Source organism: Dendrobates tinctorius, unplaced genomic scaffold, assembly GCF_039654945.1.
Source record: "Dendrobates tinctorius isolate UK_male_01 unplaced genomic scaffold, ASM3965494v1 ptg000044l, whole genome shotgun sequence".
NCBI lineage: Eukaryota > Metazoa > Chordata > Amphibia > Anura > Dendrobatidae > Dendrobates > Dendrobates tinctorius.
Window position 1 is genome coordinate 19,879,783 of NW_027361712.1, and position 144,179 is coordinate 20,023,961.

The 144,179-nt window shown below is 43.6% G+C and overlaps 1 protein-coding gene across 1 annotated transcript; it reads right to left on the reverse strand.

The window, feature by feature from the left end:
- Positions 1-26,560: 26,560 nt before the first annotated feature.
- Positions 26,561-88,952, reverse strand: LOC141089107 (myosin-7). The gene is made up of 38 exons (XM_073575399.1): positions 88,737-88,952; positions 88,325-88,468; positions 87,839-87,995; positions 87,088-87,115; positions 86,900-87,008; positions 86,088-86,180; positions 85,708-85,771; positions 85,198-85,296; positions 82,375-82,478; positions 74,587-74,725; positions 64,761-64,879; positions 64,489-64,638; positions 61,763-61,933; positions 61,141-61,450; positions 52,427-52,497; positions 47,102-47,189; positions 46,040-46,157; positions 45,838-45,961; positions 45,418-45,554; positions 43,851-44,106; positions 42,380-42,622; positions 42,124-42,300; positions 40,706-40,851; positions 40,506-40,596; positions 39,639-40,028; positions 36,109-36,235; positions 34,981-35,099; positions 34,656-34,852; positions 34,383-34,566; positions 34,115-34,280; positions 33,886-34,010; positions 33,184-33,492; positions 32,111-32,314; positions 31,706-31,831; positions 30,315-30,590; positions 30,010-30,105; positions 26,839-26,973; positions 26,561-26,674 (listed from the first exon to the last, which is right to left on the reverse strand). The coding sequence occupies exons 1-38, from the start codon at positions 88,935-88,937 to the stop codon at positions 26,654-26,656; spliced, it is 5,814 nt and encodes a 1,937-aa protein (XP_073431500.1). The 5' UTR covers positions 88,938-88,952; the 3' UTR covers positions 26,561-26,653.
- Between the last annotated feature and the right edge of the window lie 55,227 nt (positions 88,953-144,179).

Below are 144,179 nucleotides of genomic sequence, written 5' to 3' on the forward strand. Positions count from 1 at the left end.
TTGTCCTGAGTACGCTGATACCCCACATGTGGGGGTAAACCACTATTTGGGCGCATGGCAGAGCTCGGAAGGGAAGCAGCGCCATTTGACGTTTTTGGCTGGAATTGAGATCGGACACCATGTCGCGTTTGGAAAGCCCCTGATGTACCAAAACAGTGGAAATCCCCCACAAATGACACCATTTTGGAAACTAGACCCCCCAAGGAACTTACCTAGATGTGTGGTGAGAACTTTGAACCCCCCAGTGCTTCACAGAAGTTTATAATGCCTGGGCGTGAAAATAAAAAAATCTTATTTTTTCCACAAACATGATCTTTTAGTCACCAACTTTTTTATTTTCCCAAGGGTAACAGGAGAAATTGGACCCTAAAAGTTGTTGTCCAATTTGTCCTGAGTGCGCTGATACCCAATATGTGGGAGAAAACTACTGTATGGGCACACGTCGGGGCTCGGAAGGGAAGTAGTGACGTCTTGGAATGCAGACTTTCATGGAATGGTCTGCGGGTGTCATGTTGCTTTTGGAGAGCCCCTGATGTACCTAAGCAGTGGAAACCCCCCACAAGTGACCCCATTTTGGAAACTAGATCCCCTAAGGAACTTATTTAGATGTGTGGTGAGCACTTTGAACCCCCAAGGGCTTCACAGAAGTTTATAATGCCCGGGCATGAAAATAAAAAAATAATTTTTTTCCACAAAAATGATATTTTTGCCCCCAATTTTTTATTTTCCTAAGGGTAACAGGAGAAATTGGACCCCAAAAGTTGTTTTGCAATTTCTCCTGAGTAGGCTGATACCCCATATGTTGGGGTAAAACACTGTTTGGGCGCATGGCAGAGTTTGGAAGGAGCACCATTTGACTTTTTCAATGCAGAATTGACCGGAATTGAGATCAGACGCCATGTTGCATTTGGAGAGCACCTGATGTGCCCAAACAGTGGAAACCCCTAATTCTAACTCCAACCCTAACCCCAACACACCCCTAACCCTAATCCTAGCCCTAACCCTAGCCCTAACCCTAGCCCTAACCCTAGCCCTAACCCTAATGGGAAAATGAAAATAAATACATTTTCTTTTAATTTTATTATTTTTCCCTAACTAAGGGGGTGATAAAGGGGGGTTTGATTTACTATTTACGGCGGTTTTTATGTTTGGCAGCTGTCACGCGCTAAAAGACTTTTTATTGTAAAAATAGTTTTTGCATCACCACATATTGAGAGCTATAATTTTTCCATATTTTGACCCACCGAGTCATGTGAGGTCTTATTTTTTGTGGGACGAGTTGACGTTTTTATTGATACAATTTTCGGGCACGTGACATTCTTTGATCGCTTTTTATTTTGTTTTTTGGGACGCAGAATTTACAAAAACCAGCGTTTCATAAATTTCTTTTGGGTGGTGCGTTTACGCCGTTCCGGGTGCGGTAAAATTAATAAGGCGGTTTTATTCTTCGGGTCAGTACGGTTACAGCGATACCTCATATAGGTGGTTTTTTAATGTTTTGGCGCTTTTATGCAATGAAAACAATTTTATATAAAAAATTATTATTTTTGCATCACTTTATTCTGCGAGCTATAACTTTTTTATTTTTTCGCTGATGATGCTGTGTGGCAGCTCGTTTTTTGCGGGACAAGATGACGTTTTCAGTGGTACCATGGATATTTATATGTGTCTTTTTGATCGTGCGTTATTGCACTTTTTGTTCGGCGGTATGATAATAAATCATTATTTTTTGCTTCGTTTTTTATTCTTATTTTTTAAGGGGTTTGCTTAAGGGGTTAGCTATTGGGACAGTTTTATAGGGCGGGTTGTTACAGACGCGGCGATACCAAGTATGTGTACTTTTATTGTTTTGGGTTTTTTTATTTCCAAAAATTGAATTTATTGGGGAATATTTTTTTTTTTTATTTATTTAGCGATTTTTTAAAAATTATTTTTACACTTTTTTTTTCTTTTTTTTTACTTTATTACAATGTCCCAGGGGGGACATAACTGTCCTGTGACAGATCGCTGATCTGTCACATCACAGATCACTGTGACAGATCAGCGATCTGTCACAGGCAGTGCAGAAGGCTTCCTCATGCCTGCGCTTTGCAGGCACTGAGGAAGCCAGCTTCCTGCAGGCCCCCGGAGGTCCCCGCCGCCATATTGGATCCGGGGACCTGCAGGAAAGGAGCCCCCCGCAGCAACGCTGCACATTGCGCTGCCGTGGGGGGGGCTCAGGGAAGTACAGAGGGAGCCCCCTCCCTGCCGATGCTTCCCTTTAACCCCCGGTACACCGCGATCGTGTTTGATCGTGGTGTGCAAGGGGTTAACGTGTTGGGGGCGGTCCGTGACCGCCCCTGACACATTGTGCCGGGTGTCAGCTGTGATAATCAGCTGACACCCGGCCGCGATCAGCGGCGCTCACCACGTGGGCGCCGCTGATCGCTGTGACGTAATATTCTGTCCATGGTAATTAGGTCCAGGGTCACATGGACGGAATATTACGTCCATTGTAGGTAAGGGGTTAATAGGAGGGAGAGTGAAAGGCAGGCACTTGCGTGTTCTCATCATTGCAATTACATGCTGCAGATCTCTGCTATTTTCCACTGTTGTATAGTAGATAGTATCAGGAACAGACTGTGGGATTAGGGTGAAATAGGGAGGGTTTCATCCACTACCAAAATATAAAAATCAGCTTTTTGTAGAGGCAAATAATATTAGGTAGTACCAACATATACAAAATAATTTTTTGGGAACTACATAATATTCCTGTGTAGCACCCTTTCCTTTTTTTACTGCAAAATAATATTCCTCAGTGCCAGCATATAGTAGAATCCATTTTAAAATCAAATTGCAAAGTAATATTCCTCGTTTATTGCTTAAATACCTAATATTTGTCTAGTAGTGGTGCAACTGGTGAAAAACCTCTTGAGCTACGGAAACATCACTATTTACCATTAATTACCCTGAGTCTACTGTTGGTATGTCTCATAAAGGCGATGTAAAAAAGTCCCCTCAAAATTATATTTGTTAATAAAATAGCATATCTTTATCTAGCAGTTGTGTGACTGCTGCAATACATGTAGAGATAATCAAACGTCACAATTAGCAGTGGAAATAATTTTCATTAGTCCGCTATTGGAGTGTGTCACCAAGGCGATCTAAAAATAAATCATAATTTTCCATTGGTGTAATAAATAGCATATCTTTATCTAGCAGTTGTGCGACTGGTGCAATCCGAGTAGAGATAACATTATGACAATTTAGCAGTGGCAATAATCTTCATTACTCCACATTTGGAGAGTATCAGCAAGGTGATCTAAAAAAAATTCCTACTTTTCTATTAGTTTAAAAAATAGTGTATTTTATCTAGCAGTTGTGCGACTGGCGCAAAGCTTGTAGAGATATGCAAATGTGACTATTTACCTGTAATTTACATCAGTCTGCTGTTGTTGTTTATAATCAAGCTGCGATCTACAAAAAAAAATAGCCACACATTGCTAAATACAGTGAATTTGTACATAACACCTCTGTGAGGGTACTTGTTAAAAATAAAGCCAGTACTTTCATAAGCATAACACATTCAACATGAGAAAGGGTAATGTTATCCGCTTCATGACCGCCAATAGTAGATAAGCGTCGGCGCTAGCAGGGCTTTGTGTAGCGCTGATGTTTGTCTACGGTCGGCAGTTTTGTGCTGATCGGGATACCCACGCTCCTTATAACAAAGGGATTCCAGCACACAACGCTTCCTGTGACCCCCGACCTCATCACGACCTGATTGGCTCAGATCCTGATGAAGTCAGTATCACACCAGCCAATGAGACAAATCACTGGAAAAGTTTGTTGTAGCAACAGACTCTCCTGGGAGATCTGACTCATAATAATGCTATTTCTCCTCTGATCTCCTGTCAGTGAGAGATCAGAGGAGAAACAGTGTGACAAGTGCTGCTGGCAACAGCTGTGCCAGTCAGTGATTTTGTTTTAAAGTAAAAAAAAACAGATAAGGCAGGTTAAGGTTAGTACTTTAGTTAAGGCTAGTGATAGGCTAAAGTTAAGGGGGTTTTACACTAAGCGATATCGCTAGCAATATCGCTAAAACGTCACCGGTTTTGTGACGTTATAGCGATATTGCTAGCGATATCGCTATGTGTGATACTTACCAACGACCGGCTCCCCCGCTGTCCATCGCTGATCGCGCGAGAATGTCCGGCTCCATTTCTCGTCGGGCGCTTCCTGCTGGGCTTCCTGCTGTGACGACGAGCGACGCGTGGAGGCGGGCGGGAGGACGTCAGGATCGCTGTGTTTGAAAGGTGAGTATCGTGCGCTGCGTCACTGCTGAATCGCTGTGAGGTCTTTCTGTATGAAAGCTCACTAGCGATCATTTAGCGATGCACCAGCGATCCTGACCGCGTCGGATCGCTCGTCGGATCGCTGATGCATCGCTAAATGTAAAAGGGCCTTTAGAGTTAGGGTTAGACTAAAGTTAGGGTTAGGCTAAAGTTAGGGTTAAGTTATGCTAAAGTTGGGGTTAGGGTTAGGCTAAAGTTAGGGTTAGGGCTAGGCTAAAGTTAGGTTTATTGTTAGGCTAAAGTTAGGATTAGGCTAAAGTTAGGGTGAGGCTAAAGTTAGGGTTAGGGTTAAGCTAAAGTTAGGGTTAGGCTAAAGTTAGGGTTAGGCCAAAGTTGAGGTAAGTGTTAGGCTAAAGTTAGGGTTAGGGTTAGGATAAAATTAGGGTTAGGGTTAGGCTAAAGTTAGGGTTAAGGATAGGCTAAAGTTAGGGTTAGGCCAAAGTTAAGGTAAGTGTTAGGCTAAAGTTAGGGTTAAGGATAGGCTAAAGTTAGGGTTATTGTTAGGCTAATGTTAGGGCTAGTGTTAGGCTAAAGTTAGGGTTATGGTTGGGGCTAAAGTTAGGGTTTGGATTGAGGCTAAAACTAGGGATAGGCTTGGGGATAGGGTTAGTCAAGAACACTGTCAACCTGAGCACCACCAGCTTGCAAAAGCACATGGCAGCCAAGCAACCCAGTAGGTGCGCGGAACACCTGGGTGCAAAACCTGTGTCTGAGGGTCAAACCACTGCCCCTTTCCCTGTGTTACGGCCTCCCCAATCTGTTGACCATGAAGCAGGCGCTGATGCCTCCTGCCCACAACCAACAGTTATACACACAACAGTCAGCAGCCATATCCAGTTCTTTGTCCTAGTGCAGCGTTCAATTGTCCCTGCCCCAGACGTTTACCTGAAAGCATAAATATCCAGCCACCCACTCACAGGCCCAAATGCTAAACACCCACATAGCCAGATTGCTAACCCTGGAAATGTTGCCGTTTCGACTTGTGGGAACCAAGTCTTTCCACGACCTCTTGGAAGTGGCAGCCCCACGGTACACGATTCCCAGCAGCCATTATTTTTCCCAGTGTGCCGTCCCGCGCGTTACATAAACACGTGTTACATAATATCAGCCGTGCTCTGGCCAACGCAGTCACAAGAAAAGTCCACCTAACCACAGACACGTGGAAAAGTTCTTGTGGACAGGGACAATACATTTCCCTGATGGCATGCTGGGTTAACCTCCTTGTACGCCTTGGAGGTGCTGCCATGCCCTACCGCGAGTGTGTTGTCTGAGTGGGTTTTTAGTTCGGCAGGTGCAATAATAACGGATAGGCGCACACACCTGTCAACGGAAAATGCAGACAGGCTGACTCTTTTAAAATTGAACAAGGGCTGTATTTCCTCCGATTTTGTAAGCCCTACGGACGACAGCAACACTATGTAAATTCAGGCCAAATGGGTTTTTTTGGAAGTTGTCTTAGTGTCCATCCCTTACAATCCAAAACCATTTTGTTCAGGAAATCACCTCCTCCTCCTCCTGCTTCTGCAACAAGTACTTAGTGTTCATCTATGTATACACCATGTGGGTAATGTTTTGTACCTTTTGAAATCTCCGCTCATTGTGCAATGGTGAAAATTGTACTCTCTATCTCTACCTCTTGTAATAACTGCTAAATGTATTGTAAGATCCCCATCACAAGTGTAGGGAAGGTGACCTGATGGACGGACGGACTTGTCAGTAAAGAGAAGGAAAGGTTTGCACAGTGTAGGTAGGTGTCAGTTATTACAGTGGGAAAACAGCTAGGAAAGTGTAGTGGACGTGCAGTACCTTGGGTTGACCATTAGATGGCAGGGAGAAGTGTGAGCAAAGGACTTGACAACAGCTTAGGGCTTTAGAAACTGTTGGTCATGGGGGCGGGGTTACAGTGACAGGGGATCGGGAGAGCTATAAATACTGAGGGAGGGTTCCAGAAGGTTCCAGTCCCCAGGGGGAGCTCCAGTGACAGGAGGACTGCGACAGTCTGCGCGCTGTGAGGAGAATCTAAACCAGGGGGACTGAGAAGAGAGAACGTCAGGGGGGTGGTCCTGACAGGAAGAACCGCAGAAGGGACGAGGCACTGGGTGTGAGACACCGTATTTGACACGACGACTGATCAGTGGAAGCGCTGTTGGTTTACGGGCCTAAGGCGGCCACAGTGACGGGCCTGTCAGGAGCGTCGACGACTGAGGAGGGGACGGTGTGTGCATACACGTCCCCAGTGTAACGTACGGTGTGAGAGAAGCGGCCCTGGAAACGGAGGGCCGTGAGTTGAAGGAAGTGCGGTGTGCTTTTGAGGCCGTCAGGCGGATGGCGAGCGAAAATAAACTTGGACCTGTTGCACCCAGAACCTGCCTCCATCTTGTCTCTGTTACATCTCTGCGCGGTAAGAAGAGGGACCACCCCCCAGCCCGGCCCACCGACTCTACACGGCCTCTTTCAGCGTGTATGATACAAACCCCTTGGGGTAATTTTAGGGAAACCTTTGTACATTGCGCAATGGTCAAATTTCTACTCTCATTCTCTACCTCTTGTAATAACTGCAAAGTGTATTGTGATGTCCCCATCACGGCGTCTTTCAGCTGGTCTGAAAGAGACCTCTTGGCTAATTTTTTTAAACCTTTGCACATTGTGCAATGGTGAAAATTGTACTCTCTATCTCTACCTCTTGTAATAACTGCTAAATGTATTGTGAGGTCCCCATCATGGCCTCTTTCAACATGTATGATACAGACCATTTGGGGTAATTTTTGGAAACCTTTGTACATTGTACAATGGTCAGATTTCTACTCTCTATTTCTACCTCATGTAATAACTGCTAAGTGTATTGTGATGTCCCCATCATGGCGTCTTTCAGCTGGTCTGAGAGAAGCCCCTTAGCTAATTTTTTGAAACCTTTGTATGGTGGGCCACTGGGCAGGCGCCAGATGTTGCAGAAGGGTCAGCTGGGGCATGTAGTCCCACTGGCAGCAGATAATGATGTCACGGTAGCTGAAGTGGGTCGCTGGACCCCTCAATGCTTCCCTCGTATCCACAACAATTGTTAAGAGGTGGCACTTGTGGATGGTATAGCACCCCCCGGGGGCACTTCCATAGCGGTGGTATCTGGGTGCATGTTTTGGAGCGCCCGAGGTGTTTGTGCAATCTCAAGCAGCCAGACATGCAGGTGAACTTGTAAACATAACAATTTTACTGAAAGATGTAACGAGTTACAGTCTCTCTCTTAAAGTCAAAGTTCACAGTATATTGTGTATATGAAAGTAATGGTTCTCTCCTCATGAGATAAAAGTTTACATCCCCCAGCAGAATTTTTGCTTTCTTGTCCTTTTTTCAGAGAATATGAATGATAACACCAAAACCTTTGCTCCACTCATGGTTATTGGTTCGGGTAAAGCCATTTATTGTCAAACTACTGTGTTTTCTCTTTTTAAATCATAAGGACAACCCAAAACATCCAAGTGACCCTGATCAAAAGTTTACATACCCCATTTCTTAATACCGTGTATTGCCCCCTTTAACATTAATGACAGCTTGAAGTCTTTTATAGTAGTTGTGGATGAGGTTCTTTATTTTCTCAGATGGTAAAGCTGTCCACTCTTCTTGGCAAAAAGCCTCAAGTTCCTGTAAATTCCTATGCTGTCTAGCATGAGCTGTGCGCTTGAGATCTCCCCAGAGTGGCTCAATGATGTTGAGGTTAATAGACTGAGATAGCCACTCAAGAACCTTCACTTTGTTCTGCTGTAGCCAATGACAGGTTGACTTGGCCTTGTGTTTTGGATCGTTGTCATGTTGGAACATCCAAGTATGTCCAATGCACAGCTTCGGGGCTGATGATTGCAAATTTGCCTCCAGTATTTGCCGATAATGTGCTGCATTCATCTTTCCTTCGACTTTGACAAAGTTTCCTGTGCCTTTGTAGCTCACACTTCCCTAAAACATCAGCGATCCACCGCCGTGCTTTACAGTAGGAATGGTGTTCCTTTAATCATAGGCCTTGTTGACCTCTCTCCAAATGTAACGTTTATGGTTGTGGCCAAAAAGTTAAATTTTGGTCTCAACACTCCAAATTACCTTGTTCCAGAACTTTTGAAGCTTGTCTCTGTGCTGTTTTCCATATTGTAGGAGAGAAACTTTGTGGCATTTGCGCAGTAATGGCTTTCTTCTGGGGACTCAACCATGCAGCCCATTTTTCTTCAAGTGCTTCCTTATTGTATATCTTGAAACAGCCACACCGCTAGTTTTCAGAGAGTCCAGTATTTCAGCTGATGTTATTTGTGTGTATTTCTTTGCATCCTGAACAATTTTCCTGGCAGTTGTGGACTACATTTTTGTTGGTCTACGTGACCGTGGTTTTGTTTTTACAGAGCCCGAATTTCCAGTTGTTAATCACAGTTTGAATGCTGCTGACTGACAATATTAATTCCTTGGATATCTTTTTGCATACCTATCCTGTTTTATACAGTTCAACTACGTTTTCCCGTAGATCCGTTGACAATTCTTTTGCTTTCCCCATGACTCACAATCCAGAAACATCAGTGGCAAGAGTCTGTCTGGATCCCGGAAACTAACTCAGCTTTTATGCACACACACTGATTACAAGCAAGCAGGTCACAGGTGAGGATGTTACCTTTAGTAGCCATTCAAACACATTTGTGTCAACTTCTGTGTATGTTATCAGGCCAAAATCACCAGGGTATGTTAACTTTTGATCAGGGTCATTTGAATGTTTTGGATTGTCATTATTATTAACTAACTAACCATGAGTGGAGAAAAAGTTTTGGTATTATCATTCATATTTTCTGAAAAAAGGCCAAGAAAGCAAAAATTCTGCTGGGGTATATAAACTTTTGAGCACAACTGTATGTGTCTTTGTTGTAATCTATGCAGGTGAGTCTTGGCTGTAAGAAATCATCATGTCGGTCTTGACCCAATGGAAAAGACGGGCAAAAGTGAACGACTCTATAAGAAGGAACAACAGCTATAAGTCACCATTAATAACTGTACTGTAATCACTTTTATGTTCTGCAGGACTGATATCTACCTCTATATGGTCACCTTATGATGGTAATATTAGTGTTGGTCTTTGTGGAGATTTTTTTTCAGTTGCAGTAGGGTCTTCTATTGAAGTACACCTATGCCCATGAGTAAAGTGCTCCATCATGGTTGTAGTCGGGGGCTAGGGGCCAACTCAAATGTTTCAACCCCATCATCCCACTCTCAATTTTTTATTCAGAAATAAATCGATTATTCAGAAATTGATGTGTGCTAAATCTGACAATATACTGTATGTAACAACAGACTAGTTAGAATGGGAGTGACAACACTTTTGTGACACCTTATAGGGGTTACCAGGGAGTTTTTTTTTTCCTCTGGGGCTAAGCACTTATCAGCATGTAGTTGTTAACTATCTGCCTTTTCTGCCCTGTGACCATCTCTCCCATGACTACTCTTTGCAGCAATTTCCTGCTTCCTGTGATGTCATGTTGATAGCAGAGCAGAAGAGAAGGAACTGCTCTATTTTGACGGGGCATCATTGCCGACATCATGTTGATTGAGAGCCGGCAACTTGCTGTCTATGTATGGATAATACCCGTTGGTCACATCTAATTAATTTTTAATCTTATTTTCTAAATATTCTCACTATGATCGTTTGCTCACACTAGTGTATAAATCGAATGAGGGCAAAAATTGGACCAATATTATTCTATGAGGCAGTGCAGATCAGTGTATTTATTTCTCAGCTGTATTTGGCATGGGAAAAAAATCACAGCATGGTATTTCACTCCGAAATCTGATGGATGCGAGAAAAAAATCAGATGCCACAAGGATTATCAGTATGACATCCATTTTTTACGAATACATTATAATTCTGTAATATAGGAAACTGTAAATGGTCCTGTAAAAGATAAATAGCTGCTGAGTAAAGAAAAAAAAAGAATTGTATGCGCACAGCACACGGATGGCGAGTGAGGAAAAATTGTCCCATTTTTCTGGATAAGAATGGGATGGATTCTATTTTTTTCTGCTCTCTAAAAATATTTTTCCTTATCCTTGTGTCCAACATGTAACTAAAATATCTAATGTAAGCAGTTCTACCAGTTTCTGTGAACTATATGTATAAATAAGCAGAATTCTAGAACGTGTTCAGGCATGTAATTTATTTTTACAGAATATATTATCATTCAAAAGTAATTAAGAGCATATCTGGAAATATAGAGTAGCATAAGGGCACAGGGACTGGCATACGTTGTGAGACACATGTCCTATACCGGCATTTCACACTTGCGGGATTAGCACTCCTTTGGCTTTTAATACTTGAGATCTCTCTAGCATGCCAGGGGCCTAAGTTTCCCTACATATCTCACAGTGGCTGGTAATCTTTTTCCCAAGGGAGGAATAAAGTTGTCATATCATCCTTTATGATTTCAGACTTCTAAAAGCCCCACAAGGGTGTTAAAGGTATGGAGGAAGAAGATGGATGCAGGGTGTTACATCAGTGAGTATGTTGGTAAGTGGCCACAAGGTGTTCACTGTTTCCTAGTGTTGATGACAGCTTAAAAGATATATGCCTTCAGTCACAAGTAATAAAAAAGGAAGAATAGAAATGACTGCCATAATTAACATTAATAATTGTTTATACATATCATATGTCTGTCATATCTAATTAAAAACTGTCCAATGGTAACCTTATGTATGTGTAAGGTAATCCATAATTAGGGGGCCCAAATCTATAAGTTTACAGAATTGGATATTTCAATGAAAATGAGTATTTGGGGAAGATCCAAAATATTATTTTTCGCATTTTTAAAATACTGTATCATACTCCATCAAATGCCCCCAAAAAGACAATGTAATCACCTGTGTATTATTAGAATTTGTGATACTGTCTCTATGTTTTACTGTTGTTTGTCTGCTGCTGCTAACGTATGTGGCATTGTCCTTCTCCGTGAGGTGGCAAGACATAGTTTGGTTAAGCCTTTGAGACACATGATGCCTTGGAGCGGTGACAACTTCTTACACATAGGGAGCAGCACAGTAATAAGACCCTGGGATTGTATTCCCCCCACCCACATTTTTATGATTGATTAATCTGATCTTTATTCTTCCAGTCTGAAATTAGCTCTCGGAAATGTTCTTTGAGCCTCCTTCAGCCGCTCTATATTGCAAACCTTGATCTTATACAGGACCTAACAGAGGTAGGTGAATAAATGATGGCTATGTGGGCATTATTCAGAGCTTTCACTCATTCTTTTACCAACCGCCACATTTTCAGGACCAGCTTTTAATACCTTATTCTCTATTTTTGATGCAATTATGTTTGCTGGATTGTATTATTGGAAAGGTAATGCTCAGAGTTGTAGTTTATGAATATGTATCCAGTGATATGGAACTATAGCGCCATGTTCACACATTCAGCATTTGGTCAGTATTTTACCTCAGTATTTGGTCAGTATTTTACCTCAGTATTTGGTCAGTATTTTACCTCAGCATTTGGTAAGTATTTTACCTCAATATTTGGTCAGTATTTTACCTCAGTATTTGGTAAGTATTTTACCTCAGTACTAGGTCAGTATTTTACCTCAGTATATGTAAGCTAAAACCAGGAGTGGGTCATCACTTCTGTATTTATCATCCACTCCTGTTTTTTTTCTTAAATATACTGAGGTAAAATACTGACCAAATACTCAAAGTGTGACCGTGGCCCTATAGTTCCAGTTTGCTAATTTTTTGTGTGAAATTTGTACATCAGAAATCTTTTAAATATATCTGAATAGAGTTCACCTTCATGTTGTATAGCGTTAACCTTTTCCTTTTAATTAGGTACTAATTTATTTATTTATTATGCTTTGCTTACATAGCGCTATCATATTCTGCAGCGCTTTACATACATTCGCTAAAAATGACCATTCAGGTCAAATCATGGCCTTTTTGTGGCTATGTGTAAGTCTTTCATTCATCAGCATACACATGACTGGCCGTCTGTTTTCAGACTGCGATCTTTATTAGCTTAGGTTCACCTCACATTTGGGGCAACATTCTCATTTGTGATGGGGTCTGTTGGAATCCCAGAAAAACTGTATTCTGACAGAGTGCCGACTGAGCCACTGACTTGGATGAGGGGACCAGAGTCTCTGTTGGCGCTGTCTGGCCTCTGTCAAGTCAGTATTCATCTTTCTCAGAAACGCACAAAAACATTTGCCAGGACGGAGGTCAGATAGTGTCCGCAATGACTCAGTTGGTTTCATTCAATTGAATAAATCCATTTGGGCTCTGTCAGGATTCCTGTCTACAGTCTTTCAGAAATTCCAACAGTATTAACTCCTTCCTGCCGCAGACAATTTCCATTTTTCGTTTTCACTTTTCCCTCACCTTCTTCCAAGAGCCATAACTTTTTTTTATTTTTTCATCCACATGGCTGTAAGAGGGCTTGTTTTTTGTGTGATGGATTGTACTTTTGAATGACACCATTCACTTTATCATGTGATGCTCTGGAAAGTGCGTCAAAATTGCAAACATTTTCCACATTTTTTTTTCCTATTTACCATATTCATTATACAGAAAGAGACCTGGCAATATGATTCTCCAGGTTAGGGCAGAGACACACTGGCGAATTTTTCATCCGAGAATCGGATCGTAAAGCTTGCCCTGGCCGGCACCTCTCCTGACCTGAGCTTGACAGCTGCATAGTAATCCATCACGCTGTCATGCTCAGGTCAGGAGAGGTGCCGGCCAGTCCGTGCTATGCGATGCGATTATCGCATGAGAAATTTGGCAGTGTGACTCCAGCCTTAGTATAATTATGCAGATACCAAACATGCATAGTTTATTTATATTTAAGTGGTGAAAATAAATGTGAAAATTATTAAAAAAAAAACAAAAACATTTTGCTTGTGTCGCAATTTTTGCAGACCCGTAACATTTTACATTTCTGGAAGGAGCTATGTGAGGGCAAGTTTTTGGTCACTGAGCCGACTTTTTATTCTTACCATTTTGGGGTAGATACAATGTTTTGATCGCCTCTTATTACAGTGTTGCGGTGACCAAAAAAACAATTCTGTTGTGTCAAATTTTTTTATTGTTACACCATTTAATGACCATATTAATTTACGGTATATTTTGATAGATTGGACTTTTATGGACTCAACTATACCAAATATGTGTATGTTTTATTTCAGTGTTTTTCATGGGAGCCAAGAGGGTGTATTTTAACTTGTTTTTCCATATTTTTTTTTTTTTTAATTTCACCTTCTACTGTGCTAGTTAGTCCCCTTAAACACTTCAGTCCAATCGCTTGTGATATACACAGCCATACTACTGCAATGTCTAGTGAAAATCATAATCTCCTATAAACACCAGCTACAGGCTGGCTTTCACAGGAGTACCGACATGACAGGCAAAGAGGTCTTCAGGAGACCCCCGGCAGGAATGGCAACCCATTGACTGTCGATTGCAACATAGGCGTGCAGATGGGTGCATAGAATGACTCAGCCTCCTGCCGCCACACTGTGAATGCTGCTCTCAGGGATTGACAGAAGCATTTACCAGGCTACCGCCAGGGGCGGAGCTCCGCTCCGCACTCAGTTGTTAGATGAAGATGATGGCTGAACAACACAGTTTATGATGTAACTGTACATTATATGTCAGGAAAAGGTTAATTTGAATCTACTCTTACATGTCAGTCTAGAGTTCCAATTCATAAATCTGGCATAAACCTATTTGCATAATTAATCCATACCCAATTTGTTAGGGTTGGCAGAACGCACCAAATGAAATATAATAATAAGGTGCGTTCGCAACTCGGGGTCCACCGTGCAGAGATGGAACCTGCTGCTAAGCAATGGCGGAACAAGGTAGCGGTTGAACACCGAAAACACGCGGGTTAGATGTCACCCGGTGTGAACAGCGGCGAACTCTGTTACTTCACAGAGCTGCAGCAACTACATAATAGAACGCTGTTCCCTGTTAAATTTCACAGGGCTCAGCTGATATGGCGCATGTGAGCTCTCTAGACTCAACCCCTAGAATGCGGGGAATCGAGTCTGACCGGGCCCACAATGTGCAAGGCGTCGCACAAGCGATGCCACTACTCGGCGCTAACACTAGGCACTGACTCTGCCTCCTACCTGCACTATCAGCCTAGGCACTAGCTGGCAGGGCTGAGCAACTCATGCATACCAAGAGTAGGGGTTTCATAATGAGTCAGTCACCAGAGACATTCATACGTGCATACAACACACACCACATGGTCTATACTAGCGCACGGCCGTGCGGCTGTGAGATCCTTTTACAGAGCCCAGTCTTCCAGGACCTTGCTAGTGGACCAATCCGGGCTTGCTTGAGGACCTGAGCAGCTGACCGCCGACCACCAATGAGAGGTTGCCACCTCACGAGCATGTTCAATAGGGCGAAACCCAGACTTAGTCTCAGGAATGACTGCTTGCTGCTGTTTGCTGTTGATTACTATAGCTGAACCTGGAGAGGCAGCAGAATCAATCGCACAGCATGGATCTGAGCAAGACGCTGAGAGCGACGTCTCTGCTGAGCAGGATCCACAGTGGCGGAGACTGCAGGAGAAGACATGGCTTGGGATTCCTCCTGTGCAGAGGGAGAATCCCAGTGCCTTATACACTTTCCTGCCAATTTTTAAAAGGTGCAACTAAAGTATAAAATCAGAAAAACATATACATTTTTCGTTCACAAACAAGATGCAACAAAATTTTTCATAAATTGATAAATTCCCCAAATCTGCCTAAACACTGCTTGTCATTATGTGGTGTCTATACAGATTCCATTTTTAATTTCTAGCATCAATCATAGCCTAATCTAATAAAAGAAAAATAGGCCAGATGATTCCCGCTTAAAATGTTGAACATATGAACATTAGTGATAAATAAACGTGCTCGGATAAGGTATTATATGTGGTAATAGAGAAACTTGGTCTCATTTGTTTCATTGTGCATTCTGTGCATATAAGGGTGTGACCGCCCTGTTTCTGAGTTGGAAAATCCATCCTGTCTGGCCTATACTATTACTGGTGGTTCAGTCCCTCTGTCCTTGTTCACATTTACGTCACTTGACAAGTGGAAAGGTTTTAAATACAAGAGTTAGGACTGTCCCACAAGGGTTGCCGTGACGTGGCGGGATGGCTTCTACATTATTTTGAACAAAATTATGTTAACTAAATACCCTTATTATTACTATTATTACTACCTTCATGCAATATATTTTTTTACTTTTTTTACTTTTTTATTCCAGGATCTTTGTTTTGTGTTCTATGTGGTAATAGAGTATCTTCGGCTTGCTCGAATAATATGTTCGAGTTCCCGTGACTGCAGTGTCTCGGGGCTTTTCAGCAGCCGCAACACATGCAGGGATTGCCTGTTTGTTAAGCTGTCGAATAGCCGTGAGACATACAGCCGCTTGGCCTTGAACATATTTTTCGAGCATGCCGAAGACACTTGGTTAGCGCCCGAGCATGCTTGGATAACACTTTATCTGAGCATGTTTGCTCATTACTAGTGATGAGCAAGTATACTCGTTACTCGGTTTTCCAGAGCATGCTTGGGTGGTCTCCAAGTATTTTGGTGTACTCGGAGATTTTGTGTTGGTCGACGCAGCTGCATGATTTGTGGCTGCTAGACAGGCTGAATACATGTGGGGATTGCCCCTTTGTTAGGAATTCCACACATGTATTCAGGCTGTCTAGCAGCTGCAAATCATGCAGCTGCTTTGACAAACACTAAATCTCCGAGTGCGCCAATATACTCGGAGATCATCCGAGTATGCTCGGGAAAACCCGAGCAACGAGTATACTCGCTCATCACTAGTTGGCACCCTTACTGAGAAGGTACCTGGATGGGTAGAGGGTATTCTTAAACCTCTGGTAAAGGATACACCCAGCTACATTCAGGACACAATTAACCAACTGAATAAACTAGCATCAATAGGTCTTCTACGCAGGGCCATATTTGCCACTAGGCACTTGAGGACATGTGCCTAGGGCGGGAAGATGCGGGGGGGGGGGCGGCACCTGGGCAAGGTTTTTTTTTTTAAAGTCGGGGCCGGCCCGCCCAATCACCCCAGTCTTCAGGCTGATGCAGGAGTCCCAGGTGACGATCTGCCCCTCCTCCTTCCCTGGCAGGTGAATCCAGAAGCGAGGATCGTGAGCGCTGGACACTGTGGCGTTCTGCTGTTGCTTAGTAACGGCCTTTTACGCTGCCTGATGTGAAGCCACAGAGTGCCCTCGCTGTGACCTCTCCCCTCCTCCACACAACACGGAAGTGTCTGCTTGTTCTCAGTGCAGGCTGAGGTCCTCTGATACCTGCAGGCCGGGCCCGGCAGACGTGACTGCCAATGAGTTGAAGGCCCGGCAGCTCCTTCCATTGCTAAGGGTACCGTTACACCTAGCGATGCACCAGCGATCCAGACTAGCGATATGACGCAGTCAGGATCGCTGGTGCATCGCTAGGTGGTCGCTACTGAGCTGCCACTCAGGCAGATCTCACTAGCGACATCGCTGGGGACGGGGATCGTTACTTACCTGTCAGACGCAGCGATCCTGCGTCCTCCCGCCCGGCTCCACGCGTCGCTCGTCGTCACAGCAGGAAGCGCCGCAGGAAGTGACCGACGAGGAATGATCCAGCAGCTTCTCGCGCGATCAGCGATTACCAGCGGGGGAGCGGGTCGGAGGTAAGTATCACATGCAGCGATATCGCTAGCAATATTGCTGCAACGTCACAAAATCGGTGACTTTACAGCGATATTGCTAGCGATATCGCAGTGTGTAACGGGGGCTTAAGAAGAGGTAGATGGTGTGGCAGGCAAGGCAAGGTGGGTGTGTTGGAGGAGGGCTGGGTATGATGGATAGTGGTGTAGTGTGGGTGATAGGAGCGGAGTAGTAGGGCTGGGTATGATGGTTAGCGGTGTAGAGAGGGTGATAGGAGCGGAGTAGCAGAGCTGGGTATGATGGATAGTGGTGTAGTGTGGGTGATAGGAGCAGAGTAGCAGAGCTGGTATGATGGTTAGCGATGTAGTGAGGGTGATAGGAGTGGAGTAGGAGAGCTGGGTATGATGGATAGTTGTGTAGTGTGGGTGATAGGAGTAGAGTAGCAGAGCTGGGTATGATGGATAGTGGTGAGGTGTGGGTGATAGTGGAGTAGCAGAGCTGGGTATGACGAATAGCGGTGTAGTGAGGGTGATAGGAGCGGAGTAGCAGAGCTGGGTATGACGAATAGCGGTGTAGTGAGGGTGATAGGAGCGGAGTAGCAGAGCTGGTATGATGGTTAGCGGTGTTGTGAGGGTGATAGGAGCGGAGTAGCAGAGCTGGGTATGATGGATAGTGGTGTAGTGTGGGTGATAGGAGCGGAGCAGCAGAGCTGGGTATGAGGGATAGTGGTGTAGTGTGGGTGATAGGAACGGAGTAGCAGAGCTGGGTATGAGGGATAGTGGTGTAGTGTGGGTGATAGGAATGGAGTACATTTATCTACATGAAGTGACATTGACCATTTATTTGTGTGGCTGGCGCAGGAATGTAGCAGAGCCGGGGTGTGTAGTGTCACCATGTGCTCAGGTGTATACATAATGCACAGACCCACAGCTCGCCTCCCCCCCGCCTCCATTATTTATGTAGTACCGCTGTGGGAAGAAGGGCCCCCGCCGAGTGTCCGGGCTGGAACCAAGGGGACCATCACCTAGGTTCCGGGGGAAACTGTTCCCGGGGGACAGAGTTCATGGACAGACCGTTGAGATGGACAGATGGGCTGGGGGAGGAGCCAGTATAAGAGGGGCGGGGAACGCTAGTCACCGTGAGTCAGCAGACTGGGACAGAAGCAGCAGGAGACCGTGGGAGCGACTTATCAGAGCCAGGGGAGACGTTCCTCAAGGACATCAGAGGGACGGCGCCCAGACGACCGTCCAAACGCCGCTGCCCCGCTTCTGCTCGCGGCCGCTGCCGCCTCACCTCAGCTGGCGGCCGCTGCCGCCTCGCCCCTGCCCTCTGCTGTGGCCTGCCAGCGGTCGCTCGCGGCCGTTGCCGCCTCACTCCAGCCCGCGGCCTGTCTCCCGCCACCCGCGGCCGCCCTGCTCTTACCCGTGGCCTCGGCAAGTCCAGTGCCGCCGGCGGCCACCACTGTCCCCCTCCGGTCCGCGGCAAGGGCGGGGCCGTTGCCCGCCGTGGATTCCCCGTCGCAGCGGTTAGCTGCGCAGGAGGCCTGCCCCTCGCCACCCCACATCGCTGCCGCTTGCCCCTGTCCGGGGGCTGCGGCCCATCCGTCCAGGGCCAGTGGTGCTCCAGTGTCATCAGAGCGCCGGAGCGCTCGAAGACTTTGTCAACGCTTCAGCAACTGGGCCCAGTGACTGCTACGCTAAAAGACCACCTTCCCGGATGGCGAGGGACGTCTGGACGGCTAAGTTGACTATATAATTAAGGACTCGTAGTCGGCCATACCGCGGCCCTATAGTGACCGGCTGTTGCCGGACGTAGTCGTGTTCTACCCCGTTTGTGTTTGCTTGTATAGAGCCCCTGCGAGGGCAATTCTTGTTACCCCTTTGGTTGGTCAGGCTACAACTGAGGTCAGTTACCTCTAGGCCTATAAACATTAATACTAAAAGCACCAAACCGTCTCGCGCCTCGTCACTGCGTCCTGCGAGTACCACACCGCCACACCCCTCTGGTTAACCCTTTACTGCCTGAGCCTTGCCTTGACATGCAAAAATAAAACTCCACACACTCGCATTGAGGGGAGCATTCAGACTGTACCCGTTATTCTGTATCTGGAAATATGGATCTGGTCCGTTCACGTGTATATACTGTATGCTGGCCCCGAAAATTTTGCCAGTTTGGGGCCTCGAAATTCCTAGTGGCAGCCCTGTCCTTTTTCTTCACTGACAACCTCTATAATGTGTCTCCTTTTGGCCTCATTCATTCCCTATGGGACTTGCGGACATGTTGCACACTTGCGGTGAGACAAAATAACACTGCTAGCAGCTTTTTTTTTCCCGTTGCTGCATGTACTGCATTTGCCAGATCGCTGCAAAATCGCAAGTGTGGCACATGTCCGCAAGTCCCATAGGGAGTGAATGAGGCCGAACGCAGAGTTGCTGTAAGTGATCCGTTACATAGCAGATGCGAAAAAACTGCCGGATCTGCCGCGAATGGCAAAAATCACTATTGTGATAGTAGCCTAAATCACTGCTGATAGTGTGCCTGCATAAGGCCAGGGTCAGACATGCGCGAAATACATGCAGCCGCACGCTCCTGTCCGAGTGCCGGCGGCAGTGCCGGGTGTTGACATGCGAGACTCTTACAAGTTTTTCGAATGTCTGACCCCGGCCTTAGTCATACTCACCAATGGGGGGAGGCAGCACTAAAAGTGCCTAGGGCAGCATAAACTCTAAACACGGCCCTACCTCTACGAGAAGGAATCATCCTGGCCACCATAGCTGTGGAATCTTTGTACTCTAATATCCCACACTAGGATGGATTAAATGCCTGCAAAGTCTTCATGGTAAACACAGGGATTGATGCTGATTCTGTGGTGAAACTTACAAAATTCATCCTCACCAACAATTACTTTGAATTTGACAAAAGGATCTATCTACAGGAGACTGGCACAGCAATGAGAAGTAAAATGGCTCCACAGTATGCAAATCTTTTCATGGTCAAGCTTGAAAGTGACTTTTTCTCCTCATGTCCCATCAGGCCTCTGGCCTACTACTGCTACATTGATAATATTTTAATCATCTGGACGGAGTATGAGCCACAGCTAAAGACGTTCCATGAACAGTTTAATCAATTTCATCCCACTATCAACTTGACACTCCATTACTCCTGTACCGAAATTAACTTTTTGGACACCATCATTAAGCTACAGAACAATGAAAGAGACATCCCTGAATCAGAAGCCAATCGACTGCCCAACATACCTTAAATGGGATAGTTTCCATCCAAAACACATAAAAAACTCTATTGTCTACAGCCAAGCCATCAGATACAATCGTATATGTTCCAACCCCATGGATAGAGATGAACACCTTGGTTGCCTCAGAAAGACCTTTTTGAATCAGGGCTACCATCCAAGAACAATTGAAAGCCAAATTACAAGAGCCACCAGAATATCAAGAAATCATCTCCTACATTACAAAGCTAAAGAAGAAAATAACCGGGTGCTTCTAGTCGTCACCTACAATTCAAATCTGGAGGTGCTAAGTGGAGCTGCACGGAAATTACAACCTTTACTACAAAAAGATGCCCGATTACAATCCATATTTCCAGACTTCCCACTACTGTGTTTTAGGCAGCCCCCAAATTTAAGAAGCATCATTGTCAGAAGCTCCCTGTCCTTTCCAACAGCTGCAGGAACCTTTCTTGCAACCAGAAAAAATGTAAAACCTATCCATTTATAATGACCACGGACAAGATGAAGATCCCCAATCACATCAGGACTACAAGATCCCAGGCATTTTCAGCTGCATCACGTCTAATGTGGTGTACTTTATTATTTGTACTAAATGTCCAGCTGGTGGTCTGTAGGTAGGGGAGACAGGGCAAAAGCTTAGAACAAGGATGAATTATCATCGCCACACAATAAAAAAAAAAAAGAATGTATCTACCCGTGGTCAAACATTTTTCTTTCCCTGATCACAGCACCATAGACATGAAATTACTGGTATCAAAAGGTAACTTCAAGTCTCAGAGAAACAGTAGAGTCTGGGAGTATAAACTTATGACAACCCTTTGACACAGTCATTGCCGGAATGAATGTGTCGCATAGATTTATGTCTTTTTACACCAATTAAGGAATTTTCTCCTCAGACCTTGTGGGGGCATCACAACACAGAACCAGACCCCAATCAGAGGACAATAATATTTTCACTCCTTATCTATGAACTATTCCAATATTTATGGCCATAACGGTTTATCCCTCTCCCATAATGACAATTCTGCTTCACATCACTTGTCTTTTCTATTGCATTATTTATGTGCTGTCTTGTGTATAAATATGTGATTCTTCAGCTTTTGTATTAGTCAATGCCTGATGAAGAGACCTGAGTAGTCTCGAAAGCTTGCAATTTGTTACCATCTTTTCAGTTAGCCATTAAAAGGTATCAACCACTGAGGACTCTCAATTCTAAATATTTTTCTATCTACTGGCTAAGGCCAGTTTCACACTGGCGTATGGCAGAGCTGCGGAGGGATGCGGACTTCCTCCGTGAAGCTCCACGCACTGCCACACCTCCTCCAGGCAGCTCTGCCTACGTCTGCATGCGGCCTGTGTACCTATCTTTAACACTGGGTGCGCAGGCCATGCGCATGTATGCTGATGCTTCCCCATGCGTCGTTTTAACGATGCGGTGACCGCAACAAACTCCAGAATGTTGCGTTCGACGTGGGTCACCGCATCGTCAAAATGACGCATTCGGACGCATCCGCATACATCCGCACAGCCTGCGTAGCCAATGTTAAAGATAGGTATCCAGGCTGCATGCAGACGTAGGCGGAGCTGACCGGAGGTGCGGCAATGGGCGGAGCTTCTCAGAGGAAGTTTGCATCCCTCCGCAGCTCTGCTATGCGCTAGTGTGAAGCTAGCCTAACACGGTACAAAGATATATTTCTTTCCTATTTTGGTTGATTCACTATATAAATGTGGTCCCATTGAATTCTATTGTTCATGTCTATATTTACAATACCATATTGAATACTTGTTTGAACATCAGTCATCTGCATTTTATACATTGTCACATGTGGCAGTAGCACACGTGCAATAAAATAACACAGGAGAAAATACCAGGAAGAATTTTGTAGCAAGAGCAGAGTGGGACAATTCACTATCGCCATCTGCTGGTGGCAGGTTTTATTAGATTTCTGGGTGTATTTTACCCTGTTGAGATCTGATGAATGCTATTATTACACATCGATTGTAGAAAGTAAATTGTACAGGATATCTCATCACACTTACATTTACATTTATGATTTCCTAGTCGTATGACCACATTACACCCTAGGTCATAAAGGACAGATTTCATGCTGTCTTCTTGTTAGAACCACTCTAGAATACAGTTAGGTCCATATATATTTGGACAGAGACAACATTTTTCTAATTTTGGTTCTAGACATTACCACAATGAATTTTAAACAAAACAATTCAGATGCAGTTGAAGTTCAGACTTTCAGCTTTCATTTGAGGGTATCCACAATAAAATTGGATGAAGGGTTAAGGAGTTTCAGCTCCTTAACATGTGCCACCCTGTTTTTAAAGGGACCAAAAGTAATTGGACAGATTAAATAATTGTAAATAAAATGTTCATTTCTAGTACTTGATTGAAAACCCTTTGTTGGCAATGACTGCCTGAAGTCTTGAACTCATGGACATCACCAGACGCTGTGTTTCCTACTTTTTGATGCTCTGCCAGGCCTTCACTGCGGTGGTTTTCAGTTGCTGTTTGTTTGTGGGCCTTTCTGTCTGAAGTTTAGTCTTTAACAAGTGAAATGCATGCTCAATTGGGTTGAGATCAGGTGACTGACTTGGCCATTCAAGAATATTCCACTTCTTTGCTTTAATAAACTCCTGGGTTGCTTTGGCTTTGTTTTGTTTAAAATTCATTGTGGTAATGTCTAGAACCAAAATTAGAAAAATGTTGTCTCTGTCCAAATATATATGGACCTAACTGTAAGTCAGGGTAAATGTCTGAAATCTTCATTTCTTCGCAGACTATCTAACTAGTATAAGAACTGGGGCATACATTTTTGGAGGGAGTGCAATAGTTTGCCTAATATTAATCTAATAATATAATGCTATATTATACGTTACATATCCTGCTCTGGCACTGGGGCTTCCTACTGCCACTGTCTATCATGCGGCATACACCATTTTCTACTTTTATTGACCCTCTCACAGTTAGACTTACAGTATTTTGTCTTTTTTATACAGTAAGTTTGTGTTTAAATTAATTTTACAATAGTATTATTACCTACAGTACATTGTTATTAATATACCGTAGTTACTTTTTCCAAGGTTTCAGGGGTAAATGTAGTAAATCCAGTGATGGGAAAATTGATCTTGTTTCTTCGCCCAATCACTAAACTGAAAATCTTGCTCAATATGGCGGCCTTAATGCATTGCCAAATTGGAAAGTAATCCTTGTCCAGAGCCCATATTAAGCAGCACCTTGTCCCCAGAAGTGGCCCCAACAATACAAGGACAAGTACGTGGATAAGCTTTCCAAATAGTGTTGGCTACAGAATAAACAGCTGTATCCCAAAATAAATTTTTTGCTTGTTTCATTTTTCTTTCTCTAGTAACCACAAGGTAGTAGTAAATAAAATGGGTAATATTGTTTCACAGCTTATTCTAGCCTAAATTATTACATATACCATTGTATATTTCATTAAATACATCCTTCTTAACCATGTGTGTGCATTCTTCACACCTCCAGAACCAGTGTAAGGCTACGTTCACACTCAGCATTTTTGCTGCAGTTTTAAAAATCTGCAGCCAAAACCTGATCTCTTGGCAGTGAAAACCATTGCATTTAAAACGCCACTTTTTCGGTTTGTTGTTTCGCTGCGTTTTTTATGTGTTTTATTGCAGCGTTTTTTTGACTGTGGAATTATGCTTGGCTTGTAAGGGCATCAACTTGAAATATCCAATCTGGGAGTTCTAGTTTTGTGTTTTGCAATAGCCGAAGAGGTTCAGGTAGATAATGTACAGACAGAAGCAAGGAAGGAAGATACCATCTATTGTATGATTTAAGGGGGTTTTACACATAGCGATATCGCTAGCGATAGCGCTATAACGTCACCAATTTTGTGACGTTATAGCGATATCGCTATGTGTGCTACTTACCTCCGACCGGCTCCCCCGCTGGCTATCGCTGATCGCGCGAGAATGTCCGGCTCCATTTTTCGTCGTCAGCTTCCTGCTGGGGCTTCCTGCTGTGACGACGAGCGACGCGTGGAGGCGGGCGGGAGGACGTCAGGATCGCTGTGTGTGAAAGGTAAGTATCGTCCGCTGTATCGCTGCTGCATCGCTGTGAGATCTTTCTGTGTGAAAGCTCACTAGCGATCATTTAGCGATGCACCAGCGATCCGGGTCGGATCGCTGGTGCCTCGCTAAATGTAAAAGGGCCTTTAGGTTGAATTCACACATTGTAGAATTTTTACAGGATTGTTGTTGCAAAATCCGCAGTTAAAAACTTCAATTACAGAAAGGACTCACAGCGTAAAAAAAATGTAACTGTAGATTATCAGCATTCTGCAGATGTTCAAATCTGCATCATGCTTTATCATTATATTTTCAATGTCAAATTAATTTATTGCACTGCATTGAGTAAATCCAGAGCTAATTTATGATATGAATCCAACAACAAAATCTGCATGCAGGCCCGGATTGGCAATATAACCAACTGGGCATTTTCCCGCTGGGCCACTGTCACGGCGGCAGCGCCCGAACATCTGGCCGCTTGCCAGCTGCTGCGGCCACTGTTGCTCCTGCCGCCGGCCCTCTGTGGGCACGGCGGTGATAGATTCAAGTTCCTCCCGCACTGCAGGGAGATAAGCCGCCACGCCCCCCCACGCACCCCCACGCACCCCCACGCACCCCATCCTCGCCGTAGCATGAGACCCCCTCCCCCCCCGCAGCCACTCACAGCGTCGCACTCGCTTGCCTGCTCGCTCTGTTCGCAGGACCTGTCATGAGATCACAGGAGGGGAGGAGTCAGGGGGGTCACATGATCAGGAGCCTTTGTCCAGACCCCCGATCATATCACCCCTGACTCCGCCCCTCCTGTGACCTCATCACAGGTCCTGTGCGCTCAGCCTTGCCTCTACCGTCTGCAAGCAGGGCCGGACTGGGACTAAAATTCAGCCCTGGCATTTGAAGTTACACAGGCCCACTAGTCACATGGTGACTATATAATATCTTTGTACAGTTGTAGTTTACAAGAAGTGAGAGGAGATTAACACAACTATATAACATGTAGTCACAGCTGTGCCCAGGATTTCAGCTCAGTCCTATTTATTGCTTTTAGGTACAGTACTCCTCCCAAAGCGCTGTCCCCTTTTGTATGCATGATTACAGAATTCCTGGCAGAACTGCTCTCTATTGGGCAACCAGACCCCCTGGTCATAGCCGCCCCTATCATACCTCCCAACTTTTGAAGAAGGGAAAGACGGACAAAGACTGCGGGCACTACAATGGGAGCCGGGCTGCTATAGTATCTTTGTAGAATCTTTCTTTATTTCTTTCTCTCTTTTTCTTTCTTTCTCTGTTCTTTCATTCTCTCTCTGTTCTTTCTTTCTCTCTCTAATCTTTCTTATTTCTCTCTCTGTTCTTTCTTCCCCTCTTTCTTTCTTTTTCTTTCCTCTCTTTCTCTCTGTTCTTTCTTTCTTTTCTTTACTTCTTTCTTTCTCTCTCTGTTCTTTCTCTGTCTCTCTCTGTTCTTTCTTTCTCCTCTTTCTTTCTCTCTCTGTTCTTTCTCTGTCTCTCACTGTTCTTTCTTTCTTTCCCCTTTCTTTCTCGCTCTCTCTGTTTTCTTTTTTCTCTCTCTCTCTGTTTTCTCTCTTCCTTAGTGCCAGTCAGTGTGCCCATAATGCCAGCCACTGTGCCCTCAGTACCAGTCAGTGTGATCAGCAGTGCTAAATGGGTGCGATTAGGTGTGGACATGGGTGTGACTAGTTGTGAAATGGGTGTGGTTGGGCGTGGCCAAAATTTACAGCGGCGCGCTGCGCGCGCCGCGGTCTTTGTCCGTCTTTCCCTTCTTCAAAAGTTGGGAGGTATGATAGGGGCGGCTATGACCAGGGGGTCTGGTTGCCCAATAGAGAGCAGTTCTGCCAGGAATTCTGTAATCATGCATACAAAAGGGGACAGCGCTTTGGGAGGAGTACTGTACCTAAAAGCAATAAATAGGACTGAGCTGAAATCCTGGGCACAGCTGTGACTACATGTTATATAGTTGTGTTAATCTCCTCTCACTTCTTGTAAACTACAACTGTACAAAGATATTATATAGTCACCATGTGACTAGTGGGCCTGTGTAACTTCAAATGCCAGGGCTGAATTTTAGTCCCAGTCCGGCCCTGTCTGCATGTAACACATGCTTATTTCATTATGGATTTTAGGGCTCATTTTTAGACCCGTTCAGTGGTGTAATTTTTAGGCAATGTATGATCATATTCTTACTCTGACAAGACTTAAATAAAAAGGGACAACAGGTATCTTGAATTATTTATTCTACAACCAGGAATAGATTATAAAGTACAGGGTCTTGGACACTGTATTATGCAGTAGTAAACATTTTTGCTGGGATTACTCCTCATTTAGTGGCTTCTGGAAAAAGAAGGAAACAGAAAATTGGTTAGAACATGGCCATACACATCAGCTGATTTTGCCCTAGTGATAACATTTACTGTTTGTAGCAATCCATTTTCTCTGATACTTTTTGCAGTCCTTCATTTACAGCCATATAACACCCATATTACACCCATATTAACCTTAGGGCCAACATCTCGACTTTTTGCTCTCAGTTTGTTGACTTGAGATTCTGCAATGTCTGCTCGTTCCTCAGCTTCATCCAGTTCATGCTGGACCTTACGGAACTTGGACAAGTTTGTATTTGATTGTTCCTCCTGAGAATGACAAAAAAGTGTGGCTTAGGGTCCCGTTACATATAGCAACGCTCCAGCGATCCCGACAACGATACGACCTGGTAAGGATCGCTGGTGCATCGCTACATTTTGTCTAGTAAGCTGCCAAACAGGCAGATCTACTCAACGACGTAGCAACGATACAGCGATCCATATAACGACCTCGGCTGTCGTTGGGACCTTGTCACACAGCATCTATTGTGATGGCTCAGACCTCGATAGGCATGCTTCAGCGTTGCCTTTTCCACGCCCCTCTGCTCCAATTGGTCAAAGACCATGAGCAAGAGCGTACCATCTGAATGTAGGATGTATGTTTGAAAATTAGTTTCATGGGAAGAATTTAGACTACTATCTGACATGTATTATATTTGGAACAAATGTTATGTGTGATCTCTGTGTAGGGTTCTAAACAAAGATACATAGGGGGATAGCTATAAAACCTGTCCAATCTAAAAGTCTTTGTTCCCATAGCAACCAATTAGCGGAACTTACATTTTGTATTCTGCTCTTGGAAAATGAAAGATACATTTGCTCCAATTGTCAAGAGTGGCGTCGGTCACACCAATGTTGATGAGGGAGCAAGCATGTTGTAGTTAGACGCACCTGATTCATTAAGAGGCCCACAAATCAGGCGTGTGTGACAAGTGGTGTGTGCCTCCATGCGCTTTGCCAAAATATGTACTCCAGTAAGATTTCTGGTCTAAGGAACCCAACAGCTCGTCATGCATTATACATCACGCCCCCATCCTGCCTCAGCTCTACCCATTTAAACAGAGCTGGACAAAACTGTCATGAAATCACCAAAAGCCACAAAATGTTTGTCTAACTTTGTGTTACACAAAAAATCCCATACGGTCAAAAAAAATGAGAGGGCATAGGCCCTATTGAAGAGGGGCTGTGGTTTGAAATACTGGAAAGAAATCCACAGTTGTCTTTGAGTGAGTCCCATAGATTTTCACCAGTCATATAGAACACCCCAATTTCTCCACAATATAGGGTTTTGACCAGACCCCCTATGTTCTAGATGTAAAATATCCTCAGCTAACATGCTTCACATGATGTGGACATGCTCCGATTTAGATACTTTCTGGAGGGATGTAATAGCGATTAGAGATGAGCGACTTTGCCTTTTTTAGGGTCGAGTCGGGTTTCATGAAACCCGACTTTCTCAAAAGTCGAGTCGAACGAAATCGCCCGACTATAGGGAAAAGTCGTGAAACACGAAACCCAAAGCAAGTCAATGGGGAGAAAAGTCGGCAGTGAGTGGAGTACTGTAAACACACCTGGCATGAATTTTAACCCCAGAGGCGGCAAAAGCTCTCTCTCTCTCTTCTCCCTCTCCCTCTCTCTCTCCCACTCCCACTCCAGCTACGCTCCCGCTACGCTTCTCTCATTGGCTGAAAAAAGTCACGTGCAAGCATTCGGCGAAACTCGACTTTGATGCTTGGGTCGCCGACCGCATGGCCAACTTCACACTGTGGTCGGGTTTTGTTTCATGAAACCCGACTTTTGAATCTGACCGACCTGCTTCGCTCAACTCTAATAGCGATCATTAATAGAACATAGTCAGTCGATACAGATCCCTCACCATTAGAATGTATGCTGGGATATATAGAAGAGCACTGACGAACAAGGCAAAATAGCGTTGGCACACATGTTATACATGGCCAGGAAACTGATAGTCCAGCATTGGTTATCAGAGCAGGCGCCCACAGTAACAAAATTTATGAATAAAATTAAATGGCTATTAAATCTGGAACAAAGTACGGTATATATTTGAAAAGGAAGGCCATCTCCAATATTGAAAAAATATGGGCTCCATGGATTGATGGCTACGGCCAAGCATCTAGAGAAGGATTGATGGCTCCGGCCAAGCATCTAGAGAACTGCAAAGATTTCAACTAGGTCTATTTTTATTTATGTAGATTCATCTTAAATACATGATATGTGCTCTAGTCCATATTGGGCAACTTTAGCCGCATATATAAATGTGCCAAAATAAGATCTGGATTCCCCATTAATATCGTTATGATAGTGATTATTCATATTGCAAGGCTTATAATCTGCTGTGCACAGAACTGTGAAATATTTATCTTAAAATGTTATGTTTAAAAGGGTGACATGTTGTTGGGGGGGATAGAAGAGGCACTGGGTCCCTTTCATGGTCGAGTTGTTGTTTTGTTCTGTTGTGTTATAAAAATAATTTTAACAATAAAAAAAAACTTTGTGTTACACAAAAATTTAGCAACTTTTCAAAGAGGTTTACATCAGAATTATGAAGTAATCACTTTGAAGAATACGTTTTTTTAGAATGTTTTTATAAATCTGCCCCACAAACTAAATAGGTAGCAATCATGAAAGGGGTTGTTCATTCTTAAGCTTCACATGTACAGTCACTGTATGTGACTGCAGACTTGTGAAAAATCACATCGCGCGTACTGTGTGCAGTCAGGATTCACTGCTGCGGTCATATGACCGTATCTGATATGCATACTATTGGCCACATGGGTGTTGTCTTACTCAATGCAAATCTATAAAGCAAGGCCGAAAACAGTCTAGTCAGAATATGGCAGGGTGCATGCATATCGCATACTTGCGGTCACATGACTGCCCGCTTCCGGCACCAGAGAAACTTCACAGCGTGCAGTGCGCACCATGTGATATTTCACAAGCCTAGTAATTGCTAGCTTCGGACCAGACAACCCATTTAAAAGCACATGCAGAACATGCTACATCATTATTGTAGCTCGTTATTACTGTTTGCACTCATTTATATTGACCAGCCAGGCTACACAGTTTGGCTGTGAACAATCGGCGCACCAAATGAACATTCACTGCACACTGGCTGTTTAAGGATTGTTTCATCCGTAAGACTATAACGATATACTTAATGAACTTTTTTTTATTATTGATTTCCTGAATTGCGTAATCCAGTTCTGCCACTTTATATGCTGCTGGAATAGCAAAGAATAATGTGAGGGAGGATAAGAAGTTAGGAAAATCATGACAGGTACTTACAGCTTCTTCTGCTTGTCTCTTGTAAGCCTTTACTTTTAGTTGCAGCTTATCAACCAGGTCCTGCAGACGAGCCAAGTTCTTTTTGTCCTCTTCATTCTACAGATAAAAAGGATGTGAGACACATAGGTGTCACTGACAGCTGAATAAGATGAAGATCAAGAGATGAATGATGCATAAGTAGAGCATTCCTAAAGAAAAAAGCACCATAACATTATTATTTTGTGCAAAAAAAAGTTTTAAGTGTTTCATACATAATCACTAATCTATAAAACCACTTAAATATTTGCTGTAACTTTACTCCTTACCTGGTAAGTGAGCTCTTTAAGGCGTCTCTCGTACTTCCTCATGCCCTTCACAGACTCTGCATTGCGCTTCTGCTCAGCCTCCAGCTCATTATCCAGTTCCCGGACTCGAGCCTCCAGTTTCTGCAGCTGCTTCTTACCACCCTTCATGGCAATCTGCTCAGCCTCATCCAGGCGCTGTTGGAGATCCTTGATTGTTTGCTCCATGTTCTTCTTCATTCTTTCTAAGTGAGCACTGGTGTCCTGCTCTTTCTTTAATTCCTCCGCCATCATGGCCGCCTGTGATGGTGACATTATGTAAAAGGTATCTAGTCATGTAAATGTATGCTAATGGTAAAGTACATTAAAGGGGTATTCCCAGCTCCAGGATCTTATCCCAATATATAGTAGTTGTAATAATAATAATATTAGCTAATACCTCCAATTAGAAATGTACTGTAGTTCTTCTGATTCGCTAAGTTGCTTGCCCCATTTGCAGGCATTGCAGTAGCTAAGGTATCCATGGTTATGACCACTAACAGCAAATTAACTGTCACTCTAAAGGCCCCGTCTCACATAGCGAGATCGCTAGCGAGATCGCTAATGCGTCACCGATTTTATGACGCAACAGCGATCTCGCTACATGTGACACATAGCGGCGACCGGCCCCCCCGCTGGATATCGCTGATCATGCTCGAATGTCCTGGGCCGTTTTTTCATTGTCGGCGTCCCACTGGCCAGCATGCATTGCTGTGTTTGACGCCAACGAGCGACCTCGTTGGCGTCGCAGAACTCAGAGACGCAGGCTGGAATCGTTCAGAATGGCTGCTGTGTGACAACGCACCAGCGATCCTTACCAGTTCGCATCGTTGTTGGGCATGCTGGGGCATCGTTGAAGAGATCTGCCTGTTTGGCAGCTTACTAGCGACCATTTAGCGATGCACCAGCGATCCCTACCAGGTAGTATCGTTGTCAGGATCGCTGGTGCGTCGCTATGTGAAACAGGACCGTAAGAGTGGTTATAACCATGGATATCTAAGCTCCTGCAATAACCTGGATATGGAATAAATGACATAATTTATCAGAAGAACTATACTACATTTCTAATTGGAGGTATTTTCTAATATTATTATTATTATTCCTGCTACATATTGGGATGGGATCTTGGAGATGAGAATACACCTTTAATTAAATTAGTGTTTAAAATTAATTAATGAAAACAAAAAAAAAAGAAATATTAATGGAAGAAACTTTGCATGTGTATATTCTGCTTCCACTTTACATACATATACCGTATATATATATCATCTTTTCTTTAGCCTATGCATATTAAAGTTACTGTATTATGACCTTTCCAAATACATATCCACCAGATACATGGAGATCCAAAAAGGAAAAAAAAATTTTCTACGTACATCCGTGATTGCTTTTTTAGCCTTTTCCTCGGCGTTGCGACATTCCTGGACTGCTTCCTCAACCTCTGTCTGCAGCTGGGAAAGATCAGACTCCATCTTCTTCTTCTGGTTGATTAGGCTAGTGTTCTGTTTGAGAAGTTAAGTAGGTAATTAGATATTTGAAGGTCACATTGAACAAATTAAATGAGAACTCACTGACCACTACATTTTCTAAATGTTGGTAGAGCAAAGGGGAGACTATTGTTAGGAAGACAAAAGGCAATGGAACAATCCATTTATAGAAGTAACTGGGCGACTATATTTGGAGCTGAAAGAAGTGCTGTAGGACATCCTATTCTGGGAAGCGAAATCGAGAGAAGATGACACTGATTAAGTATATGGCGTTTCAGACATTCATCTTCTGACCTGTGAGTGTAGAAGTTGGACTCTCTCACTAGTTTCTATTAACTCCTGCTCTGCCAGCTTGCGTCCTCTCTCCGTCTGTTCCAGCAGAGATCGCAGTTCCTCCAGTTCTGCCTGGAGCAGTGTGTTTCTCCTCTCAACATGTGCAATATTTTCCTTTAATTCTTCACACGCCCTCAAAGTGTCATCCAGGTGGATCTGAGAATCCTGAAAGAGTACCAACAATTTAGGATTTCAAGTGGAAAAATAAACTTCAATAAGAAGCTTAGAATTATTAAGGTGTGTGCACACGTTGCGGATTCTGCTGCAGATTTTTCTGTGCAGATGTCTAAATCCACAGGTCAAATGACCTGCAGTTTATCTGCAGATTTACTGCGGCTTAGTCTGCGGTTTTCCCCTGCGGTTTGACACCTGTCATGGAGCAGGTGCTAAACCGCTGCGGAATCCTCACAAAGAAGTGACATGCTGCGGATTTAAATCTGCAGCACATCCCCGCGGAAAAATCTGCACCGTGTGCACTGCGTTTTTCTTTTTACATAGACTAAAATTGTACTGTACAACGCAGCAGAAACTGCTGTGGATCCGCAGGGCCAAATCCGCTGCAAATTCGCCGCAGAATCCGCAACATGTGCACACACCATTGAGATTAAGTATTTGCAGCAGACATTTCTATCTGTTGGGAGGATAAAAAGGCGTGAAATACATGCGTTTTAGCGTGCGTTTTTTGATGCGTTTTTTCCCCCATTTATTTGAATTGGTGAAAAACGCTGCAAAAATGCTGAAAGAATTTACATGCTGCAGATAAGAAACTGCTTCAAATCTGCAAGAAAAGAAATAAGCAGCATGTGAATGAAATTTCAGTCATCTCATTCACCTTGCTGATACAGTAAAATGCTTTGTTTTTTCGAGGCAAAATGTGCAGCGAAAAACGCAGGAAAAATGGTGCAAAAACGCAACTTAGAAATACACTCTTAGGTTACTCGTCTAGATTATATCATTATTTTTTGATTCTTCAAAAGACATTGTATAAATTTGAAAAGCAAACAGGAGGTGAAATATTCCAAAAGTCACCAAACCTTCAGGTAGCCTTGCAAGCTCTTGACTTGCTTCTGTGCTTCAACGGCTACACGATTAGCTTGGCTAAGATGAACCTCCATCTCATTCAGATCTCCTTCCATTTTCTTCTTTATTCTCAATGCTTCATTACGGCTCCTGGTTTCAGCTTCTAATGATGTCTGCAGTGAATCCACTACTCTTTGGTGATTTCTCTTAGCCTGCTCCATCTCCTCATCCTTTTCGGCCAACTTGCGCTCAAAATCAGCCTTTACTTGATGAAGTTCCAACTGGATACGCAAAATTTTACCCTCCTCATGTTCCAGGGAAGCCTAAGAGAATTTACAAGGAAAACAGACCTAATTTAAATATGTTTTTCCACTTTCACATTTGAGAACTTAGGCCCCGGTTCATCAAAGTGTTTTTGCCAAATATCGGCGTAAAACACTTTGATAAGTCACAAAATTTTGAGGGTGCGCCACAATTTAGCAACTTTTGAAGTATTGAGACCATATTTACAAAGTGGGCAGAGCTAAGCAGTACCTTACGCCAGAAATTTTACTCCACTGAATGGAGTACGATTTCTGGTAAGGTGCATGGAGGCACACTCCAGTTTTCAAACACTCCTTTGACTCTAGCATGCCCTTTAATCTCTTGAGGAACCATAGCCTTAATCTTTATCACTAAAAATGTGACCTTCCTTTGATCCATCTGAGAGTTCTCACCTCTGCTTCTTCCAGAGCAGATTGTATTTCTACTTTCTCCTGCTCCAGTTGCTTTCGTATCTTCTCCAACTCATGGATGCTTTTCCCACTCTCACCTAGCTGTTCCGTGAGGTCGGAAATTTCCTCTGTGATTAAAAGATATAAAACAAATAATTATTGCCACTTTATAGCACAACCCAACCCTTGTATTCCTCGTATGCCAACTTTATTTGATATAGGCTCATATTACCTTGTAGATTCTTATTCTCCCTTTTAAAAGTCTCCAAATGTTCTAGAGACTCTTCATAAGCATTCTTTAATTTGAAAAGTTCTGTGCTAAGAGAACGGGCTTCTTTCTGTGATGACTCTAATTCTGTCTGAGATTCCTCAAATTTTTGTTTCCATTCATTAAGGATCTGCATGAACAAATAAATATTATGTAACTAGTCATAATTTCCATCTTCTGTAGCCAGATTCTATCCCTATACCAGATAGGCGCCACTCCCCAGCCAATTTACTTTATCAAAGTTTCTCTGCTTCTTATCCAACGCGGCAGCTGCAGCATTGGACCTCTCTAGGTCTACCATAAGATCCTCAATTTCATTTTGCAGACGATGCTTGGTCTTTTCCAAGGAAGAACATTTGGCATTTACAGCTTCTACAGCCTCTTCTGACTCCTGCAGCCGTTGGGCTAATTTCTTCCTATAGGGAATCAGATTTAAGATTGATAACTTTTGATTCAAAAAGGCAATGCACGTCCTTCAGATGGACATTTTTGAATGGTAGCATACTTGGCCTCCTCTAATTCTTCTGTCCTTTGTATAGCATCTGTCTCATATTTGGTCCTCCACTGGGCCACCTCTGAGTTGGCTTTTGAAAGATTTCTTTGTAGCTCTGCTTTGGCTTCCTGCTCCTCTTCGTACTGTTCTCGCAGAAGATCACAGTCATGGCGAGCTGACTGCAGGGCGTGGGCTAGTGCATTTTTAGACTAATAGGAATGTAAGGGGAGAAAAAAAATTGTAGTTAGCAAGGCAGAGCAAATATTGCAGTCTTTTCGATTTTTTTTCCATTTATCCCAGTCCGACTATGACTTTTTAAGTATTGTAAAACGCACACCTTGGATTCTTCCTCTAGTTGTCGCTTCAGATCCTCCAGCTGTTGAGTGTAGGTCTGCTTACCACGGGTTAACTGTGCAACCAGTGACTCTTTTTCATCCAGTCGGCGAGATAGCTCCCCTATAGAAGTAATGGGAGGCTTTAGTCCACGAAGATTTATATGCTATAGGATTTATTCCATTTAGTGCTATGTAAGAGAAAAATTAAGCCAAGTACGGTATATACAAAATATATGCCTGCATGGAATCAAGGCCGAGAGCATGAACGATATTGCACTGATGTTCTCAATCAATCAGATAGAGCTGAATTGAAGCAGAATTAAATGACCCAAAGGTTCCTTAAAGGAATTATCCAGTATTAGAAAAACACAAATGCTTTCTTCTGAAAACGGCATCACATCTGTACACAGTTTGTGTGTGGTATTGCTGATCTGTCTTACTCACTTCAACAGTGCTGAGTTGTAAAACCAGGCACAATAAGGCAGCCATGTGTTTCTAAGGCCATGTTCACATTGGAGTATTTGGTCAGTTTATTACCTCAGTATCTGTAAGCCAGTACCAGGAGTGGGTGATAAATCCAGAAGTGGTGACGTGTTTCTATTATACTTTTCCTCAGACTGTCCCACTCCTGGTTTTGGCTTACAGATATAGAGGTAAAAAACTGACCAAATACTGAACATGTGAATGTGGCCTAATTCTTTACGACCCATTTACCTGTTTCAAATTAATGTACACATACCTGGACGATCTGTATATTTATACATAAACAGTACATTTATTTAGTATGCCATTGCTAGCTTTCTTTGCTTCCTTAGATGACATTTTCCATAGAAAATATATTCTGTAGCTGTCATTTCTCCTACCCAGAAACGCCTCCCTTCTCACTGTCTGGTACAGACAGATAGCAGAGACCTGGTTTCAGCACTTCTAAACTTATATTCATTCATACTTCCATTGCACGTCACCATTGTGGCCATTACAATGGAAGTAGAAGTGATAAACGTCTCATTTTCCTGTTTCCAGAAACTATATGGTTGGCATTGATTAATCAGTATAAATTACATGAATTCGCTAGTGGTAAATGAGGCAGATGCCAATGAGTAATTCCAAAAAATGAATGTGGTGCATACCAGTCTCAGTCTGCAATTTGGCCCGCTGCGTGGACAGATCATTGACATTTCTTTGGGACTCATCAGACTTTGTTCGATACTCATTTACTTGGTCTTCTAAAGTACGGCATAACTTCTCTAGGTTAGCCTGCAGGTGAAAAGGAGGATTTTCAGAAGTGCAATTGTAATCAATTGATCACTAACAACTACATGACATTTATTGTAGGCTAAAGGTTGTCTAAAGATGGCTACAAACATTCGATTAATGTCGGCCAAACCCGCTGATTTTAACAGTATTGTGTATGGAGGCAGTTGAATTTCAATGTCCAGAGTTTTGTTCATGGGGAATATAAGCCAGAGATGGCTAGTCAGAACTCCGGCACGCTTGTCGCATGTGTATGGGGTGGTCAAGAGAAATAGCTGTTGGACAGACAGCTTGTTTGGCCAATAGCTATCGTATGTAATGAGCTATATTCACCTTAGAATTAGAATTCCCAAAATGCCAATTTGTCACACACCTTTGGGTTGTTTTACATGTTATATATGCACTAAACTTGTCAGGCTAAGAGCCTGTGCACATGACCATAATTTTGGTACAAATGCAATCCAAAAAAACATCGGATCGCACTTGGACCAATACATGGGACCGTGCACATGCCCGATTTTTTTCCTTGGACAGTCCAAGCAAAGCAATTGCTGCAAGCCCAAGTTTGATCTCATATTCGGATCACACTCAGCCCTGCAAAGCAAAGAGTGTGTGGGAAACATTGGACTGCACTCAGATGACATCTGTGTGCAGTCCGATTTCCGCAAACTGACCGAATGGAAAAAAAGGAGAAATCTTGTTCTCTGTCTTCTCATCCGAGAGAATCGGATTGCACTATACTCACCCTGTGATCACATTCTGGTCAGAGTTTGATCAGAGTGTAATTTGCATAATCGGTCGGATTCTCTCAGATAGGAGAATAGACAGTCGTCTGCATCTGCACTAATACTGTAAAATTCTGAGGACACCAAGAAGTCACATCACTATATAGAATTGCTACTTATTACTCCATTACAGCTGATTCTCCATGCATCATGTGGTGAACTCAGAATTCAGTGACATTCTCCCATATTGGCAGTTTGCATGATCTATGATAATAATAAGTTAAAAAATTGCAGCATGCCCAAGTTGGATCTGATAGGATTGGACTCAGCCATGCAAGTCAGTGAGTCAGTGGAAAACATAGGACTGCACTATGATGACATCTGAGTGCAGTCTGATTTCCACGGACTTACAGAATGGAGAAGATGGAGAATTTTTTTTTCCATCTTCTCATACAAGAGAATCGCATCACACTATGCTGACACTCTGATCAAACTCTAATTAGAGTATGATCAGAGTGTCATTTATATAATTAATCAGATTTTCTCAGATGACAAAAAATAATCTCATGTGCACCTAGCTTAAATTGCATTTTATTCATTGAAATCCCTGGTGTTGTGTGCAGTCCTACCCACTAATTGACAGATTATTCTGCTTGCACATATAGGGAATGGCCACTGGAGTAAAGGGCAAGTCACACTAAGAGATATCGCTAGCAATATCACTATAACTTGTGACGTTATAGCGATATTGCTAGCGACATCGCTGTGTGTGATACTTACCTACGACCCGCTCCCCCGCTGGTTATCGCTGATCGCGCGAAAACGTCCTGGACTGTTCCTCGTCGTCAGCTTCCAGCGGCGCTTCCTGTGGAGCGACGAGCGTGGAGCCAGGCGGGAGGACGCAGGATCGCCTGGTGTGACAGGTAAGTAGCGATCCCCGTCCCCAGCGATGTCGCTGGTGAGATCTGCCTGTGTGGCAGCTCACTAGCGACCACTTAGCGATGTACCAGCGATCCTGACCGCGTCATATTGCTGGTACATCGCTAAGTGTGACAGTACCTTTATGCATACAAACAGGGATATCGGTGAATAACTACAATTCAATTAATAAATTGATACAAGTTTTACAGAAACCATGATCACAATCGAATCACACTGTAGTCTACGCACTATGATCACACTCTTATCAAACTTTGATGACAGTTTAATCAGAGTGTGATTAGCATAATGAACCCGATTCTCTTGGATGGGAAAATATACACTGGTGTGACCTTAGCCTTAAAGGGAATCTGTCACCAGAAAAAATGCTATTAACCTGCAAATATGGGGTTAATCTGTAGGTTAATAATACCTGTCACCAGAAAAAATGCTATTAACCTGCAAATATGGGGTTAATCTGTAGGTTAATAATACCTGTCACCAGAGAAAATGCTATTAAACTGCAAATATGGGGTTAATCTGTAGGTTAATAGCGCTAGTAACCTGCACAATTCCTGTACTTAGCCCAACGTTGAGGGGAGAATAACTTTATTCTCCCCGGCAGCGTTCCATTTTCAGTCATGCGGGCAGTCATTGCTCTAAGTATACAGAGCGGCAGCTGCAACTACACCCCCGGCCTAACACATTCATACAATCCATAGTGTTGTAATAAGAAGTGGTGAAATCCCTGAAGAGCCCTTGCAGAATGTACCATTAATGAGGAGAGACTGCCATCTGCTGGCCATGCGAAATCAAGCAGAACCAAATTGTGCTGGAAGATTTTAAGAGGGAGCGACTTCGTGTGCTGGATCTTATCAGGTGACCTACAGGAAGGACTTCCTTGATATAAAAGCCCTGCGCGCCTGCAGGCAGATTTGGCGCCAGAGAAGAAAGTGGAGCAGACGCGCTCCAGGGATATCACTGAGGCCAGCGTAAGAGGCCTCAGCAGAAAGTCTGCAACATTAAGGCATTGGCCATGGCCTGACAAGGCTCGGATTCCGCACAGGAGGCTCAGAGTTTCAACTATGCTAAATGGGACCAGAATCCGTGCCCCACGCTAGTAAAACTCAAGAGACCAGACGTCGCCTGTTAAGAGCCAAGGTCTGGTCTACTCTGGTCCAATCCTAAGAGACTTCCGTTGAAGGTCAAGCCCGGAAGACCCGACAGGATACTACAACAAGCGGGACACAACTGCGACTGCGGAGGAACAGTGCATGTGAGAAGGGCTGTCACTTCCAGCTATTCCCTACAGTATCAGGATTGGCTGGGATTAGGGTCTCAGGTTGGGAGGGGGCTTGTTGGTATGTGGGAGGCTCAACGGGGCTTTGATAGACTCCGTCAGAGAGAGACTTATGGCCTGGCGGGAAAATTCGGTAACCCCTGCTAGGGTCAGATTTGCAGAGAGAGAACTTACGTGATGGCTCCCACGACTAGGCACACCACCGTTGTGAACAGAACATTGACGTTAGATAAAGACTTCCTTATTGTTATCTTTGTTTGAATGTTAATCTGCCTAGTTACTAACTGTTTAGAGTTACTCTATATCCCTGTATATGTGGTAAATAGCACTATAATCATAGTTCATTCTTTATTTGCCACGTACTGACCTTACTAGCTGACAATATTTCTACTTATGCGCATCAGCATAGCATTTCTCTAAACTAACATAATAGGGGAGGACATTGATAAAATTCTTCTCTCACCTTGCCTTTCACCATTTGTTCCATGTTGGATGCTACATCATCTAGCTCAAGTTTAAGCTCACTCTTCTCCTTTTCCAGTTTCTGTTTTACCCTTTGCAGGTTGTCAATCTGCTCACTGAGCTCAGCCACCGAGTCCGCATGCTTCTTTCTTAGCGTAGCAGCGGTGGCCTCTGATTGCAAAGTGGATTCCTCTAGATCTCTCCTGAGTTTCAGGAACTCTGCCTCTCGCTTCTTGTTAAGTTCAAGTTGCACTGAGGTGGCTCCTCCAGCTTCTTCTAAACGTTCACTGATTTCCTCCAACTCTCTGGACAGGTCAGAGCGAAGCTTCTCCACCTTAGCCCTTGCAGTTCTCTCTGCTTCCAGTTCCTCCTCCAGCTCCTCAATACGGGCCTAGTTAAAGTAGTTTAAATAGAGTTTCATTATTTTATTAATTTTTAGTGTGGCTTAGAATATGTACAACTTAAAAAGGTTGTCCCTTAGGTTGTCTTCCTCATTGGTGGGTATCCAACCACTGAGACCAGCACCGATCAGCAGAATAGAGAATTTGCATCCTTGACGGGATTTATTTTAACCCTGTTACAAAATGGAGCAGCATGTTGAAAGCCTAAACACCATTCTATTCATTCTATATGAAGCTGCCAAAAAAAGCAGAACGCAACATTTGGCAGCCCCAAAGGCATTTAATTCAGTGCAGGTCGACCATGGGCACTGCTACTCTATTTGAACAGGGATAAAAGGTACCTGTTGTGTGATCACTGCGGGTCACAGTTTTTGGACCTCCATGGATCAATAATTTTTCACTTATCATATGGATAGACGATAACTTGTTTTCACCAAACAAACCTTTTAAGTCAATTTTAAAGATACCTGAAGTTCCTTCAACTTTTTTTGGAGCTGAGCACCTATATTCTGTTCATCTTCAATTCTTGTATTGAGCTGGCTCATCTCAAAGTCTTTCCTAATACGAGTAGAAAGCAGTTTTTTATTAGTGCCACAAAAAAACTTTCCGAGTTTATGAATGTTTCCATGCTATATTGCTACATGTATTTATTTAATTAATCACTCACTTCTTCAACTTTTCTTCTAGCTGTTGTTTGTCATTTTCAAGGTCCATCACACTTTCCTGTGACAATTTGAAATCCCCTTCAAGCTTTCTTTTTACTCTTTCTAGGTCCATTCGAATTTTCTTTTCCTGCTCCAAAGACCCTTCAAGCTGTACAGATTACAAAGTAAGCATTAAAACTTTGTCACCGCAACCAATTCTCATTTGTAGAATTTTGCTTTTTCATCTCCTTCTTTCAAGAACCATAACTTTTTTATCTTTCTTCTACATAGCCATCAAAGGGCTTATTTTTTTGGAGGACGAGTTGCAGTTTTGAATGACATCACTTATTTAACATTACTTTGTTTTTTAGCACACTCTACAACTCTCAATTTGATGAATTAATATAAAAGAAAGGCAATTCCTCCATTGTTTTTTGTTTTTCTCTTTTACGACATTCATTGTGTGATATAAATGACCGGACAATATAATTTTTCACATCAGTACGATTACCGAAATACCAAACTTATACAGTTTCTTTTTATTTTAATGGTGATAACAAATTCATGAATTTTTATAAATAATAATAATAATTTAGCTTGCATTGCCGTTTTCTAATACTCTCAACTTTTTTATTTTTCCATTAATTGAGCTTTGTGAAGATCTTTTTTTTTGTGTGGAAGACTGTCATTTTATTGATTCCATTTTAGGGTAAATATTAGGGTAAATACGTTTTCATCACTTTTTTGCTGCATTTGTTGCAGAAGTGAGGGATTATTTTTGTTTTGTTTTATGTTGTTTTTCTTACTCGTTAATTCATTTAACGTTTTGATAGTTTGGACTTTTACAGAAGCGAGAATATCAAATATGCTTTTTTTTAATATCTTTCTTTTTCATGGAAAAAAAGTGAGGTGAGTCAAAAAAAAATTCTAGTTTTGAAAAAATTTTTTTACTGGCTGTGAACCTGTAATTATCTGATAACTTGTTCTATATACTACAACACCAGTGTATTGCAATATATAGAGAAAATCACGGCCTCCTATGAAACTTAACTACAGGATGGCCTTCACAGAAGTACCATCATGGCAGACACGGGGGCCTTCAGCAGGCCCTGGCTATCATGCAGCCCATCAACACCCAGTGATAGCAATATGGGTGGGGTGGATGGACTACATAAATGCTGCTTTCAGAAATTGACAATGGTATTTAAGGGGTTAATAGCTATCATAGCTCAGCTCCAATCACTGCTGTTAAAAGTAAATGCTGAGTAACAAAGCCAACATCTGTCATGTATGGTGCAGGCTCAGCCCCTGATCCCACTCCATGCTCCCGCACCAAATATGAGCTATGCATTTACAGCAGATGTCAGTAAGGGGTTTAAATCAAAATACATTTTTCTAAAATTTACATTTTTAAATATTTTTAAGCCTAAACGTTACTTACATCATCAACCTGTTGCTCCAGTTTTGCCTTAGCTTTAGTCAGAACGTTGACTTTGTCTTCTTCCGCTTGAAGGTCATCCAGTGCTTGTTGATGAGCCTCTTGGAGAGCCTTTTTTTCCTTTGTTAGCTTGGCAATTATTTCATCCAACCCGGCCATTTCTTCTGTTAGATTTTTAACCTGTTAAATAAAGAGTTAAAAAAATTAATAGTCTATAAGATATATGAAGCTGTTCAGGTATTACATAATTATGTCTTACCTTGTTTTCTGTGGCATGTTTCTCCTTTTCTACTTTGGCTAGTGTCAGCTCCAGGTCATCAATGTCCTTCTTGAGCTCAGAACACTCGTCCTCCAGCTTCCTCTTCTTAGCAGTCAGTTCTGCATTCATCTCCTCTTCATCTTCCAGCCGTTCTGTCTGCTCTTTTAGTTTAGCTTCCAGATGGATCTTGTTTTTAATAAGTTGCTCACATCTCTCCTCGGCATCTGCCAAGTTATCTTGCTCCTGCATTTAAAAAGTTACATATATTTTTACACATAAAATAAATTCAGATGATTAAATACTTGCATGTCCTCTGTCTTTCTTAACTATTCTTATAACTCAAATGTATCTCCTATGCATGGTATGTGTAGGGTAGGCCTTAAAGGGAGCCTGTCAGGCCTCACAATGTTATTACACTGCCAGCGTAACACTTTACAGACTTTTTTTTGCATTAAAATAATGTTCTTGTTTCCTACGCAAATGTACATATGTGTAAAACATGTTTTATTGCACTGCACATTGAATGAAATGTAGCCAGGTATACTGTCCAGAGGCTCAGGCCGCAAAGACATTGCTCACGTGCAAGATTCACATGACTGAGGAGATGCTACGGACAATGCTGGATGCACACCCAAAGGGATGTTACTACAGCACTTGAGACTGGACTAGTCTGGGTAGTAGACCTACCACCGGACTAGTCCTGATTAATTTTCAGGCGACAACTGGCACTATGTAACTATTTTTTTTAACCCATATGCTCATTTATATAGGACATCAAAGACATTACGTATGCAGAAATACTGTTCTAAAGGGTTGTGGTAGCAGTTTAAAATCTGACATGAAACTTTAGGAGATACGCTTGTCATGCCTCACTCTTCAGGCCCTGCAATTACCACAATATAATGTATCACAGTGCATTAATTTTAGACCGGATTCAGATGAGCATACGTAAAACAGTCTAAGTTTCATCCAGAAAATAATGAAGATTTTCATTGGTATTCCATACATACGGCATTAATTTTTATTTATCAACATTTAAAAAAATTTACTAATCCAAATATAGTGTTCTATGTTAAGAATTGTAGTGTATTCATAAAAATTGGATGCAATATGAATGATCCATATGGGATCTACATTTTTTGTGCATTCATAAACAGGCGAGTCTCATCCATGCAAGTCTCATCTAAAATACTCGTACAAAAACGTACTAGTGCATACTGTGAATTTTGTCATCTGAACTGCCCTACTGAATAACATTGGTCCATATGCTATCAGATTATGGCAAGGCATATGGCAAGGCTTGTTAAAGGGTCGATATTGACTTATAGGATTGCATAGATATACATGCAGCCGCTGCTTCCGTCCTGAGTGCCGGCAGTAGCGCCGGGTGTTGATTCGAGAGACTTGTGTGAGTTTCTCACATTACACACGGTAGTGTGATCCCAGCCTAAGAGTAATGATTAACACTCACAGCTTGAACATGAAGCTGCAAATCATTCTTCTCTTGTAGTAAAGAGACCATTTTCTCCTCTAGCTCCTTGCGTCGAGCCTCAGATTTTTCCAGGGCTTCTTTCAGCTTCAGGAACTCTTCCTTCATAGTCTGCATTTCTTTCTCTGTCTCTGCACTCTTGAGCAGAGGCTTAATCTTGAAGTATAACTTCATCCATGGCCAATTTTTGACACCCATGAACGCTCTGATGTTCCACTGGATCACCAAGAGGGCATCTCTGGAAATAAAGCATAGATTTAATAGAGTACAGGATATCAACTGTTTCCAGGTAGGTACAGGCTCCATTATTATTTAGAAAAATGTACATTTATACAGATAATATCTAGGACAATGTCAATGTCAAGTTTTCAGGATATCCTTAGTATTGCACAGGTGATCATTTCATCATCTGCTCAAGCATTAATTCCATCACCTCTGCAATGCTAAGGAAATCCTGAAAACATGACCTGTTGGTGGGTCTTGAGGACTGGAGTTGAGAAACACTGATCTAGGAGGTGAGCAGCTAAGCTATAGCAATCCCTTTATGTAGTTATTTGCTACATAAGGGCTCATTCACACGTCAGTGATTTTTCATCGGTGTTTGTTTGCCCAAACCAGGAGTGTCTCCAAAACACAGAGCAGGTGTCAATCTTTCAATCTCTGCATGTTCAACTCCTGATTTTGGCATACTGATGAAAAATCACTGATGTCTAAATTAGCCCTAAGGCTAGGTTCAGATTTGCGGATGTCAGAGCTGCAGAGGGCTGCGCACTTCCTCCGTGAAGCTCCGTCCACTGCCGCACCTCCTCTGTTCAGCTCCGCCTACATTTGCATGCGGCCTGCGTACCTATCTTTAACATTGGGTACGCAGGCCATGTGGATGTATGCAGATGCCTCCGCATGCGTCGTTTTGACACTGCGGCAAACGCAACAAAATGCAACAAAATGACGCATGAGGACGCATCCGCATACATCCGCATGGCCTGCATACCCAATGTTAAAGATAGGTACGCAGGCCGCATGCAGATGTAGGCGGAGCTGAACGGAGGAGGTGCGGCAGTGGGCGGAGCTTCACGGATGAACTATGCAGCCCTCCGCAGCTCTGACATCCGCAAATCTGAACCTAGCCTTAAGATTCCTTAGTTTAGAACCAGATGACATTTCTGTTTTTCTTTTCAACGACAGAAACAAATAAAAAAAATACAGCAGTGCTGGATCCTTCACATGGCAGATGTACGGTAAATGGCACCCAACAGACCTAATTTTTGGTGCATGATGCGCTGTTTTCTTCTAGCATGCATGAAGGAATCTGCAATTGAGCCTCTGACACAGATATGAAATTAGCCTAAGGCGTTGGTTAAATGTATGGAATTCTCTGCTTAGGCACCAGTTGTACAATGTAATTAGTTTATCTATCTAATGTTTTAGTAATAAGATATATCATACCTGATTTCACACAGTCTAGAAATGTATTATGCATAAAAAAGTCAGTAAATTATACATTTCCTGTCTAATTGCCTATGTGCATTTGTTTGCCTAGGTGTTTTACCTGCGCTCCACAATTTTCTTAAATTCTACTCTGGAGAGGACACCTCTGGACTGAGCTTGTATTCGGGTAATGATTCTAGAAAGTCTCTCATCTCGCATCTCTTCTAATTGACCTAGCAAACCAGCCTTGAAGAAGACCTGTAAAAATAATACATTTTAGGAAAATTGTTGACATTTCAAATATTAATGCTGACTTGTTTAAAGTGGAAATATAGGACTGGAGTATATGACTCCTTTTATTCCAGAAATGGCCTCTCACTTGTCAATGGGCTGTTTCTGATATTGCAGCTCAGCTCCATCGGTATGAATAGGGGTTTAGCTGTAATACCACACAAAACCTGTGAACAAGTGTGGTGCTGTTTGGAAAAAGACTGTCACATTTTTGGATTCTTGTACAACCTCTTTAGGGTGCCTGGTTTACCTTGGTATGCCCAAATTTATACTGAGTATGATCAATTTCTAGTGAGGCAAGGAGTTTCTCTGCGCCTTTCCTACTGTCTATAAACTGTCCTTCTGGAATAGCTGCAGGGTTCAGGATTCGGTATCTGGAAAAACAGAAAATATGTAAAGCCGGTGTGGTAAGAAATGTATTTTGTTATTAGGCAATGTTGTCATCCTCCTACCTTTGCCTAAAGTCCCCATATAGGATTCGGTTAGGGAACCCTTTCCGGCAGATCCGGATACCCTCCAGTACACCGTTACAGCGGAGCTGGTGCATCACCAAACGATTATCCATTACACCTAGAATAAATGAGAATATAGATTTTTTTAGAATGCCATCAGAATCATTAACACTAGAAAACCTGTAAAGATTTCTATATTTTATTTCTCAATTTTGCAAACTAGTTATAAAGATAAGTGATTTTTGGACAATTTTACTTGTTAGAAGGGTCCGCTGGCGAATAACCAATCACACAGTATCTTCATGTTAGGTCCACCAGATATCATTTGTTATCTATGGGAATATCTGCTAACAAATGTCCAATTTGTATGTAACGCCACCACAGGGGAATGCAAGCGTTACATGGTGACAATCAGGATGATTCAGTTGTGTATGTAATCCAGCACATCACAGGTCCTTAAGACTGAGAGCTGCTCTGCGTAACCGCGCTCTCCCGCTATTAACTCTAAGGGCCCCGTTACATTTAGCGATGCACCAGCGATCCCGACCACGATATGACCCGGCAGGATCGCTGGTGCATCGCTAAATGGTCGCTAGTGAGCTGCCAAACAGGCAGATCTCAGCAGTGATGCAGCGATGCAGCAGCAGTCGTTACTTACCTGTCACACACAGCGATGATGTCTTCTTCCGCCCCCGTCCATGCGTCGCTCATCGGCGCCAGCAGGAAGCTGCCGACGAGAAACGGCCCAGGACGTACTCGCGTGATCAGCGATAGCCAGCGGGGGAGCGGTCGGAGGTAAGTGTCACATGTAGCGATATCGCTAGCAATGACGCTGCTGCGTCACAAAATCGGTGACGCTTTAGCGATATTGCTAGCGATATCGCTATGTGTGAAGCCCCCTTAAATTTCCTAATAGGGTACATGAAAATGGGTTTTCTTTCTAGGTAATGCCTTTGATACAAATTCCTTTCATATGTGATTTATGACTGTTTGTTTTGCAACATGGACAAGCTAAATGAGACGATTGTGTGAAATAGCATGAACTTATTCTAAGCCGATTACCTGGGGATTTGGATTCGTTAGGAATAATGCAGCGAACAAAATGAGGGTGAGTGGAGCGAAGATTGGTCATCAGCTTGTTCAGATTCTCCTAGGGAGGACAGAATTAACAAACAGTGGGTTAGTGTATGTTATTAATAACAGGGAGAAGATCAGGAATTTGGTAACAAAGAAGCCATATTCTACTTGTAAATGTCAATCCCACGGTTTATAAAGCTGTGAAATTTAGAATCTACAGATGAAAATAACAATATATTCATTTCATTAAGTAGCACTTATTAACTACTTCCGGACTGCCCATAGACTATAATCCATATTCAAACACTATTCATGCCGAATGTATGTGCTATGTGCTATGATCCGTTCTGAACATATTCGGTAATTTCTACTCCCATTGACTCTAATGACGTTCGGCTGTGTTCGACGAATATTGCAAAAACAATATTAGAATCCGATCATATTCAGAACTGAATCCGAACAAATTCGCTCATCTCTAATCCTAAATTACATGGCAAGGCTCGATATTGACTTTTATGATTGCTACTTCCAGTAGGTGGCACTAGAGTTCTAGTCCTCTTCCTCTTTGATGAGGCAATTTGTATGTAAATTTAAAATAAATACATAACTAAATAAAAGAATGATGCCAATACAAATCACTGTTGCTAGCCCCAACCCCACTGAAAAAATCACAGTGTGTCTAACATATAAAAATAATTTTTACAGAACTGGAAATACATTTTAAAATGTATTTTAAAGGGAATCTGTCATCAATTTTTTTGCCTATCAGCTGCGGCCACCGGTATCAGGGGCTTATCTACAGCATTCTGTAATGCTGTAGATAAGCCCCCGATGTAACCTGAAAGATAAGAAAAATGAGTTAGATTATACTCACCCAGGGTCGGTCCGGGTCCGGTTCGGGTCCAGAGGGAGTCGCGGTCCGGTCCGGCGCCTCCCATCTTGCAGCGATGGCGTCCTCTTCATTCCTGGCCGTCGTGGCTCAGGCGCACTGCTCTGCCCTGTTGAGGGCAGATCAGATTACTGCAGTGCGCAGGTGCTGGAAGAAGTCCTGCGCCAGCGCACTGCAGGACTCTTCTCTGCCCTCAACAGGGCAGAGCAATGTGCCTGTGCCAGAGCCGCAACGGCCAGGAATGAAGAGAACGTCATCGCTGCAAGATGGGAGGCACCGAATCGCGACTCCCTCCGGAACTGAACTGGACCCGGAACGCCCCTGGGTGAGTATAATATAACTCATCTTTCTTCTCTTTCAGGTTACATCGAGGGCTTCTCTACAGCATTACAGAATGCTGTAGATAAGCCCCTGATGCCGGTGGCCGCAGCTGAAAACATTGATGACAGATTCCCTTCAATGGTCCTTTGTTATCATAAAAATATGAAAAACAGACACATATTTCCTTTATTTTCATACCAATATCCCTTGATATCAGCAAAAAAAGAAAAAAAAAAAGCAGTTGAAAATAATGTAAAAATTATAAAAATCAGGCTCTATATATTATGAAAATATAATGCAAAGATTCAAGCCCTCCTCACAACTGTTCATGAGAATACAGGTGGCAACCACTCTAAACATGGGGTGAATCAGAATTTGGGTTGTCGTTTTTTTTAGGGCCCAGCTGGAGAGGTTGAGAGACATTTTAAGGCTGGGATCACACTTGTGAGAAACATGGCCGAGTCTTGCATGTTAATACCCGGCATTGCCGCTGGCACTCAGAAGCGGCAGTGCCGGGTATTAACATGCGAGACTCGGCCGTGTTTCTCGCATGTGTGATCCTGGCCTAAAGGAGACTGACAAATTGATGACACCCTTCACCCCTATTGATCAGCTGATAAGTGTCTTGGCAGTGCCAGATGTAAGCAGTGCATGGAGCAGAACAGCACAGCTCTGTACGATGTTTAGTGGCTACTCCTGAGCACTGCACTAATGTCCTATTCAAGTGACGAGGAGATAAACTGCAGCACTTAGCAGCAGCCACTACACAATTACAGAGTTACACTATTCTGCTCCATGTTCTGCTTACGTCCGGTCGAAGCCTGAGCAGATATCAGATGATCAATGGTGGTGTCGGACCCTCCAATAATCTTTATTAGTGACCTTATTATATGGATAAATCATAAACATGTTAAGGGCACATGCACGTGACCAATTTATACTATTGCTTCTAGGGTAAAAAAACCCATCTGTACATGTGAATCCAACAACAGTATAATCTGCAGTATATCCTCTATGCCAGTGTCATGAGTCCCAAATTTTTAAAAGCTTAAAGAAACTGTCCTTTAAATTTGCATTTGATAAATCAAAAGTATGCATGAAAATAGCTAACTTTGTAATATATCTTATCAGAGAAATCTGCTTCTGGATCTCTTATTATTCATTCTCAAAATTCTCAATACCTGGGTAAAATCTGTATTCAGTGCAGACAAATTTCTTTTTTTGTATATACTCTTTATTTAGAAAATTTAAATAATATAACAGGAAAGGAAAATTCAATTTTCCAGAAATAGTGAAAGAAAGAAAACAATTGTAATAAACCACAATGATAACACTACAAGGCTGCGGATTTGTGAACCAAAAGGGTAGTAAGAAGAGTTTAAAAATACAAGGTGCAGTGGTGGGTAGAGTCAGAAAATCCTGCTTAAAATATAGAGGTTAACTAAACGATGATTTGGGAGAACAAGCTCAAATCAAGGAATGAACATTACAGAACAAGCTATATGTAAAGAAAAAAAAATGAATAACAAAAGAAATTTGTAGAGGGACAGAAATTAAGGATTACTGGTTGTGCTTATTTGGTGATCCTCTGAGGCGTTCAACCAGGTTATCCATGCGTTTAGAGTCTTTAAGTTTTTAGATCCTGAACGTCTAATTTTCTCGTATATACCGATTTGGTTGGATTCTTTTATCCATTCTTTGCAGGTAGGGGGTCTCTACATCTTTCCAGTGTCTTGCGATAGTTATTTTAGCTACGTTGAGCAGGTGAGGTATCAGTGAGCCTTTTTTAAAGTGTAAATTTGAAGGATCCAAATTGAATAGAATGAAATTTGACGTTAATGGGATGTCTACATTTAAGGTTTCCTTTATATGCTTTCTAACTCTCTCCCAGAAACTTTTAGTTTTTGTGAATTCCAGCCAAATGTGAGACGGAGAACCCTTCTCTCTGGTGCATCTCCAACAAAGAGGGAAGATTGAGCTATTTTATTCAATATGTCAGGTGTTTTATACCATCTTGATATAATTTTATAACTAAAGCCCCCGTTACACACTGCGATATCGCTAGCAATATCGCTGTAAAGTCACCGATTTTGTGACGTTGTAGCGATATTGCTAGCGATATCGCTGCATGTGATACTTACCTCCGATCAGCTCCCCCACTGGTTATCGCTGATTGCGCGAGAAGCTCCTGGACCATTCCTCGTCGGCCACTTCCTGCGGCGCTTCCTGTGGCGCCGACGAGCGGCGCGTGGACGAGGGCGGGAGGACGCAGGATCGCCGCGTCTGACAGGTAAGTAGCGATCTCCGTCCCCAGCGATGTCGCTGGTGAGATCTGCCTGTTTGGCAGCTCACTAGCGACCACCTAGCGATGCACCAGCGATCCTGACCGCGTCATATCGCTGGTCGGGATCGCTGGTGCATCGCTAGGTGTAACGGTACCCTAAGTTCTTGGAATTTCACTGAAGATGTTAGGAAGTGGATGTTTTTGAAGATTGCATGAATTTCTTCTGGGAGAAATTTTGTGTTTAGTTCTAATTCCCATTTTTTAATGAAATCTGGGATCTCCTTTGTTTGGGTTAGGTTCTTATTTATTTTGGCTATTATTTTTCCCTTTCCTTTTGTGTTCATAATTAGATTAAGAATTGGTGGATCAGGTGCTGAGGTAGAAATATCTGGGAGATAAAGATTTGTAACTTCCTGTAGAATTTGCATTACCTCATCTTTCAAGTGAAGGTTTTTAGTAAGTGAGCTGATCTTCTTGCTCATACATCTGTTTTTGTGCACCAATGAGTAAATCGGCATGTTTCTGAAGGGAATCGAGAGCCTGCTTATCCTCTTAAGAGATCTATATTTATTAGGGATCGAATGCAAGATAGGAGTGGCTTTGCATATACTTGGAATAAGATTCATTTTTTAATTTGTTTTGTGCCATAATCTGAGGGTAGTCATAGTGTACGGGTTCATGATATTATTGTATTTAAATCTATTAAATGGGGTGGGCCATAGGTAGTGTGCAAAACCATCATGAAGATCATTCAACTCAAGTAGAACCCAAAGTTTTGTGGGACAAGGGGATTGCAGCTCAACCACTCTTGATATGTGGGTTGATAATCTGTATCTTTCAAAATCAGGGAGACCTAAACCTCCTCTACTTCTCGATTTTACCAAGGTTTTATGGTTTATCCTATGGTTTTTATCTGCCCATATAAATTTTGAAATTATATTTTTGAGTTTTTGAAAAAATTGTTGAGGAATGTCTATTGGGAGGGTTTGGAGAAGGTATAGGACTTTGGGGAGAATTATTTTTATAAGGTTGACTCTGCCGAACCATGAAACCGGGACATCTCTCAAATTTGATAAGGTAGACTCGACCAAATGGAACAATGGTTTGAAGTTTAAATCGAAAAAGGCATGAAGGAGAGCAGCTAAGTTTGGTTCCCAATTATGCAATGGATGAGCATTCTTTAAATGGGGAGAGTGATGCTAAATTACTTCTGTTTTCAGGAGATAAAGAAATATGCATGATATTGGACTTGGTGAAGTTTATTTTGCAGTGCAGACAAATTTTTATATTACTGAGATAGGAGATGGCGGTTACTATTGTTAAGATTCTATACAAATAGCAGTGGGGAGGAGGAGGCAGGAGCTCTGCTTCTATATCCCACCCCTTACCTTCTCCCGTCTACATAGAGTCTTATCAGCACCAACTGCCATTTCGTATCTCAGTAATTTAAAAATCTGTCTTCACCGATCACAGATTTCCCCAGAGAAATGGGAATTTTAAAAATTAATGATGAGTCTTGGCAGAAAAAGAATCACATTTCCCTGATTAGATATGTTAAAAATGTTCTTTTTTTCATGTGCACTATTGATTTATGTAATAAAAGTTAAAATATCTGTCACTCTTTAATGTCGCTGGCTCTAACAGGTCACACTGCTGCATTCGGACGCAGACCCTGATGGAGGCAGCATTAGAATGAGAGATGTGATCGGTAAGATGAGTATTGTTTTTTGGCACTCATTTTCAAAGACATGTGTTCACTGAACATCATAGACAACCTCGTTAACTTTTATTTTGTTGTGGGTGTACAGTCACGTACCCTGTGCAGAGCTGATACTGTTTGGAATGAGGAACCCTTCTTCTTACTGCCTTTGCCCTTGGAAGTTTGTTCTGAGGAATGCATTGAAACAGAGGCATGTTAAAAAAAAATAAAAAAACAACAGGATTATTCACTTATGTATAGGGAGAATAGAAAAACTTACATGAATGGGAATGAGCTATCAGAATCAGACAGATTTTGCAATGTAATCTGAGAGCAGCATGATATAGGGGCTTGATAGCCTGATTCCAACAATTTGTCACATACTAAGCTGTGTGTTGTTGTTGTTAGGGTTGTTCTCTCCTCCTGTGCAGAGGGAGAATCCCGGCGCCTAACATTACCCCCTCTCCAAGCGCCCCCCCTGCAGGCTTTGCCACCTCGAAGGCCGCAATAAGCTGGGGCCCGAATGTGGTCAACCGACTCCCAGGTCTTATCCTCTGGCCCATGACTCTTCCAGTCCACCAAGTAAAATTTTTTGCCGCTTACCACCTTGGAACCGACAATGGCGTTCACCTCGAAATTGTCTGCCGACGTGCCCGACGTCCTGGCAGATGACTCAGAAAACCGGGACATGTGAACGAGTTTCAAGAGGGAAACATAGAAGGTGTCAGTGATATCCAGGCGCGTAGGAAGGGACAGGCAATACACCACAGGATTTACCTGCTCTAGGGCCTTGAAAGGACCTAGGTAGCAAACTTAGTGGACTCAACACGCAGCCTGATGTTACGGGAGAGAGAGCCACACTAAGTCGCCAGGAGTGAAGGTCGGAGCGTGGCGCCGATGCGCGTCGTCGGAGACCCTCATTCTCTCCTTAGAGACCCGGATGGCATCCTGAGTGCGGTCCCAGATGTCACGGGCCTCCACTGCCCAGTCTACCACCCTAGAGTTGGTAGACGACACAGGAATAGGCACAGGAACACGTGGATGCTGGCCGTAATTGAGGAGGAAAGGGGTCTGCCCTGTTGAATCGGCAACAGCGTTGTTAAGCGCAAACTCCGCCCACGGTAGTAAGGATGCCCAGTCATCCTGCCTGGCGGAGACAAAATGCTGCAGGTACGTGACCAGGAATACACAAAACCACGAATAAAAAAACACCAATGTCACAATACTACCAAGTAAGAAACAGGTATGCTCCCATTGCAATAATTTGAAGACAACAAAGTAAAGGAGCAATAAAACCTCTATTAAATAATATGAAATATAATATTTTATTAGTTCAATTTTAAAATATGCAAAAACTACATTATATGAACACAAAGAACTTTGTTCGAAGGACACAGACAATAAAGATCTGAGGCTACAGAAATGTGTATATAAGGACCGGATAATAAGACCAAAAGTTCATATCCAAGACATTAGGAATATAAATTTATGTATATATAACGCGCCTTACAATGCTTTACAATGCATTACAGCCCCCTGGGAAGTCCACGCAAAACGCGTGTTGGGGTTGCGATATCTGACGGCACAGTGGACTTATTGTGGTATGACCTTTTTACTTTTCTTCTTTATATCCTGGTTTAATCTACTGATCCCTGACATTTTTTGGCACCTGTTAGCTGGACATTATTTGCAGGATAGTATATATGAGAGTGCACTGGTTGCTATATGCAGTAGATATATATATATATATATATATATACACACACATAAATTTATATTCCCAATGGCTTGGATATGAACTTTTGGTCTTATTATCTGGTCCTTCTATAAACATTTCTGTAGCCTTCAGATTTTTATTGTCTGTGTCCTTCGAACAAAGTTCTTTGTGTCCATATAATGTAATTTTTACATATTTTAAAATTGAACTAATAAAATATTATATTTGATATTATTTAAGAGGTTTTATCCCGGGTAAGAGGGGATGAATCCACAGCCACAATTTTGACAGGGTCTTTTAACCTGACTGTCCCTATCTTATTACGAGTCACAACTTGGGCATCAATCAGATTAATGGAGGAACCACAGTCGACAAAGGCGGTGGTCATAACAGGACCGCCAGCAAGTTCCAATTCAACCTGGAGCACCATTTTTATACGAGAGAAAAAATGTACCTGGGAGTCTGGACAACCTCCTCGATTGTTGCCCAGACTCAGTCATTTCTCTGATGGTATCTCTGAAGAAGGGCAGGAGGGGCAATTCCTTTTCCAATGTCCAGAGGCTCCACAGTAAAAGCATAGTAGGTTGTCTTTACGGTGCCTTCTCTCTTTTTCCTTAACCGAGACTGACCCAACCTCCATGGGCTCAGATACAGGTGCAGTGTCACACAATTTGGGGTACAAGGGAGACTCTTGTTGCATCATTCCTCTAGCACGGAGTCTCCAGTCCATACGGACCGCCTGCATCATGGCGTCCTCCAGGGTATCAGGAGGCGAATGTAATGCCGGAGCGTCCTGCAGACGGTCAGACAGGCCCCTGCGAAACAACCCTCTCAGGGCGGCGTAGTTCCAGGATACTTCGGACGTCCAATGTCTAAATTCTGAGCAGAACCATTCAGCAGAGTGCCTCCCCTGTGTCACACTCATCACCATATCCTCTGCCAGACGCACTCTATCAAGCTCATCATAAATGTGCCCCAGAGCCTCAAAGAACAAATTCACAGACATAGGTTCAGGAGCAGAGGAAGAGAGAGAGAGAAAGCCCATGCCTGTGGAACCCCCCGAAGTAGGGAAATAATGACCCCCACCCTCTGGAACTCATCCCCGTAGGAGTGGGGCCTTAGAGAAAAAAAAGCTTGCATCCTTCTCTGAAAGACCTGAACTCCTTTTTATCCCCTGAGAAAGGGTCTGTCAATTTGACCGGAGATTCGAGAGACGCTAATGACACATCTCTACCCCCAGAACTAGAAGCCCCTGCATCGACAGCCCCCTGCACAGTAACCACCAACTGTTCCTGGGTATGGGCCATCGTGCGCTGTTCCACATTGAGTTTATGGAACATTTGGGTCAGGTGCTTGACCTGATCAGCCAAAGCTTGTATGGGATCCATGAGGATAACACACTTTTTTTTTTTTTCCCCCTTCAGAGAAAAAAAAAAAAGAACTGAAACAGTCAGCTATAATGTCAGGAACACCGCACTACACTCGCTCACTGAGCCAGTACGCATGTCCTGAGTACAAAAAAAGTGCTCAAAGATACCTGTGGAGCAGGGCAGCAGCGGTGACAATGCGTGCTTCAAACTATCAGGACCTGAAGCATGTGACTGTTGGGGGCATGGCCTCAGCTCCACAGAGCTAGGAGCTCCAGGGAAACTCCTAGAAAGGTAACTACGGGACAAGTTACCTAGGGGCATAGACAGGGGCGGAAACCAGATCAAGCTGGGGTCAATGCACGAGATAGCAGGACAGAACCAAAGGGTTAGACAGAGTGGATAGTCAGGACGTAGCAATAGATCAGAAAACCAGAACGGGCAATAGACGGTACAATAGGGGCAAACGGTAGTGGAGTAACAATAGCCAAGCCAGGAGGTCAGAACCAGAGAAGACAATAGTACCTAAAACATGAGACGGAGTTCAGAGTGAGGGGACAGGCCGAGTCATAGACGGGAATCAAACAAGCAATGCAGTACATGCACACCAGGGGGATCGGTCAGACACACAGCCAGAATAACAGTATACCTGACAGAGAATGCTAGTCTGGAGTGAGTATAAATACCCCTCCCAGATCCAAAGAGAGGCCGGCAAAAGTTAACTCTGTGAGAACAGGACATTAACCATGTCCTAACCATGACAAGTCCATTCCGACCATCTCCCAGGGCCTATCCGCCACCGGCAGAGGATATAACAAGCCCGCAGGCCTCTGCCAGGAAGGACGATTTTTGACGCTGGAGACACGTGCCTGAATGTAGTCCCTAACGTCATGCGCCATAAGCGGCCACCAATACGACCTCACCAGGAGATCAAATGTCCTCTTGATGTACAGCCACCCTAGCTGAATGGGCCCAAGAAAGACCCTCTGGCCGCATATTAGGTGGTACTAGAGTTTTGCCTGGAGACACCGACTCAAGCAAAACTGGAGCTACGGTTCTCAAACTCTCCGATGGGCCAATAAGCCGAGGCTCGTCTCCCTCCTCCGAAGAGACAACGGAATGGGAGAGAGTGTCGGCACGCAAGTTCTTTTCCCCGGAGAGAAAATGGAGGGTGAAATTAAACTGGGAGAATAGAGACAATCTGGCCTGGCGAGAGTGGATAACAGTTCCTGGAAGATTTCATTCGCAAAGTCTTGGAAGACGGCCAGGGCGTTACAAAGCCCGAACGGCATCACCAGATATTCATAGTGACCGTCCAAAGTGTTAAATGTCGTCTTCCATTCGTCCCCCTCACAAATGCGTATCAGGTTATATGCGCCCTGCAGATCTAGTTTAGTAAATACCCTCGCTCCCCGAAGCCTATCGAAGAGTTCCGAGATGAGGGGTAGAAGATATTTGTTTTTTACAGTGATGGCATTGAGACCCCGATAGTCTATACACGGACGTAGTTCCCCATTCTTCTTCTGAACGAAGAAGAACCCAGCCTGCAGGCGACACAGACTTCCTAATAAACCCCATCGCCAGATTCTCTTTAATATACAGAGACATAGCCTTCGTTTCCAGGAGTGAAAGGGGATAGACATGTCCCTGGGGAGGTTCCGTCCCAGGCAAGAGGTCTATAGGACGGTCATAGGGGCGATGAGGCTGCAGGGTCTCTACTGCCTTCTTGGAGAACACATCCGTGTACGGCCAATACTGTTTGGGTAGGGTGGTTAGATCTGCGGGGATCTCAGATGACCCAACCTGAACATGGGCCTTGTGACACTGTCGCTGGCATGCCCTACTCCACCCCTGGATACTCCCCGTAGCCCAGTCAATATAGGGTGAATGGTGACGCAACCAGGGCATACCTAACAACACCTCATCAATACCCTCGGGAATCACTAACAGTGATATTAACTCCTGATGACTTGGAGGAAACTCGAGGGAAAGAGGAATAGTTTGATGGGTGATTTGATAAGGTAGCGCTGAACCATTCACCATTCAGATGGTAACGGGCTTAGAGAGCATCACTAGGGGTATTGCGTTCCGTAGGACGAAAGAGGATGACATAAAATTAACCCTCAGCCCCGGAATCCACGCAAGCCTCTGCGATGTGAGAGGTCGCCCCGTAGCACAGCATCACTTGGAATGTGATTTTGGGAGACATGCCAGATAACTCAGAAACGCCCACTCTAATGGACACTAGAGACGCTTTCTCTGACGCCTGGCATGGCAGTTGGCTACCGGACCAGTCTGCCCAATGTCAGAAGGAGATGGTGTAGCATGAACAGACTGGACTTGAGCCTCCGTAAGCCGATCCCTCTGAAATTTAGTCAGTTCGTTGGACTGACTAGGAGACCCCAAAGGATTGGTGAAACTTGGTGCCAACCTAATCCTTTGCCTACACTGGGCTCGTTCCAACCTTCGTTCAGCAAACCAAAGGTCGATACGAGTGGATATGGTGATCAACTCCTCCCGTGTAGTGGAAATCTCCTTTGTGGCCAAAGCATCCTTGACATGACCAGCAAGGCCTCTCCAAAAAATCGGAATCAGGACCTTGTTTGACCATTCAAGTTCGGACGCTATGGTCCGAAACCTTATGGCAAACTGGCTGGTTGGTATGGAGCCCTGCGGAAGAGTCAGAAGTTGGAGTGCGGCATCATGGGTGACCTGAGGTCCTAGGAAGACCTGTTTCAGAATGCACTAAAAGCGTACGGTGTTCCAAACTACCAGGTCCTTACTTTCCCACAATGGCGTAGCCCACTCCGATGCCCTGTCCGTTAAAAGGGATATCACAAATCCTACCTTGGCCCGCTCGGACAAGAGCTCAATATCTCTAAATGAATCGAGCACTGGTTCATGAATCCTCTGCAAGCCTTGCTATCCCCAGAGAACTTATCGGGGAGTAGGAGATTTGATAGAAATGGGACAGGAGGCACAGCTAGAACCCTGGTGGCGACTTTACCGGCCACCTGCGTCGCTACCGCGGAAGAATCCACAGCTGAAGCTGCTCGCTCTAAAGTAGACAGCCTGCTCTCCAGCTGCTGGACACTCTGTGGAAGCTGAGGTATGTCCGCCATTGCTAGCCAGTCCCTGGCGCTAGTATAATGTTAGGGTTGGTGGAACGCACAAAATAAAATATAATAGTAAGGTGCGTTCGCAACCCGGGGTCCACCGTGCAGAGATGGAACCTGCTGCTAGGCAATGGCGGACACAAGATGGTGGTGAGCACCGAGGAAACGTGGATTAAATGTCACCCAGTGTGAACATCAGCGAACTCTGTTGAACCACAGAGCCACAGCAAACACTGCAATAGAATGCTGTTCCTTCTTAAACGTCACAGGGCTCAGCAGATATGGCGCTAGTGAGGTCCCTAAGTCTCAGCCCCTGGAACGCTGGGGTGAGAGTCTGACCGGACCCACAATGCGCATGGAGTCGCGCAAGTGACGCCGCTACTTGGTGCTGGCTCTATCTCCAATCCCCCCTGAGCACAAGCACAGCCAAGGGTAGGGGATATTTATGAGCATTCACCAGAGACAATCATACATGCATACAAATCACATCTCATGGTCTATACTAGTGCACGGCCGTGCGGCCATGAGATACCTTTATAGGTTCCAGTCTTCCGGGACCTTGATAGCAAACCAATCCAAACTCGCTTGAGGACCTGAGCAGCTGACTGCCAACCACCAATGAGTAATCGTCTCATGGGCATGCTCAGAAAAGGAAATCATGGACTTAGTCCCAGGAACGTCTGCTGCCTGCTGTTTGCTGTTGATTGATTGCTGCTGCCTCTCCTGGTTCAGCTATAACAATCGCACAGCACGGGTCTGAGCAAGATGCTGATCGACATCTCTGCTGAGCAGGATCCGCTGTGGCCGAGACCGAATGGGAGACCACAGGAGAAGACATGGCTTGAGATTCCTCCTGTGCAAAGGGAGAATCCCAGCGCCTAACAGTTGTTTCAATAAATTCAGTGTTTTATCAGCAGGAGATTATCACTAGAGGACTAGTTGTCCCGTGCCTCTTAGTCAACTGCACTGTAACCACACCTCATCACTAAGTAGCAGCTTTCTGTCAATTTACAGTGCACATGGAAAGCTGCCAATCAGTAACATGTTTGGGGTTATGCAGGGCTCAGTATTTGAGCTCTGCTAAATCTGCAGCAGAGAAAACAGTGATTGTATCAAAATGACAGCAAACAGACCGGCAAGTGACATATAGCTTGAGTTAGTGACTCTGCCCCAACATAATGCTGCTCTAAGATTATATAGTAAAAATCTGGTGACAGATATCCTTTCAGTAATTTACTAACTGCACTATACATTGAGAATTATTTACTATATTTAAGACTAGAATTACATGTGTAGTTTTTAAAGAGAACTTGTCATGAGAAGAAACGCTATTAACATACAGATATGACCATTTATATCACTTAGACCCCCCCCCTGTCGGGAGGAAATGAACTTCCGGTAGCCTTTGTTTTTCAGTCACAGGTGTGGCACCGGCGTTGTTTCAGTTACCACTCTGAGTATGCAGTGGCTTTAACCATGCCGCCGGCACTGACTGACAGTAGCTCAGCATTAGGGCTGGCTGTCAGTCAGTGACAGGTGTGCGGTTACAGCCACCGCTCTCTATACACAGTGAATGACCCTGCAGTGACGCCGCTCCTATAACTAAGACCTGAGCGCCACCAGAAGGAATAGAGTTCATTTCTTTCCAGTATCAGGGAGGTCTAAGCGCAGGCGCCAGGCAGAGTGCAATTAACCTGCAAATTAAACCCATTTCTGCAGTTTAATAGTGTTTTTCAGGTGACAGGTTCCCATTAATGCAGTGTTTCGATCACAAACACAAAAGTGGATACAAAGGGATGAAATATCAATCTATTCTTTAATGTCTTGAGCCACTCTTATGTTCAGCCCCAAAAACCTTCTCAAAAACTGTTACTAAAGCTGTGTGAAGCCAGGCTTACCGTAGGGTCTAATCTATATATATAATTACCTTAAATTGTCTGTCATCCACTTCCGTCTGGATGTCCCCGAATCCCACAATCCACCGCGCCGACTGGAAGTAAGCCGACCGCCATATTGAAATACCCCAGTGATGGGTATTCCAATATGGCACCCGCTGGTGGTACCAGGACCACCAGTGGGACACCGCCGGGACCCCCCCACTGCCACCGGGACCCCCTAATGTGGAGAGGGCTGAGGGTTATCTATTGGCTATAATCTATGCAAACAATCTATTTAGGTTCACCACAAATTAGATATTTCCTAAAGTGTTGATCTTCTCTGAGCAACTCTTTCTCTAGAGGGAGGCATTGCATAGCGTATACCCAAAGGCGCTGTGCTCAACTTTTTCCAGCAGTCCCATAGATAATGAATAGAGTTGAGACCAAGGATGGGCACAACCACCCTAATCAGGAATTGGTTCTACAGAGCCCGTTTTTGGGGCTCCAGAGCCAGTTCCCTGGATCGCTGGGGTCCCTACAGGTATGACATAACTTAATGACCTTTTAAAATCTACTTAGATGAATATTTCAATTTGTAATAATGCTATTTGGTCTGAGTAAGTAATATAATGTGGACATCCTAAACCTGCGTTAGTATTATATGTAGGTACGCATATATGTATATGTGCTGACAGAAAAGCAGGCGCAACTTTAATAGTACAATACAATAATGCAGCATTTCTCCTATCTGTACCTGATTCGGCACTAGCATAGTTGGCAAATAGAAGAGCCAGCAGCTTGAGGGATGACTTCTGGTACAGCCCCACCACAGTCTCATTCAATGGGTCTTTGTTCTTCTCCAGCCAGCCCGTAATGTTATAGTCCACAGTACCAGCATAGTGGACCAGAGCAAAGTGAGCCTCAGGCTTCCCTTTGATGTTCCTTGGTTTCTGGAAGTTGTTGGACTTGCCAAGGTGATTGTCATATAGTTTTGCTTTAAAGGTCATGTCAGTGGCTTTGGGAAACATGCACTCCTCTTCAAGGATGGACATGATACCCATAGGCTGTGGAGAACCACCAAATAAAACCCGATAAGTAAGACATAAAACAAAGAAAGTACAAACTTACGGTAATTATTTTATGTTTCCTCTGTAATATTACTTATACTGCATGCCTCCTAGAAAATACATAGAGGTCTGTGAAATATATAATGGGCAGTGAACCTCTTAATTTATAGGCAATAGTAAAGTAATAATTAGAAAATAAAGATATAATAAATGACCTCTAGTCAAAGGATACAATTAAAAATGGCACTCATTATATATCGCAGTGTGATACAGGACTAATATATGGCTCAATGGTTACAATGCTCTCACCTTCTCTATGAGATCAATACAGGCCTGCAGGTCCATGCCAAAGTCTATAAACTCCCATTCTATCCCCTCCTTTTTGTACTCCTCCTGCTCCAGCACGAACATGTGGTGGTTGAAGAACTGCTGTAGCTTCTCATTAGTGAAGTTAATGCAGAGCTGCTCAAAGCTGTTAAACTAGACAGAAACATATAAAAAATAATATAATAAAAAATAAGATCCATAGTAAAATCATGGAAATCAATATATTTCACTAAATAAATTAAATGAATTGTCTTCATCTTGCGCTAGCTCGGCAATTTTTGGAATCCCCATAAAAATGAATAGAGAGATATGTGCATGCAGACACCTTTCCTCTGACAGCGGTACGTGATGGGCCCCAATCTGGACCCACTGGTGTAACCCACCGCTATCATTTGTTTATGGCATATCTTGTGGTGCAAGATAACTAACAACCCTGCTGGCATCACTGCATGGCCTCCCATCCCCTACACACCATCTTACTCACTGCTCCAGGCCTTGCTGTGACTTCTGTCTGCTGCCAGCTCCATGCGCTGTGCCTCTTGTCTCCTGTCTGCTCTCTGCATGTTTCCTGGCTGTGTGCATTGGGGGGCGGCGCCAGAACTCTCTGGTTCTTATGGAGTCAGAGTGCACCTGTCTAATGTGTCCCTGACTAATTACCAAGAGCCCGCTAGGATTTAGGGCAGCTCCACCCTGTGGATCTCACTTGTGCAATGTTAGTGCAATGTTGCTGCTGAGTAAGCCAGGCCCTGTCCTATGTCTCGCCTTCTCTGGAGGCTTCATTCCTAATCTCTGTGTCTCTATACCTTGCTTAGTACTTCTCTGTCAGCCCTCCAGGAGGCAGAATATCTTGGTCCCTGTGCTATTACTCCTTGCCTTGTCTTATCCTGGTCTCTGTGTCTTTGTTCTAGCCTTGTCTTGTACATGTCCTCCCTGCCCACCAGTAGGCAGTATATCCTGGCCCCTGTTGTCCTACCTCTGTCTGTCAGTCTCCATGTCTGTGGTTCCTTTCCCTGCTGTGTCCTCTGTCTGCTTGTGCTCCGTACTCTAGCGGTTCTGCTTCTGCTGCTGCAGAACTTCTTGCTGCTCTCTAGCTCTTCTCCACAGCCTTGCGGTTCCCCTCCAAAGTGTGAACAGGTCCAAACCTGTTTCTTCATACTCCACTCCTTCCTGCCTGTATCCGTACCTGCACCTCCAGTGTGAACAGGTCCAAACCTGTGCCGTCATACTCCACTCCTTTCTGCCTGTCCCAGTACCTGCACCTGCTGTGTGAACAGGTCTCTACCTGTCCCTTTGTACACCGTTCCTTCCTGCGTGTACCAGTACCTGCACCAGCTGTGTGAACAGGTCTCTACCTGTTCCTTCATATATCACTCCTGCCTGCCCTGTGTCCCAGCAGTACCTGCCTGCCCTGTGTCTCAGCTGTGACAGCCTGCCCTGTGTCTCAGCTGTGACAGCCTGCCCTGTGTCTCAGTTGTGCCAGCCTGCCCTGTGTCTCAGCTGTGACAGCCTGCCCTGTGTCTCAGCCGTGCATGCCAGCCCTGTGTCTCAGCCATGCCCGCCTGCCAGTGACTCAGCCATGCCCGCCTTCCAGTGTCTCAGCTGTGCCCGCCTGCCAGTGTCTCTGCCGTGCCCACCTGACAGTGTCTCTTCCGTGTCTGTCTACTACTCATGCCTGTCGCCCATACCGTCTCCCCAAGTGGGAACAACAGCCAAAGCAAGACACCACCCTGGAGTGGCACGTGGCATCTGCCTGCCGCACAAGCCTGACCTCACCATCAGAGGCTCCAGTGAAAACCAAGGCAGCTGTCTTAGTTACGCCACTTCCAGGGTAGTCTGGTTTGTGGCACAGTGGGGCCACAACCCCCTGGCTCACGCCCACAAGTCAGGGCGTGAGCGTGACAATAACCTTTTCATTTATATTGCTGTATACATTAAATAACCCTTTAATTCATACTCCTAGCTTCCAAGTCTAGTATAGTGTCTCGCATGGCAGATATGCCTTTCTCAGTGACCTAAGCGTATCACATATTAAAAGATGGAAAATAAAGGGCAGCATGATGGGTCAATGGTTAGTACTATAGTCTTATAGCAGCAGGGTGTTGGGTGGCTCAGTGGTTATTACTGTAGTCTTATACCACTAGGGTGTTGGGTGGCTCAATAGTTAGTACTGTAGTCTTATAGCACCAGGGTGTTGGGTGACTCAATGGTTAGTACTGTAGTCCTATAGCACCAGGGTGCTGGATGGCTTTACGGTTAGTACTGTAGTTTTATAGCACCAAGGTGTTGGGTGACTTAATGGGTAGTACTGTAGTCTTATAGCACCAGGATGTTGGGCGGTTCAATGGGTAGTACTGTAGTCTTGTAGCACCAGTGTGTTGGATGGCTCAACGGTTAGTACTGTAGTTTTATAGCACTAGGGTGTTGGGTTCTAATACCACCAAGGACAACATCTACTAGGATTTTTCATGTGAGTTTTCTCATACTCTTCAAAATCATTCTGATAGGGAATTTAGAATGTAAGCCTAAATGGAGACAGTGATAATGACGTCTGTAAAGTGCTCCATAAGCAAACATAATAAATAGAAGACGTACTGCAGAGACAAATACTAGGGAAAAAAGTGGAAGCAACAGGTTCAAATTATAGGGATGATGAATTCATATAGTTTAAAGAATTTTCCTTAATTCTAAAATTTCAGGAGTTTACTTACATCGAAGATCTCAAACCCAGCAATGTCCAGCACACCAATGAAGTATTGTCGGGGCTGCTTGGTCTCCAATGTAGTGTTAATTTTCACCACCATCCACAAGAACATCTTCTCGTACACTGACTTGGCCAGCGCACCAATGGCATAATATACCTAGAAGACATTCAAGGTGAGCTTACAGAAATACTATACAAATATTAATAACACTGTAACGCTTTAGTATAATATAGTTATCCCACACTAAAATATTGAGAACAAATACATATGTAACTGACCTGTTGGACATTTTGTCCTTTGGTGACATATTCATTCCCCACCTTAACCCTAGGGTGGCACAAGCCCTTCAAGAGGTCAGCAGAGTTCAGGCCCATTAGATAGGCAGCCTTATCAGCCTCTGGAAATACACAGTTTATATAGTAGAAAATGTTTAATATGCTCAATGCTAATCCTGCAGATCACAGTTGCTGACTTCCTGGGGAGCATTGAGAAGTAGAAAGGTGCCATTTTGTTAACATTGTTACAGTACATGGGAACTGAATGGCAATTTGGTTAGATTTAGATTAGTCAACAATAACAGAAATTGTATGGAGGTGAACACTCATATGAACAATCTTCTGTCCACCATTACTGATGATAACAGCTTCATGTAAATGATACCTCCATGTAATTGGAAGGCGATAAGCACTGATCAACTTGCCATGGTGATGATCTTCTCTCATTACCAGCAGGTTATCTTCTAGTGTAAAGTGAAGTTGAGGTTCATAAATTTTGTGGATTTAAATTCTAAATCAAGACCCAATAATGATGCTTTTTCAAATCCAAGCCAAACTTAGAAGAAAACTAGCAATCATGTATAGTACTGTACATGGAGCTAAGGGTTAGCATATCACTTTATGAAATAAAACACATGAAAGGAAGAGTACTTTGAGGCTGTGTGCCCATGTAAGAGTTTTTTTCACGTTTTTTAAGTGTTTTTGCCTGCAAAAACGCTTCAAAAACGCATACAAGAAGCATCCCATTTAATGAATTCCGCAATTTTTGTGCACATGATGCGTTTTTTTCCCCGAAAAAAACGCATCGCGGAAAAAAACGCAGCATGTTCATTAATTTTGCAGAAAAAAACGCATTTTCAAGTATATTCTATTAGCAGGAGGATGCTCCTGTAAAAAACGCTTAAAAAATGAAAAACAAAACCGTGCAAAAAACACATAAAAAAAGCGCGTTTTTCCAGGGAAGGAGTCCGTTTTTTTCTGCATACATGGGAACATAGCCTAAGAGTATCACCAGATTGGGGCTGACTTTTTATTTAAGAAAATAGACTGAGGATTTTACTAAGTTTAAATTATTGTCAAAAATGTCCAGAAATGTGTCAAACAAAAAGTTGAGTCCGAACTTCTGGGTTGTGGGATACCAACTTGCAGAGTAGGATCTCATAACCCTCCATGGCCCCTCTCACTGAGAAAGCGCAAAATCTTGCATGTTACGGGTTGCTGACACTGTCTTATATTCTCATGTGAGAGAATCGGGACACAAATGAATCTGTCAGAGTTTGAGCCGAGTCATATCTGAGTGAGATTCGATTATCTCACATGAGAGAATTGCAGCCAAGGCAAAGAGAAGATGGAGAACTTAATTGCTCCATCTTCTCCATTGTCTCTGTGTGCACAGTGCAGTCCGTTTTTTTACACTCACCGATAGACTTGTATGGGTGAGCGTGATCTGAATATCGGAGCCACTCGCAGAATGCTACTTTTGTTTTCTCATGCCAAATCGACATCAGAAAATAATCACAGCTCAGCACTGCCCCATAGTAAAACATTGTGCCAAGTGCTTTCCAAAAACATCAGATAAAACATCGGTTAGCACTAAGCTGTGTGAGCGAACCCTTATCCTGAGGCTTTGCAGTTTGATCTAAACCAGCACGGTCACATCATTTACTAAGCAGCTACCAATCAATGATATTAGAGCGGTTACCGATTAATAATCAATTAGTAAAAGATGCGACAGAGTTGATTTAGTTGAAAAAGTGTGATGTCACGATAACATGTAGAATCTCTTGCTTGCACAGAGAAGAGGACATCACTGCTCGCAGTAACTCATTCTGCCATGGTTTTCAGCCTGCATGGTCGCATTTTGGATTACGACGTGGAACAGTTCGTCAGACAGGTGAGCGATATGGTTTTTTTTTATTTTTGTTTTTTACAGGATAACAGGACTTCAATGAAATGGGCATTAGGGGAGTATTTTTGTTGTTTATTATTTTATATATTATTATATATATTATTTTATATATTTTATATATTTTAAACAGAGTCAGCATGGGTTTGTAACTAATAAGTCATGTCAGACTAACTTAATTTCCTTCTATGACGGAATCACTGATTGGGTGGATCAAGGAAATGCTGTAGATATAGTATATCTTGACTTCAGCAAAGCATTTGACAAAGTATCTCATACAATCCTTATTGAAAAATGACTAAGTATGGAATGGACAAGGCAACTGTTAGGTGGATTCATAACTGGCTTAGTGATCGGACCCAAAGAGTGGTCGTAAATGGCTGCACATCCAGTTGGAAGAATGTCTCAAGTAGGGTACCACAGGGCTCTGTCCTGGGCCCTGTATTGTTCAACATCTTTATCAACGATTTAGATGAAGGAATTGAGGGTAAACTGATTAAATTTGCTGATGACACAAAGCTAGGAGGGATAGCTAATACTAGAGAAGAGAGAGAGGATTCAAAAAGATATAAATAAACTGGAGAAGTGGGCAGCAACTAACAGAATGGTTTTTAACAGGGAAAAATGCAAAGTACTACATCTGGGCAATAAAAATGAAAAAAGCATATACAGAATGGGAGGAATAGGGCTAAGCAACAGCACATGTGAAAAAGACTTGGGTATACTAATAGATCACAGACTGAATATGAGTCAACAGTGTGATGCAGCAGCAAAAAAGGCAAATGCAATTCTAGGATGCATTAACAGAAGCATACAGTCTAGATCACGTGAAGTCATTATTTCCCTCTACTCCTCTTTGGTCAGACCTCATCTGGAATATTGTGTCCAGTTTTGGGCACCACATTTTAAAAAAGACATCAACAAACTGGAGCAAGTTCAGAAAAGAGCGACCAGAATGGTGACCGGTCTGCAAACCCTGTCTTATGAGGAAAGGTTGCAGGATTTGGGAATGTTTAGTTTGCAAAAGAGAAGACTAAGAGGAGACTTAATAGCTGTCTACAAATATCTAAAGGGCTGTCACATTGTAGAAGGATCAACTTTATTCTCATTTGCACAAGGAAAGACTAGAAGCAATGGGATGAAACTGAATGGGAGGAGACACAGATTAGATATTAGAAAAAACTTTTTGACAGAGTGATCAATGAGTGGAACAAGCTGCCACGAGAAGTGGTGAGTTCTCCTTCAATGGAAGTCTTCAAACAGAGGCTGGACAGACATCTGACTGGGATGATTTAGCGAATCCTGGTTTGAGCAGGGGTTGGACCAGATGGCCCAGGAGGTCCCTTCCAACTCTACGATTCTATGATTCTATGATTCTATACAGGGGACAAGGGCTTCAATTGACTGAGCGTAAGGTAAGTAAAACTGTGTTTGTTATTTTTAAATTAAGAAAATAAAACTGTGAGTCTTTTTATTTTAAATAAAGGACTTTATTCTGGCTGTGTGTTTAGGTATTTACAATATGACTACAGGGCAAGTGGGAAGAGCTGGGCAATGTGCCAAAATTGCCGCATCTAATAAATGTGGCCTTTCTGGGGCGGCTGAAGGTTACTATTTTTAGGCTGTGGACCAATATCCATTGCCCCTTACAAGCCTGAGAATACCAGTCCCCAGCTGTCTGCTTTAGCTTGGTTGGTTGTCAAAAATGGGGGAGGGCACGTCGTTTTTTTAAATTATTTATTTAAATAATTTCAAAAAACGCATGAGAACTCCTCTATTCTTGATAACCAGCCATGCTAAAGCTGAGGGTTGCAGCCAGCATCTGTCAGTTTTTCCTGGCTTGTTATCAAAAGTAAAGTAGAACGCATGCATTTTTTTTTTTTTTATTTATAGCGCAGGCCCTGGCTGATGAATACTCCCATCAGATGACACCTCTGCAACTGGAGGTAAACTTTTTACTTTGGTCACAGCTGCGGGCTCATGCTGTCATTTGACAGGGCGGGAACTGCAGCGCTCTGACCGGTGGTAATAATCTTACCACCTAGCAGAGCAACCAATGTTTCTTGCACTGTCATGCAGATGACAGCGCGAGAAATGCCCGGTGTTCGGGGTGCCAAACACAAACAGTAATGCAGACTTCCTGGAGAAGTCTGTGTTCAGAGTCCGTGTCCAAATAGTAGGTGTTCGGTACAGACCCCAAACTTTACTGTTCAGGTTCATCTCTAGTGATTGGTACTATTTAACTAATGAACTGTTATTAACACAGTCATTGTATTTCACCAGGAAAACCATTACTGGTTTGATTGTCAAATTTCTTTATAACAAAAATACTATTGTATTCCAACGACAAATAGACATGCATTGGTATAAACTGGGAGGGAGGGATCTTTTTTTACATGAGGGCCATACAAAATTATCAACTTGAAAATTACCCTGCTATAATAATCTTTATTTTTAAATAGCGCTTACATATTCCGCAGCGCTTTACAGTTTGCACACATTATCACATTGCTATATTTGTTGAAACATTTAATTATCTCACCCCTACTATGATGGCAAAAGCGGCTTCTCTTTGGTGCGGCTCTGATGTTAGGTGGTATTGATGTTGATACTCATTACTGCTTTTCCAGATTTGCGTAGGTCTGGAGAGTAGGCGACTCTTTGCAATGATAAGTTTTGTAAAGCACTCACAACAGTAGTTGTACTGAACACAGATCAGATATATATTACACTGCAGGTCTCCTCACAGTGAGACATTCATCACTGATCATCTAACATTTATAGAACTCAAGCAGTGGCAGATCTGAAGGATATACATCACATAGGGGACAATGAGACTTCTGATACACATCACATTGGAGACACCGAGATTGCTGTATACATTACACAGGAGACACTGATACTGCTGTATATATACATCACATAGGGAACACTGGGACACTGAGACTTCTGATTCACATTACATTGAAGACCCTGAGACTTCTGTATACACATCACACAGGAAACCGAGATTGTTGTATACATCAAGCAGGAGACACCGAGGCTGCTGTATATATACATCACATAGGGGAAGCTGAGACTTCTGATACTGTACACATCACATTTGAGACATCGAGACTACTTTATATATCACATAGGAGACACTGAGACTGTTATATATACATCACATAAGAGACACCAGGGCTGGAGTATACAGTCATGGCCAAAAGTATTGACACCCCTGCAATTCTGTCAGATAATACTCAGTTTCTTCCTGAAAATGATTGCAAACACAAATTCTTTGGTATTATTATCTTCATTTAATTTGTCTTAAATGAAAAAACACAAAAGAGAATGAAGCAAAAAGCAAAACATTGATCATTTCACACAAAACTCCAAAAATGGGCCGGACAAAAGTATTGGCACCCTCAGCCTAATACTTGGTTGCACAACCATTAGCCAAAATAACTGCGACCAACTGCTTCCGGTAACCATCAATGAGTTTCTTACAATGCTCTGCTGGAATTTTAGACCATTCTTCTTTGGCAAACTACTCCAGGTCCCTGATATTTGAAGGGTGCCTTCTCCAAACTGCCATTTTTAGATCTCTCCACAGGTATTCTATGGGATTCAGGTCTGGACTCATTGCTGGCCACCTTAGAAGTCTCCAGTGCTTTCTCTCAAACCATTTTCTAGTGCTTTTTGAAGTGTGTTTTGGGTTATTGTCCTGCTGGAAGACCCATGACCTCTGAGGTAGACCCAGCTTTCTCACACTGGGCCCTAAATTATGCTGCAAAATTTGTTGGTAGTCTTCTGACTTCATAATGCCATGCACACGGTCAAGCAGTCCAGTGCCAGAGGCAGCAAAGCAACCCCAAAACATCAGGGAACCTCCGCCATGTTTGACTGTAGGGACCGTGTACTTTTCTTTGAATGCCTCTTTTTTCTCCTGTAAACTCTATGTTGATGCTTTTGCCCTAAAAGCTCTACTTTTGTCTCATCTGACCAGAGAACATTCTTCCAAAATGTTTTAGGCTTTTTCAGGTAAGTTTTGGCAAACTCCAGCCTGGCTTTTTTATGTCTCGGGGTAAGAAGTGGAGTCTTCCTGGGTCTCCTACCATACAGTCCCTTTTCATTCAGATGCCGACGGATAGTACGGGTTGACACCGTTGTACCCTCGGACTGCAGGGCAGCTTGAACTTGTTTGGATGTTAGTGGAGGTTCTTTATCCAACATCCGCACAATCTTGCATTGAAATCTCTTGTCAATTTTTCTTTTCTGGCCACATCTAGAGAGGTTAGCCACAGTGCCATGGGCTTTAAACTTCATGATGACACTGCGCACGGTAGACACAGGAACATTCAGGTCTTTGGAGATGGACTTGTAGCCTTGATATTGCTCATGCTTCCTCACAATTTGGTTTCTCAAGTCCTCAGACAGTTCTTTGGTCTTCTTTCTTTTCTCCATGCTCAATGTGGTACACACAAGGACACAGGACAGAGGTTGAGTCAACTTTAATCCATGTCAACTGGCTGCAAGTGTGATTTAGTTATTGCCAACACTTGTTAGATGCCACAGGTAAGTTATAGGTGCTGTTAATTACACAAATTAGAGAAGCATCACATGATTTTTCGAACAGTGCCAATACTTTTGTCCACCCTCTTTGTTATGTTTGGTGTGGAATTATATCCAATTTGGCTTTAGGACAATTCTTTTTGTGTTTTTTCATTTAAGACAAATTAAATGAAGATAATAATACCAAAGAATTTGTGTTTGCAATCATTTTCAGGAAGAAACTGAGTATTATCTGACAGAATTGCAGGGGTGTCAATACTTTTGGCCATGACTGTATATATCACGTAGGATACACTGGGGCTGCAGTATATACATCACACAGGAAACACTGGGGATGGAGTATATATCATGTTGGATACACTGGGGCTAAAGTATATACATCAGAGGAAAAATGAGGGATGCAATACATGCATCATAGGAGGCATAGGGTTACGGCACATACATCACAGGAGGCATGGGGCTCTGGTATACGCATCACAAGCCATACACTACCATTCAAAAGTTTAGGGTCACTTTGAAATTTCCTTATTTTTGAAAGAAAAGTACAGTTTTTTCCAATGAAACTAACATTAAATGATTCAGAAATACATTCTATAAATTGTTAGTGTGGTAAATGACTATTCTAGCTGCAAATGTCTGGTTTGTAATGCAATATCTTCATAGGTGTATAGAGGCCCATTTCCAACAATCATCACTCCAGTGTTCTTATGGTACTTTGTGTTTGCTAACTGTGTAAGAAGGCTAATGGATGGTTAGAATACCCTTGAAAACCCTTGTGCAAGTATGTTAGCACAGCTAAAAACAGTTTGGCTGATTAGAGAAGCTATAAACCTGACCTTCCTTTGAGCTAGTTGAGAATCTGGAGCATTACATTTGTTGGTTCCATTAAACTCTCAAAATGGCTAGAGAAAAAGAACTTTCATGTGAAACTCAACAGTCTATTCTTGTTCTTAGAATTGAAGGCTATTCCATGTGAGAAATTGCCAAGAAACTGAAGATTTCCTACAGCAGTGTGTTCTACTCCCGTCAGAGGAGAGCACAAACAGGCTCTAACCAGAGTAGAAAGAGAAGTGGGAGGCCCCGCTGCACAACAGAGCAACAAGACAAGTACATTAGAGTCTGAAGATTGAGAAATCGACAACTCATATGTCCTCAACTGGTAGCTTCATTAAATAGTACACGCAAAACGCCAGTGTCAACATCTACAGTGATGAGGTAAATCCAGGATGCTGGCCTTCAGGGTAGAGTGGCAAAGAAAAAGCCATATCTGAGACTGGCTAATAAAGCAAAAAGATTAATATGGGCAAAAGACATTGTACAGAGGAAGATTGGAAAAAAGTGTTATGGACAGGACGAATCCAAGTTTGAGGTGTTTGGATCACACAGAAGAACATTTGTGAGGCGTAGAACAACTGAAAAGATGCTGGAAGAGTGCCTGACACCATCTGTCAAGCATGGTGCAGGTAATGTGATGATCTGGGGTTGCTAAGATGCTGGTAAAGTGGGAAATTTGTACAAGGTAAAAGGGATTTTGAATAAGGAAAGCTACCCTGTGGACAGCGCTTGATTGGAGCCAATTTCATCCTACAACATGACAATGAACCAAAGCACACCTCCAAATTATGCAAGAACTATTTAGGGAAGAAGCAGGCAGCTGGTATTCTATCTGTAATGGAGTGGCCAGCGCAGTCACCAGATTTCAACTCCATTGAGCTGTTGTGGGAGCAGCTTGACCGTATGGTACGCAAAAAGTGCCCATCAAGCCAAACCAACTTGTGTGAGGGGCTTCTGGAAGCATGGGGTGAAATTTCTCCTGATTACCTCAGCAAATTAACTGCTAGAATGCCAAAAGTCTGCAATGCTGTATTTGCTGCAAAGAGAGCATTCTTTGACAAAAGCAAAGTTTGAAGGAGAAAATTATTATTTCAAATAAAAATCTTTTTTTGAACCTTGTCAATGTCTGGACTAAATTTTAAATTCATTTGGCAACTCATTTGATTAATAAAAGTATGAGTTTTCATGGAAAACACAAAATTGTCTGGGTGACCCCAAAGTTTTGAACGGTAGTGTATGGAGCTTGAGTTTATATATCACAGGAGATATGGGGCTGCAGTATATACATCACAGGAGAAGACATGGAACTGCAGTACATACATCACACAGGGAGAAATGGGCTTGCGGTATATACATCACAGCAGGAGACATGGGGGCTGTGGTATACATATCATATGAGAAGACATGGGGGCTGCGACATACACATCATATGAGTAGACATGGGGCTGCAGTATATACACATCAGAGGAGGTGACATGTGGTTGTGGTATATACATCACAGGAGACATGAGGCAGCAGTATATGCATCACATGAGGACACAAGTGGGCTATGGTATAGACATCACAGGAGGAGACACAGGAGCTGCTGCTACAGTCTTCTGTGGGACAAGAGTACATCAAGCTCTAATTTCACCCATAAAGTACCTCCTGGCACTGGCCAGTGTCAGGACGTAATCTTTCATTAGACGTGCGACAGCATTCATTCATTGCATGTCCTCGTAGAGTAAGAGAAAATTAAAGGACTGGCAACAGTCAGAACACAGCTGCACTGCAGTTCTCGGGAATCTGCCTGGAGACCGGAGAAAAGGCAATCACAGGCAGTTTACGCCTCATGGGCCTGAGGTTCCCTACCCCTAGTATAAACTATTCTTTATATGTTATGTCATTTCCTAAATGGATTGTAGCAGTGGTCCAACATATATTTCAATTTGAGAGCCACATTCAACTCTGAGAGATTGTCACGAACCCCATCTAGTGCCCTCCTTCCACCCCAGAAATGACACCCAGTGCTCCCCATTACCAGTTTAATGATAGCCAAAGCCCCTCACAAAAAGTACTGAGAGACCTTAGGGTTAAATCCAGGCATTCCCACTGTACCCTCATTCTGTATTCTCTCATTAAACACTCTCAACAAATTATTGTATCTAGGTTCAAGCACCCCTCTAAATAACTTCATCATCCTACCTGCCAGTATATGCTTATCCATATATGCTCATGGGCACTGTGTATGGCTACAAACAAAAGTCACCATCTGGAGACCTCCTCTTCATAGCTACTTGCTAATCCTGGTGCAAAATGCACAAAGCTGGCAGACAGCCGTGAGCCACACTTCATGTGCCCGCAAGCCACATAATGGCACTCGAGCCATTTGGTCACATATTATGCTGAACACTACATGGAGATAGGAGGAGAATTATCATACAGATACAGATGGGCATACTGTAAGTCTTCCATGTTATATTGTAACACAAGAAGAATGTTATGACAAATACCACAATAACTTTACAATGGTGCCACATATTTCAGCAAGCTTACCCTCAGTTCCATCAGGCTCTGCCTGCTCTTCTCTTTGCTTCTGCTTGAATTTCATGTTGCCAAAATGCATGATGGCTCCAGTTAGCTTGTAAATGGAATTCTTTTCATCTTGAGAAAACCCAAGCACATCAAAGGCACTCTATGTTAAGACAAATCAGGATTGGGTTAAATAATGTAGGGTTTTTTAGATTTGATATAAATGAATTAACCTTTTGAGGTTCAGAATGCAGATTAAACTGAATTTCATTTTACAATGAATAAGCTTTATTCACAGGCCTATACTTTACTCTCTACCATGATTTTATTGGTAATATATAGCAGATAAAAAATTAATCAACTTTACAAAAAGTCATAAAAATGTCCAGCAATTTGAAGTACACAGATCTTATGCAAATCTTTGTGTCTCCATGTAACAGACATAACAATTTATGTGTAGCCTAATTTTGCAGTCACGCTCCCAACCTTCCTCTGTCTCATACTTATTATGAAACTTTAAAATAGAAAGGACAGATGGAAATAGTATTTGTCATGGCAGTAACTCACACGCCTCCTCAGTGCTGTGGTCGCCGCACGACTTCTCCTTGTGTCAGGCCATCTTGCTGAGTTTGCCTCCTAGCAGCACTCCTCAGCACTGCTGCATCTGCATGTGGATTCCATTTGGCTTTCCATTTGTTATTAGGGGGTATGGCCATTGTCTGCATCAATTTAACCGTGCTGTGTCCTACAGAGATTAGGTTTCCTAGCCTATTCCGTGCCATCAGGGTCTATATTAGGCAGCTCCTCTCACCAATCCTTGCCTGAAAATTGGTTCCTAGCCTGCTAGGACCTTGTTTATGCATATCTAAGTATTCAGTCTCCAGTTATCAACCCGTCCTCTTTACCCGCTCTATTTGACTTCTCCATCCCTGACTCCGACTTTGTACTGTGAACACATGCTGTCTGTCCCAACCTCAGACCATCTGACAACGCTTTTGTCTTCCCTTCCTGTACCTCGTACCCATGCCTCTGAACCTCTGGTCAGCTGCTGCAGTCCCGGGGACTTCCCTTGAGTGGTTCCTGGTGTCTACCCGGTAGACACTTAGTCACGCCCCTCCAGAGTAAGACTGGCCCATGGCGCAGTGGGTCCACACCCACCAGCATTAGAGTATGACTGGATGCAACAAAATCAGACTGTGCATAGTCTGTAAGTATGATGGCATATAGGTCTGCATAGGAGCTGGTTACATAACAGTACAATATTTTTACTGAAGACCATTTGCAAAGTTACTTCATTTTTATTTTAGATCTATTGGAGCAATATATATTGGTTTTAAGACACGCACATTCTAAAATATAAATGTAAAATACTCATATACAGAGATATAGTTTTCAGGAGCCTGCTTTATAGTACAGTGGCATGCAAAAGTTTAGGCACCCCTGGTCAAAATTAGTGTTATTGTGAACAGTTAAGCAAGTTGAAGATAAAATGATCTCTAAAAGGCCTAAAGTTAAAGATGACACATATGTTTTGTATTTTAGGCTAAAAAGTAATACACATTGTAATTTTTTCACATTTTAAAAATTACAAAAAGAAAAATGGTCCGATGCTAAAGTTTGGGCACCTTTGGAGATTTGTGTGCTCAGATAACTTTGACCAAGGTTTCAGACCTTAATTAGCCTGTAAGGGATATGGCTTGTTCACCCTCAATGTTAGGAAAGGCCAGCTGATGCAGATTCCACAGGTTTAGAAACACATAGCCTCCTCTAACCTTGTGCGAAAAAACAGCCACCATGGGTTCTTTTAAGCAGCTGCCTAGCATTCTGAAAATGAAAATGGTGGAGGCCCACAAAGCAGGAGAAGGCTATAAAAAGATAGCAAAGCGTTTTCAAGTTGTCCTTTCCTCAGTTCAATATGTAATTCAGAAATAGCAGTTTACAGGAACAGTGGAGGTCAAGATAAGGTCTGGAAGGCCAAGCAAAATTTCAGAGAGAGCTGCTTGTAGGATTGCTAGAAAGGCATATCAGAACCCCCACTTGACTGCAAAAGACCTTCAGAAAGATTTAGCAGATTCTGGAGTTGTGGTAATTGTTCTACTGTTCAGAGACACCTTATCAAATATGGCCTTCATGGAAGAGTCATCAGAAGAAAACCGCTCCTGCACCCTCACCATAAAATTTAGCATCAGAGGTATGCAAAAGAACATCTAAACAAGCCCAATGCATTTTAGAAATAAGTCCTGTGAATCGTTGAAGTTAAAATAAAACTCTTTGGTCGCAATGATCAAAGGTATGTGCAGAGAAAAAATTGCATAGAATTTCAGGAAAAGAAAATCTCTCCAGCCATTAAGCATGGGAATGGATCAATCATGCTTTGGAGTTGTGTTGCAGACAATGGCACAGGGAACATTTCACAGGTAGAGGGAAGAATGGAGTCAATGAAATTTCAACAAATTCTTAATGCAAACATAACACCATGTGTAAAAAAGCTGAATTTGAAAACAGGATGGCTTCTACAAATGGATAATGATCACACACATCAAAATCCACAATAGACTACCTCAAAATAGCTAGAGGTTTTTCAATGGCCCTCACAGTCCCCCGATTCGATCATCATTGAAAATCTGTGGCTAGTCCTCAAAATAGCAGTGCATGCAAGACGACTCAGGAATCTCACAGAAATGGAAGAATTTTCCAAGGAAGAATGGATGAAAATCCATCAAACAAGAATTGAAAGACTCTTGGCGGGCTACTAAAAGCGTTTACAAGCTGTGATATTTTAAAAGGGAGTGCTACTAGGTACTAACTATGCAGGGTGCCCAAACTTTTGCATTGGCCTATTTTCCTTATTGTAATTTTTAAAATGTAAAAAATGACAATATATAATTTTTTTGGCCTAAAATACAGAGAAAATGTGTCATCTTTAACTTCAGCCCTTTTAGAGATCATTCCATCTTCAACTTGCTTAACTGGTCACAATAACAGTAATTTTGACCAGGGGTGCCCAAACTTTTAAATGCCACTGTATTTTGTCATGTTGAGCCACACTACAGATTTATGTGTGGCAATGTTATAAAATATTTCCTTTATAGTACATGGCAACAATTGAACATTTTTGAAATAATTCTCAGCAGAATCAAAGACCAAATAATATTCCAGCTAAATGTTGTTACATCTTGAAAAGTATTATAGCAAGTGGCGAGGATCGTCGAGATTAGACAGGGTGTTACTACACATCCAGCTTTCATCACTTAACAGTTTGTGATGCTGCTTGGCCATTAATTATTTCTACAATCAACAGGACAGTTTCCAACAGGTCCTAACAACCCCAGCATGATCAGACAATTAGTACTAAAGCTTTGCTAAAAAAGGATTCCAGTACATCAAAGATTATATACGGAAAATATTCTGTTAATGTATGCCCTTACTATCAACTATTCAATTACAGTTATTTTATTAAAGTATGTGGCTTTTAACTGATTCTAACAATAAATAACAGTGATATACTCCTATGTTTTATTACTTCCCTCCATTTTCTCTGAGGTCACTAGATAAAGAACAACAAAAATCCTATTTTTCCAAGGCCTTAAAAGGTCAAGGAAATTCTTATCCTCTCTTGCTGACAACTTTATCTTCCAAAAGGTAGGGGAGAAAACAAGGGGAACTGCTACCTTGGATCTAATCCTTATAAACAGGGATGAAATGGTTGAGGAGGTAAAAGTGGCTGGGACCCTAGGAGGTAGCGACCATGCTATTTTAGAATTTTGGATAACTAGAGGCGGAAGACCTGTGAAGACTCAGACGTCAAGGTTAGGGATGGGCGAATCTACTTGTTAGGACTCGTTACTCTGCGAGTAGTAGGGGACTCGCAGGAGTCGGTACTCTGCGAGTTTCCAAGCGATTACTCGCACAGTAACGAGTCCAATGCAAATAAGGCTAAGTGCACACGTACCGGAACTGTCGCGGAAATTACCGCGAGAATTCCGGAATTCCATTCCGCGGGAAAATCGCATTTTAAATTCCCGCGATTTTCCCGCGGAAAAACTAGCATTTTGCAAGCGTAATTAGCTTGCAAAATGCTAGCGTTTTCCAAGCGATCTGTAGCATCGCTTGGAGAACTGATTGACAGGTTGGTCACACTCGTCAAACATAGTGCTTGACAAGTGTGACCAACTTTTTACTACTGAGGCCGCCTATGCGACATCAGTAGTAAAAGATAAAATGTAAAAAAAAATAAAAAATATTGTTATTCTTACCCTCCGACGTCCCGCGCAGCCTTCCCGCCTCTCCACGCATCCGTTCCCAGTAATCCTTTGCGAAAATGCCCGCGATGACGTCCGTTCTCACGGGATCGCGATGTCTCGCGGTAATTCGCGATGACGTCGCGCGAATGACCGCGAGACTTCGCGATCCCGCGAGAACGGACGCCATCGCGGGCATTTTCGCAAAGGACTACTGGGAACGGATGCGTGGAGAGGCGGGAAGGCTGCGCGGGACGTCGGAGGGTGAGAATAACAATACTTTTTATTTTTAAATTCTATTTTTTACAGGGATATGGTACCCAAAGCCCGGAGGACAGTCTCCTCTCCTCCGGACCGTGGGTACCATCCGCAATTGTTCTGCTTACTTTCCGCATGGTGTGCACAGCCACATGCGGGAATTAAGCGGAACAAAAAAAATGGCAGCACAGGAATCCCTGCAATACTCGCATCCCCATTCATTAACATTGGAATCGCTAGACTCGCAACGAATAGCGAGTTTCCGAGTCGGACTCGTTAGAGTCTAGCGATTCCGAGTATTGCAGGATTCGCCCATCCCTAGTCAAGGTTAGATTTCAGAAAGGCAGATTTTAAGGGATTCAGAAAGAGAATTGGAGGGATCCAATGGCTGGATATCCTTAAAGACAAAAATGTCCAGGAAGGATGGGAAATCTTGAAAAATGAAATTCTCAAAGCACAGTTGTTAACAATTCCGAAAAGAGGGAAGAATAGGAAGCATTTAAGGAAACCAGGATGGATGAACACAGAACTTAAGCACATACTAAAAAGGAAGAAAAAAATGTTTATAAAATGGAAAGAGGGAGGCATATCTAAAGAAGAATATAATGCTGTCTGCAGAACCTGCAGGGCACAAATCAGATTAGCTAAAGCTGAAAATGAATTGAGGCTTGCAAGAGATGTCAAAAGCAATAAATAAAGGATTTTGGGGATATGTCAAAAGTAAAAGAAAAGTCAAAGATGCTATAGGATTTTTACAGGATGAAAATGATGAAATGGTAAGACAGGATGCTGAGAAGGCTGAACTTTTAAATTCCTATTTTGCATCTGTTTTCTCTCAGAAAGGAAATGTAACATCAACTGTTCTTCACTGTCCTATTAAGGGAATAGAAGAATCCAGGATATCTATAAACAGAAAGATAGCGAGGAAACACTTAGCTAGCCTAAATGAATTCAAGTCTCCAGGTCCAGATGAATTACACCCCAGAGTACTGAAGGAGACAGCAGAAGAAATTTTTGAACCCCTCTCCATAATCTTTGAAAATTCTTGGAGAACAGGAGAAGTGCCAGAAGACTGGAGAAGAGCAAATGTTGTTCCTATCTTCAAAAAGGGGAAGAAGGTGGACCCAGGCAACTATAGGCCTGTGAGTCTGACTTCTATACCAGGAAAGATCTTTGAACAAATTATTAAACAACATGTATGTCAGTACCTGGATAAGAATGAAGTGATTAAACAGAGTCAGCATGGGTTTGTAACTAATAAGTCATGTCAGACTAACTTAATTTCCTTCTATGACGGAATCACTGATTGGGTGGATCAAGGAAATGCTGTAGATATAGTATATCTTGACTTCAGCAAAGCATTTGACAAAGTCTCTCATACAATCCTTATTGAAAAAATGACTAAGTATGGAATGGACAAGGCAACTGTTAGGTGGATTCATAACTGGCTTAGTGATCGGACCCAAAGAGTGGTAGTAAATGGCTGCACATCCAGTTGGAAGAATGTCTCAAGTGGGGTACCACAGGGCTCTGTCCTGGGCCCTGTATTGTTCAACATCTTTATCAACGATTTAGATGAAGGAATTGAGGATAAACTGATTAAATTTGCTGATGACACAAAGCTAGGAGGGATAGCTAATACTAGAGAAGAGAGAGAGAGGATTCAAAAAGATATAAATAAACTGGAGAAGTGGGCAGCAACTAACAGAATGGTTTTTAACAGGAAAAAATGCAAAGTACTACATCTGGGCAATAAAAATGAAAAAAGCATATACAGAATGGGAGGAATAGGGCTAAGTGACAGCACATGTGAAAAAGACTTGGGTATACTAATAGATCACAGACTGAATATGAGTCAAAAGTGTGATGCAGCAGCAAAAAAGGCAAATGCAATTCTAGGATGTATTAACGCATACAGTCTAGATCACGTGAAGTCATTATTTCCCTCTACTCCTCTTTGGTCAGACCTCATCTGGAATATTGTGTCCAGTTTTGGGCACCACATTTTAAAAAAGACATCAACAAACTGGAGCAAGTTCAGAAAAGAGCGACCAGAATGATGACCGGTCTGCAAACCCTGTCTTATGAGGAAAGGTTGCAGGATTTGGGAATGTTTAGTTTGCCAAAGAGAAGACTGAGAGGAGACTTAATAGCTGTCTACAAATATCTAAAGGGCTGTCACATTGTAGAAGGATCAACTTTATTCTCATTTGCACAAGGAAAGACTAGAAGCAATGGGATGAAACTGAATATGAGGAGACACAGATTAGATATTAGAAAAAACTTTTTGACAGTTAGAGTGATCAATGAGTGGAACAGGCTGCCACGAGAAGTGGTGAGTTCTCCTTCAATGGAAGTCTTCAAACAGAGGCTGGACAGACATCTGACTGGGATGATTTAGCGAATCCTGCTTTGAGCAGGGGGTTGGACCAGATGGCCCAGGAGGTCCCTTCCAACTCTACGATTCTATGATTCTATGATTCTATGAATCTGTTGGCAGGATTTCATCTCTCTGAAGTATTTATAGGCATGTCTTTAAAGACAAGTCCAGCAATTCCTTTACATGGCCTGTCTGTGCCTCTATTACTGACAAATCAGCGTTTCAACTGATATGCAAATGAGACTGAAGCACTATTGTGGTCTGAAGCCTCTGTCACTACAGCTCTATTCACTGACCAGCGCCGCCTCCTCCTCCTTGACTAACAGCTCCTTTGCCTGAACTCACACAGCATAAAGGCTGTCAGTCAAGCAAGAGGATGCGGTGCTAGGCGGGTATAGCGCTGGAGTGACAGAGGCTTCAGATCAACCATAGCACTACAGCTTCATTTACTTAGCAATTCAAACGCTGATTTCTCAGTAATGGAGGAACCAACTGGCCATGTAAAGAAGATATTGCTCTACTTTGAAAGAACTAAATGTGCATATAAACAGTTTGGGTGGTGAAATTATGCTGACAGATTCCCATTAATGCTACTTTGTTCTTTTTATTATCAAACTGCCACAACAGTGGATGTATTTTTGTATTCAGTTCATTTTAAATGTGTTATTTTGTTCACAAGACAACAAAACACTTAGGTAAAAAATATGTCTCTGTTTTCTTGAAAAAAAAAAAATCAGCTATGCAATACAAACAGCATGAGTGACTATAATCAAAGAAAATAGCGTTTTTTAAAAAAGGAGTCTCACAACATAAAGAATCTATTAATGTCAATCACTGTTTAGTTCCTCTACAGAGAAAAATTAAATATAAGTTGTTGTGTTAACTGGGTACGTGTTTGACATAGTGGGTGACCATACAATGAATATTACTTACATCAGTAGCTACTAACTCTTCTGCATCATCAATAGAAGCCACAGTAGTTTCACCTTGAGAGATGTACGCATAGTCATATGGGTTATTGGTGACTAGCAACATATCTGCAAAACAAGAAAACATATTACGAGAGGTAACATAAATATGTGCTTTAAGCTTTTATTATTTGAGATTTTCTTCTAGCTATTTCTGATGAGAAATCTGTAAAATAGTGCTAAGCTTAATAATTAAAAACACATGAAACATGCACAAAAACTGAACGGGTCTTTTGCATGTCCCAAAAGAGAGAGGCGGGGATCTCCCAAAGCTTGCAGAAGCAAGAAATCAATAGATTCAAAATACATGAAACATGCACAAAAACTGAACGGGTCAATAAGACCCTGTTCACACCACCCAAGAACTAAGACCATTCAGATCATTGTCTAATTCATTTAATTCCAGCCTACAGGCAAAGGTTGAAAACATCCAAACCTACAGTTTATACAAAGAAGACATGGTCTGAGGAGGCAAAATTGCAACTACAAGCATGCTTTGAATGCACGGACTGGGAGGTATTCCAGCAAACATGCTCGGGTCTGGATGAATGGGTTGATGCAGTGTCCTCATATATCCGTTTTTGTGAAGACACGTTTATTCCATCCAAATCTGTCCACTTTCGGGGAAACAACAAGCCGTGGTTTTCAAATAAAGTCAGGTTGATCCGTAAGAGAAATGAGGAGGCTTATAAAGCAGGCGATATTACTGAATTCAAGAAACTTAGGAACTCGCTATCTAAAGAGATCAAGTTAGCCAAACACGAGTATGCAAAGATTCTGGAGGAAAGGTTCTCATCAAAAGATACTAGATCTGCATGGAGAGGATTAAGAGAGGTCACCAATTATAAAAGCCACCCCACTATAGTGAACCCCAGCAGAAGTCTGGCAGCAGAGTTAAATGAATTCTACTGCAGATTTGAGGCAAGCTCTACACACAGTGGCTATTCATCTCTAAGCTCCTCAGTCTGTTCATATAAAGATCATTCATTGTGCAACACCCAAGTAGTGATCTCCGAGGCAGAGGTGATACGCATCCTAAAGGGACTTAAGGTCAAAAAGGCACCTGGCCCTGATGGTGTATCTCCAATGTGTCTGAAAGTATGTGCTACCCAGCTTGCCCCTATACTGACAAATATATACAATGTGTCACTGAAAGACTGCGTTGTACCTCAGTGTTGGAAAAATTCCACAATTATCCCTGTCCCCAAGAAAGTGGGATCCTCTGAGTTGAACGACTATAGACCAGTAGCACTCACATCAGTAGCTATGAAAGTCTTCGAAAGAATTATGATGTCCCACCTGATAAAATTCACACAGAAGCTATGGGACCCGCTTCAGTTTGCCTATAAGGAGAATCGTTTGGCAAACGACACTGTCAATCTGGCACTGAAGTACATTTTGGATCATACAGATGAACTGCACTCATATGTCCGGATTCTTTTCATGGACTTTAGCTCAGCGTTCAATACCATTGATCCGAATTTACTTCATAAGAAAATGGTAGCTCTTGGAGTCCCTCGCAACTTATGCTTGTGGATTTATAACTTCCTGACAGCCAGGATACAGAGTGTAAAAGTTGGACCATTCACTTCGGACACCTTGGTCACAAACATCGGGGCACCTCAGGGGTGTGTTTTGTCCCCGTTACTGTTTTCTCTCTATACGAATGATTGCATCTCTTCAGCAGACTCAGTAAAAATCTTGAAATTTGCCGATGATATGACACTGATTGGTCTCATCAGGGGAAATGCTGAAGACTTGTATCGGAGTGAGGTGGAAAGAATATGTGACTGGTGTAAAGCCAATAATCTTGTACTCAACACTAAAAAACTGCTGAGATGGTTGTGGATTTTAGGAAAGATCAACATGAGATACTTCCAATCTACATCCATGACGAAGTGGTTCTTAGGGTCACAGAGACCAAATTCCTTGGTGTTATCATCTCTCATGATCTTAAATGGGGGAAAAATGTGGATGCTGTTATAAGAAAAGCACAACAGAGGATGTTCTTCCTGCGTCAGCTGAAAATATATGGTTTGTCTAAGAATCTGCTGATCTTATTCTTTAATGCTGTCATCAGATCTGTGATTTGTTCCTCTCTGATAGTCTGGTATGGGGGAGCCACTGCGCATGACAAACTCCACTTACAAAGGACTTTCAGAACAGCAGAGAGAATTATAGGTTCCCCCCTGCCTAAAATCCAGGATCTTTATGATAAGAGTATTCGATCCCATGCATTGAAAATTTCATCCGATCCCTCTCACCCGGGACACTCCTCATTCCAACTACTCCCTTCAGGATGTCGCTTCAGAGTCCCCAAATGCAGCACCAACCGCCATATGAACAGCTTCTATCCACTCTCTGTTCAACAATTAAATCGTCATGTGTAGACTATATACTGTATCTGTCTTGTTAGATGTTACTTGTTGTATCTGTTGTTATATATTATGTTGCCTCTTTGCCACAAAGAATTCCTTGTATATATGTAATATGTACTTGGCAATAATAAATTTGATGATTGGGTTGATGATTGAAGACACAGAAACAGAACACAGTATGACAAACGTGCATAAATACTCTGCTGTAAAATACATGTAACTGTAAGTAGCAAGTGCTAGTAAAAGATGTTAACAAAACCAGGGTATTTTGTTGATACGTTTTTCTGCAAAAAAATGTATGCTAAGCCACTCCGCCGCGTATTACTCCAGGAGTTAGCTTGCAAATGTGTAATATATTCTAACATTGTAGGACAACTGGAAAATTGAAACTATAGAGACATGACCCTTACCTAGAAGTTCTGGCTTTTTGTTGGATAAGATCTGGTAAAAAATGTGGTAGTCCCTTTCAGCCCTTAGCTGGAAGATACAGCGGGATTTCTCTAGGAGATCTAGTGTGAACATGATGCATAAAGATGAGACCAGTTCAAAAGTAAAAACATAAATGGAACATAGAAGTTGGAAAGATCAAGGGAAATCAAGTTTTGAAAGACATACTAAGAATTTAGTGGAGTGGTGGTTGATCATGCGTACATCCACTCCATCTGCTCTGTGCACATCATCTACCACTGCTTCATTGAAAAGTCCAGGATCTTAGGATCAGTGGGGATTCCAGTAATTGAACCTCAGTGATCAGGAAGTTACCCCTATTCGTTGACTGGGGATAATTTTCAAACATGAGACAACCCCTTTAATCTAAACAGCTTTGTTATGCCCCTGGCCAACAAATGTTTAGATTTGTATAATCAACCTGGAACCCCAGAAACAAAGAATAAATGCATGCAAAACATTGTCATGCTCACAAGTCTCTATATCCGCAGATGCCAATTTCCCAGTTGCTCCAAAATGGATCCGGATGAATTTACCCTAAAGCAGAGAAAAAGAGAAGACATTCATAAAAGGTCTTAGAAATGCTCTTCTATGTTTTAAAGTGTTCATGGGATCTGTAGATTTAAAAATCTGATATGCCCAATATCTGCCAAAAATACACCCATGCTCAGCAAGATTTATATATTATACATCTTCCTCTTTGAAAGTACTTGACACACAGCCAGGAATATATCCATAATGTCAGGTTAATAAAGGGCTTTATGTGGGCAAGATGGGCAGAGAATTGATTTAGTGAGTGCTCCACAGGTTAGATACAGGAATAATTGACTATTATGAAGAAGAAGTAACTTACAAATCTTGAAGAGTTGTCATTCCTCAGAGTCTTGGCATTGCCAAATGCTTCCAAGGCAGGGTTAGCCTGGATGATTTGATCCTCCAGTGTTCCCTAAAGATTAGGAAAAGAATTGTAAGATGACACATAACATAAAGTCCCCAAAACACACATTCAGCACACTAAATCTGTGATGACGCCCCAAATACATTTGAAGTAAATGATTTCTGGAAAAACCATAGGTAAACTTAAAAAAATATATTTGTGAAGTATGTGATTATGAAGCACCAATGATGATTTCCAAATCAGAAGGTTTTCTTTATGGCAAGGCTAATATCCCACGATAAGCATTTTTTGAATTTTTAATGTTGTACATTTTGGCAGCATTTCTGCACCTATTACCTAGATTAGATTACTTGTGTTTCTTCAGTGCACTTTTTTATGTGATATCACTTTTTTTTGTGCATTGATTTTTGTCTCTTTGGTATGTCATGTCTTAAATGAAGCTGCTTTGTTTCTGATACTGGTATGTTGTTTGGATGAAGCTTTATGGATAAAGTCATGTGTCGACTACATGAATTTCGGCTGTGCACTAAAACGCATGTGCGCTTTAGTACGCATGTCTCTAGTTCAAGTCTATGTGGAAAACGCACAGGTCAATTTACTCAACGTGAAAAAAAAAAAAGCACAGTGGGCATGAGATTTCTATCAATCCAATCCACTTTACATGAAATGTAAGATGCCACATTTTTGGGGCAATAAAAACATGCAGCATCAAAAACTCACAAGGCACTCATCATAGCCTAAAGGTTGAATTATTTGTTCGATCCTACCTTTCCAGTGGGACCAGTATCTTTTTTGCGGTCTCCAATGGCAGCAATGACGGCAAAGTACTGGATGACACGTTTGGTGTTTACAGTCTTTCCTGCACCAGATTCTCCACTAAAACAAAAGAATTGTGTATATTCAAAAAATGCCAATAGACATCATAACAGTTATTAATTTTTTTTTAATTACGTACGTGATAAGAATAGACTGATTTTCCCGATCTGAAAAAATAAAAAATTAACAGCCTTGGTTCAGGAATTACAAGTGAGAATGAAAAAGACAACATCACAGCCTGTCATTCTTTACTGTACGAGCAGTGAGATTATGGAACTATCGGTCACATGATGCTGTAATGGTTTAGTGGAAGGTCAGGATGTCTTTCTGGAGAAATAAAGAATTACAGATTATGGGTACTAGATTCTGTAGTTTGACCATGATCCAGGGAGTTAGCCTGATCGTCTTGGAGTCAGGAAGGAATTTTTCACCTAATGTGGGGCAATAAATATCTGCCTCATGTTTTTGCCTTCCTCTGGATCAACGTGTTAGGCTATAGGTTGAACTAGATGGATTTATGTCTACTTTCAACCTTACAAACTATGAAACGTGCAAACTTGATTCTCTTAAATGGAAGGTGATTTGCAATACCAGGCGGCAAATGCTACATTATTTTGCCACAGCCAGAGCTAATAACAGCTGAGTGGTGGAAAAGCTGGACCACCACTGATCTGATAGTGATGACCTATCCTAAGGATGAGTCATCGATATTGTATGCCCGGTCAACCACTTTGATCCATTTATATATCTTGATTGTTTAGCTAAGATAGAACACTAACTATTGCTATACCGCTCAGATAGATATTTGGCAAAATAGTATTCTGTACAAGCAAAAAGTCTAATTCTGAAAATATCACATATATAAAATGCAGAAATTAGAAGAATCAGACCTGTCAGCATGTACTGATAGGCATTGTCAGAGATGGAGAAGATGTGAGGTGGAGCTTCAGTCCTCTTCTTCCCGCGATAAGCGGCCACAACCTCTGCATTATACACAGGAAGCCACTTGTAGGGGTTCACTGTCACACAGAACAGTCCTGAATATGTCTGAGGGGCGGCAAAATAACGTTTGAGCACCACAACGAAATGCATGGAGGATAAAAGTGAAGGTTATGTGATTGCTGATTAGACATCTAGATGAATCCTGTGCATATGTAAATGGAGTCCCCTTTTATCATCCAATTCTTAATTCATTCATATTGATTAAATCAGATTGGTGGGAGATAAATTGTAACCCTAGCATATATATGAGTAGATGTGACATAACAAGGACAGGTAAGTAATAGCATTCAAGTTGAATGATAAGTCTGATGATTGTACCAGGTACTCTGCGGACGGGAGAGGCTGTTTATGAAAGCGATAGGACCCATACTCACGTAAATCATCCAGGCTGCATAACGCTCTTTGAGGTTGTACAGAACGGCTGGTTCATTCAGGAAGGTCAACATCGCCATGTCCTCAATTTTATCGAACTTGGGAGGGTTTTGTTGCATAATCACACTGTCTTTTATTGTGACCGTCTGAAATACAAACGTATTTGAGTATATATATGCATATACTATATACTGTATATACAGTATATGTAGAGATGTATATGACTAGAATCAACTGAATTGTTTACTAGTGTACTTGTATATACTGGGTATATATGTATATACAAGAATACAAGTAATAATACATATAGTATATATATTAGTATACACAAGTAAACAATTCAGTTGACTGGACCTCACCCACAGTCATAATTGTTATATGACAACATGAGAAAAGCATTTAAGGGCTACTTGCCTTCCCATTTTCAGTGTCTGCCGTTATCTTATCTCCATCACGATTGGTAACTTTGGCTTTCACATATTCTTCTTTATCATCAGGGACAAAAATATCTTTCTTCATATCGAAGGGGCGAGTTTGGGCCTCCAAACGTTCCTTGTCAGACTTTCGCAGAAATGGAGCAGCAGCTCCAAATTCTGCCATTTCAGCGTCACCCATGATTGTACTAAAGAAGATGGAAAGACACGTCTAAGGACTTTGTACATTATATAGATTTCTGGAGGAACAGCTATTTTTTGTGAATAATGTCTCTGTGGTACTCACCGAGAAGAAGGCAGATGGTAGATGCAGATTTTAGTGAAAGCTCTGATTACACCTCTGTTTATACAATTGCACATGTCATATTTATACAAGCACACCTGTCCCTTTTCCAGCCCCCAATCCAGATTTGGGCTCTATTGTCTAAGAGTCACACCCCTCTGCACATAGCAAAAGAACAATTGAGGGTCTCACGTCATACTTTTGGAATTGTGGTGCTGAGCCTCAACGGACATTTGAGACAGAATAATACTGGTAGTGTGACATACCATCTGATCTCAGGGGGAAAGGAAGACTCCATTAACCCATGCCCCACCACATTCTTAGTAAGCATAAATTGACCTGTTTGGCTTAAAACTCTTTGTAAACATATAGATGAAACATAATAGGCTAATGTCAGAGTGTGATAAGTTACCTGCACTTGCCACAGGAGACATCTGTTTGTCACTGCTACACCTACAGTTGTGGCCAAAAGTATTGACACCCCTGCAATTCTGTCAGATAATACTCAGTTTCTTCCTGAAAATGATTGCAAACACAAATTCTTTGGTATTATTATCTTCATTTAATTTGTCTTAAATGAAAAAACACAAAAAGAATTGTCCTAAAGCCAAATTGGATATAATTCCACACAAAACATAAAAAAGAGTGTGGACAAAAGTATTGGCACTGTTCAAAAAATCATGTGATGCTTCTCTAATTTGTGCAATTAACAGCACCTGTAACTTACCTGTGGCACCTAACAGGTGTTGGCAATAACTAAATCACACTTGCAGCCAGTTGACATGGATTACAGTTGACTCAACCTCTGTCCTGTGTCCTTGTGTGTACCACATTGAACATGGAGAAAAGAAAGAAGACCAAAGAACTGTCTGAGGACTTGAGAAACCAAATTGTGAGGAAGCATGAGCAATCTCAAGGCTACAAGTCCATCTCCAAAGACCTGAATGTTCCTGTGTCTACCGTGCACAGTGTCATCAACAAGTTTAAAGCCCATGGCACTGTGGCTAACCTCCCTAGATGTGGACGGAAAAGAAAAATTGACAAGAGATTTCAACGCAAGATTGTGCGGATGTTGGATAAAGAACCTCGACTAACATCTGAACAAGTTCAAGCTGCCCTGCAGTCCGAGGGTACAACAGTGTCAACCCGTACTATCCGTCAGCGTCTGAATGAAAAGGGACTGTATGGTAGGAGACCCAAGAAGATTCCACTTCTTACCCCGAGACATAAAAAAGCCAGGCTGGAGTTTGCCAAAACTTACCTGAAAAAGCCTAAAACCTTTTGGAAGAATGTTCTCTGGTCAGATGAGACAAAAGTAGAGCTTTTTGGGCAAAGGCATCAACACAGAGTTTACAGGAGAAAAAAAGAGGCATTCAAAGAAAAGAACACGGTCCCTACAGTCAAACATGGTGGAGGTTCCCTGATGTTTTGGGGTTGCTTTGCTGTCTCTGGCACTGGACTGCTTGACCGTGTGCATGGCATTATGAAGTCTGAAGACTACCAACAAATTTTGCAGCATAATGTGAGGCCCAGTGTGAGAAAGCTGGGTCTCCCTCAGAGGTCATGGGTCTACCAGCAGGACAATGACCCAAAACACACTTCAAAAAGAACTAGAAAATGGTTTGAGAGAAAGCACTGGAGACTTCTAAGGTGGCCAGCAATGAGTCCAGACCTGAATCCCATAGAACACCTGTGGAGAGATCTAAAAATGGCAGTTTGGAGAAGGCACCCTTCAAATAGCAGTTTGCCAAAGAAGAATGGTCTAAAATTCCAGCAGAGCATTGTAAGAAACTCAATGATGGTAACCGGAAGCGGTTGGTCGCAGTTATTTTGGCTAAAGGTTGTGCAACCAAGTATTAGGCTGAGGGTGCCAATACTTTTGTGTGGCCCATTTTTGGAGTTTTGTGTGAAATGATCAATGTTTTGCTTTTTTCTTCATTCTCTTTTGTGTTTTTTCATTTAAGATGAATTAAATGAAGATAATAATACCAAAGAATTTGTGTTTGCAATCATTTTCAGGAAGAAACTGAGTATTATCTGACAGAATTGCAGGGGTGTCAATACTTTTGGCCACAACTGTACATGGTCTGCTAATCATACACCCATATGCAGGTCTTTCAAAGTCTTCAATACTTTCATAACATTCGGTAATGTTGAATAAATGCATTTGATGCTATAATTTGACTCATTTATACACACGTGGTCAAAATTGTTGGTACCCCTCATTTAATGACAGAAAAACCCACAATGGTGACAGAAATAACTTGAATCTGACATAAGTAATAATAAATCAAAAATCTATGAAAATGAACAAATGAAAGCCAGCCAACTAAACCCATGAAATAGGCCTGGACAGAAATGATGGTACCCTTAACTTAATATTTTGTTGCACAACCTTTTGAGGCAATCGCTGCAATCAAACGATTCCTGTAACTGACAATGAGACTTCTGCACCTCTTGACAGGTATTTTAGCAATAGGATTCAGGTCAGGGCTCATAGAAAGCCACTTAAGAATAGTCCAGTGTTTTCCGCTTAGCCATTCTTGGGTGTTTTTAGCTGTGTGTTTTGGGTCATTATCCTGTTGCAAGACCCATGACCTGCGACTGAGACCAAGCTTTCTGACACTGGGCAGCACATTTCTCTCTAGAATCCCTTAATAATCTTTAGATTTCATTGTACCCTGCACAGATTCTAGATACCCTGTGCCAGATGCAGCAAAGCAGCCCCAGAACATAACAGAGCCTCCTCCATGTTTCACAGTAGGGACAGTGTTCTTTTATTTATATGCTTCATTTTTCCGTTTGTGAAAATAGAGCTGACATGCCTTGACAAAAAGTTCAATTTTTGTCTCATCTGTCCATAGTACATTCTCACAGAAGCTTTGTGGCTTGTCAACATGTAGTTTGGCAAATTCCAGTCTGGCTTTTTTGATTTTTTTCAACAATGGTGTCCTCCTTGGTCGTCTACCATGAAGTCCACTTTGGCTCATACAACGACGGATGGTGCGATCTGACACTGATGTTCCTTGAGCTTGAAGTTCACCTTTAATCTGTTTAGTTTTTCTGGGCTCTTTTGTTACCATTCATTTTATCCGTCTCTTTGATTTGTCATCAATTTTCTTCCTGCGGCCACATCCAGGGAGGTTGGCAGTCCCATGGAGCTTAAATTTCTGAATAATATGTGCAACTGTAGTCACAGGAACATTAAGTTGATTGGAGATGGTCTTATAACGTTTGCTTTTAACATGTTTGTCTATAATTTTCTTTCTAATCTCCTGAGACAACTCTTTCCTTCACTTCCTCTGCTCCATGTTGAGTGTGATACACACCATGTCACCAAACAGCACAGTGAGTATCTGTAGCCCTCTATACAGGCCCACTCACTGATTCCAAGACTGTAGACACCTGTGATCCTAATTAGTGGACACACCTTGATTTAACATGTCCCTTTTGTCACATTATTTTCAGGGGTACCATCATTTCTGTCCAGGCCTATTTCATGAGTTTTATTTTTTTTTCAAAAATTCTGTGGAAGCATGGTTGAAAAGCAATGTCTGACTTTCGCTTGTTCATTTTCAAAGATTTTTGATTTCTTATTACTTTTGTCAGATTCAAGTTATTTATGTCACCATTGTGGGTTTTTCTGTCATTAAGCGAAACGAGGGGTACCAACAATTTTGACCACATGTGTATATTATGTAAATTCAGAGGCTTCTCAGAGGAATTAAGCAACTTTGACAAATTACAATTTGCCAGACTTCAGATTATCTGGATATCTAAGGAAATTCCCTTGATAGCAAAACAAGAAAATGGGAAAAAGAGCGCTGCCTCCTCCTGCTTCACAGGTGACTTCTTTGCCTGAAGTCACACAGCACAGAAGCCGTCAGTCAAGAAGAAGGAGGTGACATTGAGTGGGAAATAGAGCTGGAGTGGCAGAGGCTTCAGATTATCAGCCTCATTTGCTTATCAATTCAAACACAACTCTCAGTAACAGAGGAGCAGACTGGCCATGTAAAGGTATTATTGGACTAGTCTTTGAAAGATCTACATGTGCATATAAAAATAGTTTTGGGTGTGAAATCCTGCTGACAGATGTCCTTTAACTATAACACTTTACCTTAAATGTAGGTATATTTATGTAAATGAAAACACAGTCCTTAATATACCTTTAAAGGAGTTGTCCACCTTCACCTATTTCAGCCCACAGATTCAGTGAAGGACAGCACTGAGCAAAAGTTCTAGGCAGGTCTGGAAAAAATGCTGCAAAGTAAGAATGCTTTCAAAAACACAAATGTTAATTGTTTATTTTTTATCAATTAACAAAACACAAAGTGAATGAACAAATGAAAAATCCAAATCAAATTAATATATGGTGATATTACCCTTTGTCTTCAAAACAACATCACTTCTTCTAGGTGCACTTACACGTAGTTTTTGAAGTAACATCTGTGGATGTAAGCTTGTGAAAGTCCTTCCATCTCTTCATTGAATCACAGACTCGAATATGTAGAGAACAGAGCTCTGTGGGGGCCATATCACTGAAGAACAAATTTTGAGTCAGATGCCTCCCTGATGGCATTACATCATGGATAAGTATCTGATTGTATTTCTCAACATAAAGTGAGCTTTAAGGTACTGTCACACTTAGCGATGTACCAGCGATCCCGACCAGCGATATGACGCGGTCAGGATTGCTGGTACATCGCTAAGTGGTCGCTAGTGAGCTGCTACACAGGCAGATCTCACCAGCGACATTGCTGGGGACGGGGGTCGCTACTTACCTGTCACACTAGGCGATCCTGCGTCCTCCCGCCTGGCTCCACGCTCGTCGCTCGTCTCACAACAGGAAGCGCCGCAGGAAGCTGACGACGAGAAGCAGTCCTGGACGTTCTCGCGCGATCAGCGATAACCAGCGGGGGAGCGGGTCATAGGTAAGCATCAGACACAGCGATGTCGCTAGCAATATCGCTATAACGTCACAAGTTATAGCAATATTGCTAGCGATATCGCTTAGTGTGACAGTACCTTTACTGATCCTCCCCGGGTCCAGTGCTGCCTCTCCACAACTGCATTGGTCTCTCAAAAGGGTTTCTGAAGATTACAAAGCTCAGCTACTAAGCAGACAAAAACAGCATGGGCTGCTAAACTCAGTAATTGGCTGCAAAGCTGTTCAGATGATTAGTGGAGATGCTGGAGCAGTGGCAGAGAGGCAATGCTGGACACAAGAAAGTTAAGAAACCTTATATAGCAAGCTTGTGAGCAAAAATTTGGTAAAAAAGGATAGCCCCTTTAAGGCCGGAGTCACACTACCGTAGAATACGGCCGAGTGATATGCGAGAAAACATTGCATAGCAATTGGCCCAGTGTTAATCAATGGGGCAGCTCACATCACTGTTTATTTTCTTGGGCGTATTCAGCGTTCATGTAAAATCGCAGCATGCTGCGATTGTCACTGAGACTCGGCCGAGACTTGCCAATGGAAGCCTATGGGTGTGAGAAAAAAAATCGCACAGTAATCGGACCATGAGAGTGCTGTCTGATTTTTATGCACTGATGGCCTTTGAAAAGCCGGCAATTGATCTGCTGCATATAGTAAAATCACAGAGTGACAGGTTAGAAAAGAATATACGAGTAGAATACATAGATATATAGATGCCAGTGACACAAAGTATATATATATATGTATATATATATTACATAGATAGAAGAAAAGCCGGGAATTCAGCAGCCACGTAGTGTAAAATCACAGCAGGTCCCGACAGGATAGAATAGATGGATTACATACAGTAAATACATATAGAATAGATAGTTATACAGATGTCAGTGACAAATACAATTAGAACAGTGTGTGTGCAGCTTACTGTACTTGTATTTAATTATTAAAAGATTATTTTTCTGAAACAAATGGCTTGGGCTCCCGTGTAATTTTCTTAACCAGCAGAGGGAAAGCCAACGTCTGGGGGCCAATGTTTATAGCCTGGGAAGGGGGTAATACCCATGGAGCTTCCCAGGCTATTAATATAAGCTCACAGCTGTACACTTAGCCTTTACTGGCTGTTAAAATGGGGGACCCTAAAAAAATGATTTAGGGTCCCCCGATAATTAATAACCAGTAAAGGCTATGCAAATAGCTACGGGCAGATATTAATAGCCTAGGAAGGGGCCATGCAGCTGTAAATTGGACGCTAGGTGTGAAAAATCAGATTGTACTTGCATGACACTTGCATTACACTAGTGTGACTCTCGGCAGTGAGAATTGGACCGATATTTTATACATTAGTTTGACTCCAACCAAAGGCCCCCATACACATATCTGTTGCCCAAACCAATTTCATCCTAGGAAAGTGTGAGCATGCAGCCCAACAGCAGCCACAGACAGAATTCAGCGCTCACATGACAAAACATTGTCACAAGAGTACTCATAGTCCATATCGCTGCAACGGCGCCTGTCCATAAGGTGAGTATACAATGTTTTTATTTTACATGCTGCATTTAGGAAGGCTTGTCCAAATAGCTTGTGAACATGTTAATAGAATGTAAAACGTAGATAGAGATGAGGAGGAAGTAACCAAATAAGCTACAGTGGGGATAAAGAGTATTTGGTCAGCCACCATTTGTGCAAGTTCTCCCACTTAAAAAGATGAGAGAGGCCTGTAATTGACATCATAGGTAGACACCAACTATGAGAGTCAAAATGAGAAAACAAATCCAGAAAATCACCTTGTCTGATTTGGCAAGATTTATTTTGCAAATGATGGTGGAAAATAAGTATTTGGTCACCTAAAAACATGCAAGATTTCTGGCTCTCACAGACCTATAACTTCTTCTTTAAGAGGCTTCTATGTCCTCTACTCATTACCTGAACTAATGGCACCTGTTTGAACTTGTTATCAGTATAAAAGACACCTGTCCACAACCTCAAATAGTTACACTCCAAACTGCACTATGGTGAAGACCAAAGAGCTGTCGAAGGACATCAGAAACAAAACTGTAGCCCTGCACCAGGCTGGCAAGACTGAATCTGCAATAGGCAAGCAGCTTGGTGTGATGAAATCAACTGTGGGAGCAATAATAAGGAAATGGAAGACATACAAGACCACTGATAATCTCCCTCGATCTGGGTTCCACGCAAGATCTCACCCCATGGGGTCAAAATGAGAATGGTGAGCAAAAATCCCACAACCACATGGGGTGACCTAGTGAATGACCTGCATAGAGCTGGGACCACCATAACAAAGGCTACCTTTAGTAACACACTACACCACCAGGGACTCAGATCCTGCAGTGCCAGACGTGTCCCCCTGCTTAAGCCAGTACATGTCAGGGCCTGTCTGAAGTTTGCTAGAGAGCATTTGAATTATCCAGAAGAGTATTGGGAGAATGTCATATGGTCTGATGAAACCAAAGTAGAACTGTTTGGTAGAAACAAAACTCGTCGTGTTTGGAGGAGACAGAATGCTGAGTTACATCCAAAGAACACCATACCTACTGTGAAGCATGGGAGTGGAAACATAATTCTTTGGGGCTGTTTCTCTGCAAAGGGACAAGGACGTCTGATCCATGTACATGAAAGAATGAATTGGGCCATGTATCGTGAGATTTTGAGTGCAAACCTCCTTCCATCAGCAAGGGCATTGAAGATGAAACATGGATGGGTCTTTCAGCATGATAATGATCCAAAGTACACCACCAGGGCAATGAAGGAGTGGCTTCGTAAGAATCATATGAAGGTCCTGGAGTGGCCTAGCCAGTCACCAGATTTCAACTCCTTCTAATACCTTTGGAGAGATCTGAAAGTCTGTTACCCAGCAACAGGCCCAATACATCACTGCTCTAGAGGAGATCTGCATGGAGGAGTGGGCCAACATACCACCAACAGTGTGTGCCAACCTTGTGAAGACTTACAGAAAACATTTGACCTCTGTCATTGCAAACAAAGGATATATAACAAAACATTGAGATGTAGTTTTGCTAATGACCAAATTCTTATTTTCCATCATAATTTGAAAAATAAATCTTGCCAAATCAGATAAGGTAATTTTCTGGATTTGTTTTCTTATTTTGATTCTCATAGTTGTGGTCTACCTATGATGTCAATTACAGGCCTCTCTCAAACTTTTTAAGTGGGAGAACTTGTACAATTGGTGGCTGACCAAATACTTTTTTCCCCCAGTGTATCTTATTCCCTATTCTATCTTTCAGTGTTAATGTTGCGCTTATGTCTTTCCGCTTTAATTTTCACTGGCAGCACTCACAATAGGCCTGTTACTACAATAGTTGTTCAAGCGTTTTCAATTATTATACTGGCACTAATGGGGGTCAACAGTCTTTCTTGCTAGGGCACAAGTGTTTAGCAGCCAGTCACTTAATACTCTATGTACTCCTTACACTTACTGGCACTGGTCCACACCCTGTACTGTGCGTCTACGAGTCTCTTCTCCCTCATGTCAAACCTCGTACACTGGGTTGACGGGTTGGACTCTCCTCGTTACTCACTGGGACACTGCCTCCCAGCAGTAATCTAATTTGTATTTTGGCCTTATGGCGTAAAAGCATCCGATTTCCTGGCTGGAGCAGTTCTTCCTGTACTGGGGTTACATCTGGATATTCCAGCTCCAGAAACTTTTGATCCACTAGTCGTCTCATTGTCTGGAGCCTATTTCTATTCTCCCGAACGCAGATGCTTGAGTTGTTCCTTGTGCTGTCATCCTAGGGATCCAGCTTTAATTCAGTGATTTGTCAACCATTCCGACCAAACAACAACAAATATGGCATGCGTGGCGCCCCTGAGGGTTCAGTCGCCACAGAGGTACTGCACCTCCTCCTGAGGTGTAGTATCCCACTTCCCAGGTAAGATGGAACACCTGACCAGCCTCCAACACTCTCATCCAGCACAGACACCTTAGAACAGCAGAGCACCCTTTATGGCAGTTGCTCTGGTTCATGAAGGGTGCTGGGTGGTGGGTGGAGCTTAGAGACACTAAGAGGGAAAAGCTGACAGGAAGTAAGGGCAGAGTGAGATTGAGATTGAGAAGCAGAGAGAGGGGAAGAAAGAAGGAGTTCAGTTCTTCAGAAGGAAGAGAGATTAGTACGGGACGTAAGGAGAAGAAAACTAAGGACTAGGGTGAGAGCAGAGCCCTTCCTCAAGTTTAAGGCGCATGGTCCGGAGTCCGGTCTCTGAGGTTGTATGGATCATAGAATCATAGAATCGTAGAGTTGGATAGGACCTCTTGGGCCATCTGGTCCAACCCCCTGCTCAAAGCAGGATTCGCTAAATCATCCCAGTCAGATGTCTGTCCAGCCTCTGTTTGAAGACTTCCATTGAAGGAGAACTCACCACTTCTCGTGGCAGCCTGTTCCACTCATTGATCACTCTAACTGTCAAAAAGTTTTTTCTAATATCTAATCTGTGTCTCCTCCCATTCAGTTTCATGCCATTGCTTCTAGTCTTTCCTTGTGCAAATGAGAATAAAGATGATCCTTCTACAATGTGACAGCCCTTTAGATATTTGTAGACAGCTATTAAGTCTCCTCTCAGTCTTCTCTTTTGCAAACTAAACATTCCCAAATCCTGCAACCTTTCCTCATAAGACAGGGTTTGCAGACCAGTCATCATTCTGGTCGCTCTTTTCTGAACTTGCTCCAGATTGTTGATGTCTTTTTTAAAATGTGGTGCCCAAAACTGGACACAATATTCCAGATGAGGTCTGACCAAAGAGGAGTAGAGGGAAATAATGACTTCACGTGATCTAGACTGTATGCTTCTGTTAATACATCCAAGAATTGCATTTGCCTTTTTTGCTGCTGCATCACACTGTTGACTCATATTCAGTCTGTGATCTATTAGTATACCCAAGTCTTTTTCACATGTGCTGTTGCTTAGCCCTATTCCTCCCATTCTTTATATGCTTTTTTCATTTTTATTGCCCAGATGTAGTACTTTGCATTTTTCCCTGTTGAAAACCATTCTGTTAGTTGCTGCCCACTGCTCCAGTTTATTTATATCTTTTTGAATCCTCTCTCTCTCTTCTCTAGTATTAGCTATCCCTCCTAGCTTTGTGTCATCAGCAAATTTAATCAGTTTACCCTCAATTCCTTCATCGAAATCGTTGATAAAGATGTTGAACAACACAGGGCCCAGGACAGAGCCCTGTGGTACCCCACTTGAGACATTCTTCCAATTGGATGTGCAGCCATTTACGACCACTCTTTGGGTCCGATCACTTAGCCAGTTATGAATCCACCTTACAGTTGCCTTGTTCATTCCATACTTAGTCATTTTTTCAATAAGGATTGTATGAGATACTTTGTCAAATGCTTTGCTGAAGTCAAGATATACTATATCTACAGCATTTCCTTGATCCACCCAATCAGTGATTCCGTCATAGAAGGAAATTAAGTTAGTCTGACATGACTTATTAATTACAAACCCATGCTGACTCTGTTTAATCACTTCATTCTTATCCAGGTACTGACATACATGTTGTTTAATAATTTATTATTTACTGATGTTCCTGCAGCAGAAACCGGAGGAATAGAAGTTGTCACCACTTTATTCCCATTTAAGACTTGGGGGCACAACAGCAACGTGTGTGAGCCGGGACATGATAGCAAGAAGTCCCCGGAGCAGGCTACAGCTGTCTGCCGTACAAGTGGAGTGTTGAGTAACATCAAGCAGGAGGAACTTCAGTGTAACTCAGTACTGCAAGTACCTCAGATAAACGCTAGAAAGGAGATGTTCAGAAAAGGCACACGAAAGGGAGTGCTGGAAAGGTTAATTCCATCTGCCTTGGAGTTGGCTGAGCCCCTGATCTGGAGACCGCAGCACTGAAGCGGGCACCTGTCTGTGCCAGAAACGTGAGTAAAAGAACTGGAACTGCACTCAGCTGTCTCATTGCCTTCTTCCTGCGCCAACCCACTCAGCACTGCTACATCCCTGTGCCTAACACTGCACCCTTTCCCTCAACACCTATTACTACTGCCCTGGGACTACAGTTCCACCTGTGGGGAGCTTCAACATCATTGCTGCACCACATCTGTCCCAGAGAAGCAACCCTGCAGCGCTGGTCAAACTGACCAGAAACCACAGGTGGCGTCACAAATCATCTCAATAAGTTTATCCCCATCACTCAACCCCTTTTACATTGACCGCCTGAGGCCACGGACCGGGTCACTGCCACTGTGACATCTCCCATTGAAATCAACGGGCCCGGCACCGAGTACCCCACGGCCTCTGGGGGCGAGTCGCATGTACCCGGTGGTGGCATGGACCCGATTGTTATACACACACACCAACTCCTAGACGAATTTGGGCCATCTTATCTTCTGATCTTCCTCCAATATACGCAACATTTACAGCAATGTTCTATTGAAGAGTTTGCAGGTTCCATTCCCCTCTGCATGGTACAGTGTCGTTCTGGACGTATCGATGCTGTATAGTCAGTGTAATTCTTCCGTCACTCTACCTTGGAAACAGGCTTCCTGATTCGAGTGTATCCTCTTCGGGCACCCATACACACAAATAAAATCTCAGGTCGCCACCTAAGCCATCTGATCCTCAGTTGGAGTCACTACTGCGAACTTGGTAGTCGACCATCAATACTGCTAGTGGTGCTGAAGTTCCAATCACACTGATAGGTTCCCTTTATTCTGGGGGTTTGGTCAGTTGGCACTGTAAACAAATTCGGCAACTTTTTTCCACTGTTCGGTGTAGTTAAGGCCAATACACCAGCCGCTGCAACCACGGGAAGGTTCTCTCAGCAGCAGAGTGAGCATTGTTTTCATGGGCTTCATTAGCCAAGCTTAACGCCATTCCCCATTGTCCCAGGATCCTTAGAGCACTGGCGGATAAAGCTGTTCTTGCTTCACTTTTGGGTTTCTGACTTTGGGTGACCCATTTCCTCAGCTCTGCTAACTGTAACTGCAAGTCGGTTGGGGCTCCTCCCCTGATTCTTGAGCGGCCACTACATCTGTCACGAAGCGCTTGAAGTCTGGGGTCTCGTTACCTTCCAATTCTTTATCTGTATCACACTTTTAACATTCCTGGGTTACCTTGGACAGTGTGTTTGCATGTGTATTCTCAGCTTTTGACCAATAGGAGATCTTCTACGAGGACTTAGACATTCTCACGACACACCTCTGATCCAGCGCACCAAGCTTTGCATTTTACAGGTGGGTGAGTGGATTGTTATCGGTTTGTACATATACAGCTCTGGCAAAAACTAAGAGACCACTGCAAAATTTTTAGTTTGTCTGATTTTTCTCTTTATAGGTGTATTTTTGAGTAAAATGTACCATAAATTGCTCTTTTCTTCTATAAACTACTGACATGTCTTCGAATTTCCAAGCACTAAATTTTGTATTTCTTTTCAGAAAATGAGAAATGGTCAAAATAACAAAAAAAATGCAGTGCTTGCAGACCTCAAATAATGCTAAGAAAACAAGTTCATAATCATTCATAAACAATAATACTAATGTTTTAACTCAGGAAGAGTTCAGAAATCAATATTTTGTGGAATAACCATGAATTTTAATCACAGCTTTCATGCGTCTTGGCATGCTTTCCACCAGTCTTTCACACTGCTTTTGGGTGACCTTGTGCCACTCTTGGTACAAAAATTTAAGCAGTTCTTCTTTGTTTGATGGCTTGTGACTATCCATCTTCCTCTTGAATACATTCCAGAGGTTTTTAATGGGGTTCAGGTCTAGAGATTGGGCAGGCCATGACAGTGATTTGATGTGGTGGTCCTTCATCCACACATTGATTGACCTAGTTGTGTGGCATGGCGCATTGTCCTGTTGGAAAAAAACAGTCCTCAGAGTTGAGGAAGATTGCCTGAGCAGAAGGAATCAACTGTTTTTCCAGGATAACTTTGTAGGCGGCTTGATTCATACGTCCTTCGCAAAGATTAACCTGCCCAATTCCAGTCTTGCTGAAGCATCCCCAGATCACCACAGATCCTCCACCAAATTTCACAGTGGGTACAAGACACTGTGGCTTGTACGCCTCTCCAGGTCTCTGTCTAACCATTATACGACCAGATGTTGGGCAAAGCTAAATATTAGACTCATCAGAGAAGATTACCTTACTCCAGTCCTCTTTGGTCCAATCCTTATGGTCTTTGGCAAACTTCAGTCTGGCTCTCCTTTGCTTTTCATTGATGAAAGGCTTTTTTCTACCTTTACATGATTAAGCCCTGCCTCTAGGAGCCTGTTACAAACTGTTCTTGCCATGCACTTCACCCCAGCTGCCCTTTGCCATTTTTTTATAGTTCACTTGATGTCATCCTGCAGTTGCCGAGTGACATTCGAATAAGATGACGGTCATCTCGGTCAGTGGAGAGTCGTTTTCGCCCTTTGCCGGTCTGTAGTTTTGTTGTCACCAATGTCTGCTGCTTGACCTTGTTATAATGGACTGCCGTCTTAGAAATTTTAAGGATGGAGGCAACATGACGCTTACTGTATACCTCTGCTGGTAAAGCATGAATTGAGCCCATCTGTTCCTCACTCAAGACTTTTCTTTTCAAAACAAGTGCTAGTAATATCCCAAAAGTAATAGGAATGAAAAAATAACTTTTAACCATGCCAATGCTCTCAGCTCCCTCAGTGTTGTGGTGTAGGCCATTTCTGTACAGCAGCTACTTTCTCCTTGGTAGGATAGACTTCTGGGGTCTGGGGTCCTCACACCTACCCAGACTGGTCAAGGTGGGATTCAAGCCCAACAGAAATATTCCACCTGGAATTCTGCAAGCACCTTCTCCAAGTCCATCGGAGCACCTCCAACAGTGCTTGCCGGGCCGAGCTGGGCAGATTCCCTCTACACCTAACGGTTCTAAAGAGGGCACTGTCATTCCGGGCTCACCTACGTAGGAGCAATCCAAGCTCCCATCACCATAAAGCCCTGACACATGTAGGGGAAACAGAAAAACCAGGACCCTCGGAACAGCTCACCCAAACCCAACCTGACCAGAAAACCAATCACAACAACCTGACAAAAGCCGGAATCAGGAAGACGGTAGACGAAGGCCAGGAGAGGTACGTAAGTGACTGGAAGAACGACATCATCAGCTCACAGAAACTGACCATGTACCAGAGTCTACAGAGAGACTACAGACTGGCTCCATACCTGGAGAAACTCCCGGACCCCAAAGACCGCAAGATCCTGAGCCGGTATAGACTCAGTGCCCACAGTCTGGCCATCGAATCCGGCCGACACAGGCAGAGCTACAAGCCCAGGGAGGAAAGACTGTGCCAACACTGTGACCAGGAGGCCCTGGAGGATGAGACCCACTTCCTGCTACACTGCTCCAAGTACTCAGCAGTGAGGGACACTCACTTCAGGAGACTCTCACATCTCTTCCCGGATTTCACCACCATGAAGGAGGAAGAGAAAACATACATCCTGCTGGGGGAAGAAGAGAGAGCAGTGGAGATAGCAGCGCAATATGTGAACGAATGCCATAGACTGCGAGAAAGAGAACTCTGATATGCCATGGACTTCTATGGCACCCACCCTGGATATGCCCCAATCCCCCATCCACCTTCCCTATGCCATGGACTTCTATAGCCTCATCCTGGATCTGCCCCCATGCCGCCATCCACCTTCCCTATGCCATGGACTTCTATAGCCCCAACCTGGATCTGCCCCATCCACCTTTCCTACAGCCCCTTCCCAACATCCCTACAGTCCCTATCCCTATTCCCTTCTGTACACCTGCTTTGGCAAAACTAATGTGTATTTAGTCCTGCCAATAAAGCTTCTTTGAATCTTGAATCTTGAATCTTGACTTCTGGGCTGTAAACTGTGTGCCCCAGATACTCGATCTCCCTCTCCCAGATCCATTCCATACACTCATATGATCATCCACACTACTCTTGCCATGGGATTTGGCAGCTGCTTGGCAGTCACCAGTCATATGGTTGGGTCCTCCCTGGAGAAGGTGAAGTCCAGGATGTGGCCCCCTAAGTATTCCTCTGGCATATTCGTCATCTGGGACCCGGTCCTCATTCAGCAGTGGATCCCTTAACCATTGAACTTATCCCAGGTAGTGGGTGTTTTAGAAATTATGTCTTATGAGTCTTTGTTCCCCCTTCTATGGGTGCAGAGCCCAACAATGTGCACCTCAACCTTGGGGCGTGTTAGCTTAATGACCACCTTCTCCGTTTTCTTTCATGAGTCGGACAGTTCCGGCAGATGTGTCCCCTGCCACCACAAGTCCAGCATTCTACACCACATTCCTGTGGTGCACAACGTGATTGGTGCTGTTGGCCATGTAAGGAGATATATTCCTGTTCTAACTTCTCTCCATACTGGGTTGCAGTGCTAGACATTGTGGTATTGATGGGGGTTCCTCTGAGGTTCTGTAATTTAGCCCCAACCTCCAGGAAACTTACATTGGGTTATAACATAGGGGCTCCTTCAGAGCCTGTTTCAGGTAGGGGTCTCTCAGGCCCGCAACTAGTTGATCACTCAGGACTTCGTCCAGTGGTCCCAGTCCTCGATACTCTTCATGAGTTGTCTTACTGATATGGGCCGTTACATCCTGCAGAGCGCTCACATACCGGGCCACTGTCTTGCCCTCCCTTTAAACCCGCAGGAATAAGCACATGCGTAAGTTATCCAAGTCAGTGGTGTCACCATGCATGTCCTCTAAAATTATGATCACTTTGTCTACTGTATCACTGTCCCCTGGCTGCCAGAACAGAACTGTCTGTCGAGCCTCTTCGTCTAAGGTCAGAAGGGCCATTTCCACCTGTAAGGAAGATGCCATGGGGTTCATGCGCAATATGCTCCTCAGTTGCTCCACCCAGTCCCATAGTAACAAATTGCTTCCTGTATACTTTGGAGGTTGCTAATCATAGCCCCAGAGCAATGCTTCCCCTGGCGGACTCGGTTACTGATTGACCAGCCATTTTTGGACTAAAATGTTGCATCCTGCCGACCACGCCAAATGTGAACAGGTTACTAGAGTACAACACACAAATAGACATGAGGTGGAAGTAACCAACTAAGTTATTTATTTTCCTAACAATGAAATGAAGGTGTTAATTATGATACAATCAGTTTTTCAGACATAGGGTATCAAGTCACACATTATTATCAGTAGTGACGATAACAACAATTCAAGAGTTTCAATATCTTAGTCTCTATTCTATCTATTTTTCAGTGTGAATGGCGGTTTAATGTCCTTTCACAGGCAGCACTCACAACGATTGGTCCGTCACTGCAATAGTTCTTCAAGCATTTTTGGTAGTTATATGGGCACCAATGGGGGTCACAGTCTTTCCCACTAGGCCACAAGTCTTTAGTATCCAGTCACTTAACACTCTATGATCAGAGTTAGGGTGTGTGCACACGTTGCGGATTCTGCTGTGGATCCGCAGCGGATTTGGCCCTGTGGATCCACAGCAGTTTCTGCTACTGTGTACAGTACCATTATAACCTATGTAAATAAAAAATTGCAGTGCACATGGTGCAGAATTTTCAGCGCGGATTTGCTGCGGTTTTAAATCCGCAGCATGTCACTTCTTTGTACGGATTTCCCAGCGTTTTGGCACCTGCTCCATGACAGGTGTCAAACCGCAGGGGAAAATCGCAGGCTAATCTGCAGAAAATCTGCAGATAAACCACAGGTCTTTTGACCTGCGGATTTTGATAAATCCGCGCAGAAAATTCCGCAGCAGAATCTGCAACGTGTGCACACACCCTTAAGCTTCTGGGAATATTCTTTGAACGAAAGATGATTTATGGATGAACAAAATGTTTCTATGAATGGATCTTTTGACCCAGAAAATTAAACATGTCCAAATTAATTCCTGATGATTTTTTTAGATATTTTTTAAAGGGGACATTCTTAAAGTGGGCTTTTTTTTTACTAAAATACTTGTATTTTGGGGTAAAAAATCATTTTTGCTATTGGGTTTAATCACACATTTTGCACCGTTTGGCTTTTATATGCTCTTTGTTTCCATGCACATTCATCTTTAATGTAGACTGTTGTTATAAATCAGTTAAGAGGAACTCAGAAATAGATAAAAGAGTTACAACTTACAAACTTTCCTTTTAAGGCATGTGCACATGAGTATTTGGTGAGTTTTTTACATCAGTATTTGTAAGCCAAAATCATTAGTGAGTGAAAAAAGTAGAAGTAGTGCACATGTTTCTATTATACTGATCATTCCAATCCTGGTTTTGGCTTACAAATACTGAGGTAAAAACTCACCAAATACTCAATATGTGCACTTGGCCTTAGACTGTCAGAACGAACTCACTGACAGATTCTCAGATAAAGAGATTGGCCATGTTCTCTTGTTAATCCAGATCTCCTCACACACTGATCAGCTTTTCTGTCCATAAAATGGCTGCTGGTGGAGGAATATGTGATCAGACTGGTCCATCAGCCTCCTGATAGATGTGTCTGGTCACATGTTCCTCCACCACAGGCCATTGTATGGACAGAAGTGCTGGTCAATGTGTAAGGGGGACAACCGGACCACCGATACCTGCTTGCCAAGGCCGGAACTGAAAAGGCTGCATCCCCTGTTCCGGGGGGGGAAGCTTGAGTGAGGAGGACCTTCCCCTGCTGCCTGGGGGAAGCGATAGTGAGGCGGACCTTCCTGCTGGCCGAGGGGGGCGGGGAGAAACGGAGTAAAGGTGCGCGCAGCAGCGGGGGGATAAAAGCAAAAAGCGTGCAAAGCAGGGCAGTTTTTGGCACGGACCTGGGGCAGCGCGCAGTGAGAGGAACGCTGTGCCCCGTCACTCCAGAGAGTACCGGCACTGCGACAGGCCCCACCGCCTGCAAAGGGGCCGCAGCAGAGAAAAGGAGCCCAACGTTCTGCAGCAGTCCAGAGAGGGACCGCTGCCAGGGAAGCAGCAGCAGCCAAGCAGAGGAGTGCTCCATTCGGGGAGCACCAGCATTGTGCAGGCCAGCGTTCGCCATCTCCCGCCGGCAGCAGCGGAGACCATACAGAGAAAGGTGCAGTGTGCCGATGACTACAGAGAGGGGTGCAGTGTGCCGGTGACTACCAGAGAGAAAGGCGCTGTATGTCCAGTGTCCGTGAGTACATTACATGTGCCCCATAGGAGTGACCGCATGCAGGACTGACACTTGCACCCTAACATTTCCAGTGAATGTTTGCCGAGACACCTGTGCCCTGACTTCACCAGAGTATATTAGCAGATCCACGTTGGGCTCGTACAGTACTGTGGCCCATACCCTTGACAGTCATTGCAGCAGGGATCAGTGAGTGCTCCGGTCCCAGAGCATCCGTACCTCATAGGCCCGTGCCAAAGCACCGCTGACAGAGTCTGTGAGGAAAGTCGTGCAGGGGCCACGTCGGGCTCAGACAGTGCCGTGGCCCGCACTTCTCCGGCCACATTAGTATATGGACTAGGCTCAGTGGAAGGTACCGGAGACCGATCACTGCCGCCAGAAAGCAGGATATTGTTGCCTACGCCTACAGGACCATCCTGGAAAAGACATTGTCCTCCCACTCTCCAAATCCTTTACCTTATGAACGGTTTAATCCTGTTTAACCCTTGGCCTCCCTGCATGGAGTATTCCAGTTATTAAACCTGTTAACCCTTGCTCTGCCTCCTGTCCGTCACTGTATCCCGCGTACCTGCTCACAAATGTGTGAGGAGAGCTGCACTAACAATAGCATGTGGCAACCTCTTTTCCTGAGAATCCATTAGTGATCTCGTTCTGAAAGTGTAAGGCTGTGTACCCACGTAAGCATTTTTTTTCACGTTTTTTAAGCGTTTTTACTGGCAACAACGCTTAAGAAATGCTTACAAGAAGCATCCCATTCATTTTAATGAATTCCGCACTTTTTGTGCACGGTAAAAAACGCATCGCGGTAAAAAACGCAGCATGCTCATTAATTTTGTGGAAAAATCCGCATTTCTAACTATATTCTATGAGCAGGAGGATACTCCTGTAAAAAACGCATAAAAAAACCCGCAAAAATCGTGCAAAAAAAAAAAAACGCGCAAAAAAAAGTGCAGTTTTCCTGGGAAGAAGTCAGTTTTTTCTGCATACGTGGGTACATAGCCTAAAAGGAAAATACAGCTCTGGCAAAAATTAAGAGACCACTGCAAAATTTTCAGTTTGTCTGATTTTTCTCTTCATAGGTATATTTTTGAGTAAAATTTAAATTGTTCTTTTAGTCTATAAACTTCTGACAACATGTGTCCGAATTAGAAGCAATACATTTTGTATTTTTTTCTGCCAAAGAAAAATGGTCAAAATTACAAAATACAAAACCGTGCTTTCAGACCTCAAATAATGCAGAGAAAACAAGTTCATAATCATTTAGAAACAACAATACTAATGTTTTTTTTCAACATATTTTATTGAATTTAAGAGTATTACAAAAAAAAAAAAAAAAGTTGTACAGTTCTTGAAAGAACAAGTTTATTTGACGGTCAGGATACTCATAAACATCCCCAACTTCCCTTACACCCTCCCAACCTCCCCCCAAGAAACAAACCCATTAGACGTCTCTGAATTCTACCATTGAGTATTTTCAACTTGTGCCCTAAGTTTGTCCCTAGTGTCTTAAGGTAGAGATGTAATAAACAATGACCGCATTTTTAAAAACTTTCCAGTTAGTTTTTCCTTACTGACCAGGGTATTCAACCAGCCCGGGTTGCAATACTAAAGTTTTAACTCAGGAAGAGTTCAGAAATTAATATTTTGTGGAATAACCATGATTTTTAATCACAGCTTTCATGCGTCTTGGCATGCTTTCCACCAGTCTTTCACACTGCTTCTGGCTCAAAAATGTAAGAAGTTCTTCTTTGTTTGAAGGCTTGTGACTATCCATCATCCTCTTGATTACATTCCAGAGGTTTTCAATGGGGTTCAGGTCTGGAGAATGGGCTGCCCATGATAGGGTTTTGATGTGGTGGTCTCTTAATTTTTGCCAGAGCTGTATGTTACTACTTTTTAGATGCATTTTTATGAGCTCCACTAGCTGATTTAACCTTTTTAAGTTTTCATTAATTGCAATCTATTGTGTATGGGTTGTAGGTACAACATTCTACCGACAAATGCTCCACCAAGTCAAGCATGTTCGGCTGTTTCTGTGACCTCCAAAGGCATAAAGAGTTATTCCCAGCATGTATATTTATGGCATATCCACAGTATAATTGTACAGGAATGTCCTTTTAAGTAGAAAAAGCTGTGCATGCACAGCCACCACCTGTTGGATCCATTATCCCCTGATAGGCGTTCCAAATGTGGAAATTTTGTGGCTCTGCCTATCACACATTCTGTGGCATATACTGTTTATATGCCCAGGAAACATAAAATGGAAAATCTCATTTTCCTTCTACTTCACCCTTCCCCTCATATTCCATAATATATGAGCACTTTTATCAGACAACCTTTGGGTTCATACAAAATCTTTATACTTTTCAATATTCCATTCACAGTCTAGTATTATGTCTATGAAAATGTTGCTCAAGACATATAATTATCAGCAGTATGTCAGAAGTGTTGAGTGACAGCCGTCATCATGTGCCAGATTGCGGTAGCACATCAGACAGTGGGTGAAGAGGTTAATAGATGGGGCGAGGGTCTCTATAAATATCGAGGTATCAGTGTCCTTTATCACCATATCACATCTTTATAAGGCAGCGTGGGTCTGCAGAGGTCACCTCTACTTTATTATCCAACAATTGTTGTCAGCTGCCCTTCTTCTCCAGACAAGAGATACAGAAGAAGGAGGGGGTCGTCTGGAATTTGGCCAGCTATGCATATCCATCAGTAATCTCTGCTCTCTTATGCTTCTCACACATGCTGAGCTCTATAGAGAAGAAACTCATACAATATATAATCCAAATTCACAAAGTTCTCTGATCTGCTTATTATTACAATGATTGTATTAATAATCTAATATTCCATTATTACGACCAGGTTCCCACAATGGGGATTTTTATCTATATATATAAAAATTAATGTGTGTGTGTGTGTGTGTATATCCAAGCCAGTGGCTCTGGCTGACGGGATGATGTGGGATATTAGGCCGGAGTCACACTAGCGATTAAATCGGACGAATGCAATGCGATAAAAAATCGCATTGCATTCGTCCCAATGTTATTCTATGTTGCTGCTCCCATCATGCGTTTTTTTATCGGAGCCGTTCCTCGGACCGAGATAATCGCAGCATGCTGCGAATGTCACCGATTTTCGGATCGGATTCGACAATGCAAGTCTATGGATGCGATTAAAAAACGCATTGAAAACGCAGCACACGTGTGACTTGCGATTAAATCGCAAGACTTCTCCAGGTCAACAGGAAAGAGCATCAGGCATTGGCATTGGATGTCAATTTGATGCTTAGATGCGAATAAAAATCGGTTCATCGCCAGAAAATGGGATGACAGACGAATCCCTGGACAAGAATTCTTTGTGCGATTTCGTACCGTTAAAATGGGACCGATTTTTTATTCGTTGTGTGTGACTCCAGCCTTATAGTGAATGTGGCTATGCGGAATGAGGGGGGCGCTACACTCAGCTTTATATATATAGATGTAATCATTATAACTTGTTATAACTATTTGTAGTTAGTTACTATGCCCGGACAGCGCCGGGCTCTTCAGCTAGTCTCTATATCTAATATATAAAGCTCAATGTGTGTATGTATGTATGTGTGTATGTATGTGTGTGTGTGTGTATGTCCGGGATTGGCATCCGCACCGTCGCAGCTACAGCCACAAAATTTGGCACAGTCACACGTCTGGACCCCGAGAGCGTCATAGGCTATGTTGTAAGGTGAAATTTTAACCCCGCGCGTTCCAATTCACCAAACAATTTTGCCCCTATCTATATAATGGGGAAAAAGTGTGTGCGTATCAAGCCCCGCCCCTCATTATGATGTCATAAAGGTTGCCATGGCGGCGCTGATTCATCATATTTTGCGAGCCCCGCCGCTCATTATGATGTCATAATGGTTGACTATGGAATGGAGGATGTATGACAGGTATATGGGCATGGGACTATGGGATGGAGGATGTGTGATGGGTATATGGGCACTGGACTATGGGATGGAGGATATGTATGATGGGTATATGGTCACGGGACTATGGGACGGCGGATATGTATGATGGGTATATGGGCACGGGACTATGGGATGGAGGATATGTATGATGGGTATATGGGCATGGGACTATGAGATGAAGGATGTGTGATTGGTATATGGGCAATCGACTATGGGATGGCGAATATGTATGATGGGTATATGGGCATGGGACTATGGGATAGAGGATGTGTGATGGGTATATGGGCATGGGACTATGGGATGGAGGATGTGTGATGGGTATATGGGCACTCGACTATGGGATGGAGGATATGTATGAGGGACTATGGGATGGAGGATATGTATGACGGATATATGGGCACGGGACTATGGGATGGAGGATATGTATGATGGGTATATGGGCATGGGACTATGAGATGAAGGATATGTGATGGGTATATGGGCACTCGACTATGGGATGGCGAATATGTATGATGGGTATATGGGCACGGGCCTATGGGATGGAGGATATGTATGATGGGTATATGGGCACGGGACTATGGGATGGATTATAATTATAATTTGTTATAACTAACCACAGTTAGTTACTATGCCCGGGCAGCGCCGGGCTCTTCAGCTAGTACTGTATAAAAATGAATGTGTGTGTATCACCAACCAATCACAAAGCATCTTTCATTTTACCAGAGCTGTTTAAAGGAAGCTGAGCTGTGATTGGTTGCTATGACCAACAGTTTTCCCACTTGACAACACCTCAGCAGACACTGACATGGTGGGAGAAATATTGCATCCCTGGGAACATAAGCTCCCAGCCATTGTCTGCCCCCCTGAAAGGAGCAGAGAGCACATGACAGAAATGAATCCCCCCCTCCCGTGCCCATATACCCATCACACATCCTCCATTCCATAGGCACATCTTCCCTCTTAAAGGGATCATTGGTATGGAAGTCAGAGCAAATTCATCCAGTGCTTTGGTTTTGACCCCAGGCCTCTCTTAAAGGGATCCCCGGTATGGAAGTTAGGACCATTCCACTCAGCTCTGTGGTTCTGACCCCAGTGTCTCTTAAAGGGATCGTTGGTATGGAATTTAGGGCAAATCCAATCTGCGCTTTGGTACTGACCCCAGGCCCTTCTTAAAGGGATCTCCGGTATGGAAGTCAGGGCAAATCCATCCAGCGCTTTAATTCTGACCCCTGACCTCTCTTAAAGGGATCCCCGGTAGGGAAGTCAGGGCAATTGCCTTCAAATGCTCTGATACTAACCCTAGGCTCTCTTAAAGGGATCTCCTGTATGGAAGTTAGGGCAAATCCCTCGGCGCTCTGATTCTGACCCCAGGGTTCTATTAAAGGGATCATTGGTATGCAAGTCAGGGCAAATCCACTCAGCGCTCTGGTTCTGATCCCAGGCTCTCTTAAAGGGATCCCCGGTATGGAAGTTAGGGCAAATCCACTCAGCGCTCTGATTCTGACCCAAGTCCCCTCTTAAAGGGTTCCTTGGTACAGAAGTGAGGGAAAATCCACTCTGCGCTTTGGTACTGACCCCAGGCCTCTCTTAAAGGGATCTCCGGTATGGAAGTTAGGGTAAATCCCTCAGCGCTCTGATTCTCACCCCAGGCTTCTATTAAAGGGATCATTGGTATGGAAGTCAGGGCAAATCCACTCAGCGCTCTGGATCTGACGCCAGACCTCTCTTAAAGGGATCCCCAGTATGTAAGTTAGAACCGTTCCACTCAGCGCTCTGGTTCTGACTCCAGGCTGACAGGATGATATGGGATATTAGTGGTAATTGTCTGGTGGCTTTGGCTGATGGGATGATGTGGGATATTAGGAGTAGTAGTCCAGTGGCTCTGGCTGACGGGATGATGTGGGATATTATGGGTAGTAGTCCGGTAGGTCTGGCTGACGGGATGATGGGGATGATGTGGGATATTAGTGGTAGTAGTCCGGTGGCTCTGGCTGATGGGACAATGTGGGATATTATGGGTAGTAGTCCGGTAGCTCTGGCTGACGGGATGATGTGGGATATTAGTGGTAGTTGCCCGGTGGCTCTGGCTGATGGGATGATGTGGGATATTAGGGGTAGTAGTCCAGTGGCTCTGGCTGACGGGATGACGTGGGATATTATGGGTAGCAGTCCGGTAGTTCTGGCTGACGGGATGATGTGGGATATTATAGTGAATGTGACTATGCGGAATGGGCGGGGCTCTACTCTCAGCTTTATATACGATGGGATATACCTCGTATATACCGTATAATCATTATAATTTGTTATAACTAACCGTAGTTAGTTACTATGCCCGGGCAGCGCCGGGCTCTTCAGCTAGTTAAAAATAAAGGCCAATAGTTTGCAGTAGAAATGTGTGATATCTATACTTGGCATGTATGTTATTTCTTTCCTGTATAGTAGGCTTATTTTACTTTGACAGACACTATTTGTGGAAAAATTATGCATTCGTAGTGTACTTCGCCATACTGGCTGGAACATATATGCTAGATGCGCACATCTGTGTTAGTGATATTGTGTTATTTTACTTTGACAGACACTATTTGTGGAAAAATTATGCATTCGTAGTGTACTTCGCCATACTGGCTGGAACATATATGCTAGATGCTCACATCTGTGTTAGTGATATCATCTAAGAAAAACATAATAGTTTTTCTCAGGATTTATCCTATTTGTATCAGTTTTTTTTCTAATCCTTTTTTCACTCAAGAATGTAGACTAAAAAATATGTATCCATTGAGACTTAAATGGATGGTCCGACAACTAAAATTTATTTTCTAAATATCAATCCTAACACCATAACCACTTTTGTAATTAGCTTTATTAATACCATATTCTTTTCTCTAATGCCTAAATATGTTTGTATTGTACTTCTCTCTGCAACGTCCATTGCCACTCCTGGAAAAGAACGTCACAGGCGGCAGTGCTGAAGTTACTCACTAGTTTCCTGCATCACCACCCCCTCTGAAGACGCCCTGGATCCTGGGTAAACGGACACTGTGGGAGAAGTGATTGCAGACCTGGGTCTGAGCTGACACCAGCGCTGCCCCCTGATGACAATTCGTTTGAGGACGATGCTAGAAGCTGTGGGGTAGCTTCTTCAAACTTCATAGGGTTTTAGCAGCAGCCACTCCCGACTTACACTGCGCTTCGCAAAAAAACAGTGGCTCTGAACAGCGGTGACGTCAGTATCGATATTGCTCATCCGAGTCGCCGAATCTCACAGATTGCAGCATGACTCAGTGACTCTGATGAGCGGTAACATTACTGACATCCCCGCTATTCAGAACCGCCGCGTCTGGCAGAGCTCACAGTGAGTCTCCATAGGCTTTTAACAATGGAAAGGGTATTGTTTTTCTTTCTTTCTTTTTATATTTTTCAGGTGTCCATTTATGGACTACATCAGATTCCCTGGACTACATCAGACCTGCATGTTTTTTATTTTGTTTTTTAAATAAATTGGTGAGCCAGTGAAAGTTTGGGGGAGTGTTTAGTTAAGTAAATTTTTTTTTGGGTGTCTGTTTTTTGTTTTTACTTACTGGGTTAGCAATAAAGGTGTTTGATAGCAGCCTCTCCATTACTGACTAAATGGCTTGATGACATCAACCCCAAGCTCCATTACTCCGATTGCCAATTCTTGAGCGCAATCAAGTAGAGCAAAGGCGAAGCGCCAGAATTGGCACATCTCATGTGATGCTTTACTTCTGGGGAGGATACGGACTGGTGTTTTTAGGCTGGGAAGTGCCCAATAACCAGGGAACGCCTCAACCTGATAATATCAGCTTACAGCTGTCTGCTTTACCTTTGCTGGTTACCAGAAATGGGGGGACCCCACTTGTTTTTTTTAATTTATTTATTTGGTTAAATCTAAAGCCAAAAAGCTGTAGAATAAACTCCACATGAAAGGCTCTAAAGGCTGCAAGTTTATAATACTGTATGTAGGGGTCTTGTGAAATTATATATTTGCAGGATATCTATCTATTCAGTCTGCTTAATCTATCTAATATCTATCTATTATATATCTAACATCCTTCTAGTATTTATCTACCGTACATACACGTGTATAAGCCGAGATTTTCAGCCCATTTTTTTGGACTGAAAGTCCCCTTCTCGGCTTATACACGAGTCATATACCGGGGGGGATCAGCGGGGTTGTCAGAGATCATACTCACCCCCTCCTGGCTCTTCTCTGCAGCCCCCCTGCTTGTTCCATGTTCTCAGCGCCCCTACTCTTCCTGCTTCAGCGGTCACATGGTACCGCTCATTAAACTCATGAATATGTGCATATTTATGACTTTAATGAGCTGTACCACGTGACCGCTGAAGCAGGAAGAGCAGCGGCGCTGAGAAAATGAAACAAGCAGGGGCTGCGCTGCAGAGACAAGCGCCAGGAGGGGGTGAGTATGAACGGGAGGAGCCATATTCACCTGTCCCCGTTCCAGAGCTGGCAACGCTGATGAGCAGCAGGCAGCAGGAGGTGAGTATACAGTTCTTTTTGTAACGGAGGCAGTGGCAGCAGCTGCAACATGATGGGGCCACTCACTGTCCTCATTATCTGGGGCCACACACTGTGCAGTAAAACTGGGGCCACTCACTGTGCATCATTATCTGGGGCCACTCACTGTGCAGCATTATCTGGGGCCACACACTGTGCAGCATTATCTGGGGCCACTCACTGTGCATCATTATCTGGGGCCACTCACTGAGCAGCATTATCTGGGGCCACAAAACACTGTGCAGCAGAACTGGGGCTGCGCACTGTGCATCATTATCTGGGGCCACTCACTGTGCAGCATTATCTGGGGCCACTCACTGTGCAGCATTATCTGGGGCCACAACACACTGTGCAGCATTTTCTGGGGCCACTCACTGTCCTCATTATCTGGGGCCACTCACTCTGTAGCATTATCTGGGGCCACTCACTGTGCATCATTATCTGGGGCCACTCACTGTGCAGCATTATCTTGGGCCACTCACTGTGCAGCATTATCTGGGGCCACTCACTGTGCAGCAAAACTGGGGCCACTCACTGTGCACCCTAGGCTTATAAGTGAGTCAATAAGTTTTCCCAGTTTTTTGTGACAAAATTAGGGGGGGTCGGCTCATACACGGGTCGGCTTATACACGAGTATATACGTTATATCTTTATATAAGATTGATTTATTATTTAGAAAACTAGCTTTAAATTACAAACAGAATTACAGTATTGAAAAGATGATGTTAAAAACACATTGCATACGAATTGCATATGCATGTCATACTGATGTCATACAGATGCTAGTCAAAAAAAAAAATTGCAAATTCGCAAAGCACTCGCTTGACATATGGAATAACATATGCATGACACACATCCAACTTTCCAGGATGAACATCAGAGCGATTTGTGATACTCAGATTTCATCGAACCCTAATACTCTACAAATCTATTCTACACATTGTGGATATTTACTGCACGTAAATTGGCCAGCAGCATCCTATGCAAGTTTAGCTCCTATTTCATTCTTTGCAAAAGAAAGTGTGAAATCTGGACTAAATCCAGACCACAATCTTGCCTAAACGGACTACTCAGAATTACATTATCATCCTGTTGTCTCCATACATAATAGTTGTATTCAACTGGGCTATCCAAAGCTGTTCCAGGGCAGAATCTACATAGAAACTGATTTTCTAATGAAAATGTCAGTTGAAGTGGTTTAAAAATCTGCATCGGTATAAATGGAAACACAGATTTTCCATTGCACACAAACTGAGTTGGTCTGTGTGTGTTTTTAGCAAGGATTTTTGGTCATCATAATACAAGAGTTGAAATTAGGGTGAAAAAAGCTCTACGTGAGCAAACACATATTGTAATGTTTTTTGTTCCCTCTATATTCAGTTATCTTCCAGTTCTGCCTAGTTATCCCAAAATTGAAAAGGAAACAGTAATACACTAAATGTTAAAACAGTTATAAAAATCCTTAGGCATTTTCTAACAGCTGTTAATTAATCCACGTCACTGGAAATCCACAAAAACTCCCACTTTGGGTGAATGGGAGGAAGAGGTTAACAATGTTATGAATATGGAAAACATGATTGCAGATGATAACAATCGCCTCAAAACTTTTCATCGGCAATGGACATGTTGGATATTATTTAATGAGGGAAATGACCTGGCAATATGGTTGTCAGAAAATAATACTTAAAATAGATTGTTGTAGTAGATGTGGTCAGTGCTGGTTTCAATAAGTTGTGTTTTTTTTTCTGTTCCTCCCCTACCTACTTTTCCTTCCCTTTCTTTCTCTTTCCTCTCTCATTTCTTCTTTACATTCCTCTAGCACATACAGTACATAATTATTTCGTTAGAGTAAAAACTTATATTAATATCTCATCAAGCTGATTATAGTTATATTCTAATTTTTAATGATAACCTAATATTAACGTCAACTGTTTTTTATTATTATTGAACTGTTTTCAGAGTAATCTTTCTAAAACCCAGTAAAAATATTTAAAGTAAAAAAAGTTATATAAGAAGGCTAATTGTCCATTATCTTCTATGCGTTTTTCCTACTTTATTAAGTTGAGTCACCTGCATCATGAAACGCAAACACAACAAAGCCGACAAGAGTTGGCACCATTACTGGTATGGAATTCCGATCAAACGTGGGTCTAAGAGCTTGCTTTACTATAATCACTGTGATTACAACGTCCTCTATCTATGCAGCGGGAATAGAGCAAATTGCTGCTCTCTGGAGAGAGAGGATGAATAGAGGTTATCTCATCTTATTCCCCCTAAATTCGGGATTGCCAAAAGAACTGAGAGGCTGAAGAACCCAGGAAGTGAATATTATTGTTCTGTATTGGTGATGATGACGGTATACTATCCCAATGAAACCTATTAGTTGTTGTATGCCACGTGTGTGCCTATATAGATGGCACATTCCTAGTTTAGTAACAAAGGACAAGTGATGAAGACTAAAGGAATGACTTTCTAAATGTGGATCTGGGATCTTCTTTTGGTTGTCACAGACACATTATACCTTTTGAGGAAAAGTAAAGCTAGAAATAACATCTGTGATCAGATAGTGGAGATAAGCATGCAAAGGATCCACCACACAGTTAAGGTACTGTCACACTTAGCGATGCACCAGCGATCCCGACCAGCGATATGATGCGGTCAGGATCGCTGGTACATCGCTAAGTGGTCGCTAGTGAGCTGCCACACAGGAAGATCTCACCAGCGACATCGCTGGGGACTGGGGTCGCTACTTACCTGTCACACTAGGCGATCCTGCGTCCTCCCGCCCGGCTCCACGCTCGTCGCTCGCTCTCCACAGGAAGCGCCGCAGGCAGCTGACGATGAGAAACGGTCCAGTCTGATCTCGCGCGATCAGCGATAACCAGCGGGGGAGCGGGTTGTAGGTAAGTATCACACACAGCGATATCGCTAGCAATATCGCTATAATGTCACAAGTTATAGCGATATTGCTAGAGATATCACTTAGTGTGACAGGCCCTTTAGGCTATGTGCGTAAAGAGCTTTTCTGAGTAGTTTCTGGAGCAGAAACTGAGTAGAAACTTTCCAAATCTCAAAACTCCTCAAAACTTCTGTTCAGATTCTGCTCTGAAAACTCAGCAAAAAGACTCTGTGAGGACAAATTCTCAAAGGACAGAATAAAACAGGCAAGGGAAAAAGGTAGAGTAAAAGGACATGAAATGTCACAAAAGTAAAAGTCTCATCAAATACATGAGAAATGCTACAGAGAATAAAGGACATAAGAACAAGATATAAATAAAAAGAAAGAAAGCAGTTGTGTCAAAGCAGCTGCTGTTTTCCAGGACAATTTGTAATCCATGGCTCAGCTCTGGAGATATGGAGGATAAGTAAAAGCATCTCTGCTATTCTACAGTCAGGCTGCTGGTTAGAGGCAGGTGCACAACACAGCACAAGGCGACAAAATATAACAAAATGAGGATCACATTTAATATATGAGTTACATTATTGTGGATGTATTGTACTAACTGGATCAGAGAAAATTGATTTACAAGGAACAGATATTCTCCAAATGTTTCTTTTATTACACCATGCCATACTTGCCACAGTCATGGTCAAAATTTTTGGCATCCTTGAAATTGTTTCAGAAAATAAAGTATTTCACCATAAAATTACCGCAATTACCGGCACATGTTTTGTTATACACGTTTATTTCCTTGGTATATTCACACAAAACCCCAAAAATGGGCTGGACAAAATTGCTGGCACCTTTAACTTAAAACCTTCAGCCCTCCAGCCTCTTTTCATCTTCCAGACCAGGCCAAATTTTACAATTCTGACCAGTGTTAATTTATGTGGTAATAACTCTGGAACACTTAAACAGATCCCACTGACTCTCAGATTGTTTTTTTAGACATATTATACTTCATGATAGTGGTAACATTTCTTCAATATGACTTGTAATTATTTGTGGAAAAAAAATGAAATTTGAAGAAAGTTTTGAAAATGTCACAAGTTTCAAACTTTTAATTATTATGCCCTTAATTCAGAGGTATGCATACTTTGACTTTTTGAAAGCAAAATTTGCTGGAATAATTAGTGGACACCATGTCGCGCTTGGAGAGCCCATGATGTGCCTAAACAGTGGAAACCCCCAAAAAGTGACACCAATTTGGAAACTAGACCCCTCAGGGAACTTAACTAGATGTGTGGTGAGCACCTTGAACCCCCACGTGCTTCACAGAAGTTTATAACGTAGAGCCGTGAAAATAAAAAAAATCACATTTTTCCCATAAAAATGATCTTTTAGTCCCAAATAATTTATTTTCAAAAGGTAAAAAATGGAGAAAATGGAACCCAAAATGTGTTTTTAACGCCTCAGTGAGGCGAGCTATAAGAGTGGACCCTCTGGACCGTGGAACAGATTGCCCTGTGCGAGCCGACCTAGTGAAGACCGACCCCTATTCAGGAATCGTCAGAGACAGGCCTAGGGATCTCTAATACCACGGTAGCCGGTACCAAGAGGGACGGCTCAGATAGTGGGAGAGACATGGAATAGAAGGGTGACTGAGGAGACTGACAAACACCGGGGCACCAGGAACGGACATACGGAACAGAGCACAAGAGTATGACAGAGCTTGTGCCAGGAGGCACAACAGAGTACAAGGCAGATAACAGGGACTGAGCTTGTACCAGGAGGCACGACAGAGTACCAGGCAGAGTACAAGGACTGAGCTTGTGCCAGGAGGCACAACAGAGTACAAGGCAGAGTACTGGGACTGAGCTTGTGCCAGGAGGCACAACAGAGTACAAGGCAGAGTACAGGAACTGAGCTTGTGCCAGGATGAATGACAGAGTACAAGGCAGAGTACAGGGACTGAACTTGTGCCAGGAGGCATAACAGAGTACAAGGCAGAGTAAAGGGACTGAGCTTTGCCAGGAGGCACAACAGAGTACAGACACGGGCCTGGGTCACAGAAGCAGGAGCTTAAACAATAACCAGGCGCCACAGGAAAGAGGAAGCAGGTTCAAATAACCCCCATCTTACCCAGATTGGCTGCTGGAATTTCCAGGTCAGGATATCCAAGTGTATAAAGGACCTGGGAGGGGGCGTTGCCACCCGGGTCAGTGCATCCGAGAAGCTACAGGACCTTGGAGGAGGCGTGACCGCCCTCCACGAGTGCCAGAGCGCATGTGCCGAGTTCTGGAGCCTCCAGCAGTGCGGGGAGCACGGCAGGACCGAAGGACAGGAACGGAGGAGCGGGCAGCAGCGGGCACGGAGGTAACAGTGGTGCGACCAGCCGTGGGGGAAGAATGGCCAGTGTTGGTAACAGTGTTATACAATTTCTCTTGAGTATGCAGATACCCCATATGTGGTGAAAACTACTGTTTGGGCACAAGGCAGGGCTCAGGAAGGAAGGAGTGACATTTTGTTGGATTGATCTGCAGGTGACCTGTCGCATTTGGAGAGCCCCTGATGTGCTTAAATAGCAGAAACCCTCCACAAGTGACCCCATTTTGGAAACTAGACCCCTCAAAGAATGTATCTAGATGTGTGGTTAGCTCCTTGAACCCCCAGGTGCTTTACAGTAGTTTATAACGTAGAGCTGTAAAAATAAGAAAAATCCAAATTTTCCCACAAAAATGACATTTTAGCCCCAAATTTTTATTTTTTACAAGGCTAACAGGAGAAAATGGACCACAAAATTTGTTTTGCAGTTTCTCCTGATTATGCTGATACTCCTAATATGGTTGAAAACTACTTTGGAGGCACAGTGCAAAGCTCAGAAGGGTAGAAGAGCCATATTGGCTTTCGGGTTTTGCTGGACTTGTTTGAGGGTGCCATGTCATATTGGCAAAGCCCCTGAGGAGCCAGAATAGCAAAACCCCCCATAGAAGACATTTTTAAAAACTACACCTCTCAATGAATTCATCCAAGGGTGCAGTGATCATATTGAGACACCACTGGTCGGTCACAGAATTTTTATACCATTGGGCAGTGAAGAAAAAAAAATTACATTTTTACCACCAAAATTTAGTTTTAGCCTCAGATTTTACATTTTCACACTGGGAAATAGTAAAAATGGCACCAAAATTTGTCCCACAATTTCTTCTGAATGTAGAAATACCTTATATATGGCTGTACAGTACTGCTTAGCCATAAGGCGAGACTCGGGAGAAATGGAGTGCTATTGGCCTCCTAGAGCTCTGATTTTTCTAGAATATTTGCATGACATTGAGCTATGAGCCAGACATTCAGCTACAGGTGTTCCACTGACCTCTTGCCAGCACTCCAAAAGGCTATTATGGTGCAGAGAAAGACGCCAATGGAGGCTGGAAGGGAGATTTACCTTAAATAATTAGTCCAGCTTTTATCTTTGATGCAATGCAAGATGGAAATTGGTCTGAAAACCTTCATAAAGGAATGACACACTGGTCCAACCCATGGACCTGAAAGTGGCTGCTGGCAAAGCCTATGGACTGTCAGAATGAAGCTCCATAGGCTTTCTGCGCCGTATTCAATGGACTTCGCTGGATTCACTGGACTACATAAAATTTGGTGGACTATGCCGGGGCTGCGTGGGATTTTTTCAATTTTTTTAATAAAGTGGTGAACCAGGGAAAGCGTAGGGGGGTGTTTACTTCATTAAAGTATTTGGGTGTTATTCATTTTTTTTCCTGGGTTAATAATGGGGATTTCTGAGACACCTCTATAATACTAACACCAGGGCTTGATGTCAGCTATGTTTTTCAACAATTCACAGCTGTCATCAACCCCAAGTGCCATTACCCCCAATTACCAAAGCACTAGGGTGTTTATTAGGTTAAAAGTTGTACAGCAAGCTACACATGCAATCCATTAATTAGATATCTCTCTTATATCTATCTATTTATCTGTCAATTTATTGTTGCGCATCCTTAAAACATAAAAATCTGTAATTTCTTTACTGCATTCTATTCCGGTCACACGGACTGCACACGGATGGTACACACGTATACACAGATGGCACACATATGGTACACACGTATGGCCAACAGAAAACCACATGGATAGTAAAAACGGACTGTCTCACGCTTCCTTTTTTTTAGCGGACGTATGAAGGAGGCCTAACAGCTATTGCATACTCAAACGAAATGCCATCGGAGAGGGGGGGCAGAGGCTGAAATCACTGCCACAGCCTCTGCTCCTCCATCAAATGAAGCGTCCTCAGTGTTGCTCATTTCATGGACGGGACTAGTCCCTGCTCTGTCCCTATGCAATGTTGTGCACGAACACAGCACACTCTGTGTTGCCGGTTTAATCCATAGAAATTAGCCGGCAACAGAGCAGCACGCACTGTCAGGATACCCAGCATTCACATCCAAGCATTGCCCCCACAAGTGACATCACTGGTCCCTGAACATTGAGAACACTGACAACGTGCACTGACAGTGCATGCTGCTTTGTTGCCAGCTAATTACTGCTGATCTGCACATCACACAATAACAAATATGGTAAGAGCTATATAAAAAACCTTCCCTAATGGTAAAGCTAATTTAATGCTATGCTGATTATTAGGCTACGTGCACACCGCTTGGGATCTGCCTATAAAAGCACTGCAAAACCCTTTAAAAAAAGTGACACCACTGCAAAGAATGATGACAAATCTATCAGAGAAGCCGCTTCAGGAAAAAGACCACTGGTTCTTTACTAAAGCGGATCCATTTCGGCTACTCCATCGTCGAAATAAAGATGTGTGCACATACCCTTAAAGGGGTTGTCCTGTCTAAAGTGATAGTCTGCAGTGACTCTGTGTGACTGCAGACTTATAAAACTCGAGCACAGGGATTTGCCGGTTTCTGAGGCGGAAAAGGCGGTGATGTATAAGTTATGCATACTAGCTGAATTTCACCTGTAACTAGGACAAATACGGCAAACCAAGTTTCAGGGGAAAACCGATATATAAAAATGTATTTTAAATGTTGAAATGGGGGGCATTTCAACATTTCATCGTGTCTTTTATTATCTCATTGATGGCACATTGTGTGACAAGAAAATAAAAAAATAAAAAGTCACTGCCTATCCAAATTGCTGTTACTTGCCCTGTTTATTGGAAAAAAATTTGTTTGATAAAAATAATTGTTATAGAAAGAAGGGAAATTTAGAAATATATTTTAGTGGCTGTTTGTCTTCATAGAAAAAATGAAAAACAGATGTATTTCCTTGATTTTCAATCTGATATCGGCAAATAAATGAAAAAAAAAAAGTATAATAATAATATAAAAATGAATCCCCACGTACCTAAGGATATCTTTTTCAGTCTCCCTGGAACCCACCTAAAAAAAGCACTATAAAAACTTCAACATTAAAGTGAACCTGTCAGCAGGATTGTGCACAGTAACCTACAGACATTGTCAGGTCAGCGCCGTTATACTCTTTAAAATAATACCTTGGTTGATGAAATCCATCTTGTGGTTGTTGTGTAATCTTTAATTTCAGTTTTGAGTTAATGTGCTTGTGCTTCGGGATGGCCTGTGGTGGGGTCTTCATGTGGTGCTCTGCATAGTGTAGTGCAGCGGTGTCCTTGCTGTGCAGTGGAAAGGCAGTGACCCAGGAAAGTTCACACAAGGCACTCCAGTGGATCTAATACACTAGTGAGTGCATCCTGGGGGACACATAGCAACTCTCGCATATGACACTGGTCACTGCCTCACCCCCCCCCCCCCGTTCAAACTTGTGGGGTTGAACATTTGTCACCATAAAGGGGGTCCATGACAGGGCATCTGCATTTCTGTGATTTTCCTACCCGATGTTCCACTGAAAAACTAAAGTTTTGTAGGGACAGGAACCATTTGGTGACTCGGGCATTCCTCTCTTTTGCGTTTCTCATCCAGAGGAGGAGTGAATGGTCCGTTACCAAATGATATTGACACCCGAGAAAATAGCGTAGGGACTCCAAGGCCCATTTAATCGCCAAGCACTCCTTTTCTACTAAGCTATAATTTTTCTCTGCAGGGGTCAGTTTCCTGCTCAAGTAGGTGACTGGATGCTCATCCCCGATCACCTCTTGCGACAGCACCGCTCCTAGGCCTACCTCCGAGACATCGGTTTGCACAATAAAGGTTTTCTTGAAGTCGGGGATGATGAGGACTGGTTGTCCACGCCGACTTCAGGGTCTGGAATGCTTCCTCTACATGAGGATTCCACTGGACCATCACTGTCTTTTTACCTTTTAACAGGTCTGTTAGGGGTGATTTCCCAGCAAAATTGGGTATAAACCGGCGGTAGTACCCAATGATGCAAAGGAATACTCTCACCTGTTTGGTACTTAAGGGCTTGGGCCAGTTTTGAATGGCCTCAATCTTGTTTACTTGGGGCTTGATAACCCCGCGGTCGATCACGTAACCTAAGTACCGGGTCTCCATGAGTCCTATCGTGTATTTCTTTGGGTTTGCTGTTAATTCTGCGATTCTGAGAGACTCCAGCACTGCTTGTACCTGGGACAGATGGGTATCCCAGTCGGTACTAAAGATGACTATGTCATCCAAATAGGCCGACGCGTAATCCCGATGAGTCGCTAACACAATATCCATCAGCCTCTGGAATGAGGCAGGAGCCCCATGAAACCCAAAGGCAAGATGACATATTGATAGAAACCCTCTGGGGTTATAAAAGCTGTCTTCTCTCTAGCTTAATCTGTTAAGGGGACCTGTCTATTAACCTTTTGTGAGATCCATCGTGGTGAAGTACTGAGCCTCCCACAGTCTCTCAATTAGCTCGACCACTCATGGCATGGGATAGAAGTTAAATTTTGACACCTCATTTAACCTCCTGAAGTCATTACAGAAGCATAATGACTCGTCTGGTTTTGGAATTAGGATAATGGGGCTGGCCCACTCACTTCGGGACTACTCAATGACTCCTAACTGGAGCATTTGCTTCACCTCGGCCGCGATGGCTTGCCTTTGGGCTTCTGGTACTCGGTACGGTTTCATCCGTACCCTTACTCGTGACAATGTCATGCTGTATCACAGAGGTCCGCCCCGACAGCTCTGAGAATACGTCCGTATTCCGCTGTACCAGGGCCCGAGCCTCCTACCGCTCCTGTTTGGTGAATGCATCATTTATTTTAACCTGACCCCCTGCTATGTCTTTGGCCAGTGCAAGAGGGAACCCCCCGTTGGTACTACAGGAGTCGCCTCCGTGACCAAACATTCCCAGTTCTTCCAGGCCTTTATCAGTTTTACATGGTACAGTTGCTCGGGTTTCCTTTTTCCATGTTGGTACACTCTATAATTCACTTCCCCCATATCTCATAAGGCCCTTGCCACTTGGCCATGAGCTTACTCTCTGGGGTGGGCACTAGTACCAACACTCGGTCCCCTTCTTTAAAGGTCCTGACCGTGGTCCTTTTATTGTACTTGTGGCTCTGTGCAGCCTGGGCATCCATTAGTTGCTTTTTTACTATGGGTCGTATGGACGCAATCCGGTCCTGCATGCTTGCCACGTGCTCAATTATGCATCGATGTGGAATGGGCTCCTGTTCCCACGTCTCCTTACCTACATCGAGCAGTCCCCTTGGATGCCTGCCATATAACAGCTCAAACGGGGAAAAACCTGTGGATGCCTGTGGTACCTCACGGATGGCGAACCTCAAATAGGGCCTCAACATGTCCCAATCCCTCTCATCCTTGGTGACCACCTTTTTGAGCATGGCTTTGAGGGTCTTATTAAACCTCTCCACCAACCCGTCGGTTTGTGGGTGGTACACCGACGTACGTAGCTGTTTAATCTGGAGCGGCTCACATAGCTCCCTGGTCACCTTGGACATAAAAGGAGTCCCCTGATTTGTAAGGATCTCTGTCTCAAGGCGACAGAACATGGCAAATAGCCCACGGGCTATTAGTTTGGCCGAGGTGTGGCGGAGCGGTATCTCCTCTGGGTACCGGGTGGCGCAGTCCACTATGACCAAAATATGTTGATGGCCACGGGCGGATTTCACTATGGGGCTTACCAGATCCATGGCTATCTGCTCAAAAGGTACCTCTATGATAGCAGAGGCACCAATGGATTCCAGAAGTTCGGTGAAGATAGCTGGCACTCCGGACACGTGTCACAGTACCTCCGGACCTCCGCTTAAACCCCAGGCCAAAAAAACTGCTGCAGGGTGCGCTCCTGCATCTCTTTGGCCCCCAAGTGCCCTCCTAGTGTGTGAGTGTGAACCATGTCGAGCACTGCCCGATGGTAAAGTTGGGTACCACCAGCTGTTCCACCACCTAATCACAGACTTTATCCACCCGGTATAACAACTCCTGGTGGATAGCCAATCAGGGAAAAACTGTCTCTGCACCTGGTTGCTGAGATATCCAATTAATTTCGATCACCCTTTCTCGTGCCCGGGCCAAGGTAGGATCCTGGAGCTGAGCTGTCCCAAACTTACCAGGAGACACTCTCAGTTCGGGAATCAGTGGAGTCTCCTCAACCTCTCCTGCCAATACCTCTAGGGGAAACCTATTGGGGTTACAACCTGTCCATATATTGGTGACCCCTACGTCAGGTATCCCTGACTCGAAATCTTCGGGCTCTGCTCCCAGAACATGTTCCTTGGGAGGGTTAACCCTGGTCTCCCATAGGGACCAGAACAGGGGCAAGTCTCTTCCCAACACAGCCCCATACGGAGGAGTTTTTACCATTCCCACCACATGTTTAATATTATTCATTATAATAGCGCCATTTATTCCATGGCGCTTTACATGTGTAAAAGGGGCGCAAATAGACAAGTACAATAAACATGAGCAATACAAGGCACACACAAGTACAGAATATTCCCACATGGTGTGGAAAAATTCACCTCTGCGGTCGGGTACTTTCGGAGCTCCCCATGCATGCACACCACCCCCACTTTACGTCCAATGGGATTGCCTCCAGCAACAAGGGAACTATGAACCAGAGTCACTAAGCTCCCTGAGTCCAAGTGAGCCTCCGTCTGGTACCCATTGACAAGTACCTGGCACAGTTGAGGCTCGCTGCTGGCGGTGCCGGTAGTGGCATTGCAGACTGCTGGGAGTACAGAGATGTACAGCGAATATACCCGCAGTCCATGGTTCAGCTGTCAGGGGGCAGTTGGCAGCCACATGCCCGGGTCCTTGGCACCGCCAACACTTAATAACTGCACCACAAGGAAACCTTGGGGCCGATTTCGGAGATATGGGCCTACTGTCACTCTTTCAGGTTACCCCCTCTGTACGGGCTCAGTCCGGTTTGGCCCCATTGGAGGGTCATGGACTTTTCACAGGCTCCAGAGCTGGCGGAGCCTTACGTGAAGGCCGAAGCGGAGCAGTGTCCCGTATAAAGTCCTGAGTGGCCGTACACTGCTCTATCAGTCCTACCACCTGGTCCAGGGTTCCTGGATCCCCTTGTCCCACCCAACGCTATATAGCTGCTGGCAGATTCCTCACCAGCCGATCGACCACCACCCTCTACACTATCTGAAAGGGGGTTAAAGTCTCAGGTTGGAGCCACCTTTTCACAAGCTGCAACAAGTCATAAACCTGAGACTGGGCAGGCTGGGCTTCCACAAAAGTCCATGAATACATTCGTTGGGCTCTCACGTAGGTATTAACCCCCAGTAGGGCAAGAATCTCATCTTTTTGCTTGGTGTAGTCCTGGGCGTCCTCCCAACTGAGGTCAAAGTAAGCCTTTAGCGTGTCACCCCTCAGGAATGGAGCCACCACTTCGGACCACCGACATTGGCAGGTTCTCCTGCTCTGCCGTGTGCTCATAGAAGGTGAAGAAAGCTTCCAGGTCATCTTCCGGACTCAGTTTCCTCAAAGTGGAGTGGACCTTATCTCAGGCATCGCGACGTTCCGGGGTGGGTACTGGAGGTGCCTCACGCCATGCTGCAGCAACAGGTTATTAGTTTGTTGCTGTGTGAGGAACAGCTGCCTCAGGATCTCCATTTTGTCCGCAGGCCTTGGTTGCAACGTGGCAGGCCTAATGAAAGACATGCAGCTGGCGTTGGGGTATGCCTCAATTCACACTGTTCCGCATTCTCTAACCACATGTAATGCAGCGGTGTCCTTGCTGTGCAGTAAGAAGGCAGTGACCCAGGAAAGTTCAAAATAAAGTCTTGTTTAATTTGCAGCGTACTCACAAAACAGAAAGTAAAACAGATTCTCCAGGTTGCAGCCGGGAAAACAAAGAGTGCCCGCGACCCGCACCACCGTGTACGCTGGGGGTACCAGGCTTTTGGCTCCGCTTGGCCCTGTGTTGCCTCACACAGAAAGAGCTCTGCAAAGCCTCCTGCTCAGTCTGCTTCCAAGACCAACATTGACACACCCAAACTCTCCTGCAGGGTTTTTTTTTCCCTCTCCACTAGACTCTATGGCCACTACCTTCCTGCAGTTCCTTTCAAAAATAAAAGCCCATATCGGTTTTCCTGAACAACTCCTTGGTCAAATAACTTGACCAGGTTCAAGCTTACTTTTATTCTGCCTTGTGACCCACAGGCATCCTGCTGTGACCACAAGGCACTCCAGCAGATCTAATACACTTCTGAGCGCATCCCGGGGAACACAAAGACCCTCGCATATGACACCGGTCACTGCCTCACAATAGGTAATCATAATGCAGACTGCTGACAGGTCAGTGATCCCTCAGTGCCCTGCCCCTTAATTTACATACTTAATATATATATATCTTGAAAGGAAATCCCCTTCTGCAGGTGTTGGTGCTGCACCATGATCTCATGCATAATATGCATTTAATTATTCTTTTTGAAGGTATCCATAAATTCTGCGGCAATTTTTTTTTCTCTAGCAAGATGGTACCGCTGCCAGATTGCCAATAGCTTTACTCCCGGCTTTTTCATTCTGTTTTTTTCTTTTTTTAGGAATTTTTGGATACAATCAACAAGAATAATTAAAAGCACAATATGGATGTGATCATGCTGCAGCGCCACCGCTGACACGTGCCCGCAGAAGGGGATTTTTTTTAAACATATATAATAGTCATTATGTAAACTAGGGGGCAGGTCAATGATGGATCAGTGACCTGTCAGCAGTCTGCATAATGACTACTTAATGAGAGCACTACATGAAGACCCATCACAGGCCGCCCCGGAGCACAGGCATATCATTAACACAAAACTGAAAATAAATATTAAACAACAACCATAAGATGGATTTCATCAACCAAGGTATCATTTTAATCAGTATAACTACGCCGACTTGACACTGTCTGTAGGTTACTCAGCACAATCCTGCTGACAGGTTCCCTTTAACGAACATATGGATAGTAATGTCAAAATGATTCGCTGTGCAACCGCTTGAAAGCTGCCATAATCTTACAGAAGAAATTAATAAAAGTAAGCGGAAAATATGGCCAAACTGTTGTCAAAAAAAGACATTTCAGGGAAACTTCCATCGGTGTTTTCCTGAAGTGTCTTTCTATGACAAAAACCGAGGCACCCTTGTCCATAAATACTATACAAAGTATCCCAAGCCTAACATTATACTATACTAGATATATCCCTTTAACGACCGCCGATACACCTTTATACATGTGGTAATTAATCGGCCTTATTCCTCAGCGCCGCTTTTTAACGGCGCTGCGAAATAAGGGTCCCCAGCCTTCGAAAAATCTCATTAGACTCAGCTATCAGGGGTAGCTGAGAAACCGGAGAACATGATATAGGTCGGGTTTTACCATCCCCAGTCTTGTGCAAAAAAAAATAAATAAAAAAGTCTGATTCCCATTCATTTCTCTCTCCTCTGATATGATCTAGCACATCAGAGGAAAGAGAAATGGGGTCCCCCAAGCCCTCCTCCCTGGTACCCCTGTCATCCCCGGACCTTCCTGATCTGTCCCCCCATGTGTTCTTCGTGAATAAATGGCGGGCGCCTGTGCAGTGCGCCTGCTGAGAACTGCAGGCCGGCATTTCAACAATAGATTTTTCCTATTGGTTCATTTTGATCACTGTGATAAACCCTATCACAGTGCTCAAAATAAAAAAAAAGTAAATCAAACCCCCCTTTATCACCCCCTTAGTTAGGTAAAAATAATAAAAGAAAAAACTGTATTTTTTTTCCATTCTTTGCAGTTAGGTTTAGGGTTGGGGCTAGGGTTAGAGTTGTGTAAGGTTTAGGGTTGGGGTTGTGTTAGGATTAGGGTTGTAGTGTTGGGGTTAGGGTGATGTTGGGGCTAAGATGGTGTTGGGGTTAGGGCTGTAGTTAGGGTTATGGGTAGGGTTGGGAATAGGGTTAGGGGTGCGTTGGGGTTGGGGTAAGTGTTATGTTAGGGTTGGAGTTAGAATTGGGGGGTTTCCACTGTTTAGGTTCATCAGGCGGTCTCCAAACGCGACATGGCGCCACCATTGATTCCAGCCAATTTTGCGTTCAAAAAGTCAAACGGTGCTCCCTCCCTTCTGTGCCCTGCCATGTCCCCAAAAAGTGGCTTTCCCCCACATACGGGGTATTGGCATAATCAGGAGAATTTGCACAACAAATTTTGTGTCTCATTTTATCCTGTGAAAATAAAAAAGTTTGGGTCTGAAGTAAATTTTTTGTGAAAAAAAGTAAAATGTTCATTCTTTCCTTCCACATTGCTTTAGTTCTCGTGAAGCACCTTGAAGGGTTAATAAACTTCTTGAATGTGGTTTTTCACACCTTGAGGGGTGCAATTTTTAGAATGGTGTCACTTTTGGTTATTTTCTGTCATATAGGCCCCCCTAAGTCACCTCAAATATGAGGTGGCCCCTAAAAACATGGTTTTGTAAATGTTGGAAAAATGGGGAAACGCTGGTCAACATTAAACCCTTTAAGTCCGAACCCAAAAAAAATATGATTCCAAAATTGTGCTGATGTAAAGTAGACATATGGGAAATGTTATTAACTATTTTGTGTGACACATCTCTCTTATTTAATGGCACAAAAATTAAAATTTTGAAGATTGCTAAATTTTCGCCAAATTTCCGTTTTTTTTTTTCATAAATGAACATGTCATATCAAAGAAATTTTACCACTATCATGAAGTGCAATATGTCATGAAAAAACAGTCTCAATCAGTGGGATCTATTGAAGCATTCCAGAGTTGTACCACAAAAAGTGACACTGGTCAGAATTGTAAAATTTGGCTTGGTCATTAAGGTAAAAACTGGCTCTGTCACAAAGGGGATATATAATCCTACATACAGTGGGTATGGAAAGTATTCAGATACTAGCTGAGGAGCCCGGCGTTGCCTGGGCATAGTAACTAACTGGGGTTAGTTATAACAAATTATGATGATTATATTGCTGTGGTGTAGTAACCACTGTGTCCGCTAGGGGGCGCTATGTGGATGTTCCAAGAGAAAGGATGAATGGCAGAATACGGAATGGCCGTTATGTATCCCAAAGTGGGTGGCTTTGGGATGGAGACTTATGTGTTGCTCAGCAATGATATTGCTGAGGTGTTATTTCAATGTGTAAGGGAGAAGTCTCCAGGTAACTAGAAAGATGGGCAGACCTGGTTACCAACAAACCCACCCAGGGGGTGTGTTTAAAGCACTGTTGGAAAGAGTGTGTAAATGCTTGAAGGACCTGTGATGAGGTCAGAGTCATGTGACCCAGTGGGCGTGGCTATGAACCATATAATGTGGCCAGGGTAGGTCACAGGTGGTGAATGCTTGGACCCAGTTGGTCCAGTGTGGAAGGTCCCGCTGAGATGGGGCTTCCTGCCTGACAGCACGTGTGGACGCTGTGAGTAATGGCTGCAAGTGCCTGAGAGTTCCCTGGAGGGAATTAATGTCTGCAGTATGGAGAAGCAGCCATGAGAGAACCCTGACGGGGTGAGATATAACTGTGAGGCTGAAAAGCCTGCGTATTGGACATTGCTAACAGAGTGAAGCTCTGTCATAGACGCTATGCCGTTTATATATTGCTGGTCATGGTTTATGATGTTTAATAAACCGCATGGACTATACTGGTGTTATGAATGAGTCACCGGAGGAGGAGAAAACAAAAATACAAGCTAAGTCCAGAAAACCGGAGAGGTTGGTAGCTATCGGATTGCAGACCCCTGATCCTATACACCACAACTAACAGTAGCCGTGGGGGGTTCCTACGGTGCCCTAGACCCCTCGTCACAGCCGGAGAACTACATAAGCCTAAAGAAGGAAAGGGGAAATCTAAACTGCCCCAGAGCAGACCCCAAAGCAATAGACAGCCCCCAACATGTATTGTCGGTGAAAAACAGATGAAAACACAAACACAGACAGAAAGACGGGCTGAGCAAACGATGGGGCCCAACTAACTAGATAGGACAGGACAGAAAAGATGCTGGCTGCAATCCGCAAAAAACCCTACCAAAAATGTCCCAACCGTCTGATAGGGAAAAAGGCCCTGAAGTCGCTAGACTTCAAAATCACTATATCAGCACTCAGGTATATTCTGAAAACAGAGCAAAGAGATCAACTGATCAGAGACAAAAATGGAATTCAGCCAGTCCCAACCAGGACTGGCTGAATACAAACACTAAGGAAACCAGACAAAATCTCATGGAATAATAGCAGGGCAAAAACTTAGCTTTTAGTAGACAGGAACTAAGCTGGATGCAAGAGCTCAGAGCAGAAAGGATCACCAGCAGCCCTGCAGGGCGTCGGCTGCCTTATATCCACTCAGAAATTCCAGATGTCCAATCACACTCCGCCTGTTCAGATGACAGGTTCTTCCCATCCCAATCAATTTCACTACCTCTCTTCACCAGCAGAGGGAGTTCATCAGACATCAAAGGTGAAGGGGAGAATGAACTCACAACATACTGGTTTATGGAAAACCTGTGCCGGATCTGATTTTGTGGTTGCCAAGCGAGTGATCCCCTACTTAAATGACAGCGCTACCTCACAATTGGTGGAGAAAGCTATGGGCATTGTTGTAGCCTTGTTGCTGGGAGCAACGGAGGAGGACTGCAAAGTCGGTTGCTAAGGGCAACGCTGAGCCAGGAGGGCCGACGGTTGGGGAAGCCACTGCCCGGCTGTGGTTCTGGAACCGTGGGGCGGACTAGTGAGTAAGGCACTGTCTGGATCGGTGAGCCCAGTGCGGCCGTTTCCCCAGGAGAAAGAGACTTATAGGATACCTCTGCGGTAGAGGGGTCCGCGAACCTGCGCGGCCAACAGGTGACGGTCGTGAAAACCGTGTTGTACTGACCGGGGTCAGTGAGAAAGAGACTGGTGATTGACAGGGTGCCTCTGTGGAGAAGAGGTATCCGAGGACCTGTGGGGCTGACACAGGTAACGGACAGGTGTTCGTGTTGTACTGACCTGGGTCAGTGAGAGAGACTGTACCTGGAGGGTTCAGTGAGCAAGGTCCTGGAGGGTCAGTGTTGGGAGATTCTAGGAGAAGAATCGGATCCCTGGAGCACGTGGTATGACCTTGGACCTGGTGAGGCGTGAGTGTTGGGCAGTCTCAGGAGGAGATGGATGTCCTGAAGAGCACCCGCTGAGCCCCTGGACCTGGTGAGGCCGGTGTGTTGGGAAACCGTGGGTGGAGGGCCGCTCCCTGAATAGCACCCGGTGTGTCCTGTGTGTTGGATGGTCTCAGGCGGAGATGGAACGTCCTGAATAGCACACAGACAGGACACGTGAGTTTTGTGTGATGTGTTGGTGTGGCCGGTGTGTTGGGAAACCCTGGGAGGAGGGTCGCTCCCTGAATAGCACCCAGTGTGCCCTGTGTGTTGGACGGTCTCAGTAGAGAAGACGGAACGTCCTGAATAGCACACAGAAAGGACTCGTGAGTTTTTTGTGTGGTGTTTTTTTTCTTTTCTCAACTCAGCCTGCGGTGGCTCAGTGGGAGTCAAGAAGGTGACAAGCGGCTTCCTGTAACTCGGCGGGGTTGCAAAGAGGACTCCAGCCGCTGTGTGTGAACAGCAGCTGGTGGTGTCGGTGATCGGTGACAGCAGGAGCTGTGGTGGTACCAACAAGGACTTGTGTGGTATCGTAAAAGAGACAAACTGTGTTGTGTGAACTGTGGTCTGAGAAGACCTGTATAACGGACATAACGGACATGGGGAAGTCCCGATAGGGGGTGGTGGCCCAAATTGGGGTGGTAGCCCAAAAGGGTGTGGAGTCCCAGAAGGGGGCGGTGACCAAAATTGGGGTGGTAACCCAAAAAGAAGTGGCGTCCCAGAGGGGGGCGGTGACCCAAATTGGGGTGGTAACCAAAAAAGGGGTGGAGTCCTGGGAGGGGGCGGTGACCGAAATTGGGGTGGTTCAGGAAATGGCCTCCAGACAAATGCACTATCAGGATGCAGTGGACCCATATAATTAAGATAACACAGGTGCAAAAATACCGATGAAACAACCGCTCGCAGCCTACCAATGAATGGAGGGGGCGATTGCCTGGTATATTGATGCACAAAAAACTTGTATGCGGCGCTGTTCACACCATGGCCAAAATATCAGCTAATACTCCACATTTTTTGTAAATGTGTTTTTTGCACTTTTTATTCAGGGTGCAGTTGGACCCATTTGGTCTTGTAACCTGCAGTGTCTGTCCCCATGGCATGCATTTTGATAGTACTGGGCCAGCCCGCCTGAGCTAATAGAAGGGTGTCACGACTAGGCTGGCCTGGATGCTGTGCGGGCCATGGTGTGAACAGCGCCGCATACAAGTTTTTTGTGCATCAATATACCAGGCAACCGCCCCCTCCATTCATTGGTAGGCTGCGAGCGGTTGTTTCATCGGTATTTTTGCACCTGTGTTATCTTAATTATATGGGTCCACTGCATCCTGATAGTGCATTTGTCTGGAGGCCTGTACGGGTAAACCTTGTTGCTTCATTGCTGTTTTCTGCTATTGGAGGATTTTTAAGTCCTCTTTCTGTGCCGTGCTGTATTAGTGGTTCAGGAAATGGCAGCACTGGTTGCCTCAGTGGGTATGTCAGGGGAACCGCAGTGTGTCTGTATGAGTTTTGAGGAGTGCGGCATGTATTTTCTGGATAATGATGGGCCACAGGTGTGTACCGTAATGCTGCACCGAGAAGGAGTCTCGGGTCGGCTGGACTCAAAATGTCAGGTGACTCTGACAGGATCTCCTCTCACTTTCTGTCTGACCGAGAGAATGGTCCAGGTTCGCTGTAAACATGGGGTAACGGTGAACTATACGGTAGACAGAGTGATGTTTGAAGGGCCCATAGGTGGTGCGTGCCAAGGGGGCGGGATACCACGTGACTTAGTCTGTGCCTTGGAGAGGGGCCGGGACTTTGTCGTGTTTGATGACATATGGCAGGAGGTTGGAGATGTTTCTACTGTTGGGCTAACAGATATTGAGACGGTGACTGCTCCTGACGTGGACAGGTCAGAGGTAGAATTGACCGGAAGAAGAAGTACATCTGCCCAACTTACGGACCTGACGTCTTGTGTTATGACGGATGGTGGGCTGGGAGATGAGACGATTGGGGGGAAAACACGGTTAGTGGGTAACTGGAAGAATTACTCGACAGGCCGAGGTGACTCAGACTCTGGGGGTGACAGTGGCTCTGAGAGAGAAAGAGAACACAGTATAGAAGGGCTAGAGAAGGAAGTCTCTGAGCTCAGAGGTCACCTGTCAACGTGGCAAAACATGAACAAGACGCTTAGGGAAGAGATGGAAGAACATCTCGAACAAGAAAGAGTCCTGAGACAAATGGCCGAGCACAGGGCTGAAGAGCTCGAGAAAGAAGTCTTGGAGCTCAAAGAAACTGTAAGTGGTCTTCTGCGGGAGAAGAACTTTGACAGTGATGAACAGCGGCCAGGTCGGACTGGTGGTGGAACGGAGCTGCTGGTGCCCATCTTGGCAGACAGTCATGAAGAGATGAGATCTCGTGAAGTTGGGGAGCTAAGAACTGAAGAAGACAGTCACCCGGTCGGGTCAACTGTAGTGAGGGAAGTGTCCGTGGTAAAGTCAGAGCCTCCTGGCCAGGAAGAGAGCAAGGCCACGACCTTCAAACCTTCAAGTTTGTGATTGATGTACCAAAAGACATGCAAGAGGCCTGTGCTGAGGAAGGTGTGCATGAGGCTTTCAAAGAGGCGGTCAAAGCGTGTAAGGTGCACTGGGCGCCTGAGACTCGGCAGTTGGTGATAATGTCAGCCAGGGAAGACACAGCAAAGCGGGTGGCTGTCCTGAAAAACATGCATCTGCAGTATCTCCATGTCAAACAGTTGGTTAGGCGGAGTAATATGAAAGCTGCTCGACGCCTAGACTTAGCAAGAGAGGCTATGGATCGGTTGGGTTTGCGGAAAGAGGTAGTTCCGGTTCCCAAAGGTCTGATTGGGAGAATCATTGGCAGATTCGGGAAGGTAATGCAAGACCTTGTAAATAGCTCCGGTGTGGTGAGGGTGAGGTTCCCTCCGGATGATGAAGACCAGGTATCCAGTGAAGAGGGTAGGATTCCCGTTCTGGTGGTTGGCTCCGTGGAAAGCCTGAGAAACTTTCGGATGCTCTTGGAGTATCGAGTGGGGTACCTGCAAGAGATTGAGCAGTTGAGGCTGGACCGTCGGCGAATCAATAAAGAGGTACGGAATACCAGGTGGCGGCCGCCTTCAACCCCAGATATAAGGACTCGAAGGGTTCCTCCAAGAAGTGACATGGCAGATGGCCGAAAAATGTCAGCAAGTGGTAGTTCGGCTGGCAGGACGACGTTGAGAGATTGTAGTTCCTATGAGACCCTGAATGAGTCAGACTCAGGCCAGACAGTAGGCCTGATTAAGACTGATGACCATACCAACCAGGGGAGCTGGTCGGGGAACGGAACAAACCAGGAGAGGAATGTGGTGACTAGACAGTGTCTGATGATGCAGACAGACTGTAACTGGAGGGCCAAAGATCAGGGCCGGTATTCTGACCACTGGGGGCAGGGGAGGCCTAACGTAGAGATGAGGCCATATGATAGATGGAGATGGTTCTCTCGACCTGTGGGGCAAGGTGTAATGAGTGCCTGGTCTCGAGAGCCTGATGTAAGGTTGTGTGTTCAATCCCACAAGTTTGAACAGAGGGGGGAGGTATGTGGTGTAGTAACCACTGTGTACACTAGGGGGCACTGTGTGGATGTCCCAAGAGAAAGGATAAATAGCAGAATACGGAATGGCCGTTATGTATCCCAAAGTGGGTGGCTTTGGGATGGAGACTTATGTGTTGTTCAGAAATGATAGTGCTGAGGTGTTGTTTCAATGTGTAAGGGAGAAGTCTCCAGGTAACTCGAGAGATGGGCGGACCTGGTTACCTACAAACCCACCCAGGGGGTGTGTTTAAAGCACTGTTGGAAAGAGTGTGTAAATGCTTGAAGGACCTGTGATGAGGTCAGAGTCATGTGACCCAGTGGGCGTGGCTATGAACCATATAATGTGGCCAGGGTAGGTCACAGGTGGTGAATGCTTGGACCCGGTTGGTCCAGTGTGGAAGGTCCCGCTGAGATGGGGCTTCCTGCCTGACAGCACGTGTGGACGCTGTGAGTAATGGCTGCAAGTGCCTGAGAGTTCCCTTGAGGGAATGAATGTCTGCAGTATGGAGAAGCAGCCATGAGAGAACCCTGACGGGGTGAGATATAACTGTGAGGCTGAAAAGCCTGCGTATTGGACATTGCTAACAGAGTGAAGCTCTGTCATGGACGCTATGCCGTTTATATATACTGCTGGTCATGGTTTATGATGTTTAATAAACCGCATGGACTATACTGGTTTATGGAAAACCTGTGCCGGATCTGATTTTGTGGCTGCCAAGCGAGTGATCCCCTACTTAAATGACAGCGCTACCTCACATGCACATAAAAACATTTCACATCATATATTCAACACTACAGATTTAGCATTTTATTTTAAACTCATTCATGAGCCTTTTGATAAACAACATTTTTGGTTTTTCCTTTTGGTGCAAAGATGAACAGATTTTTGGCAGTTCCAACTCTTGAACAGGCCACGTAAAGTTGACCATGAGAAAAGCATAGAGATTGCAAATCTATCCCTACTACTTTCAAGTTCACTGTCCCTGAGCATTGTTAATGGACATTGCAAATGCCAGTCAAAGTGGAAACTGGAGGCGTTTAAAATCAAAAGGCAAATCAGATGGAATGAGTGGAATTCTTGGAATGAAAATATACTCTCCTTTGGCACATCCTGTTGCTGAGCTGTGTATCAAATCCTATCCTGTGTGACTCTGTCTGCTGAGCTGTGTATCAAATACTATCCTTTGAGATCCTGTCTGCTGACCTGTGTATCTAATTCTATCCTGTGTGATAGTCTGCTGAGCCATGTATCTAATCCTATCCTGTGTGATATTGACTGCGGAGCCATGTATCTAATCCTATCCTGTGTGATACTGTCTGCTGAGCCGTGTACCTAATCCTATCCTGTTTGATACTGTGTGCTGAGCTGTGTATCTAATCCTATCCTGTGTGATACTGTATACTGAGCTGTGTATCTAATCCTATCCTGTGTGATACTGTCTGCTGAGCCGTGTATCTAATCCTATCCTGTGTGAGACTGTGTGCTGAGCCGTGTATCGAATCATGTGATTCTGTGTGCTGAGCTCTATATCTAATCTTATCCTGTGTGATACTGTGTGCTGAGCCATGTATCTAATCCTATCTTGTATGATACAGTCTGCTGAGCAGTGTATCTAATCATATCCTGTGTGATAAATTCTGCTGACCTGTGTATCTAATCCTATCCTGTGTGATACAGGCTGTTGAGCTGTGTATCTAATCCTATCCTGTGTGATACTGTCTGCTGAGCTGTGTATCTAATCCTCTCCTGTGTGAAACTGACTGCTGAGCCGTGTAGCTAATCCTATCCTGCTACTGACTGCTGAGCTGTGTATCTAATCCTCTCCTGTGTGATAGTCTGCTGACCTGTGTATCTAATCCTATCCTGTGTGATACCGACTGCTGAGCTGTGTATCTAATCCTATTCTGTGTGATACCGTCTGCTGAGCTGTGTATCTAATCCTCTCCTGTGTGAAACTGACTGCTGAGCCATGTATCTAATCCTATCCTGTTACTGACTGCTGAGCTGTGTACCTAATCCTATCCTGTGTGATACTGTCTGCTGAGCTGTGTATCTAATCCTATCCTGTGTGCTACTGTCTGTTGAGCCGTGTATCTAATCCTATCCTGTGTGTTACTGTCTGCTGAGCCATGTATCTAATCCTATCCTGTGTGATACTCGGCTCCCCCTGCAGTCTGTGGCAGAGGGTGGTCTGTGTCAGCACGGTAATAAATTGTGTTATTTCCAGCTTTACAGAAGGACGACATAGAAATGATAAGAATAATAGGCCTCAGTTACCACAACTGTCTACAAGGAAATCTGTTGCTCATAGCAACCAATCACAGCTTTCATCTTTTAAACAGCTTTGGTGAAATGAAAGATGCTTAGTGAGTGGTTGCTATGGGCAACACAGGCAGTGTACCTGGTGTGGTCAAGAAGATGTGCCTATGGGAGGATGTGTGATGGGTATATGGGCACTGGACTATGGGATGGAGGAGGGAGGGGGTGATTCATTTCTGTCATGTGCTCTCTGCTCCTTTCTGGGGGGCAGACAATGGCTGGGAGCTTATGTTCCCAGTGATGCTAGATTTCTCCCACCCGGTCAGTGTCTGCTGAGGTGTTGTGGAGTGGGAAAACTGTTGCTTATAGCAACCAATCACAGCTCAGCTTTCATCTTTTAAACAGCTCTGGTGAAATGAAAGAGGCTTAGTGAATGGTTGCTATGGGCAACACAGGCAGTGTACCTGGTGTGGTCAAGAAGATGTGCCTATGGGAGGATGTGTGATGGGTATATGGGCACTGGACTATGGGATGGAGGAGGGAGGGGGTGATTCATTTCTGTCATGTGCTCTCTGCTCCTTTCTGGGGGGCAGACAATGGCTGGGAGCTTATGTTCCCAGTGATGCTAGATTTCTCCCACCCGGTCAGTGTCTGCTGAGGTGTTGTGGAGTGGGAAAACTGTTGCTCATAGCAACCAATCACAGCTCAGCTTTCATCTTTTAAACAGCTCTGGTGAAATGAAAGATGCTTACTGATTGGGTGGGGCTATGTGGAGTGGGTGAAGCTGATACACACATACACTCATTTTTATATATATAGATATTTAATTTTTTCACTATTTCATTGCAGCCATTTGGTAAATTCAAAAAAAGTTCATTTTTTTCTCATTAATGTACACTCTTGCACCCCATCTTGACTAAAAAAAAACAGAAATGCAGAATTTTTTCAAATTTATTAAAAAAGAAAAACTGAAATATGACATGGTCATAAGTATTCAGACCTTTGCTCAGTATTGAGTAGAAGCGCCCTTTTGAGCTAGTACAGCCATGAGTCTTTTTGGGAATGATGCAACAAGTTTTTCACACCTGGATTTGGGTATCCTCTGCCATTCTTCCTTGTAGATCCTCTCCAGTTCCTTCAGGTTGGATGGTGAACATTGGTGGACAGCCATTTTCATGTCTCTCCAGAGATGCACAATTGGGTTTAGGTCAGGGCTCTGGCTTGGCCAGTCAGGAATGGTCACAGGGTTGTTCTGAAGCCACTCCTTTGTTATTTTAGCTGTGTTCTTAGGGTCATTGTCTTGTTGGAAGGTGAACCTTCGGCCAAGTCTGAGGTCCAGAGCACTCTGGAAGAGGTTTTCATCCAGGATTTCTCTGTACTTGGCTGCACTCATGTTTCCGTCAATTGCAACCAGTCATCCTGTACCTGCAACTGAAACACACCCCCATAGCATGATGCTGCCACCACCGTGTTTCACTGTTGGGATTGTATTAGGCAGGTGATGAGCAGTGCCTGGTGTTCTCCACATATTCCACTTAGAATTATCACCAAAAAGTTCTATCTTCATCTCATCAGACCAGAGAATCTTATTCCTCATAGTCTGGGAGTCCTTCTTGTGTTTTTTATCAAACTCTATGTGGGCTTTCATATGTCTGGCACTGAGGAGAGGCTTCCATCAGGTCACTCTGCCATAAAGACCCAACTGGTGGAGGGCTGCAGTGATAGTTGACTTTGTGAAACTTTCTCCCATCTCCCTACTGCATCTGTGGAGCTCAGCCACAGTGATCTTGGGGTTCTTCTTTACCTCTCTCACCAAGGCTCTTCTCCCACGATTGCTCAGTTTAGCTGGACGGCCAGGTCTAGGAAGAGTGCTGGTGGTCCCGAACTTCTTCCATTTAAGGATTATGGAGGCCACTGTGCTCTTAGGATCCTTGAGTACTGCAGAAATTCTTTTGTTAGCTTGGCCAGAACTGTGCCTTGCCACAATTCTGTCTCTGAGCTCCTTGGCCAGTTCCTTTGACCTCATGATTCTCATTTGGTCTGACATGCACTGTGAGCTGTGAGGTCTTATATAGACAGGTGTGGGCCTTTACAAATCAAGTTGTCATGATCTCAGTGCGGGTTTGACTCGCACACATGGGGTTAATGTCTGGAACCAGTGCTGATGACTGGCATTTCTGGGGTTAAAGGTTGTGATTTCGGTGCAGGCTTACCTGCAGACCTGGGGCTAAGATTGTGGCCTTTCCCTCGTTCTGGGAGAGGCTTCTTTTAGCCTCAGGACGCTCCCATCCCTGTCAGTTATACTCTTGCCCTTGGCATAGTGTGGTGACCCCTGTGTGTGTTTTTGCTGTGTTCTGGTTGCTTGGTAATCTGTGTATCACTCGGTCTGCTCTCTGGATATTGCTTTGGATTCTGCTTGGTACCTTCTATGTCTGTTTGGTTTTGACTGCTGCTTGGCCCTGACTATCCGCTCTGTCTCATCCTTTGTACGTTACGGCTATCTCTGTGTATGAACCCCGTTTTGCCTGACTCTGAGTAATTCTGTATAGTGTCTTTCCATCTCACTAAGCAGGACGCTAAGCCCTGCCCCCTTGCAGTCACATGACAGTAGGTCCCGTGTCTGCTTGCTAAACTTCAGCATCCACAGGTCCTGTGCATCGGTACTTTCTGGCTGTACCTGACCCCGGTACCCCTACAGTGCGGGTGAGTCCCTGCTCAGCGGAGGCTGCACGCCGGCGCTGACAGGATCCTGACACTCAGGACACGCGCACTGGCTCAGTGAGCAAGTACAATGCGGTGTTCCTGACATTATAACTGACCATTACGTTTTTGTTTTTTGTTTTTTGTTTTTTCTTCTCTGCTGAGAAATATGGATCCCATACAATCTCTTGCTGAGCAAATGAAAAATCTGAGTCAGATGTTTCAGGGTTTATCTCTGGAGCAGCAAGCTCTGGCTCATTCTCAGCAGCAGGTTTCTGAGACAGTGCGGGGGGCTTTAGCTGCTGGGTCTCTGGGGGCTGGGGCGAGTGATGTTGTTTTGTTGTCCCCAGAACCACCTGTTAAACTGCCTGATTTTTTTTGTGGGAACAAAAAGGAGTTCAGGGTCTTCATGGAGGGGTGCAAACTCTTCTTTAGTTTGAGGCCACGTTCCTCTGGGGACGAAAGTCAGAAGGTAGGGGTCATTATGTCTCTGTTAAGAGGGTCCCCACAGGCTTGGGCTTTCTCCCTCCCACTGCCCCTGAGAGAGTGTCTGTGAATGCGTTTTTTGAGGCCCTCGGGCACATATATGATGAGCCGGACCGAGTGCGATTGGCAAAGGACATGGTGATGAGGGTCTGTCAGGGAAATCACTCGGCTGAGTGGTTTTGCACAGAATTCCGCCGCTGGGCCGCAGAGGTCTCTTGGGACGACGACGCACTCCGAGGACTCTTTCGCAGAGGCTTGTCCGAGCAATTACAGGATGCCTTGGCATTACATCCCCCACCTAACTCTCTCGAGGACGCCATGACCCAGGCCGTCCGGATGGACCGCAGGCTGCGGGCCAGGGGGGTGATGCAGGCGGAGACTCCATTGTTCCCTAGTGGAAAAGAGACTGTTTCTGTACCCATGGACGTAGGGGCTCTCTCCCAGAAGGAAAAGGAGAGACAACGCCGGAGAGAAAAGCAGTTATGCTTCTACTGTGGTAAAATGTGACATTGGAAAAGGGAGTGTCCTGATTGTCCATCCTCAACCCGGTCGACGGGAAATGACTAGGTCTGGGTAGTCAGCGGGGAGACTACTCAGACCCTCAAGTACCCTTTTCCTCGTTTTCTAAGGTGTTGCTTCATGTGGAACTGTTAGTGGACGATTGTTGTTTTCCCTCTACAGCTTTCGTGGACTGCAGATCATCCATCAATCTCATTGACTCCCAATTGGTCACACGCTGTAAGATAGGGACAGTTAGACTTAAGGTTCCGATCAAAGTGGTGGCCATTGACTCCTCCCCCCTCACTAAAGAGGGAATTCTCTTTATGTCTGACTTGTTTTCACTCAAAGTGGGCGCTACCCATGTGGAAAAATTAAGTTGTTTGGTTCTGGACAATCTACCAGCAGGATTGGTGTTGGGCATGCCCTGGTTACAACGCCATAACCCAGTCATTAACTGGAAAACGGGGGAGATTGTTCAGTGGGGGTTTAATGATTCGATGTTATGTGATAAGTCTGCACTATTGGTTGAACCTGTTAAATCTGTATCTGTGTCATCTGTCGAGCTGGAAGGTATTCCGGAGTGCCTGAAAGAATTCGAAGATGTGTTCTCTGAAAGCGAGACCGAGGCGTTGCCGCCACATGTGTGGCGCATTCTGTGTGTGTGTTCATATCCCCGTGTGTGGTGAG

Excerpts from the sequence above, each read along its gene's own strand:
- LOC141089107 (XM_073575399.1), bottom strand. The coding sequence starts at position 88,937 with ATGGGTGACGCTGAAATGGCAGAATTTGGAGCTGCTGCTCCATTTCTG. Across the intron at positions 85,772-86,087 it reads ATGACAACTCTTCAAGATTT|GGTAAATTCATCCGGATCCA; the intron begins GTAAGTTACTTC and ends TCTCTGCTTTAG. Across the intron at positions 34,853-34,980 it reads AACTAGAGGAAGAATCCAAG|TCTAAAAATGCACTAGCCCA; the intron begins GTGTGCGTTTTA and ends CATTCCTATTAG.